At 46.9% G+C, this 142,342-nt stretch overlaps 4 protein-coding genes and 1 pseudogene across 21 annotated transcripts; 4 read left to right on the forward strand and 1 right to left on the reverse strand.

Annotated features, from left to right (window-relative positions):
- Positions 1-482: 482 nt before the first annotated feature.
- Positions 483-51,018, reverse strand: PTDSS1 (phosphatidylserine synthase 1). 16 transcript variants are annotated; one of them, XM_059672159.1, is made up of 15 exons: positions 50,683-51,018; positions 41,408-41,499; positions 34,279-34,335; positions 32,905-32,982; positions 30,338-30,382; positions 27,039-27,163; positions 24,307-24,465; positions 21,760-21,911; positions 18,848-18,989; positions 17,936-18,048; positions 16,279-16,344; positions 9,890-9,989; positions 4,373-4,441; positions 3,620-3,689; positions 483-1,541 (listed from the first exon to the last, which is right to left on the reverse strand). In XM_059672159.1, the coding sequence occupies exons 1-15, from the start codon at positions 50,859-50,861 to the stop codon at positions 1,441-1,443; spliced, it is 1,548 nt and encodes a 515-aa protein (XP_059528142.1). In that variant the 5' UTR covers positions 50,862-51,018; the 3' UTR covers positions 483-1,440. The 16 variants fall into 16 exon arrangements, with proteins under 16 accessions (XP_059528142.1, XP_059528141.1, XP_059528143.1 ...); XM_059672158.1 differs by having other exon boundaries at positions 34,267-34,335; XM_059672160.1 differs by having other exon boundaries at positions 30,338-30,381; positions 32,934-32,982; positions 34,267-34,335; positions 50,683-51,017.
- Positions 51,019-51,235: 217 nt separating this feature from the next.
- On the forward strand, positions 51,236-68,751 carry MTERF3 (mitochondrial transcription termination factor 3). 3 transcript variants are annotated; one of them, XM_059672176.1, is made up of 9 exons: positions 51,266-51,394; positions 52,025-52,052; positions 53,127-53,469; positions 54,746-54,898; positions 58,905-59,094; positions 64,485-64,632; positions 65,178-65,249; positions 66,833-66,994; positions 68,499-68,751. In XM_059672176.1, exons 3-9 carry the CDS (start codon positions 53,142-53,144, stop codon positions 68,691-68,693), a joined length of 1,248 nt encoding a protein of 415 aa, XP_059528159.1. In that variant the 5' UTR covers positions 51,266-51,394; positions 52,025-52,052; positions 53,127-53,141; the 3' UTR covers positions 68,694-68,751. The 3 variants fall into 3 exon arrangements, with proteins under 3 accessions (XP_059528158.1, XP_059528159.1, XP_059528160.1); XM_059672177.1 differs by lacking the exon at positions 52,025-52,052 and adding an exon at positions 51,738-51,900 and having other exon boundaries at positions 51,269-51,394; XM_059672175.1 differs by lacking the exon at positions 52,025-52,052 and having other exon boundaries at positions 51,236-51,394.
- Positions 68,752-68,983: 232 nt separating this feature from the next.
- LOC132219701 (large ribosomal subunit protein eL30-like) lies at positions 68,984-71,864 on the forward strand (annotated as a pseudogene).
- A 703-nt stretch (positions 71,865-72,567) lies between these two features.
- Positions 72,568-77,174, forward strand: LOC132219702 (cytochrome b-c1 complex subunit 7). Its single transcript, XM_059672180.1, has 4 exons — positions 72,568-72,689; positions 75,453-75,524; positions 76,150-76,316; positions 76,975-77,174. Exons 1-4 carry the CDS (start codon positions 72,671-72,673, stop codon positions 77,050-77,052), a joined length of 336 nt encoding a protein of 111 aa, XP_059528163.1. The 5' UTR covers positions 72,568-72,670; the 3' UTR covers positions 77,053-77,174.
- A 38,583-nt stretch (positions 77,175-115,757) lies between these two features.
- On the forward strand, positions 115,758-133,489 carry GDF6 (growth differentiation factor 6). The gene is made up of 2 exons (XM_059672181.1): positions 115,758-116,267; positions 130,438-133,489. Exons 1-2 carry the CDS (start codon positions 115,853-115,855, stop codon positions 131,418-131,420), a joined length of 1,398 nt encoding a protein of 465 aa, XP_059528164.1. The 5' UTR covers positions 115,758-115,852; the 3' UTR covers positions 131,421-133,489.
- Positions 133,490-142,342: the final 8,853 nt, after the last annotated feature.

Raw genomic sequence — 142,342 nt, forward strand, 5'->3', positions numbered from 1 at the left:
GCATGTGCCCTGAGGAACCCAACCAGAAACCCTCTTGGTTTATGGGCCAATGCTCAACCACTGAGCCACACCAGCCGGGCCGGTGGGCGAATTTCTGAGACAAGCAGCTCGTTGCCTCTCCTCAGTGCTCCCTCCCATGGCCGCTGTCCCGAGCGGCGGCCCTTCCTCACTGACCCTCAACCAAGTGGCCGCCAGAGGCCTGGTCACAGGCTGTGACCCAGCGTGCATGACTCACTGAACCCCTTCACCCTGGAATTCTTCTGCAGAAAAAGAAAAACATGACACTTCCATGGTTAGAGATTTCCTTAAAGGGAGAAAAGACATCGAAACCTCGGTGCTCTATGAAATGAGGGAACCAAAGGCCTGCTTTCAGCGGCTTTCTGTACATCTATGTAAAACACTGACAGTCACATCCTCCCAGAGTCCCTTGAAAACACACTGATTGCTGGGAAGCGGTGGAAAAGACCAGCGTGAGGCAGAGAAATGAGCACCTGGCAGACAGGTCTTGGACAGGCTTTAATGTGGACTGTTTGACTGGAAACAGGAGCCGCCAGAGGCGAGGAGCTGTGGGGTGAACACTCTGGAGCATGGCGTGGAGAAGGGCACACTCACCAGCACCTCACAGGGAGCAAAAGACAACGTCACAACACGCCACGGGAGGAAGGAAACAAAATGTAAAGGCACCTGGCTGTGGGGGGGCGAGCGCGGCCCCTCCAGCAGGTCCACGGAGTGCACTGTGGTGAGTGTGGACAGTGAGGGTCCGACTGGGACAAACCGGTTCTGATCTGAAGCCCGGGCTGCTGTGCAGGCGGCTACCCTTTCCTCAGATTGGGTCACACCTGCTGGGGGGTTCAGGCCACAAAGGGGACGAGGCTGGCTGCACAGTAACGCAAAGCCCTCCTTTCCCTTTGTCTAGAAGAGAGGGGCCTCCCCCGTTCAGCTCCAGCAGTGGCTTCTGAAGGCGGTTAAGCATCGTGACTTACAAACAAATAACAACAAAATAAAATACAGACACGCGGCCTGAGTGTAAACCAATCGGATGGAAAGGCAGATTCCTAACACCTGGGGCCCTGCACCGCTCTACGGCCAACGCCCTGCGAGCGAAGAGTTTCCCGGTGCCCACAGGACTCGCCCGCGCACGCGGCTCTTGGCAGCTGTGAGGACAGCGACCTTTTCCTTCAGACACGTCCTGCTTGCTACTGGTGACCGCATGCCAAGTGCTGACCTTAAAGAGACCCCCCCGCCTTGGCAAAGGGCCCCAGGCAGTGCCTGCCTGCTGTGGCCGGTCTGTGGGAAAGACTGCACCCTCAGATGATGACACCCCGAGTCCCCTCTCCTCCTCCCGTCCGCACTGTCCGTGTCGCCTCCTCGCGGGAGGTGCAATGGCTCCGCTTCCCTCGGTCCTGGGCACGCTCCGGAAGACGCGGATTGACCAGGTCTTCACTTCTTCCCAACGCCGTTGGTGACTTTGGACTTGGAATGTCGGTTCCTTCTTCTGGAAGAATGGCTCTCGTTGTTGCCTGGATGCCTGTCTTCAGAACCTGGTCAAAGGAACCGGTACAGGTCACTGTCCCCGTGGGCGCTGGGGTCACCGTGGGCGCTGGGGTTCCCGGGCTCACTCAGACTGGCAGCTGCCCAGCTGCCCTAGGCCTGTGGGTGAAGTGCAGGCTCTTCCACTGATCCTTGCGCGCCACCTAGTGGCCTCATTAATAAACGAAGGCACAGCAGGGACACCCCAGAGCTGAGCCCACAGTGACCCTCGCTGCTGGGTGAATTCAGGCCATAAAGGGAGGATGAGGTTGGCTGCACAGTAACGCAAAAGCCCTCCTTTCCCTTTGTCTAGAAGAGAGGGCGCCCTCCCCAGTTCAGCTTCAGCTGGTGCCTGGGAAGGCAGGGCACACAGCCTGGGGGGAATGGGCTGGCATCCCCTAGAAGGATGTGCAGGGTGAATGGTGATGGGAACCAGAAGTGAGTGTACAAATGAAATCAAAGCACAAGGGAGGGGCAATGAGAACGGAAACCGCATGGGTGTCGTCTACCCTCGCAGCCAGAGTGCACGATCCAGGTTCCCATACCTGACACGCTACACCCCCATCTCTAAACCCCTAAACTGGACAGGCTTCTTGACTTTACAAATTTAAACAGACCACATGCCCTCGGTCATTGGACCTGGAGGCCACTTTACAGATCTGCTCATGACAAACAGCGCTGGGCGCCGCAGCGAAGATGCCACATGCCCTCAAGAGGCGCCGTCTCCAAGGACAACACATCGCTTGCCAGGCTGTGTGGTCTGGGAGTGCAGAGAAGGACCTTCCATCAGCTGAGCAGTCAATCAGCGGCACCAGCAGGGCGGGGGGAGGGCCTGGGAGTTGGGGGGAGGGGGGAGAACGGGACAGGACTCCAGGGAGAGATGTGTAAGGCCTGGGAGGTCAGCAAACTTGCTGGCACTGGGTAGGCTCTGCTCTTGGGTTATGTACACGGCCAACTCCTGGCCTCACAGCCAGGCCAGAGGTTGTCTGTCCCAGGGCTCAGCCCCCGCCCCAGGGGGATCTCCACCTGAGACAGCCACTAAGAAAGTTCGGAGGGTGTGGCCTCCATTGGAAGGGGCATCTGGCTTAGTCCAGGAGACTTTTACCACTGAAGATCTTTCCCTTTTTTTTTACTATTCTTTTTATTTTTATTGACATATATCTCCAGCACTGCTTACTTCTCTTAGCCTTTTCAATGGAGAAGTGCCGCAAGTGCCAAGACTGATCTGTGAGGGGTGGGCTGTGAATTGGGGAGCCCTGGGGAACCCCTCTGCCTGCTTCTATCAATATTCCAAAACAGCTTGCTGATCAACTCCTGGATTTGGCAAAAACCATCTCAACTGGAAAGGGGTGGGGGGGCTGGCAACGCAGCAGTGGAGTGTATGCCAGTGTCTCCCCCAGGGAGAGCTCGGAGAGGCTTGACCCCAAAAGAACTTGGGGGGCCACCAGGACACTGTGCCTTCCTCTCCCCGGCCCACTGCATTCTGGGCCGTTCTCGGAGCTAAAACTCAGCCTCTGGCTTATTTCTCTCCTTCAGTCAGGCCCCCCAGTGGGCTCATAGTGGAGCGTCCTCAGTGTCATTATTTCATGTCCCTCATTCTTTAAAATAACCAGGTGGCCCCAAGTCTTCCCCGAACGCTCCTTGGAGAGAGGCCAGCGGGAGATCCCTGACTTCACCACTGAAATCCCTCTCCCGCTGGCCTGCCTCTGGGGTAAAGGGGTCCATCCATCTACCCCTTCGGAAAGGCTTTCCTCCCGGCACACAGTCCTTCCTAACCCTCTCACTCAGGACAAAGCCGGGGGAGAACACTCTTGGCGGGAAGCTGGAGCTATGCGGGCCTGGTGACGTCTGCCTGCCTAGAAGAGGCAGAACTAGGGGCTCCTCTTCTTAAGCAAGTTTCCTGGGCAGATCCTGCGAGCACGTGGCATGTTTTCTTAGAAGGAACGGAGGCACACGATGAGTAAGCCTGAGACCCTTCAGGGCACACGCTTATCAACAGGCAGAAGCAAAATACTGACTCAGTCTCCTTACTGGGCCTTGGGAAGGGCAGGAGCCAGTAAAGTTTAAACAGTGAGCAAAGAAGAGATACCTTTTGTCCCTTTCCCGTGAGGCCAGGAAATGTCTGGGCTGTAGCTGCCGTCTTCACACTCGGAGAAGGTCTGGGGAGAGAGGCGGGCGGGCTTAGTGAGGAATCTGCAGTCCCCCCTGGGAAGACATGGCGGGCAAGCAAGCGACAGGCTCTGCCCTCCCCCAGCGGCTTGGGTCACCCCACCCCATGCCAGGACCTCCTCACGCTTCTATTTCTCAGCTATGAAGCCAAGGTCCTCTCCCAGGTGATGCAGAATACGCTTCTAGAAAGTACCTTTAGTTCCTTAGACTCAAGGTATGAATAAAGGGCGAAGATGTTACTTTTTAAAAGATTACAGTTGACAAGACTGCTTTAAGCCCGCACACATCTACTCTCTCGTTAATCCTCGTGTCTACTCGAGGTGGGCAGGTAGGCGTTGTGCAAGGAGAATCCCAGGCTGGGGCACGGAGAAGGCCGGGACAAAGTGGAAGGGCTGGGAATGAGGCAGCCTTCCCGAAGCGATCAGGCCCTCCCCACACGCTTTAGCAAACAATTAAGTTTTAACCCTCAGAAAAGGAGCATAAACACTCTGTGTATGGACAAGGAGTGACAAGCATAGACAGCCACCGACAGGGAGCGAATGCTGGGTTGGTTCCGTTTCTACAGGTGAGGCCGCAGCGTGTTCCCCAGGAACCGGCGCTGGGCTCTGCTCAGCTGCCCGGACCACGGGGACCACGGGGACCACGGGGACCACGGGCCTCTGCCCCGCCGTACCTTCCCCCGGTGACCACAGTGCTCCGCGTACCACACCATGCCGTACAGGCACAGGAAGGTGGTGAAAGCCTGCAAGGGAAACAGCACATTTCATCGACGTTGTTGCACAAACCCCACGCCCCAGAACTCTGGGTGTCCACGGGAATTCACACCAGGCGCTGGACGCGCTCCGGCCACCTCCCTGGGATGGGGCGAGATGAGCCCGCAGAGGAGCTGGGAGCATCGCGGAGGCTTCTGCCAAGAAGTTTCGCGAGCAGCTCCGACGGGTGGCTGCACTAGCAGCACACAGGCCGTGTTTGGACGCGGGATAAGCGGGAGGCGCTTCTGAGCGACCGGGTTCTGCTCAAGAGGATGCAGGGTTCGCCACAGGCCACCCTGTCCCCTCCACCCCGGGGGGAGATGCAAGGATCCGACTCGCCGTCCAAGGGGAAGAGGACTTCTGCACAAAGGGCAGTTTCGTTGTCTGGGCCCCAGTCTGGAGGGCATCCGGGACAAACAGCCCCCATGTTGGGGACGGAACACGCAGGACGCTGCTGCCCGGCTCTGCACAGCCTTCTGGTGCTGCTTAGCCTCAGTGGCCCACGCTGACCCCGGTTCTGGTGGCTGTTGATTTTGCTGTTTGGGTAGACAGGCAAGTCAAGAGGACTAAAAATGCCCTGTACACTCCTCAGTGAGGCGAGAAGGGAGTGGTCCATGGGGACGAGGCAGGGAAAACTGACACCCTACTTCCCCAGCATCCCCACGCACCCTGCACCACACCCTGCATTATACCCTAACTGAAGGGAAGAGCAGCTTCTACAGGAACCCAGAGTCTAAAAATGGCCACAAAACAAAGCCAGGGAAGCCCCTGGCCGCCTAGCCTGAGTGAGGCGGAGAGAGGGGAGAGAGAAGAGGGGGCGTGTGCCTGGAGAGTGAGGACAGGTGAGCCCGGCCAGACCCTTCAGCACCTGCAGGCGCTCCCTGATGGCAGGTGGATCAGCCTGCACCTCACAGCTGCACACTCCCACTACTTCTTCAGGCACCGCTCTCAACGCCGCCTCCTGCCTAACCCCACCTTCCTGCCGGGGACCCAGCACCTCGGCCCAACGTGGGAACAGGTGTGGCTTCATGGGGGAGCCTTCGCTTCTTGAGGAATGCTTTCCGTTCTTTCTAAGAATCACAACTTTAGATCTATAAGGGTCACCCCACAGATCATTAATTTCAAGTCCCCTCCTTTCACAGAAGAGGAATGAACGTGGCCCTGAGGAGGTCGCACAGCTAGTGTGTGGTGGAACTGGGGCCAGAGCACAGGCCTACGGATACCCCCATCCCGGTGTAGGGATGGCTGTCGGGATAAAGAGGGTTTCATGCCCACACATCTTCACATCTCTCCCCCTCATCCCTCCACTCATCCAGCCCCAGAACGGAAAGCACCATAGGAACGCCAATATCCACAGCATCCGCCCTGCCTAGTCAGGAGGGAGGAGCCAGTGCGGGAGGCAGGGCTTAGCTCCGCCAGGCTCCTGTAAGTTACCAACATTTACTAAGTGTCTGTGAGAGAAGAAGAGCCCGACTGGCCTCTCCCCAGATCAGGGAAGTGGGAAGAGCAGCCTGGTGGAGAGGACATGACACACACAGGACGTCAGTCCATTTACACTAAATCCACATGCAAGCTGGCATCCACCTATAGATTTGAGACATTAAAAAAAGGGCTCAGATTCCCCCATCAAAAAATTAGGCAATGAATGAATGTATTAAAATTATAAAAGAAAAACTTCTTCTCATCTTTACCATATGCTAGCACACACTCAGATTTCTGATATACACCACCCACTGAATGGACCACCTTCAAGATTAGAAAAGAGTGGGAGAGACCAGAGGATTTGCAGTGTATTGGCCTATGTATGTGCGAGGTCCTTTCCAAGGAGCAAAACAGGCCGTCCTACGCTTCACGGGGTGGAGGGGGGCCTTTCGGGAGGATGGGTCCCACCTCCCCAGACCAGTCGGTGGCTGTGCAGTGGGGGCGGGGAGGCGGCCCAGAGAAAGGTCACTCCACTAGGCCAATGGGAAGTGAGGGCTGCGCTGTCACTTCGAATTTTGTCCACCAGAGGGCAGGTGCGAGAGGCTCTTCTGCTTCGGTCCCCAGCCCCACCCCCACCTCTGGGAGGGCAGCTCAGCAGACAGCTCTGCAGGGGGCAGGCTCAGTGGGCGGGAGGTGAGCTTATCAGCACAGTCACCACACAAAGAGCTCACTGTGGCTGCCCAACTTACCACTTCACCTGGTACAAAAGGCCCGTTTCACGCCTTCCCAGGAGACAAAAGCTTGTAATTTGGGGTTTGCAATCACACCTGTGGAAATCTAGGCAAGTACCCACTTAAAATGTCAAGGCCTAAATTTAAAACAGCAATTGTACAGATTTTGTTTAAAGAAAGGAAATAAGAGAAGAAAAATATGCAGCATGAGAGCCAAGGCAGTGGCGGCAATGAGGGTGTCAAACCCGGCTCACCATGTCCCAGCTCCCCGACACTGATGAGAAGACACCCGCTGCGGGGCACTCTGAGCCAGCAGGCGATCTCGATCTCTTGCCCAGCAAGGGGAAGAGGAGGGGCTCCGCTCCTGGGAGTCATGTGGGAGGCCTGGTGTGATAACTTCACATTCCTTTACTGAGTCATGTTCACCTCACTCCTGAGTTTGAGATCAATCTCCATCTTTAAAAAAGGCCCTGAGCCCAGCTGGTGGGTTCAGTGGTTTAGCGTTGACCTATGAACCAGGAGGTTACAGTTCAATCCCCGTCAGGGCACAGGCCCGGGTTTGCGGGCTTGATCCCCTGTTGGGGACGGGCAGGAGGCAGCTGATCAATGATGCTCCTCTGATCTGCAGATCCTCCTCCCACTCTCTCCTCATCATTCTGGGGGGAGGATATATTGTATGATTGGGCCTCTCAACCCCCCAGCAACAGGGAACGACTCCGAGCAGGGAAGGGATTGAGACCTGGATTCTGGAAGATCGCTCGGTGGGGCGGTGTAGAGGATGGATCTGAAGGGCAGGATGGAGAGAGCATGGGTGTGTAGACGGCTACACAGGCAGTGGGAAGAGGAGGGTGGAGCTGGGCCACATGGTTGAGTGACTAGAACCTGGTGACCTGCTGACTAGAGAGTGACAGAGGAGAGGAGGGGGGGCACCCAAGGGATGGGAAAGCTGTTCACGGGGACCCCTCACTCATTATCTCCTGGGAGCCTGGCCAACTCCCCACCTCGTACGTGCTCCCCCCAGTGCTCCTTCAGCTCTGGGACTTAGCACACGTTAACATCACTCCTTTGTACATATAATTCCCGTCCAGATGTGGAGACCCTTGGAGGGCACCCTCTGCCACTTACCCTCTGTGAGACTGGGCAAGTGACGAACCTCCCTGTGCCTTTATTCATTCATCAACAACAGAGGGCCAATAGAGTGCCTCCCCTCAACGTGTAGAGCTGTGCACCTCACGAGAAGGGCTGAGAACGGTGTCTGCACAGGGTAAGCACTAATGTCTCACCCCATCATCTATCTGTGGGCGTCCCGCACCAGGTGCAGCGTTGAAGAGCACTCGAGGTGTGAAGGAATCACGAACACGCAGGGACCCTGCTAAGTGAGGGAGAGATCGACGGGAGGACCATAAGTGCTCTATGTCCTTAATAAGGTCACAATCACAGACACCAATGCAAATCCCAAATCACCAACATAAGGAGGCCTATGGGAAGTGTCAAATAAGTAAAACAGAGAGCAAGTCTCTACAACTTAAAGAGAGGCTGATGGGGTCCCTGCAGGAGGGGTGACCAGAGCGGGCTTCCTGGGCACGGTCGTGAGGCCACTGATGCCGTGGAGGCCAGGAGGTGGGCGAGCTGTGCCCGGTTGGCTGGACACCTGCCCCTGCCTCCACTTCTCTGTGTCCCCTCTGGCACCAGGTGAGGTCAGTCAGTCACACCGCAGTCCACACACCGGAGGTCACAGCACTTGTTACAATCTCCACGCACATCTGCACGCTCTCCTAACCACCCCCTGCACCGAGGCTCAATGGGACAGAGTGCGAACTCTGGAGTTTCAGTACAAAGGAAACCATTGTTGTTCAAGTTAAAACGGGACAGAACCAGCTCCAGGTACCCTGGCACAGTTAGAATTTCTCACAAGTAACCCTAAAATAGAAACCGTGAAAGGCAACAAAAAACACATAAAAATACAAAGTTTAGTCTTGCAAAAAAAAAAAAAAAACCTGAATCTGATTAAGCCTCTAGATTCAGCTACCAATTTACAGAAAATATAGAGGACAAAGAAATCTGTTCAATTACATACAGGATGAAATCAGGAAAATCCAGACCGTGGGAAAACCTACAGGACAAAAGAACTGGTTTCTTCAACAAGTAAACTGCAAAGGTGAGAGAGCTAGAGAAAGAAGGGAATTATAAATTAAAAGAGACTTAAGAGGCATGCCAACAATTGTAAAGGGTGAGTAGTGATTCAAATACATTTTCCTAATACAAAATTTAAGAACATGTTAGTAATCCGAACTTTGATTAGATATTTGATAATGTTAAGGAATTACTGTTAATGCTTTTTCAAATGTGATAATGATATGGTGGTTGCATTAAACAAACAAAAACAAAACAAAACAAAACAAGCAATTTTTTCTTCTTTTAGAGATACACCCCAAAATATTATAGGTGGATCTGCTTCAAAATAATTTGGGGTGGACATGAGTAGGAAATAGAAGGACACAAACTGGCTGTGAGTTGATAATTGTTGTAACTGAATAAATAATGGGTACATGAGGGGTCATCTACTCTACTTCCAAATATATTAGAAATTTTCAGTGATTATAAAGAAAGTGCAAATTAATCTTCTAGACCAAGTAAATAAAGAATCCTACGCTTAAATGTAAAATGAGACTTTTCTCCAAAATAGTAAAACACCTAAGTTAAGAAGGACAGTCACAATGTGTCAGCGAGGTAAGCTCTCACTTCCCATTAGAGGCGAGGGAAGAGTCAGAGGACAATGGAGCTGCAGGCCCAGCACGCTGCCCGTCAAGAGAGGGCGCTCACCCCACCCGGGCGTGGCCTAGAGAGCCGGCCGGTGGGGCAGAAACTGCAGTCAGATTACCGTCAAACCATCTCCCATGGCCTATGAACTACATCTGGTACATAAATGGTTGCATGGATGTGTTTGCTATGGGCACTGTAACTGCCCTTGTCGCTTGTGGCAGCCTGGGATGCTCAGCGTGTGTAGACGATGCCCGTTATAAGTAAAATGAATGCATGTATGAGGCACCTGCAGAGAAGTGGGCATCCGACCAGGACCCCGGAAGGGGACCCTTCTGCATGCCATGTGGTTCTGTGTGCTTATTCTCGAACTTCGGACCGGTGACCATTCCTAGGTTATTACAAATAGAATATCCTGTCTATGAATTTCTAAGAAACCTTGGTACACAAGAGAGGTGTTTTTCCCCCCAAAGAGACACCATGGGGAGTTTAACTAACCCTTTGGGTAAAAAAGTAATGACTTACCACGCAAAGGAGCCAAAGCACAACATAGAGTATCTGTGTCTTAGAGAAGAGATCTTGTCCAAATTTTATGCAAACAATAGCTTCCAGGAAAGCAATGACCCTAGTTAAATAAAGAACAGGAGGTTAAATACTAATTCACATTATCAGCGCATATACCTTCCCAGAAATATGCATTATTCCATTAAAAAGTGCACAGAATTTGGTCATAAGATTTCCACCCCAAACAGTGGTAGCAGGTCCCCCACAAAATGACATCTTTCTACCCCACTGCACTTCCTTCAAACATAAAATTCATTTGACCCCTCAACAATACGGGTTTAAACTGTGTGTGTCCACTTACATGTGGACTTTTTTCTATAAATACTGTAAATGTGTTTTCCTTATGATTTTCTTAATAACACTTCCTTTTCTCTAGCTTACTTTAGTGTAAGAATGCATATACAATACATAGAACATACAGGTATGTGTTAACTGTTTATGTCATCGGAAAGCCTTCTGTTCAACAGCAGGCGACTAGTAGTTAAGTTTGGGGGGAGTTAAGAGTTATATGCAAACTGTCAACTTCAGGGGTTGATGCCCCTGATCTCCATGTTGCTCAAGGGTCAATTGTGTGTGTGTGTGTGTGTGTGTGTGTGTATTATATATAAACATACACATAAAGTTTATTTTACTATTATTCCACTTTTCTTTTTGTAGGCTTTTTTTAGAGTGGTTTTGGGTTCACAGGAAAACTGAGAAGGTAGAGATTTCTCTTACACCACCTGCCCCCCCACACGCACAGCCCGCACCCCACTGTCAACAGCCTGCCCCCCCACACGCACAGCCCGCACCCCACTGTCAACAGCCTGCCCCGAAGTGGTACACGGTTACAACTGCTGCACCTACACTGACACGTCAGTGTTACCTCACGCCCACAGCTGGCATTGGGGCTCATCCTGATGCTGTACCTTCTAGGGGTCTGGACAAATGCGCAACGACATACCCACCCCTACAGAATCATGCAGCGTAGTTTCCCGACCCTAAAAATCCTTTGCACTCTGCCTATTCATCCCTCCGCCCCTCCCCGGACACAATAAAATACGTTTTACTTCTTCCTTCGCTCTAAGACTAAAATCTCAGCTCATCCATTTCCAGAGCTGGAGGCACCTGGTCTCATCCAGCTCGGGGCCTGGTACCCCAGGGTGGACAGCCACCACCTGCTGGAACATCAAAGGACAGGGAACCCCCTACCTTTGCGGGAGGCCCACACTGCCGCCCAGTCTCTGGGTGCTGGGAAGCCTTACCTTGTCTCAGGCTGGTATCTGCCTACTTCTACCCGTGGGTCCTAACTCTGCCCTCCATGGCACAAGGCTGAGTCTGAGCCAGCAAGTGAGTCTTCCAATAACTTGATGCAATCACAGTCCCTCCAGCCTTCTAAGAATTCCCAGATTCACTATCCCCTATGTTTGCTGACAATATAAACTTTTTATCCTCTCTTGATCTGTAAGCAATTTTGCTAAATACAAAAATGTTTAAAAAAACACTTCATGTTTTATTCTTTTAATGAAAACATCAAAGAAAAAAAGCCACTCTTATGTTCTAATCTTCACTTACAAATATAAAGATCAAACATGTATTAAGGTTCAGAGCTCAAGGTAAGAACGGATGAGGTGAGGGTGACACAGCTGCCCGTGATCCCAAAGACTGCTCAACACATACTGGTTTCAGACACACCCGGGTGAGTGCTCCCCTCGAGGGGGGATCTGCAGTCGGGGCCTGGGCAGCTGCACAGACACCCTCAAAGGGAAAGGGCCCAGAGGCCCTGGGTCCCCCTACCACCAGCTGACCGGGGGGTCAATGCAATCATTCAATGTGCGGGCGCTCCAAACAGCCGGGAGCCTGGAGCCAGAGACACCTCAGCAAAACAGGAAATCTCCGGAATGTATCTGTAGAGTCTGGGGCTGTGTTTTCCCCTCATCCTCACCAAACAAGGTTTGGGAGTGGTTGGCCTGAGTCTGTGGAGACCACCCCAACCCCAACCCCAACGAAGCATCGTTTTAGCTGAGGTACCGGGAGGCGTTAGGGGTAGGTCTGAGGTTTAGAGCGTGAGCTGACACTAGAGGGCAGCGAAGCTTTGCTTACTTCCAGGCTGCAGTGAGGGGCAGGGTGCCCGTGAGTGAACATACAAAGAACAGTTAACCTGTAGCGGGGACCTGAACTACAGGGAAATGTTCAGCCCAGGAAAGAGGTGCCCGTCTGCCCTTAGGTCCGGCAGAGGCCCTGAGCTCACTGTGAGGGATTCTGGGTATTTACTCACGAGTCACCTTTCAAAAGCACCGTGACCAGCAGACCAGATCTGTGTTTCTCAAACTTCTGTGATCTGAGACCCACGGCAGAAACACACTCTTTATTGTGACCCAGTCCACACACACACACACACACACACACACACACACACACACACTGAAACAAGTTTCACGAAGTACTCGGTCCCCTTATGCTAACATTTTTCTTCCTATTTCGCTTTAAGATGCAGGTCAGGACCTCACAGCTGACTTCATAAGGATCTCGTTTGTTCTGAAGACGTGAACTTCTCAGTCACCAACTTTAGGACGTGCTTTGCTCCCACGCTAAGGACTCTTGGCTAAGCCACTGTCCATGCCTGTGGCCTTCTCAGTGGGGTGACCGCTGAGCAAAGACTGGCTGGGACGGGGGCGGTGGGGCGGCCTAGAGTGAGGGGAAGGGGCAGTGTTGAGTCTTAGAGTAACATGGTCTGCAGGGCCTCCCTAGGACTTACCATGATTCAATTTACATTTTCATATGACCCACCTGGTGGCTGAACTGAGCGCGCTGAGGGGGCAGGAGTGGGAGAGGGCGGATGGGGCTGTGGCGATGTGAGAGGCGCTACCCCAACAATCACATGGCCTCTCCAGTCACAGCACTGCCCCAGGGGACTCCAATAAAGAACATCCTTTCGGAAGGTTAACATTACTTTTGTACAAGGCTCAAATGGCTGCTGCTTTGGGGCCTGGGCCGGGGGGAGCCTGTACTGGGCCTGTCAGCGGGGACAGCGCACCCTCTGGCCCACCTGTGTGTGTGTGTGTGTGTGTGTGTGTGTGTGTGTGTGTGTGTGTGGCGGGGGTGGAGGCCTCCCTGAACTCAGTGCAAATGGAAATCTCTCTGATCTTTACCCAACTGACCTACTGTGGTTTGATGAAATTCCATCAGGGCTCCCTCCCTTAGGTGCCATTTTTATCTCGAATTACAAGGGGGAAGCACATAAACTCTGGGCAGAGGCTGGTCAGCGCTCTCACTCTCCCACCCGTCTTTGGAGCCTGCTCTTCACAGACAGGCTGGGGAGGAAGCCGGGGGTGCGGAGCCGGTAAAGAGCTCCTCGGTGCAGGGAACAAGGAAGCAAGCAGGTGACTGCACACTGGAAGCTCGGGGCTCAGAGTGAGTAAGCTGGGGGCGGGGGTGGGGGTACCCTGAGGCTGCCACCGCCTCCTGCACCGCACAGCACTGCCCCCTGCTGCCCCGGAAGCTCTAGCGGGGCTCCAGGCCGGGGACCCTCCCCTCCCCTCCCCTCCCCTCCCCCAGTGGAAGTGAGGCATGGATAAGGTGACCCAGCTATCACACCATCGCACAAAGCCAGGAAGCGTTCCACAGTGAGTCCGTTCTGATTAGGGGGAGCACAGTGCCTTTTTGGAGGAAGTGGTAGCCGGGTGGGTGGGGGCCTTACCAGAAAGCACACTTCACTGTGCTCCTGGAACTCTGACCTCCCAGGAACCCTGGCAGGAAGGCGGGGGGTGAGAAGAGGGCCAAGTGGGGATACCCAGCACAGGTCCGCTCACTTGTTCTGATGTGTATTAGGGGTTGGGGCAGGCTGTCATTTGAGGAAAGGGATTCGGCTGCTAAAAAACATCACTAAAAAATAGCCCATGCCTGCCAGGAGCGTGGGGCTGTCGTGGAGGTGCCTCCGAGTGAGGGGGCAGGGAGGCAGGATGAAGGGGCACCATCCCAGGAGGATGGGATGAGGGAGGGTGCTGGGAGAGGGAAGCTGCCCTAGTAGCGTGAGCACCATGAGCACCGAGAGCCTGAAAGAGAGAGTGGACTGGAGGAAGGCAAGATGAGGGTGGGAGGAGGCTGTGAAACTCAGTCACCAGGATCTGTGGAAAGTTGTAATTTTTCCCTACTATAGGTTTTCATCAAATATATACTTTCACACTCAATTTAGAAGTTAGCATTTTGAATCTAAGTGACCTAAGGGACTGAAAATCACATACAGATTTGCTGGATGTCTCTAGAACTTCAAATGCTAAACGGCACGTGAATCGTTCATGGTGTTTAAGAACCACTGGCCTGGCATATTGAAGATGGTCCCACATTTCACATGGGGGGGGGTACTGTAAATTAGATAACCTGTGGTTTCTTTCATCACTTAAATAATAGTAAATTCAGATACAGCATTTGTATCCATAACAAGACAATAAATTGTGACCATGTGGCTAAGTGTTAATTCTCTTGGGGATAATGAACTTACACCTTGGAATATATCAAGTAGCTGTTTTGCAGGGTCTTTTTTTTTTTAAAAAAAAATATATTTTATTGATTTTTTACAGAGAGGAAGGGAGAGGGATAGAGAGTTAGAAACATCGATGAGCGAGAAACATCGACCAGCCGCCTCCTGCACACACACCCCCGGGGATGTGCCCGCAGCCAAGGTACATGCCCTTGACCGGAATCGAACCTGGGACCCTTCAGTCCACAGGCTGACGCTCTATCCACTGAGCCAAACCGGTTAGGGCTGCAGGGTCTTTTTTAAAAATATATATTTTTATTGATTTCAGAGAGGAAGGGAAAGGGAGCGAGAGAGAGAAACATCAATGAGAGAGAGAATGATGAGAGAGAATCATTGATTGGCTGCCTCCTACATGCCCCCCACTGGGGATTAAGCCCGCAACCCAGGTATGTGCCCTTGACTGGAATCGAACTGGAACCTCCAGTCTGCAGGCCGACACTCTATCCACTGAGCCAAACCAGCTAGGGCTTTACAGGGTCTTTTTGATGTGAAATAACATAAAAAGTATAGGTAATGCCATCACAAAATGAGGTCCCAAACTTATCACCAAATTCAGATGATATTGGAAAAATCCATTTTGTATCTAATTTATTTAATAAAATAAGGCATCTGAGTTCTAGGTGGGAGATACCTTTGATTTCCTAATATTTCTTTAAAAGCAGTTTCTATACCCTCTTTCTATAATTTGCCAATTAACTATTCTAATCTTAAATCAGAAAAGGTAAATGTTAGTAAAGGAAACCATATGCTAACACCAATAAATCAACAAACAAGTGCTGGCAAGGATGTGGAGAAAAGGGAACCCTCATGCACTGTTGGCAGATTGCAAATGGGTGCATCCACTATGGAAAGGAGTATGGAGGTTCCTTAAAAAGATTAAAAACAGAACTGCCACATGACCCAGTAATTCTATTTCTGAGTATATATCCGAAGAAACCCAAAACACTAATTGGAAAAAATATGTGCACCCCTATGTTCATTGCAGCATTATTTACAATAGCCAAGATACCGGAGCAACCCAAGTATCTATCAACAGACAAGTAGATGACGATGATGTGATACATATACACAATGAAATATCACTTGGCCATAAAGAATGAAATCTTAACATTTGTGACAATATGGATAGACCTAGAAGGTATTAATTTTGCTGAGTGAAATAAGTCAGAGAAAGACAAATAGCAAACGATTTCACTTATACGTGGAATCTACATAAACAAACAAACAGACTCACAGGTGCAGAGAACAAACTGATGGTTCCCAGAGGGCGAGGTTGGGGACTGGGTGAAAAGGTGAAGGGATTGAGAAGTACAGATTGACAGTCACAAAACAGTCAGGAGGATATCAAGTACAGCATAGGGAATACAGTTAATAATATTGGGAAAACTACGGATGGTGCCAGGTGAGTACTAGACTTACCAAGGGGGATCACTTCGTAAATTACATAAATGTCTAACCACTATGCTATACAGCTGAAACTAATATAAAATAATATTGAATGTCAACTCTAATTGAAAAATAAATATAAAAAAATAAAAACACACAAGCAAAAATACCTATTAACATTTGGAAAAGTCAAATTTGAAGTGTTTAATCTACCGTAACTGAAAGGGATTATAAGGGAATTATCTAATTCACTGTATTTATACTTTATCTTCCGAGAATAAAAAGAACTAAGGTAAAAAAAACCTCCTAAATGAAAGCCATCTAAAACATCAGCAAGCCTTCCTAGGAAACCTGCATTGAAAGGCATTCAACACAGCTCAGGAAACAGCAAAAGCGATTTCGAGGCGCACGTGTTTCTTAAGCCTCCACAGCGGCAGGGACTTACCCAAACACCCAGCACTGAGTCCCCACGCGCTTGCACTGCGTGTCGGTGAGGTAAGCGTAGTACTGTCTGAAAGGACAAAGAGGGAATTCACTGAGCTTCTGTAAGACCAGCCAGTCAACACGGAGTTGAATTACTGTGACAGATGAGTAGACAGATGTCCTGCCCTGTTCCACGCACTCCAGCCGCCTGGTCTAGTTCTTTAAGGAACTAGGAAGCCGGTGACTGCTGAGATGTTCCTGCGAGAGGTTAGGAGTTCGGGCTGGGCTGCAAGGAGGGGAGCCTGGTTATTGACAAAGATGGTCTTGGTTCAGGGACAGGCTCCCAGAGCCCTGAGCCAAGGCAGCCCCAGTGGGCGCCTCAGTCTCCCTCCGTGGAGGCGATTCTGAGTCACCGGTGCTGTCATTAACTGTCTCCGCTGGCTCCCTCCACGCCAAGGCGGCTGATGGTAACCAGGCAAAAAACATAGATGTTTCCTGGCTCTCAGAGACAAGAATGGACCTCCCGGTCACTGAATGCCAACGATTTTGAATGTTACTGACAAAATAAAATAAAAAATTTTTAAAAAGTGGGTGGGCAATGATATAGAGTTGAAAGACTTAGGGCAGCACCTACCCAACAGAAATACAATATAAGCTGCAAATGCAATTTAAAATTTTCCAATAGCCACATAAGAAATGCAAAAATGAACAGATGAAATTTTCATAATCTTTGTTATTTAACCCAATCTATTGGAAACATTATAAAGAAGTGCTCTATATTGTTTTTGTACTAAGTCTCCACAGTCCGAGGTGTTTTACATTATAGCACATTTCGATGTGGACTAGCCACACGCTAGTGCTCAACCCGTCCCTTCAGAAGCTGCATCTGAGCCAAGAGCTCATCATCGTTTGGGGATAACAAACTTTGAGGATTTTATGAAAGCCATCTATAAAGGCATATAAAACACACAGAATTTTGCATTAAACTTCAGGGGATTCACTTATACCTAAAGCTCATCCAGAACTATCATCTCTTCACCCCAAAGACCCCGCTGAAGAATTCTAGTAATAAAGAATTCCAGTCTTTGCCCAGCTGATGTGTCTCAGTGGTTGAGCGTCGACCTATGAACCAGGAGGTCATGGTTCAAGTCCCAGTCAGGGCACATGCCCAGGTTGTGAGCTCAATCCGCAGTGTAGGGCATGCAGGAGGCAGCTGATCAATGATTCTCTCTCATCACTGATGTTTCTGTCTCTCTCTCCCTCTCCCTTCCTCTCTGAAATCAATAAAAATACATCACAAAAATATATTAAAAATATTGAATGTCAACTGTTATTAAAAAAATAAATATTATTTATGACTTCAGATCTACCATAAAAACATTTGTATTTTTCAATAATCTCACTAAAAAGGGAACCTCAACATCACTGCTACTCATGTTTTTTTAATAAGCACTGGAGATTATAAGGGGTTTGAAAATAATGTTGTGTGGTTTTGATTATTCACTTCTGTTACTGCGGTCTGAGCAAAACATTTTCTTCATATTATGAACATATAATTCTTTACAATGATAGTTTCATCAAAATCTGCTAGTTTATGTGAATTCCCTCATGCTAACTAACCAGGAGAATACAAAGCAGGTTAACATGCTCAAGTGACAGTCAGACTTATACAGCATTACCTCACTGTGGGCGCCGTAATGCCACCAATAAAGAGAATCCTACACCAACTCAGTGGATGACCGGCTTGGAACACAAAGATATGTTTCAAGAAGAAGGTGTTCAACTCAGTCAGCTGAAAAAGAAGGAGGCAACAGTCAACCTGGTACTTCATTCTAAGTCATAATCATATATTCCCTTATGAGAATTCTACAACTAAAATTAACTGGTCTGTTCAAAGCATTTTCAGAGGACACCTGGGGTCTTCCAAGGGTTGCTACTGAGACTGGTAATAGCCGGTACAACATGGGCATCAGCCAACAGGGGTCAAGAGGGAGGTACTGGGGTGCTGGGAGAAGCACATGGGGGCACCAGCTACTTGTCATGCTTCCTGTTTCACAGTTGTCACTTGGGTCAGGTGTGTGATCTGCTGGGACAGTCACAGTTCAGTTCCTGGTCAGGTCACATGCCTCAGTTGGGGGTTTGATCCCCAGTAGGGGGCATACAAGGAAGCAGCCGATCAATGACTCTCTCATCATTAATGTTTCTCTCTCTCACTCTCTCTTTCCCTAAAATCAATGAAAACATATTTTAAAAAATAAAATAAATTACCCAAAGTGGCAACAGCCTAGACACAATTTTAAAAATCACACATTGAATTTGAAACATAAAAAAAAAAAGCCTTGCATTTGTTCCTTTGGTCCTGAAAATGATCTTTCTAAAAAGCAATCCAATGCCTAACTCTTTGGGTGATGGATGCTTACTATGAGCTCCTTTAGGAGAATTTTAATTTGTTCCTTGTCATTCAAAGATTCCTATTTTAAAATGCCTTCATGATGAAACAGCTAGCTCATAAGCCATGTCAACTAGCATCACCTCTAAATTCTTGGATAGCTTTATTTTTTCCCCTAGTTCTGGGCATCTGAAAAGAATACCTGCCAGATGATCATGAAAAGGTATATTCCAGCCACTCTCTGAAATGAAGACTTGGGGTCGAACCATCGAACGTAGGTCCAGCTGGCAGGAGTGAACTGCAGCACGGCTCTTTTGATTTTCCCAGTGGTGGTGTGGATGTCCCTGTAAGAGGAGAACAGCTCCAGTGAGAATCCGAAGAGATAAGAAAGGGGAAGAACGAAATCCCCCAAACAAGAAAAAACAAACAAAAAACCCCTCTGCGTTGACTGTTTACAACCAATGCTCCGCACAAGAAGGTGCCTTTCCGTGTGAACTGTCTCTGCAACGAGGGCCTCTCTCTGCACAGGGGACACTCCGGGGAAGTCGGGCTGACAGGCACAGCGCAGAGCCCACGTCCCGCAGAGCCAGGAGAGGCCCTGCTCTGTGAATGGCTGACGAAAGAAGCTGAGAGGCACTGGAGACCACCTTCTGGAGCCAGGCAGGAAGGAGGAGGGTGCCAGCAAGAATCCGACTCCCTCCACTGTTTGCCTCCCAGATCGGGGCGATTTAGTAAGAGAACATGCTCCATATTCTCGCGGTCTCCCACATCTGCACTCACCCTGTTTCTCCCTCAGATAAGTGAGCCGTGATTTTTAACCTTATTTTTGATCCCAGGATTGACTCAATTAAAAATGTCATATGCCCATGACAGAAAGTCACATATTACAGATGAGAACATTTGGGCTCAGAGAGAGCAACTGGAGGACGCAGGCCCACTCTGCAAGCCTGGGCGCGGGGGCGCATGCCAGCCCTGCCCGGCTAGTGCAGGACCCGAAGGCCAGGGCACACAGCAGTGAGCAGTGCTGACTTACGTCAGGATCTGTAAGTCTCAGACTGCTAAGTGCTGAAGGCACAAGTGCAAACAAGTCAGGCCTTCATTCCTTTGGAGGGAGGCGGGGGAAGTAGAAGGAAACCAGGTTTGTTCCTCATTCACTCACCTACCCATCGACAAGCATGTAGGGAGAAAACCTTGCAGCAAGCACATTCGCAGCAAAAAAGCAATAGCAAAATAGAACTACCCAAAGTAAACAAGAACTATGAAGGACCTGTATTTTTAAAAAATGGCCAAACTTTGTCAAAAGATGTAGGGATAGTTGGGAATAGAGAAATTCGGCATAATTGGGATCTGGAATACTTCATACAGTAAAGAAGTTAATTCAACTTAAGTGAATCTATAGTCATTTGTACATTTCATAAAATTTTTAAAAAAGCACCAATGGGATTTTCTGTTGATTAGTTTGTTGACCTGACAAAACAATTCTCAAGTCCAATTTGAAGCATAAATATATGAAAGTAGGGAAGCATTATGTCAGGGTTTAAGAAGCCAGACAGTCTGACACAAATTCAGACTCAACAGTTCGCTGGTTATATGTCCTTCAGCGAATTACTAAACCTACGTCTCTGTATGGTCATCCCTAAAATGAGAAGAATGTAGTGTCTACCCCTCGGATTGATAGATAGCTCGAATGCCATACAGCTTATAGAGCTTGCCTGGAGCAGTAGCCAGCACAACTACGGGATGTTACATTATGTATGTGCTGCCTGAAATATATTAACAAGCAACCTTTCCAGTCATTGGCTAAAGAATTCTAAAATTTCTTATAATAAAAAGCCTAACCATTAAAGAATTAGAAGAAAATACGGGTCAACATTAACCTAAACAAAAAGATTTAAAGCTTTTGAAGTTTAAATGACAAAACTACCACAAAAAAAATTAAAAGAGATGACAAAATAGAAACATTTATGACAAATGTTAAAATCCTTAATCCAGAAAAAGCACTAATGAAAGAGAAAAATCTAATAGAAATCTAATATCACACAATTTTATGTGTAATAAAATTGACAAAGCTTAAAAATAAAATTCAAAGCAATAATGAAATGAACACATATTCATTGGTGTATACAGGTGAGAACATAAATTGGTATATTCTAGTTGTAAGAATTTATGTTAAAAAAATCAGATATGCACACAAAGACATATATTCAAGATGTCCACTTTTTTATAAAAGTGAAAAGTTTGAAATAACTAAATGCTCATAAAAGGGAATTGTTTAAATACATTATGGTTTACCCATATGTTGGAATATGAAGGAACCCTTTAAAATTATATTGTTAAAAAAATTAAATGCTGGAAAAATGCTCATATTTTGTTATATAAATAAAGTTTTAAACACAATAAAAACGACTATTTTCATTATCTCTACCGGGTTCTTTTCCTCCTTATCAATGGCATGGTTCCTGCCAGTCAAACTGAGGAGCAAGTTCAGAGAAGCAGGATGAAGAATGACGGGGTGTGCACTGTTCCGCACGGAGGAGAGGAGGAACATGCAACTAGACAGTCAGAGACAACTACCTGACGACGTAACAAGTGAGCCAGGTCCGGAAAGTGAAGGACCTTGGCCCCCGGGAACACAGGTCAGGCCCAGGCAGGCAGGAGTATATACATGGGCTCAGGGCGCTCGGTTCCCTGGAGGGTGTGGAGAAAGGTACCCTGCTGAGTCCACGGAAGCACACTTTGTCCTAAAGACCACGAGAAGCTATCCTCGGGGAACTGACATGGTGAGTGGGACATTCTTTAAAAAATCAGTCCAGCAATGTGTGAGGAGGCTTTGAGGGGTTACCTTGGAGAGAGGGAGCTAATTAATCCAGCGATGGCAGTCTGAATGCAGGCTGAGGCACACAGGTGGAAAGGAGACAGTTTTGAGAAAATCATAAATGACTTAGTACTTTCTAGGTGAATGCCTGAAATTAGGCTTCTAATCATTTATGAGTTTCAATTACTAATGTGTAATTTACTATTCGTCATCAAAGACTGTGCCGTAGGCTGCACCTCCGACAGCAGCTCGGTGCTCGCGGGGAAAGCTGTGGCGCTGTCCAGAGGGGCGCGGCTCACCTGAAGCTGGCCCAGTGGTAGGTCCGCATCTCTAGGAACCGGCAGACGACCATACCCAGCCAGATGCCGCCGCCGTTACACAGCAGGATGTCCAGGACCACCTGGTCCCACCAGCACTCGGCGAAGTTGGGCAGGAGATGCATGAAGAAAAGCTGAGGACAACAGACGATGGTGGTAACATAAAAATAAAACATGGAGCACCGCACGTAAAGATAAATTTCCTTTTTAAAAAAAAATATATTTTTAATTGATTTCAGAGAGGAAGAGAGAGGGAGAGATAGAAATATCGATGACAGAGAATCATGAATTAGCTGCCTCCTGCATGCCCCCTACTGGGGATCGAACCCGAAACCCAGGCATGTGCCCTGACCAGGAATCCAACTGTGACCTCCTAGTTCCGTGGTCAGCAAACTGCGGCTCGCGAGTCACATGCGGCTCTTTGGCCCCTTGAGTGTGGCTCTTCCTAAGCCTTAGGAGTACCCTAATTAAGTTAATAACAATGTACCTACCTATATAGTTTAAGTTTAAAAAATTTGGCTCTCAAAAGAAATTTCAATCGTTGTACTGTTGATATTTGGCTCTGTTGACTAATGAGTTTGCAGACCACTGTACTAGTTCATAAGTCAATGCTCAACCACTGAGCCACACCAGCCAAGCCAATTTCCTTTTAATAATACATGTTTTAGGAAAAATTGTTGATATGTCAGTTTTTCCTGATGTATTAAAGCGCTGGCATAATCCTCAAAATTAGCAGCTTGGTAATTGAAGCTGTGCATTTTAGAAATATTCCACTCCCTGTTTATTTGGGTAAAACAGGGAGAAAGCTGTAAACATAAAGTAAAAAAGCTAGACCTTGATGACATGATATACAGAACTGATAGCTTAATGGGAAATCTCACATGAACTGATTCCCAAAAATGATCATCTTTTATGAAGCACCGATGATGAGCAGGTGGTAAGACAAAATGAAATCAAGGTGCTTGATCTCCAGGGCAGGAGTCAGATGCTCATCTGGAACCACACAATAGGGCAGGCTGTGGAAGTGTTACCATGGTGACATAAAAGGAGCACAGAGGGGACAGGAGTCATCCTGAGAGATGGCAATTGCACAGGCTTCTGCACGGAAGGTATCCTGAAGTGGGGTCATTAAGGCCAGAAGTGACTGGCTTTGGGCGACAGAGATGGAGACGAGGCATTTCAGAAAGGGGAACAGTAATGTCCAGGGTGGAACAGAAGTCTACTGCACAATGTTGTTCAAAACAAGGGCAGAACAGCTGTGTCCGGGACAGAACGCCCTGCCGTGTGAAGGCCCAAGTCTGAAATTACAGAGAAACTGCCTGGGGTTCTCTAAGGAGGCAACCCCATAATTACAAAGTAATGTAATTAAAAAGTAATATAAGAGAAGAGAATTACTCTGGAGTAATATAATAAATACTACAAAATAAAACTACTCATGAGAGCATTCCATGGACTGTGAAACATTACAAGTATACGTGTATGAAGCGCCTGCCTCCTTAGCGTGCCTGCTGCGAGAGGTACAAAGCAGCTCCTGCAGGTGACGGTGGGGCCTGCGCCCTGACCAGGTGGGTCACTACCCTGAGCCACATTCCCAGGCTTCCAGCCATGAGGCGGAGCATCAGCTCTAACTCAGCAGCCGGTGATGACACAGTTGCTGAAACGAAGCGGCCGGGGGTGGCGTGGAGGACACCGCAGCCTGGGGGGAACCCTGCGCCTCTAGGTTAGGGTCAGGATGATGACCGGCTTGGAGAGGCTGTGCACACGGCCGAAATGTGTTTCTTGTGAATGAGTAAGAGTCATATAATAACTAAACAATAAATGAGTTCGTTCCCCAAGTTTCATTTTGCTAATGGTTTTTCAAGAATATATCTCTTTTCATTCATTAAATGAGACAATACGTTTGGTTACTGAGATGTAACTCTGTACCGGTAATTCATTCTGCAGCTACAAAACATCATCTATGCCCTAGTAATTCCTAAACACAAAATCCTATTTATTTCAAGCTGGAAACTCGTTACTGAGTAAACTACCTATGTACTTCTAAGCAGATCTCATTATCCTTTATTTGTCTCACTTGGGATTTCATTTCATTCTTTAGCTTTATTTCATTTGTGTGTTTTTTAAATTTTTTATTTATTGATTTTAGAGAGAAAGGGAGGGAGAGAAACACTGACTTGTTCCACTTACTTATCCACTTATTATGAAGCATTCATTGGTTGCTTCTTGTATGTGCCCTGACCAGTGATCGAACCTGCAACCTTGGAGAATGGGGATGATGTTCTAAGCAACTGAGCTACCCGGCCAGGGCTCATTTGTTTCTCTTTAAGATTTGTGACATAGAGGCACAGTTTAAGTTAGCAAGAAGCTAGTTTCTTTCTCACAAAGCTGTAAAATATTCCTAAGGGGGTGTTTTCAATGCAGTTTTGTTCCTGATGCTGGAGAACGGATACTTGACTGTGAACTGACGGACCAGCTTCTTCCTCCATATAAACTATCCAGGGTCCAGATGACGGCCTGCCCCCTTCTTACCTCAGTTAGCTCCCAGGTGATGCTGATGGTCCAGCAGAGGCCATAACTGCGGATCAGTAAGGCCTTCATGGCCCAGCCCCAGAAATGTCCAAATGCAAATATATCGAAATGGCTGATAATCCTCTCCCAGGTGATAACATGGCAGTTCACAGCATACTCCTGTTTGAAGTAAAAATGGGAATAATTAATGATACTCTAGAAATCAACTGGCTTCCAGGATTCTGAAAATAAACAGGAACTGATGTGACCTTAACAACTAATATATGTCCTGCCCAACAAAAATGTTTTCATAACTCAAGATTCTTGAGGAAATAAGGATAAGCATTAATTAGAGTTTATAAATTAAATTGCTTTGCTCTGAACTGCAAAAGCTGGGTTAAAATGAGAAGTAAAATAATTTTACAAAGGCTTACACATCTCAAAGGGGTATCACATATGCTCTGTCACCTGACCACAGGGCAACTGTGTTAGGTCAGTAACAAAACATAAATAAAGCCCTAGCCGGTTTGGCTCAGTGGATAGAGCGTCAGCCTGCAGACTGAAGGTTCCTGGGTTCAATTCCAGTCAAGGGCACATGCCTGGGTTGCAGGCTCGATCCCCAGTAGGAGACGTGCAGGAGGCAGCCAATTAATGATTCTCTCTGATCATTGATGTTTGTATCTCTCTCTCCCTCTCCATTCCTATCTAAAATCAATAAAAATATATATATTTAAAAGTCCAAGAAAATTGTGGGGGAAATATATCTGAGACATCTTTCTCCTAATCTCTAAGATTTCATAGACTTCAGTGAGCATGAAAGCTATTATTATTATTACTAGGGGCCCGGTGCACGAAATTCGTGCACTGGGTGGCGGGGGGGGGGGGGGTGTCCCTCAGCCCAGCCTGCCCCCTCTCACATACTGGGAGCCCTCAGGCGTTGACCCCCATCACCCTCCAATCGCAGGATCAGCCCCTTGCCCAGGCCTGACGCCTCTGGCCTATGCGTCCGGCCCGGGCAGCGGGGACCTGCAGTGGCAGTGGGGGGTGCCGCGATCGGCGGGCTTCGCCCGTCCCTGCAGGACGCCTCTGGCTGAGGCATCCGGCCCGGGCAGTGGGGACCCGCAGCTGCAGCGGCCCCACGATCGTGGGCTTCGCTTTAGGCCCAGGCAAGGGACCCCTAGCTCCTGGGACTGCCAGCTTCGACCGTGCCCAGCTCCCATCGCTGGCTCCACCCCTACTTCCTGCTATCACTGGCCAGGGCGGAAAAGGCACCTGATTCTCCGATCATGGCTGGGGGACAGGGCAAAGGCGGCCCCAGGGCTGCCTTTGCCCTGCCCCCCAGCTCTTAGCTCCCCCCTGGGTTTCCGATCACTGTCTCTTCCTGCTTTCCCTTTCGCCTCCCTGCATTGTGCCTACATATGCAAATTAACCGCCATCTTGTTGGCAGTTAACTGCCAATCTTAGTTGGCAGTTAATTTGCATATAGCCCTGATTAGCCAATGAAAAGGGTAGCTCGTACGCCAATTACCATTTTTCTCTTTTATTAGTGTTGATTATTATTATTATTATTATTATTATTATTATAACTGTATAACTGAAGACTAGCCCAAAAGGCAAGTACAGATTTTAGAGCCAAAAGGATCTTAACCAACTTGTGCTCTTAGCAAAATACTTCTCTATTTTAAGTTTCTATTTTCTCCTTGGTAAGATGGGGATAAGATGTCTGCCATGCATGCGTGAGGCTTGTATAGATTCAATATAAAGCGCCCAGCCCAGTGCCTGGCAGAGTAGACAACCCCAATCAGCCCCTGCTATCACCCTCACCCCAACTGTCACAATCATTATCATTAGAAGCTGGAAGTCACCCTGCACCATCCTCTTCCCTAGAGTCCGAACCCCCAAGAGACTGTTCTCTCCAAGACTTCGAAGTCATTTCTGGCATTCTTATTTCTGCCTTTAGCATGTCCTTTATAAATGTTAAGGATAAAGTCTGGAAACACCATTCCGAAGAGTCTGACCAATCTCAACTGCAGTAGAAGGATGACTTCTCGGACCTTTTATTAAGTCCTTTCCTACTGTATCTTGCTTGTTAAACAGGGTCTGTCTCTGGCCCACATGCCTGACCTCCCATTGTGAGCATCACCAGCTCTTTCTCCAAACTGTACCAAGTGTTAGGCACTGATGGGAGGGGTGTGGAGCAAATACATTACCGTATAAAATAGCCTCTGACACCAAAGCACAGAGCAGCTTCAGCGAATAAAGTTATGTTTTGTGATTTAGTAAAGCTAATGAATGCAATGGCCTAAATCATGACAAGTGGCTCCTCATGGCAGCAGGTGGGAAGGATCGTGGTGTAGGCTGGAGGTGACGGAGCGGATGCAGCTCCACCACTGAGGACCTGTGTGTGCAAGGCGCTGGGCTAGGCCTCGTGGATGATGTTACTTCCTTAGTTCGCAGTCAACTCCCCAAATAGAGTGTGTTACCCGAAGTCCTACAGCTACCAAGTGACGGAGGCAGACACACACCCAAGGCCGTCTCCCGATCACGCTCACAGGCTCCCTGCCTCCCCTTGGCTCCGAGAGGACTTCACTGCCCTGACTATCCCTCAGGGAAGCCACGCCCTCAACAACCTGCCCAGAGACCTTGTTTAGCTCTCTACTCAGGAGACACGGAGCAGGAGCCATTGGAATGTGCACGGACTCCCTCCAACACCCAGGAGCCCAGCAATGCCTGGACCACTGACCAGTACATACCATGATGTCCGCTTCCCTCGTGGCGTAGCGGAGATTTGGGTCTAGCCAGTACATTATGGATTTCACCTGCTCGAAGTTCAGGAAGAGGAGGAAGACCAGGAAGAGGAAGTAGAGCACACTGAGTCCTGAGGGAACAGAAACAGTGTCACTGTGACACAGCGTGTTGGGCCCCCCAGTACAATCTGGGCTTCCTGTGAGAGTCTCATGCACAGTCCTAGTTCAGACTGAGAGGGTCAGCAACATTGTTGAGAAAAGGATGCTGAGGCCGAGACCTGAAGGACTGGCAGACAGAGGGGTGGGCTGGGGTGGGGGTGGAGGGGTGAGTGCAGCTTTCAAGCCGAGAAAGGTTGCAGGTCGGTCCCCGGGAGAGAGAAGTGCCTGGAAGCCGGCATGTGGCTGGGGTGCCATCAGCACGGGGAAGGGGTGCGGGGGCCCTGAAGTGACAGTCAGCTGGGGGCCACGGCAAAGGTTTCACATTTTATCGTATGTGAAACAAGGAGCACTTGACAGGGTTTCAGTGGGGAATAAGATGATCTAGGAACATTTTACGAGGCCGACGCTGGTCACTGTGTGGAGAGGGGGTGCAGGTGGGCGAGGCCAGTGTAGATAGTTGGGGGGCCAGCTCAGCAGTGACAGGTCTGGAGTGTGGGAGGTGGCCCACATCAGCCCTTGCAGGCGTTACCTTACTGTCACATCCTATAATAACTGGTTTCCTCATAATCTTCCCACATCATTGAAAAATAATGTTAATCTACTCTAAGAAGGCAAAAGCCTGCTAATACACTTTAGAAAGGACTGAAAACCTACCACAGGGGCTTTGTCTCTTCTGTTTCTGTCGAACCTGCTAGAATTTATGCGTTAATATAGGACATCTAGACACTGATACAAAAGACCTTGGACCACAGCACCCCGTCCAAACCTGGCTCAGCACCCATCTGCAGGGAGCCACTCCAGAGGAGAGGGCGTCGTGCTGGAATGCAATGGACCGGCTCCAGCGCCGGGCTTTCCAACAGGGAGCTGCCAGTCCCGGGCCTGGGGCAGGCGTACAGGGGGGTTGGGAGGTGGGGGGCTGCAGAGGAGCATTCCCACCAGGTCGTGCATCCCTGGGCCTAGGCACATAGGTGTGAGGACCTCCTCGGGTTTGCACTTATGCACCAGCTATTTTCACACAAATTTTCAACTCAAATGCTCCCCCCCTCCCCCGACCTTTTTATTATAATCCTTTCAAAATAATTACTTCATGGCTGGGCTTCAAGGTCCACGAAGAACATGAGAACTGTGTGTGTGAAGCAAACATGCATGAACACATGTGTGTCTGTGTGTCTGTTAGGGGAGGAAAGGATCCATAGTTCTCATCGGATTAGCAAAGGGCTCCAAGATCCTAAAAAGATCTCAGGTAAGAAACAAAACTGTTCATTCCCTATAGTGGACCATTTGAAATAGGAAAAGCTCAGGTGTACCCAACTAGCTAAAAATAACTTTTAACTTCAAGCAGATACATTAAGTCCATGAGGTAAAAGTATGATGCAACCAGGACTGTCTTTTTAAAAATATAAATGAACCACCGAACCGGTTTGGCTCAGTGGATAGAGCGTCGGCCTGCGGACTGAGGGGTCCCAGGTTTGATTCCGGTCAAGGGCATGTACCTTGGTTGCGGGCGCATCCCAGTGGGGGGGGCGTGCAAAAGGCAGCTGATGGATCTTTCTCTCTCATCAATGTTTCTAACTCTCTATCCCTCTCCCTTCCTCTCTGTAAAAAACCAATAAAATATATTTTTTAAAAAAAGTAAATGAACCATCTCACTTCTCTGCAAAAAATCCTCCCATGACCTCCGACTGCCCTTCACACCCACAATCCTGAGTGGCCTACAAGCCCTACAGGCTTCCATCTGTGCCTAACTCTGACCACTCACCACCTCCCCAGGCCTGCTAAGCTCCAGCCCCCCTGACCTGGAACACGCTGAACGTTTCCTAGCTGCAGACCACTGAGCTCATTCTCTGTCTGGCTCCCACCCCACGGTGGAACGCTCAGATCCTCCTCTGCATGCAGGTTTTGGATGAAGCACCCTGCCTTTAGCCTCCCCTCACGCACAAGCAAAAGCAGCCACCCAGTCACTATCACCTCACAGGGTCCTAACCCTTAAGCCACGTCGGACGTTTCTGATGATTGGTTTAACAGTGCATTTGCTGCAGATGTCCTCCCTCTGCAGGGCCCTCCTGACTGGCAGAGCGGCTCCTGGGCTGTCTGCCCATCGCAGACAGCCTCGGGCAGAGCAGCGCCCTGAATGAAGGTCCGGAATGACCACTAAGTTCAAAGGGATTTACCTTTGATCCCTGAACATTGAAAGAAAAACAGGCAACCTTGAGCAAAAGGTCCATCATTAGGGTCCTTATGCAGAAGATTACATTTTCTGAAGTTAAAGTAATTTATTTGATGTCTTATTTAGGCAAGATAAAGCCAATGTCTATAGTTCTGAAGATCTGTGTTAAATCCATTCAGGTGATATTTGGACTAGAAATCAAATAAAAATATGACAGCCAATATTTATATAAAATACTGATCACTAAACTGTAGTTCAAATCAGGGCTCTTTGTCTAAAGACTCCCTTGCCCAAGTTCTTTCCCACTCATAACACTGAGATCGCTGGACTTTTCAGTCCTCCTCGATGCCGAGGAGACCAACGTGCCCCTAGGATACACCTGAGCTGCACTGGCGAAGAGAAACAGGAAGATGCTTAACCCATTGTCCACCATAAGCGTCTGTAGACGCAAGCGGTGGACCTTCCCCACACACCACACGTGTCTATAAAAAAAAAAAGTTTTCGCTAAGTGGCAGCCCTGACCAACTTTAAAATCATTTTTTGGTGAGGATTTTCAGCTGAAAATATTCAAGGACACCCGAATTGTAATATATTTATTTTTGTAATATTCATTGCAAATTGATTTTTTAAATTCAAAATATCGTGGCGGGTGGAGATGGTTTCCGTTTTGTACGTGTGGTAGTTAACTGGTTAGAGAAAAGCAAGCCACAATCCCTATGTCAAGTCCTGTGTACAGTAGAGACACAGCACAAGAAGAGGCAAGTGGAGCTAAAACAGTTCACATGTACCAGGATGTTGATTGTCACCAGTACTTGATTTTGTGGCAAAGATTTTAATAAAAAATTTATATTAGGAACACCAAGAAGTAAAAAGCTATAGCTTTTTTCCTATAGAGTGGTAAGCAAAACTGCTATGATAATATGCAGGGGAAAAAAACTTTTAAAGTAGCATATATTTTAAAACCCAATGGGTAACTCACCAAAAACCATTCTCCATAAGGCTGGATGAGGTCGAGTAAATGGACCTGCAGAGGTAACATTACCGGGTTAGAACGAACTCATTTCAGAGACAAGACTAAAGACAGTAAAAGGCCCTTTACTTAAATTGTTTTCTGACAGATACTTTGAGGTCCACGTCTAGGTTGACATGATTCATCCACATTGTTCCAACTATTGCCATACACGTAACAGGCACCAAGTCTCCTCACGTTGTGTGTGTTTTGTTTCTTTCTTTGGAACTCAGGTCATCATTTCCCAGGGAAACAATGTTGTAACAGTAAGTAGGTTACCTGTAAGTGTAAGTCATACAGATTGTACCTTAACAAGTGAAAGCTCCCTGCTCGCAGAGTGTGTGTGTGTGTGTGTGTGTGTGTGTGTGTGTGTGTGTGTGTCAGTCAGGGTGGGGGCACACTGACTTATTCTGAAAATGAAAGAGAAAAGACAAATACTATGCTCTGAAAATAAGTGAGGTGAGTAGTGAAACTGAAAATAAACTCTGAGCACTGGACTGTGCAGGCTTTTAAGATCATGAACTGGGGTAACAATGGCTTGTACCTGGCAACTCAGTTTCCATACACCAATGCAGATCATGTTCAATGAAAAGTTTCACAGATGAAACTTACTGTAAGTGATACACCAATACTTTCTCTTCTATTTTATTTCATTTAAAAAAAAAAAAAAAGGTAGAAGGCAAGGAAGCTGGTTTCACCAGAGTGATTTACGACCAACTGAAGGGTTACACTCGCAAATGCTGAACACTGTTCTAATGGGCACCCGACCTGCCCGGAGCTGCCCGCGCCTTTGGACAGCCTTCCTACACTTGGAGAATTTCCAGTGTTATGCGTCCCGCGTCTCCCGGGGAGATGCCAGAACTTGCTGCCCAGGATTCTTTATAACTAGGGCCTGGTTCTTCAGTCGCACCCATGCCAGACTTGGCCTCAGAGCTGGCGGTAGAAGAGGTGCCTATGCACAGCCCTCCTCTCCTCCCTCTGGTGCTGGCTAGAGTGGTGGGAGGTGGCACGCCTCACACTGCTGACTGTGGCATGAGGTTCCATTACAGTTCACTGCAGAAGTGACAGTGGGACAGACTACAGCCTAAGCTCACTGGGGTTTCCTCATTAGACCAGCTCTGCGTGACATGCCAGTTCTAGAAGCTTCCCTGGGAACTTGTTTCCCAGCCTCTACAATTCCTCCTCAAGCCAGCCAATATCCGTTAACAGGCTTTTAAATCAGCACAGTCAGCTTTTGTTGCTTGCAACCGGGATCCTGTCTGAGGCAAATATTTATTCTATAGTTTTTATTCTGGAACTCATTCTAAAATCCCTCTCTTCTTACACAGGCTAAATTAAAACATATATGAACTGCTTTCTTCTGATGTATCAAGTTCACATGAGGAAAATCTGTTACAAGTATCCCCACTACCCAATTCTCAGTTCCTGAGTATAGATGGTGAGAATTCAGAAAGTACATTAGCTTTGTGAGAGACTTTGCTTTCTCCAAATTAATCTGGTGCCCGAGTTTTGGATGGCAAGTAGTGAGAGCTCAGAGAGGGAGAGATACCTATAGTCTTTTTAATCACCTGCTCCTCTCTCAGAAAAGCACAATGAAGCAGAGAAGCCTGAATCCCCTTTTAGGTAACATAACGTGGTTAACTTTCTTCACATGCTATTGGAAAACCGACAGCTAATATTGCCACCTTTTAAGTAATTTTCTCTTCACTCTTCACTGATTTTGAGTTGATGTCTCTTGACTTGTCACCATGAGTGAATGATCTCCGTATTATGATGGCTATCTGGCTTGAAATATTACCAGTACTTCATCCATGCCACTGAATTAACCTCTCATAACAGGGGACCCCAGCTTTCTCTATGGTTTCTTCTTACAAGGTCCAACTCTATACTTTACTTGGTTTGCAATAGAATTCCATGCCCAATCAATACTCCAAATCATATGTTGTTGTTTTTCCTCAAGAGCAATCACAATGTTAATTTAGAATAGTCAGCAGTACTTTCTGAGCACTCACTGAGTACCAGGCTGAAGCCTGAGACACCCCCACATTTTCTCTTAGTTCTCCTAACAGCTGGGGACCATCATCCCCATTTTACAGATAAGACAGTGAGCTCCAAAGAACTTGTCCAGGGTCACACAGCTCACAGGACTCCTCTTGGTCTGAGAGCACAGAGTACTTCTCTATCAACTCTATCAGGAGGAGTGGAGAGCCTGAGCCAGGACTGTCTCAGGGTCAGGAGAGCAAGGCGGGAGAAGCAAGCTGCTGGGAGCTGTTGAGGCCCTGCAGTGTGGAACTGATGCGCAAGGTCAAGAAGAGCTGCAAGGATGGGGCAATGCCAGCAACTGATGGGAGTTCCCTCACATCAACTAGTAGAAAGGCCCCGAAGTCCTCTTCCACCTGCCACTACTGTAAGAGAAGCCTCTGGAAAGCAGACACAGCCCCGGCTTATCTGACCCTAAGCAGCTGTTCCGAAGTGAGAGGACAGACAGGTGCTTGAGAACCTGGGAGCCGAGGGGCCTTCCAGCTCGCTTAACCTACACACAACTGCTTCAGCCCCAGGGTACTTCCCTCTGTTACTCTGTGATTCCCTGTGACAGGCCCACGCTGTTCCAGGACCTGGAAAGAGAATTTTCATTTTATTGCAGTGCTGTTTGTTTGTTTTTAAGCCTTGACTTACCCCTAATTGATCTGTTTCCTCTTTTTCCTAGGTTTCCCACTTACACATCATAATATCACATCACAATGTTTCTCAAAAAAGACAACTTTTAAAAATGACCTATCAGCTTTGCAAACTGAAATGCACTGGATCTGAAAAGGCTTAGGAAGGTGGGTTTCAGAAGAGACAGTACAAGGTGCTCTGTCCCGAACCAGGCATTTACCGCACACCGGTGGGATGAAGCCCTAGAGCAGGTGAGTCTCAGCAGCCAACTTCAGAGCAGCCCCCTTCTGACAAGTGCAGTTCAGTAACATTATTCACTGAGAACCGCCTTCACCATCAGACAGTAATTACTAAAATACCATTATTCTTTTTAAAAACCAAAAATGAGGCTGGCATTTTTCTATACCACAAGCCTTGGTATTTAGGCTCACTGGGTCACCCGCGCTTGGCTACTCCATGCAAGCCGCCTTCCTAAAGCCGTGCTTTCCGCAGCATGGTCTGCCTAGGAGGACTAGTACCACCGCAGCCTCCTCTGAACATGTGCTTTCCTCAAGGCTTCTGCACAGACCTCATCTCCCAACAAGCTATGCACAAGTGTGCCTGGAGGAGCCTGGAGCCCCAGCAGGTCTCTCCTCCGTGCCCAGGCGGCGGAAACCGGGAAGGCACTGAGTGTGGGAAGAAAGAGGCCCGTTTTGCTCTGGATTCTGGTTTCTTACCAGGCTCATTTCAAACCACATGTTTTCTCTTCTTCAGCAGGCCCTGCATCCCGAGGACATACTTGTAATCAGATGTTCAGAGCAAGTTGAATTTCAAAAGACATAGAAACACAATGTCTTCATCACGAGAAGAGGAGCCTTTCAAAAACGACCTTAGAAATTAGAAAGAAGGCCACTGCTTGTCTTGCCAGCAACCCTTATACCTACTACTAAGTTTAAGGGACCAAACCCTCAGGAGCTATAATTCTTTAAACAAAAACTAGAAGTTGCACTTTTGTCCTCAGGCCCTTTTAGTCTGCTTCTTCCCTTGTTATTTTTTTCAGCTTTATTGAGGTATAATTGATAAAACTGGAAGATATTTGCTTAAGATTAAAGTTTAAATGTCTCTAAGAAACAAGAAAAGTAAATAAAAGTGTCCCTATGCATATTTTAAACCTAAGGGAAAAAACTTATGAGAAAAAGTGGTGAGCAGTGGGCAGAGAATGAGGAGATAAGAATTTGGGGGGAAAATTAGAAGCTGGGAACCTTCTGGATCACCTTCAAATCTCAGGGATGTAATTGGCACCACGCTGAGCTCAGAGAAGCCAAATGAGCCTGAAGGACAAACAGAACAATAAAATCAGGAAAATCAGGAAATACTACTTCACTCTAATCAGAATACCTTACCGAAGTGCTGAGGGCTGTTTGTCTTGCAGATAAGTCAAGGGGAAAGGAGGGCTAATGATGTGAATCTTTTTGCTGACAGATTTGTTACTTAATTCAACATGGATCCTCTGAGAGGCCGCTGAGGGCCAGGCACTGGGGTGCAGAGCAGGCTTGGGTGCTTTGGGAGGGGGTGGAAGAGGAACAGTTCAAGGAAGTCTTCAGAAGCCAGAAAAGTCCACCAGACAGTTATCTGCTGAAAGACATCTCAAAGCCAACTGGAGACTGAAATAGGTTTCTAAATTCCACTCCCCTGATAGTGATATGATTACACTCAATTATAAAATTACACTTATATTTGAGTGTCAGTTGCTGTAATGAGATGATGGAAGTAGCATTTAAAAAAACAAACGAACCAGATTTAAGGGAACCAAAGGAGAACGGGAGGAGACCAGACCATCCTTCCCGTCAACCCGGGTCTGTTCCTCCGGCCTGTGGACAGGGCTGAAGGAAAGAACCGGAGAGCCTCGCCTCTTACTCATCCTATTGGCTGACAAAGGATTTGTTGAGGATCCATTCCTCTCCCATGTGCCTCTGCTGAACTCCAAGCCGAAGGAGGTAATCCTTTCTTTTATTCTTTCAGTCAATGAGAGCTACTGAAGATCTACTGTGAGCTACTCCTCTGGGCACCTAAGTTCCTGTCCTCAGGTCTCCTTGGAAAGAGGCTCGTCGCCCAACCCTAGGCAAGGAGGACTGAGGGCGAGTGTGCTGGAGGCTTGCTAAGAAGGAAAGGTTTCTTCACTCTAAAAACACAGGAAGCGAGGACGTCTTCTTCTGCTGGACCCTGTCAGGACCTGCGCTGAGCAGCTCCCTCAAGATCATCAGGGCGAAAGCACAGGCTGGGCCCAGGGTGCTGGAGATGGTGGGAGACAGGGAGAGGTCCCCGAGCCACTGAAACAGCCAACCCTGGAACCACTCTACCGGGGAACTGCTCGCGATGTACGGAAGGCAACATTTTTCTTATTCTTTAAGCCATTTTGAAATGGGTTTCCTATTACCTGCGGCCCAAAACACTCTGTTATAAAACCCTATGGAGAAAGTCAGGGGCTTCTTTGTTATTCAGAGTCTGCACAAAAATCACCGGGCTCTCTGCCCGTAGGAGTTGACGATTCTACTGCACAGATAGTAGCATGGATAACGCACACACATGAGCAACATGGACGCAATCATATGTAGGCCTCTACTCAAGCATGCAGGGCAGCCTTTACTGGGTCAAGGAAAAATGCATCTGAAGTTGGCAAAACAGAACCGTTCTGTGAATGCCTCCACTGCAGGCACTGCCCCAAAGTGTCTTTCACGGAGAAGACAAATGTTGGACTTTGTCTCTCCATTCATTTCATTACTTAATTTGAGAACACGTGCCCAGGGTGGGGAGAATGGAGAATAGATGACAAGACTGGAGCGAGAAGGGGCATAAACATTCCACTCAGAGAAGCAGCTGTCTGGCATGTGGCTCCGGGGCAGCCTGAAGTCGGCTGGCTCTGGGAGGGGACAGCCACACAGCTCAGGAGCACCCTTCCGAGTGGCCTGGCTTCCCCGTCAACTCCAAGCCACCTCCCAAAGCCACCCCTAACTTAAACAGAGTCGATTACATTTCTTAGTTGAGTATCCGTTCTTCTCTCATGTGCCTAACACCCCATCCTGCATATGAAGATTACCGAACTGCCTTTGTCCTTTCCCCAGTCTATCTGAGACCTTGTTTGGGGATGTTCTACCTCCAGGTGAGTGTTGTGTGTGAGCATGCGCCCAGAGGTGGCGGGGGAAGGAAAGGCAGGAAGAGAGTAGGAGAGGGAGAAAGTATGCAGGTTTGGATCGATCTGCTGGCCTCTGCTGGTCTTGGAGGATGTTGCCAACACAGGAGTAATGGCCACATCCGCCTTCAGCAGGACCCAGGGCACACTGCCTAAGACCACACTCCTGGGAAAAGAAAGCCAGAGACTGATAGAGAGGAAGAGAAGCAGAGGGAGACAGGAACATAGGGGAAGACAGAGAGAAAACACCTCACAGAGAACCTGATAGGAGAAATGACCAGAGCAGTGCTGAATACAGGGAAACACGTGAGCCGGGCTGGATCACCAGGCTGACATCAAGTAGCCCCGGGCCAGATCACCAGGCTGACATCAAGTAGCCGTGACATCTTGGGGAAATGACGACTATGGGTGCAGCCTTCTCAGCTGTGAACCGAGCAGGCTGAACTAGGCGAGCCATAGGGGATCTCCCCTCGTTGTATGTGTATATACCACAATGTCCCCACATCCAGGATAAGAAAAGCATAAAACAAACTTAACTTTTATCTTCCCATAAAGAAAACAGAAGCACAGCTCCACATGGGAGACTGGGCAGGTTGAGTGGGCTCTGAATATCAGAAGACTTCATTAGCAAATAGAGGAAAAACCAGCAGAAATCACAAAATGTTACCTCCTATAGATTTTAGCCCCCAACCTTCAGGGCCTTTGGTACCTTAAGAAAAACATCTGCTAGTGAAGCCCCAAACCCAGCTCCCACTGAAGCTTCGTGGATGGGTGGCTGTAACGTCACGGCTATTGAGTTGGCAGACTTCCAAAATGGCTCTGAGATCTTAGATCAAAAAGCCGTAAGAAATAGCAATTCAAAAAAAAAAAAAAAAGAAAGAAAGAAAGAAACCTTCAAAGTGTGAAGAAGTAACCCTTAAGAACTAAGCAACAAGTTAACACAGAGCCAAAGAAAGCAGGAGACTTGAAGAACAGACCTGACACTTTCGGACAGATCGGTTTCCTGAGCATGTGCTCTGCTGATTGACTTAGAAGGAGTGGGACTGGGGACAGGTGAGATAAGAAACAGAAACAGAGGACACGGGCCAGTAAGGGTCCTGGCATCCACTGATGACAAGCAAGCAGCAGGCCTTCACAGGACACAGAAGATAAGAGTGGCTTCGGGGAGGAGTGGCAGTCACCACCACCACCTGAACTGTCACCTACTCGCCTTCCCTTGGGGCTTTGGTGGCAGCTGGCCGTGTTGGTTTCCCACCTGAGACGAGTCTTATAATCTTCTTGCACTGGGCTGTATTCTTAAGCTGCCTTTGTATGAAAAGGCCAGGTTCCTGAGCTCAGGGGGACTACCTGGTGGTTCCAGTGTGTGTGAAATGCTGCATATGGCAGGTGGCCACTTAGCTGGCACTACAACATGGCACCCTTGAAAGAGGCCAGGCTACACAATGTCCAAACGATCTAACCCTAAAATTCTGAGACTTTGTGCGTTGGAGGTGAGAAGGAAAAGAAGCTGGCAAATAGCCAAGCCGCTGACTGACATCAGGGTCTTTTCCGAGAAAGTGAATCCCACAGCAAGGTCAATTCATTCCATATCATGGACGTCTTGTCATCCTGCCCCAATAACTATGCACATCAGAACCCCCAGTGGTCACAGAAAGGCCCAACTATGTTTCCAATGTGCACAAGACATGCAGGTGTTAATGTGTGTGTCCCTCCAGATTCTGATGTTGAAATCCTAACTCCGAAGACTGCTGGACTTCCTAGAGACTGAACCAGAGTTACCTGACGGGACCGCTGGCTCCTCTTTAAGACAAGAAGGACCCCAAAGGCGACTCAGAGATTATTCAGGCTGGGCTGTCACTTCCATCACAGGCTCAGAGTGCAAAGGTCATGGAGAGGAAGGGAAAGGGGGGCAGCCTGCACCTTGGTTTCCAAGGGCAAGTACTGAGGCAGAGAATTATTCTTAAACCTTAAGACTTCTTGATCTAAGATCTCACAGGATTGGCCTTCCTAGGTGCTGGACTAGCTTTGCACCCATCACTCCTCCCGTCTCTCTCATTCTCCTTTGGAACAGGAATGTCTATCCTCTGCCTGTCCCACTATAGTGTTACAGAACAGCAAGAAGCTAGGGAAATCCCAGGACAAAGAAATAGGGCAACTGAAACAGATAGTTCACCAGCAGTTTGCAGACATCTAGTAAATCCTATCTTCCCTAAACCAGAGACACTTAAGAGTAAATGGTTTGCACTTCTCCTCCCCAACCAGCGGGTAAGTAGCTTAAATCACCCTACTCAGGGAGACAGTTACAGAAATCCAACTCGTGCCATTTGCCAACCACGCCAAGGACAGACAAATTAAGAGAATCAATCTCATTTTGGTCCATCAGCATAAAGCTGATGAATATTCTATTGAGCTGCCCCTAAGATCTCCCCTAAATGCCCAGCCTTTAAAATCCCTGAAAATGAAGGCCCCAGTGCACTCTTCTTTCAAGGAACATGTCCATGCCATCCCCTCCCCCCTCTACTTCCCCCACAGGCACGTATCCCCTAACCTCTAAGGGATCCCATGAGACTTGCAACCAGGGGAGCAATGGGCAGCTCGTCCAGGGCTCCACCCCCTGAACCTGTCTCCAAGGCCCCCTTTTCTCTGACTTCCCCATGAGCCAAGGCAGCCCAGCCTAGGCTCTCCTGTGGTTTCCTCTATGCCCTTCCTTGTGTCACTGCCCTAAGTATGTTTTTGCTGCTGTCAATAAATTCTTGCTTGCTTTTCTATACTTTGTCTCTTGATTGAAATCTTTCCTTCAAGAAGACAAAAACCTATGTCTCCTCGTCTCGGAAGCACATAACGTATCCGGTTTCAGGTTCACAGCCAGAGAGAAATTGTGCTTCAGGATAAATCCTCTGTGAAGCCCCCTTGTCCAGTGATGGCGAACCTTTTGAGCTCGGCGTGTCAGCATTCTGAAAAACCCTAACTTAACTCTGGTGCCGTGTCACATATAGAAATTTTTTTTGATATTTGCAACCATAGTAAAACAAAGACTTATATTTTTGATATTTATTTTATATATTTAAATGCCATTTAACAAAGAAAAATCAACCAAAAAAAATGAGTTCGCGTGTCACCTCTGACAGGCGTGTCATAGGTTCGCCAGCACTGCCCCAGTCTATAGTATTCTGTTAGCATAGTCTGCACTGAGTAGGCCAGCAGAATCTCACTGAAAAAAATATTTAATCTAAAAGCTTGAGCCGTTGGAGTTCAACTCCACAATGACTTTGCTATCTACAACAGTGCATTCCCTAAAGGATTCAGTCATGGCTTAATGACTGGATTATCATGCTGCCGGCAAAAAACCTCGAGTGCTGCACAAAACAAGCAAAAATACAGAACAAAATTCCACTGCCACCCTCCTGAAAAGCCTGAAGGCTTTGCCATGGGTGATATTGTTTTTTATAATAAATATATATTTGGAACAGGATCTGTGTCCCTGTTTTTGACACAGAGCTCCTAAAACCCTTGGAATTTCCAAAGTGATGAGGGCAATAAAGTGTCTCTTGTCCCGTTAATGAGGTGAAAGCACCAGAGGGTGGGGGCTGGTTGCCAGTGGAGCCAACCAGGTGATTAGAGGGTTGGAACTTTCAGTCCCACTCCCAGACCTAGTCCAGGGGAGAGGAGCTGGAGATGAACTCCGATCACCAATGTCAATGATTTGATCAATCCGATCAGCAATGTCAATGTTTTGATCAATCATGCCTACGTGATAGAACCTCCAGAAAACCCCGTGAGGATGGGGCTGGAGAGCTTCTGGGCCGTGACCTTGTGTAGAGGCCAGGAAAGCGGTGCTCCTGGAGAAAGCACAGAAGCTCCTGGCCCTCCCCACGTACTCTGACCACATGCTCCACACATCTTCATCTGGCTGCTCATGAACAGCCTTTGCAATAAACTGACAGGTTCACTGAGTGAGTAAACTGGCTTCCTGCGTCCTGTGAGCCTCTCGAGCAAATCAGTGGAACCTAAGGAGGAGGTTATGGGAACCTCTGATTTACAGCCATTCTAGGAAGAAGTGCAGGTACCAACCTAGACTTGCAACTGGCCTCTGAAGTGGGGTCTGAGCCCTTAACCTGTGGAACCTGACACTCTCGCTGGGTAGACAGTATCAGAATGGAGGTGAATGGAGGACATCCATCTGGTGTCGGAGCACCGCTTGTTGGCGGAGGCACACCACCACCCAGCACATACACACTGGGATGGGTACTAGATTCCTATTACTATGGTGCATTTCCATGCAGCAATCAGTAACATTCATAACAAGCTTCTCATATCACGCATTACATTCTACTGGATAAATAGAATAGAGATGAAACACAATTTAAATATTTAAGACATGAATGAGGCTTATGGAGCATAACTCATAAGAAAGACTGAATTTCAAAATACCATAACTGTAAAAAAAGTAGGAAATAGAAAGTGAGCATTTAAAAATGGTTACAGAGAAAAATATCCTAGAAAGAAGGTGCTGAAGGGAAATAAGAAAAATGAAAGTGATTTGTAAGGGACAGTTTAGAGGAAAGAATGAATCTTAAGGATGGCAGAATACCAAACTAGTTTTTTCAAGAAAGTTTTTGCCTCACTCTATAAACATGATAGGAAGTAAAATTCATGGTAATAATGTCTTTTTTACCTGCTGATGAAAATTCATATCCAAACATATAATCAGCAAAGTTTAGTGTGATAAAAGATCACTATGACAACAAATTAAGTAATACTCATTACAGCACTGACCCTGTCCTGAGCAAAAAGGAGTAACTGAATAACTGAGCATTTACGACTGGGCTGCTAATAAAAATAACAGAAACAAGAACAGCAGCTGACATTCACTGAGAGGTTGCAATCTGTCATTCACTCTTCAGAGAGCTTAACAGGCATTGACTGAATTAATTCTTACAACAGCACCTACCTGTTACCTCCATTTTGTAGAGTAATAAACTGACAGGTTCATTTAGTGAGTAATCTGGTTTCCTGAGTCCTTAATGTGGCTACAGAGCCAGGAAGTAGCAGAACGGGCAGTCTGCCTCCAGAGCCTGTGCCTCAATCATTACACAAAACTCTGATTATTTTTTATTCCACCTTTAAGTTTCATCTTCTAGATGGCTTACAGCTAAAAAATACCAAAAGGGCCCACGGCATAGGAGAAATGTGATAAGTAGTGCATCACTTACCGTTGGGGAAAGCTAATACACTGATGATAAGAAAGAAGAAAATAACAGAGAGGATACCCCGCCAGATGTTGTCTTCTGGGACAGAGTCATCCCTGAAAACAGAAAAAGAACACTGAGTATTCATTTTCAGATCTAAACCTAGAGGAAGTCAGAGTTCCATGCTATAACAACTGGGGGATTGCTAAAATTTATTTTACTGAGCAAAGTCATTATGCACACTACATACTACTCATTATCATTTCCTAAAATAATTCAATCTCATAATAAAGTCCAGTTCTTGTAAGAAAGGCACCTGGCAACGTTACACACCAACACACATTCTGTTCAGGCAAATAGTTGAGAATCACTCTTCTTTAAAAAACAAAACAAAACAAAAAAAAACAACACACAAAATACCCAGGATGTCGAAAGGTAAGGTTTATTTTGAAGAAATGCCTTTTGGTTTCAAAAATAACTAAAGATGACCTTCATGATATAGACTGTGGCAAAGAAACTTTCCAGGAACCAGAAAGAAAGCAAAAGATTATAAGGAGGAAGGCATAATGCAGTGAATTATATACTCAATCCTTGTAAGTGAGCAATTACCTGTCTAAGGGATGAATGAAAAGTGGGGGGAATGTGGAATAAAAAGAAGGCACCAGTAAAAAAACGTTAAAAGAGAAAACAAAACACAAGATTTAAAATCACACCAGACAACAAAAAATTATAATGAAAAGAGATGAGCTTCCTCCGTGTCATGCCTGGTCATTTCTAGTTTATTATTGTAGTCATCGCCTCTATAACTCCAGTAGCTGAAATGACTCCATTTGTTGGTTTATATGTTGTCTGCCTTCCCTGTATAAAGTAACCTCCTAAAGGCAGGGAATTATTCATTTGTTGTATCCTTGGAGTCTGGCACATAGTAGGCCCTCAAGCAGATATTAATGGACTAATTATTGACAGAGAGAAAACTTATTGTGTAAAACAAAGTAAAAATTCTCAAATGAAAATTTTCTTAATATCGACAGAGAAGAAGAATTAGGTTTTGACAGTTTACATTTAAAAAAGGAAGAAGAAGAAGAAGAAGAGCCCAACCAGCCGGTGTGGCTCAGTGACTGAGCGTCAACCTATGAAGCAGGAGGGCACGGTTTGGTGCTGGTCAGGGCACATGCCCGGGTTGCCGGGTTGCAGGCTCGAGCCCCAGTAGAGGGTGTGCAGCCAGTCAATGATTCTCTCTCATCATTGATGTTTCTATCTCTCTCTCCCTCTTGCCTCCTCTCTGAAATCAATAATATATATATATATATATATATATATATATATATATATCTCAACACTAATAAAAGAGAAAAATGGTAATTGGCGTACGAGCTACCCTTTTCATTGGCTAATCAGGGCTATATGCAAATTAACTGCCAACTAAGATTGGCAGTTAACTGCCAACAAGATGGCGGTTAATTTGCATATGTAGGCACAATGCAGGGAGGCGAAAGGGAAAGCAGGAAGAAGCCCCCTGCCACTGACAGTGATCGGAAACCCAGGGGGGAGCTAAGAGCTGGGGGGCAGGGCAAAGGCGGCCCTGGGGCCGCCTTTGCCCTGCCCCCCAGCCATGATCGGAGAATCAGGTGCCTTTGCCGCCCTGGCCAGTGATAGCAGGAAGTAGGGGTGGAGCCAGCGATGGGAGCTGGGCACGGTCGAAGCTGGCAGTCCCAGGAGCTAGGGGTCCCTTGCCTGGGCCTAAAGTGGAGCCCACGATTGCGGGGCCGCTGCAGCTGCGGGTCCCCGCTGCCCAGGCCGGACGCCTCAGCCAGAGGCGTCCGGCCTGGGCAAGGGGCCGATCCTGCGATTGGAGGGTGATGGGGGTCAACGCCTGAGGGCTCCCAGTATGTGAGAGGGGGCAGGCTGGGCTGAGGGACACTCCCCCCCACACACACACCCAGTGCACGAATTTCGTGCACCAGGCCCCTAGTATATATATATATATATATATATATATATATATATATATATATATATATATATATATAATACACACACACACACACACACACACAGAAGAGTCTAGTAACATATTTGGGGCTCAAGAGAAGCAAACAAAAGAGGAGAGGGAAAAGAGAACTATAAGATAGTAAGGTTTTCTGAATTATTGGTTATTACTGAGAAGCTTGGGAAAGGGAAGTTCAGCGATTCAGTTTAAAAATATACAGGATGAGTAGACAGAGAATGAGAGAAAAAGAGTGAAAAGAGATATTTTAGAGATAATGAGATATAGCAATAAATTTAAAAATGATTATAAAAAGTTGAGTTTACTAGTATATGGGGAAGGACTGCAGGGAAAAAACTTTCAAAAGACAAATATTAAATTAAGATTAAACATCACTAAAGGGAAAAAATGTCAAAAATATCTTAGAAGAAAACAAAATTAGCATAAAAAATTTAGAACATCAGAATACATGAAGAGGTATGGAATGAAACAATATTACCTAATTACCTAACTAAAGACAGGTCCTGGGATGTTGTTTTATAAACAGAAGTTAATGCAGATATCAACTTCTGTTTATAGTAAGTTTCTGCACTCTATTTAATAATTTCCAGACTTACAACAGGACTGAACATAAGGTACTAAAATAAAGAGATCATACAGGTAATAATGTCTCTTAGATCTTCATATGGCCAAACAGCACTAACACTGATGCTGGACAAACAAGGCTTGACTATTAAGTTCATATAGACCTGATCACAAAACCAAACTGGCGAATCAGACAGGCTCCTCCTGCAGAGAAACGCAGTCCTACATTAACGGGCACTCTAAGGACTTAACATCTGTTCAGAAGTTATGAGCGTGGGCCTCAGAATGCCAGCCTGATGAGAATGCCAGCCAGAAGATGACTAGGTTGCTTGTGAGGCCCTCTGGCTTAAGGAGGGAAGCCAAATCCAGTTCCCAGGTACATCAGCTTGTACTGAAGAATGGCTACACACAGGAGCGGGGAGACACAGCGTCCTCCTTCAGACCAGCATCACACTACTGATACTGGTAATGATGAAGACAGTAATAATAGCTCTTCTTTATCAAGCATCTCCTGTGTGCCAGGCACTGAACAGCAATTTATGAACATTATCTCCAACTGTCAAACTCATTTGCAAAATGGGGTATGAACCAAAATTTTCTATAGTTAATTATGAAAAGCAACTTAGCTGCAAAGGCCCCAAGACCACATCAGTAACTCCAGAAAACCCATAGGGGATAGGAACTAGTTAGCTCTGAACATCCGCCATATCGCCACCGCACTCAGAATGCTAGCTGTGCATGACAGCTCTCTTAATCTTCCTATCAGCCGAAAAGGGGAAATAATCACAATCTGCATTTTACGGATGGGACCTGGCTCCAAAGTTCAAGTTTTCTCCCCTGTAGGAGGCTTGCGGCCAGAATGCCTAGGCCAGAATTCTGGCTTCAACACTCACCAGCCTGTGTGACCTTGGGCAGATTACCCAACCTCTCTGTGCCCCCGGTGTCCTCCCTTGTATATCAAGGATAATAATAGTCCCACCTACAGGGTTGTTGTAAGGATAAAACAACTGACCACATGCACAGTATTTAGAGCCCCGCAAAGAGGAAGTGCCAGCTGTTAGTTCACAATGTCTGAATGCTCTTCATTTATGTCTGCTTCCTCCCTCACGTGGCTAATGCCTAGCTGTGGGGTAGGTATTATTCTGGGGGCTAAGAAGACAAAAATGAACAGACACTGTCCTTATTCTTGAGAGAATCACAAACAAAAGGGACAAGGAGACATAAAGCTACATGCTTATCTTAGCCAGCTTTAACCCTGTCCATCTCCTTAGCCCCATGTCAAGGAGAAACCTAGCTTGGACAAGTTGAAATCCCTTGGACACAGCAAGCTGCAGGGAGAAAACCTCTCCCGGGTGAGCGGCAGCGCCTGCTGGACCAGGGCTGACTCCACCGTTCTACTGCCAGGTGCCTCTTCAGGAGAGGTGGGCTGCTGTGAATGGGAGTTAGTCGAGTCTGTGTTTTCAAATCTAAAGTCGGAGTTTTTGAAACCAAGGCTATTCAACATTTTCAAGGTTACCAGCCTCTGTAAGCAGAGTAATTACTATACTCTGAGCTTGAGACAAAGGTTCTCCTTGCCCCACTTTGGCAGAACAAACTTTTTGACACATGCTCAAGCATTTAATTTATAGAAATACTCTAAAAGGTAGCAGAATGAGCTTTTGTAAACCTTGGGGAGAATGATTCAGTAGCATCTGGCTTTATTTTTAATGACAGCGATAGGGACAGGACATTTAAATGCTATGATTTAACAGTGAGTTGGCCTAGTTGCTATTTAACAAAAGCACTTGACAAATCCAAACTTGTCTCAGACTTCTGCATGACGTGTCTAATCCGTCCCAATCCCAAATTCTTGCTGTGCCTCTGGAGTATGTGACATGCCCCAGGTACTGTGGTTCATACTGGTAATATGACACACCAAAAACGTTCTCTGATAATATGACAGCCCGAACGTATTCTCTCTCCTATTCTCTTACACTACTAGTGTTTGAAAAATAAACCTGAAGACATTTTTAAAGTTTTACAGAATTGCAGTGAACAGTCATCCAACTAAAATCTGGTACAAAAAGAACCTGGTATCAGATAATCATCACAAAAGAGAACAGAATAAATAATTTTCATATAAGAAGTCACAACTTTCCATCTTTTTTAAAAATATATTTGTATTGATTTCAGAGAGGAAAGGAGAGGGAGAGAGACAGAAACATCAATGATGAGAGAGAATTATTGATAGGCTGCCTCCTGCACACCCCCGACTGGGGATGAAGCCAGCAAACTGGGCATGTGCCCTTGACCAGAACTGAACCCGGGACCCTTCATTCCACAGGCCCATGCTCTATTCGCTGAGCCAAACTGGCTAAGACTCAGTCTTTTTTTGACCAATATAAAAGTTTATTTAACAAAAGCGTAATGTGAAAATGTACGCGACTCGATTTTTATACTGCAAGAAAACAGGTGCTGTGCACAGGGGACTGGAAGCAGCTGATTTCTCTGGTGAACAAGCCATTCTTCCTCCCCGTTCCAAGCTGCCTAACATGCTGATACTACTTCCTCGTATTACCACCATTCCAATCCTCTGTTGCCCACTAGTTGGCATCTCTACACACCGATCTAGCACAAGTTTCATAAAGGGATGAAATCTCCGCAATATTCCTTGATATTTCTGCCACCATTTAATTTCAGGGATAACTGCTTGTCCATAAATTTATTAACTAGGGAGAGTGAGCTTTGCTCGTGGTGTCCACTCAGCGAGCTCAAAGACACCTCCAAACGAGTGCTTTCCCTTTTTATGGAGGAAGATAGAGCTATCACTGTAATGTCCCACCTTAAAGGCTGACGAATCATTACGAAACATGAATAAGATATAGTAATTACTAATTGTATTAGCGGTGCTTATTATTTCACATAAGGAAAGATCTGTTATTAGTTAGTTCTTCAGTGTGTGATTTCTGTCTCTTTATGAAATTAGTGAAAGAGATAAAATTATCATTTTTAGAAAAGGCCATAGTTTGAGATTTAAATTATGCCTTTACTTTTGACAAGCTGTTAAAATTCGTATTTATTTCTTCTATGTTCACTGCTGCAATTTATCAACTGCTTTTGGCAGAATATGCTGTAAAAGGAAAATTCCAAAAGAATGTGACTTCCTGTATCAGAAAAGAGGAAGGAAGACCTATTCTGAAGGGTCTAGAATAATCCTATCTAATAAAGAGGGAATTTGCTAATTGACTGCCTCGCCCTCAAAGACGGCAACACCCACAGCCACAAGATGGCGGAGCCCAGTCCCCTCAGCCCCGCCTGGGGGCTGGCCGGAGTCCCCCAAGTCCCCTCAGCTCCCCCCCCAGCTGCCCAGGGCCGGCCCGAGATGCAGGGAGGCCTTGGATGGCAGCTGCCCAGCCGCCCAGGGCCTCCTGAGGCTCAGGTAACCAGGCCTGGCTGAGGCTGGTGCTGCCGGCAGTGGCAGCAGCAGAGGTGTGATGGGGCGGTCGCCCCGATCCACCGGGTCGCCTACCACCCCTGAGGGCTCCCAGACTGTGAGATGGGGCAGGTGGGGCTGAGGGACCGCCCCCCGCCCCTCCAGTGCATGAATTTTCATGCACCAGGCCTCTAGTATTAAAGATAAAAGGTTGAAGCAAACTAGTCATTCTTGTTTCTATTTAAAAAAAATATATAATTGCCAACCCACATATGAGATGAAGTTAAAATGAAACAGGCAGGTGTATTATCTAAGCAAAGCAATGTCCATTTTTCCAATGCCTTTATCCTTTTTCTCAACTGGAGAGCATACTACATCCTCAGTCACCAAAAAAAAGAAAAATTAGAAGGTATTAGCATACAATAAAATGATTTAATGATAACAGCAGCTAATATTGGGCACTTACTATTTGCACTGTGCTAAACACAGATTACCTAAAAATAAAATAAAATAAAATAAAATAAAATAAAATAAAATAAAAAATAATTGAACCCTCATGACAGACAATCCTGAAGTATTACTAGGTTTTTGTTTTTTTGTTTTTTACACACAGATAAGGAAACTGAAGCTTGGCAAAATTAAGTGGCCACGAAGCTATTCAGTTGTAAAATCAGTTAACAAGATGAAATATTTGAGGGTAACCATAATTAGGACAAGACTGATTTCTCTCCAAAGCTAGAAATGTGCTCCTGGACACATTGATTTTAGAGAGGCAGGGAGAGGGAGAGATTGGACACGGTGGGAAGGTCTGGTCTTACCCCACCGCACAGCATTAGAAGATGTTACAATAACAGTAGCTGCATCTTCAATCATTAAGAGTGACTGTCACATATGCTTTAAAGCTTTAGGTAGATTCATGCAAAGAAACACTTCACAAAATAAAAACCAAGAGTCAAAAGAATGATGGCAGTAAAGCACAAGTATAATGTGGAAAGAGAGTATTAGTTTTATGAAAATCTGCAATGATTCCCAAGGGAGGTACCATTGGTGCTTGTGTTGCATATACACACACGTACACACATGGGTGTGTGTAGAGGACAATTAATTCTTTGTTGTTCAATGCTGTCCCATGTCGTAATACATTCAGCATTCTCCTTTTTTTAAATTGATTTTAGAGAGAGAAAGGGAGGAGTGGGGAGAAAGAGAGAGAGAAAGAGAGAGACAGAGAGAGGAAGACAGAGAGAAATGTGGCTATGAGAGAGAAACACCCATCAGTTGCCTCCTGTACATGCCCCAACCGGATATGGAACCCGAAACCTGGGTGTGTGCCCTGACCAGAAATCAAACCCGCCACCTCTCAGTGCCCAGGAGAATGCTCCAATCACCTGAGCCACACCAGCCAGGCAGTGAGCATTCTTACAAAATACCCCATGCCCACAAAATACCAGTTCTCCCGAAGCTAGTGACCACTGCACATTTTCTGCTGACCTAGACTGAGAACCATCCATTGTTGGATTCAAATGTTGGAAGAGAAGTAACTGACATGAACTGTGCATCCTGCACCAGATACTCGGCTAAGCACATTCACACATATTCATTCAGCCTTGATAACCCCATAGGAGGTGTGACTTTTATCCCCATTTTACAGGTGTGAATCCTGGGGCTTAGAGAAAGGTTAAGTAATTTAAGAACACATAGTTTTTGCCCAGCCAGTGTGGCTCAGTGGTTGAGTAACGCCCTAAGAACCAGGAGGTCATGGTTCCATTCCCACCCAGTGTAGGGTGTGCAGGAGCCAGCTGATCAAAGATTCTCTCTCATCACTGATGTTTCTATCTCTCTCTCCTGCTCCCTTCCTCTCTAAAATCAATTTATATATACATATATATATATATATATATATATATATATATATATATATATATATATATATATATATATATAAACCATCTCTCTCCAAAACCACATTTCTTTGGGTTGGTCTTGTAAGCCACAATGGTGTGTGGTATATGCCTTGCCTTTCCTTAAAGAGGTTTGTTTAGAAGATACAAATTTTGGTAAGTTGGACCCATGGGTTGTGTGTCCTTATGAACTACCGATGCATCAGTTCCCTGGTTTGGGGCTGAGGGGCCATATGTTCCTGACAAAATGTCAAGAATTGGGCTGAGCAGCCACTATGCATAGGTGTGGCTATTGGAAGTGCCGAGTGAGTATGTGTGTGTGTGTGTGTTCAGGGAGATAAGAGTTGTGCTATACTGTGTGAGGCTTATGTGTTTTAACATTTCTTTAGCATTTACTGTGCCCCGGGGTCGTTACAACTGCTTGACAATATCTAATTCAGCAAGCATGTTAGGTGATTAACGGTGCATTGTGCCTGTGCAGCCTCGGACACCAGCGGTGATGGGTACTGGCTGTGCTAGAAGGAGAAGGTCCACAGTGATCGGTGCGACAGGCTGTGTTGTAGAGATAGATGGTCGTGCTTGGGGCTGGAGACGGGCTGTGCTAGCTGATGTGTGTACCGTGCACACAGGAGGTGCGGCGCACCTCGCCTGTGCATTTTTTTTTTTTTTTTTTTTTTTTTTTTTGCAGGGCGGGGAGTGCCCAACCCCGAGGAGCTCCGAGGGAAGGGGGCCGGTTGGGGCCGGGGCCTGGGCCTGGGCCTGGTACGTGGAGACGCGGTGGGCCGCGGTGTTTTCGGGGTGCAGTGCCATGTCCTGAAAGTGGTGCATCGAGATGATTCATGCGATTGCGCTGGTGGAGGCGCGGGCTGGAGAGGAGGGGGCCGGTGTCGTGATGGGAGTGGGGAGCGATGCCGAGCGCGGCAGGAGACGGGCAGCGGGCGAACCCCGCGAGGGTTCCGGGGTCGCCCGAGGCGCCGTCCGAGGAGGTGGGAGGGACAGGGCTGGGGTGGGGGCCGGGGTCGCGGAGCGCGCCGGTGCCGGGGCTGCAAGGGGAGGGTGTGCGGCCCGACACCCGGCCGGTGCCGGGGCTGCAAGGGGAGGGTGTGCGGCCCGACACCCGGCCGGTGCAGGGGCTGCAAGGGGAGGGTGTGCGGCCCGACACCCGGCCGGTGCAGGGGCTGCAAGGGGAGGGTGTGCGGCCCGACACCCGGCCGGTACCGGGGCTGCAAGAGGAGGGTGTGCGGCCCGACACCCGGCCGGTGGAGGAGCTGCGTGGGCGGCGAGCGCGCGAGGAGCAGCCGGCCCGCTTCCCTCCGCTTCCCCTCGCGGCGCCCCCCCGGGCCGCGCTCCCGCCGCCGCCTCCCGCCCCTTCCCTCCGCCCCAGGGCGCGCCCCCCGCGCGGCCGGGCCCGCCGCACCTGGTGAAGGCGAAGTACATGAGGCTGACGATGGTGAAGCTGAGCAGGGTGATGGTGTGCGGCCGGTAGAAGAAGTCGATGGTGATGTCCTCCACTTGCTGCTCGTTGATCATCCGGAAATGCATCTTGTAGTTCACATCGTCCTTGCTCAGGGTCCTGCTCCCCACGCAGGACGCCATGGCCCGCCTCCCCGTCCTGCCGCGGCGGCGGCGGCCCCGGCCCTGGGAGGCTGGGACCCCGGAGGTGACGAGCCGCAGCGCGAGGGAGGCCGGACGGCGCGGCCGGGTCTGGCGCCGAGGGCCCGCCGAGAGCGGAGGAAGGACGGGCGCCGGAGGGCGGGGTCGGCGCCGCCAACGCGGCCGCGGGCGGGGGGCGCCGCCGATCGTGTCCCGGCTGGCGCCGCGGGACCGGCACCTCCGTGCACGGTCGGTGTCCTCGCCTTCCGGGGACCGAGGCTGAGGGGAGTGGCGAGCGGGAGACAGGGCGCTGTGGGCTCCGGCCCGCTCTCTGCGCCGCGAGCCGCGCCCTCCCCCCCCGCGCTCCCGCCCGGATGGTCTCGTCCACTCCCGCGCAGCCCACGTGGGCGCGGCGGCGCCGGTGCGGGTCCTGCGCCGGCCGAGCTGGGCACGGGGTGGTGGGACGCGAACGCTTGCCCGGCCGCCGGGACCGCCGCTGCGAACCGAACCGCCGGGCTGGCCAGGCCTCGCCGCAGGTAAAGCGAAGCCGGTGGGGCGCGAGGGCGCTGCCCTTCCCGGCCGGGGTTGGAGTCCGCACTCGTCCTGGTCCTGACCTCGGGGCCTTTTGGGGCCTTCGCGGCCCAGTCGAGGGGGGTTTGTTTCGTTTCTGCCCGTGGCTGTGGGGACCCAAACCACGCTCATTAGTCCGCTTTGCGGAGGGCGGGGAAGTGTAGTGGCTGTCTGTCTGTCTGTCTGCGGAAGCTCAACCACTGAGCCACACTAGGTGGGAGTTTTGACTTTTTTTTTTAAGGCTTTTCTTTTTTCCTACAAACAGAATTTGACAAAACTGATTTTGTTCAATTCCCTTGTGAGTAACAGCTGTGTCTGAAATAAGCAACCGTGTTTAGTCCTGAGGATGAAGCAAGAAGCAACCTTCTAGAATAGTAATGATTCATTTAAGACAAAGTATTCATCGTGTAGATAGAACCTCATTTGTGAGACTTGTAGGGAAGCGAATAGCCTAGCCTTACATAGCCATAAGGTGGATGATATTTAATTTAAAATTAATAATGTGTTAGTTTTCTTACTGTTTTATAACATTGCTTTCAAAGAGTTACATTGCCATAAAGTCTCTCTTTCTGTCTCCCCCTCCTCTTCCCCTCCAGTACTTGTAGAAACTGCATACTATCATAGGTAAGTGGTTATTTTCAACAATGTTTTCAACACTATATTATGAATATGAATCATATTGTATGCCCTGAAAATTTTATAACCATTTCTTATTAGTGTATAGGTTATATCAAAACAATCATAGCAATTACACGAGGCATCTCGATAACCATGAAGCAATTATAATGGTGCTTCTTTATTGTTAATGCATGAATCGTTATACCTGTTAATAAATGCAAATTTCTTTTTCACGTTATCTTTTTATCTTTCATGTCTAGTGTTAATAATACGTATAACATCTACAGTGTTTCGTATCATATCAGACAGTGTTGATATGTAGGTACTGTCAGTTTATCAAGTACACTTACAATATTGGTAAATACAGTCCTGTAGATATTTTTTCTTCCTTACGATTTTCTTAATATTTTCATTTGTCTAGTTTACTTTATTGTAAGAATACAGTACATAGTACATATAGCATACTAAATGTTTGTTTATCAACTCATTATGTTATTGATAAGGCTTCTTCTGTTCAATAGTCGGCTATTAGTAGTTAAGTTTTGAAGAAGTGAAAGCAATACCTGGATTTTTGACTACAGGTGGTGGGGCATGGTACCCTTAACTCCCATGGTGTTCAAGGGTCAGCTGTATATACGTAAAATACATTTGAATAATTCAGTGTTGTTTTGATGAGCACTCTGTTTCTTAAATGTCCTACAAACCAAATTTCAAGAACACTTAAATTGCATCACTTTACTTTCTTTAAATTATTAAATTAACAGGGATTGTTGGGTTCAGCTGTAATTTGAATGTTCACAGATTTTTGTTTTAAATATTTTTCTTACACCAGTCATTTTGTTTTTAAATTGCAAAGCATAACTTTATTAGATCCTGTCTTTTGGTTTGGAAATGAGACTGCCTTGTTTTTTGCTTGTCTTTAAGAAACGTCTGACTACTTTATTCATCTAAAGTTATTAAAGACCCTTTAATTTGAAAAAATAGTTTTCAGTTTATCTTTTGGTTGTTTGAATATTGTTTTAAACATTTAAATAAAGTACGTTTCTATTTTTTTAATGGTTATTCATATATCCTTTGCAGGCCACTTTAAGAAAAATGGCCCTGACGGCCCAACAGATACCCAGATGGTTCAACTCAATTAAACGGAGCAGCTTAATTACTGCTGCACAACTCAGAAACCATTTTCAGAGACCAGGACAAACATGGTTGCATGGACTTTCTGCTCAGCCTCAGATGTCCTCTGACAATTGCTTTCTCCAGTGGGGATTTAAGACCTACAGGACTTCCTCCAAATGGAATAATAGTTCCCAGTTTACCAAATCAAGTGGGCAAGAGATTAATTCTGCCCAAAGCACTATGCTTCCTTCCATGAATGAGCAGTCACAAGAGATACCCACCTTTGATTCTGAGCTGTCTCTAGAAGGTAATTCTGAACTTTCAGAAAAGTCCCTTTTGCCCCACTAGTAGATTGAATAAGCTACCTGTTTATAGTCTTCGCCTATTGCAAGTCATATTTCGTACCAGGCAAGAAAAATAACATTGCCAGTTCTATTTACTTCTACTTTGCCTCTATTTTACTAAGATAAAATGTTTGTAGGGTGATATGTATAAAATTACTTTATAGCTTTATATACAGCATTTGCTTTCTACATACTTTATTTAGAACCGAAAATTTTTTTCAGGTAATTAGGTTTATTAGGGTATGATTTATATCAATAAAAATGTATCCTTTTTTGGGTATATAGTTCTATGATTTTTTTATATACTTTTTAAAATATATTTTATTGATTTTTTTTTACAGAGAAGAAGGGAGAGGGATAGAGAGTTAGAAACATCGATGGGAGAGAAACATCAATCAGCTGCCTCCTGCACGCCCCCTACTGGGGATGTGCCCACAACCAAGGTACATACCCTTGACCGGAATTGAACCTGGGACCCTTCAGTCCACAGGCCAACGCTCTATCCACTGAGCCAAACCAGTTAGGGCTAGTTCTATGAATTTTAACATACGCATTTAGTTATGTAATGACTACCACACTCAACCAATACAAGTTATATCATCCCCAAAAGCTCCCTTGTGTCACTCTTTAGTCTTCTCCCTTCTGCTATTCCTAGTCTAGGAATGTTTCTATGCAAGAATATTTCACTGCAAATGAGATATTAGGTTAAGTAGAATTTGAAAGACAAGAAGGGGAGGAGATTTGGGAGGCCAGGAGGAGAGACTGGCTATAAGAAATTAGAAAGTGGTGGTTAGAGGCAAAAAGAAAAAAAAAATCAGTCCTTATTTCTTAGGTAGGTTATAGTTTCCAGTATCTTCCATAATCGTTTAAGACTAAAACCTCAGAATCAACAGTGTACTAGAGAGAGTCACTTAACTGTAGATTAAAAGTAAAGGAAAGGGGAAGGACCCATTTTTATGGAATAGAAATTTACCAAGAAATTTCTCATCTTGGAGGAAGAGTAATTGATTTCTAAATGATCTTAACCTTTCCTGTCAGAAGGTAGAAAATATTTGTACTTCTTAGATGTTTAATCTTGCAATGATCCCAAGATTTATAAATAAGCCAACTAGGGAAGCCAGGCATTTAAATACACACATAAGAATAGCTAGAATGCAGGTGGTGGTTGTAGAAACAGTTTGAAGTGTACAGATTGGAGAGCTGACTTGCTTCTCTCTTTCCACATGGCTGGCTTCACAGGCCTGGACGATGTGCCTCCATTGTCTCCTTTGCAGCCAATTTCTGAGCAGGAGGCTGTTCGGATTATTGCAGACCCTCCGTTGCCCCCCGATTCATTCACACTTCGAGACTATGTGGATCATTCGGAGACTCTGCAGAAGTTAGTGCTTCTAGGTAAGTCTCGAGTGTACTCTTCATTTCTTTTTACTTGGTTTAAATCCAGCATTTATAACCTATCACAGTAGTATATACACATGAGCAGAAGTCAAACTGTGTGGATGGCTTCTAGTGAAAACTACTCCTGCTTCATCCTTCCTGACATGGCATCCCCTTCCCCAGAGGGTCCACTTCTGTAGCTCTTTCTGTGGGTATTAACCCTAAATGTTTTTGTAGTTACTTACTGGTACAGTGCTGCTGTTTGGCTCATTCGTTTCAGACATCAGTTGATCTCATATTCCCTCTGTTCCCATCAGTTCTCCCAATATAGATATAGCAACAAGTTTTAGATGAGTCTTTAGTCAGTGCTTACATAATGACCATAAATATTCCTCACTGCTCTCCAGGAAGTGTATTATGATTATTTTCCTTCCTGTAAAACTTTTCATTTTTCCATGAGTAATGTCTTGTTTTTTTATTAGTTTTCTTTGTTCCTCGGGCCACATTTTCCCACACCTTCCAGTGGCCTCTCAGGTCAGTTTTTCCTACAGTTAACCCTACAGATGATGTACTTGTTCCATTTCCCCACTACCCCGACCTTCCCCCTGCAGCCAACTGTCCCCCTGGATGTGATGGGTTCTCTCTAGGACTGCTCCATAAGTATCTGAGCTCTTGACATAGGACGCGCTTGGATTTGGGTAGGTGAAGGCACCCCAGGCATCTGCGAGCTCTTACTTAGTCCTCTTGTTTTCAGTCTAGCACCTTACTGCAGCCTTCTGCTTTTTCCATCGTCTATGGGTCTGGCACTTCTCTTACTTGATTTTCCCAGATGATGAACCTTCTTTCTCCTGGAAGATTGAGAGGAAGGTAAGGAATTCTCTCAGATCCATCTAGTTTAGGTCCTCACTTTTCACTGAAAAGTTAGGAGCTTCCTAACTTGATAGTCTTCTCATCAGCAATATTGCCCTGATAATCTCTCTAAGGTTAGTGCTCTGTCTAAAATGCAAATCCGACTGTCAGTAACCTACTTGAAATCCTTTAAAGCTTTCCCATGGCTTCAAAATTTTTAGCTTCACTGCTTGCCACCCTTCCTTTGGTTGGTCATCTTGGGCAACTGGAGAACTTAATTCAAGTTCATGTAACTTCTGAAATATCTTCTCTGACCTTCCAAACAGAGTGGCCTATCTCTGGGCTCACCCCCTCCTTGCTTCAATCCTAGACTAATAACATTGCGATTGTTTACTCATGTTCTTGGGCAAGTGCCTAAATGTGTAGGGAATGGCCATGTTCTCAAGAAGCTTCAAGAATTCACAAGCACCTAAATACACACATATGAATAGCTAGAATGCAAGGGTGAAAGTGGTCAGTCCCATACGAGGGACACAAATAAAGCGATGTGTGGGTTCAAAGGGGAGAAAAAGATGATTTCTGCTGCAAGCAGGGGAGCCAGTGTCCTTCCTCTTAGAACAGCTTTCCCAGCCTTGTGATCGGTGCTCTGGGTAACACAAGATAAAATAACAGGGTCCCTACCTTCAGATAACTTACAGTACACCTAGAGCTGTGGAATACGTCAGGCATTCCTTCATCTGTATGCTGATACTTCAGGTGCACACCTAAGAGGTAACTTAAATGACAGTACTGCAGAGGAACCATGACTGCCTTGTCAGGCAGTATTTCTGAGGACCTAGTGATCTACTTCTCTGTTTGCTCCCCAGATCTGTTTTCTGCCTTCTCTGCCTGTTCTCCATCCCAGGAGGCTAACGTCTGTGCACTAGGGCTCCTTTGCCAGCTGGCTTCTGGGCTGCTTGAGCCCAGTGGGAGGCACCTGCAGGCGGAGAGGGAGGCAGGTAGGAGTATTTTTTTCCTGTTCCCTCCCTGCTCTGCGTCATGTAACTGTCTCCTCCATGACAACAGCTCCTACTGAGAAACCCTTTCTTAATTGCTTCCAGCTCCCTTTGCATTTGGGTAATACTTTTTCTCCCTGTGTCTTTAGCTCTAGGGGTGCCCTCATTTGTTCTCTTAATTCTGCTCACACCACTGTCTAGCACAGCCATGGGCAAACTACGGCCCGCTGGATCCGGCCTATTTGAAATGAATAAAACTAAAAAAAAAGAAAAAAAAAAGACCGTACCCTTTTATGTAATCATGTTTACTTTGAATTTATATTAGTTCACACAAACACTCCATCCATGCTTTTGTTCCGGCCCTCCGGTCCAGTTTAAGAACCCATTGTGGCCCTCGAGTCAAAAAGTTTGCCCACCCCTGGTCTAGAGTCTCTCCATTAAAGTTGTTTTCATTTGAACTTTCTAGAGCAATTTCTTTTGCCTGCCAGACCCTGATGGATATAGTAAATAAATATGTGTAACACTAACCAAACACAGCAGTAATGTTTGTAGTTACTGAAATGATGGGATAAAGCCAACTTAGACTGTGGTCACCTAGAAGTTAGAATCATTCTTTATTATTCATTTTATATATCCCCAGAACCTACCGGAAGGGCCTGGTCCATAGTAGGAAATCATAACTTGATTTTTCAAGTTAATGAAATTGTAAGCCCATGATTTGTGCTGACAGCAGTGTGCCCTCCTGATGAGATTCAGCTCTCCGTTTGCTGGAAAAAAGCAGCTTTTCAGGATTTTTGTTTCAGCATAGTCAGGATGTGACAGCTCATGCTGAGCAAGGCACTTTAGCACATGTAAGCTGTAATATTTAGTTACATTTGAAGTCTGAACCCTTTATGTTATTTTTAAAGCATCCCTTCCCGCATTTTGCACAGATTTTTGAAACTGGTTTCTAATTTAATTGTCCATTCAAAAATTTCATTTTTTAACTTAATATTTTAAATTGCAAAAAATTGTATCGAGTTGTTAAAAGTGCAAATATTACAAAAGAGCTCTTAACCCCTCTACATTGTCAGTTCCACTTTTCCAAAGGTAACCCTCATTATCAACCTTTTTCTATGCAAATATTACCATACAGAAAGCTACACATAGGTTTTGTACGTTTATGTAGTCAAACTTAATACTATTTTTTAAATTCTGTGTTTTCTTCTAGTAGTTTTAAAGTTGGTATACTTTAGGTTTATATCTACATGAAATTATTTTCGAATCAGATATAGAAGGAATTCTTAATTTTTTCCAAGTGGTCCCATTGTATTCTACTGAATAGTTTTCCCCTTTTGATTTGAATGCCACTGTTACTGTAGGCCAGATTTTTAATTCATCCTGGCTCTTTTTCTGTTCTTCATTCTGTGTGTGTGTCTATAGTCTTTTTCTGCTTTCAACCATCTTATGTCAATACCTGATTAATACCCAGAAATTTGAGTTTAGAATATGGATCTAAAAATATCAAATAATAATTTTTCTATTTGTAGATACCATTAAAGAAAGAATGTTTTTATTTCATTGCTTCTATATTTTAGACTGCAAAGTTGCATCTATAAATCCGTTTGAGTTATTTTTAACCTGATGAAATATGTTAATGAATATGACATTTGAATCTAAAATTAGGGTTTTACATTATCCTTAAATGTTTATTCTAAAGTAAGGAATAGGCCTTTCCTACTCATGTTTATTTTTTAAAATCACGTAAAAGGAAAAAAATGAGAGAATCAAGTGCTCGTTTTTAATGAGAATTTTGAATTACAGGTTACTTTGATTCTCTGCCTAATTAATGCTGACACCTAATTATATCCATAACCAAAGAATGATTTGAAATAACACCTTGATATTGCTCCTTTTTACTCTTTCTCTCCTGTCCTTGTGTGCTTTACTTAGATCACCTCGGAGTGGTAATTTAGCTCCAAATACAGTTTTCCTCTACATATGACTTTGAAATAAATACTGTGTTTTTATATTTATTTCTGCAACCAATTTAGTTGAAGATACTTTGAAGTTTCTATTGGCCTTTGTCAGTTCTCCTCTGGATAGGTTGTTGATTTCCCATCACTGATTTCTTAAACGTCTGTGTCTGAAGTTTAATGGCTGAGTTAAGCAGTTCTCTTCAGTGTGTGTATGTATTACAGGAGTGGACTTATCCAAGATAGAGAAACACCCAGCAGCTGCCAATCTCCTTCTGAGACTGGATTTCGAAAAAGACATTAACCAAGTACTCCTGTTCCTTAAAGATCTGGGGATAGAGGATAGCCAACTGGGAGCATTCCTGACGAAAAATTATGCTATTTTCTCGGAAGACCTTGAAAATCTTAAGACCAGGTAGGGTTTTTAGAATGATTCCCACATAACCCACAAAGTGATTCTAAAGGAAATATATGTGTTGTTTTTTTAAGTCTCAGCTGCACAAGAATCAACCGAGATAATGAACATGAATGTTATTGTTTTGTTTGGACTTTGATCAAAATTAAGAATCTAAAACAGTTGGGGTTTTTTTTTTAATTCAACAGCCCATTCTTATTTTTATCTGAAAACAAAAACGTCAAACATAAAAACTTCTTGCTGAGTCAGTACTTAACTGTTTCTCTTTGGAAACTGGAATAAGTTTTCTTTTAAATCCATTAACAAATGTCAGGATTATCTGAGCGTACATTTAAAGTTAAGAAAGCCTGAGTTTGTGTGTTCTTTACTAGCTAGTTTTTGAAGGTAAACATTTGACATTCTCTCGGCAGATTGTTGTATCATTTGCCTAATCGTTCTCATAAGTTAGCTATTTTAGTTCCTTTTTTTGTCTTTCATTACCACTTCCATAAACACCTTTGTGCTTCCTTCAACATCCAAAGAATTTACTGAATCTGTGATATGAAGACAGTGAGGTAGTGTTGATCTATGGCAGTGATGGCGAATCTTCTGAGCCCGGCGTGTCAGCATTTTGAAAAACCCTAACTTAACTCTAGTGCCGTGTCACATATAAAAATTTTTTGATATTTGCAACCATAGTAAAACAAAGATTTCTATTTTTGATATTTATTTTATATATTTAAATGCCATTTAACAAAGAAAAATCAACCAAAAAAAATGAGTTCGGTGTCACCTCTGACACACGTGTCATAGGTTCGCCATCAGTGATCTATGGGATAAAGATTCTGCTAGGCACTAGGAACACCATAGAGAACAAAACAGCCCCTGTTGTAATTCACACGTTGAATTCATCAGCACCCCCACCTCTCACCTCAGTGACTCCTGTACTCCCAGGTTCGCTGAGTGGAGCGCTGTTACCTGTTGCCCCAGTCAGAAATGCTGGTATTAACTTGGGCCCCTCTTTTAGCATCCACATCCAATAAGTCACCTCGCTCTGTCGATTTTACCTTTTTATATCTCTCCAGTCAGTCACTGCGTTTCTCTTAACCTTCACTTGGAATGCTTTATCGCAGGTCTTCATCATTTAGCACCACGATTACTGCAGCAGTCTCCTCGCTGGTCTGCCTCCAGTCTTCTCCCCCAGACTCTTCTCACTCTGGTGTTGGTCTCAACACATTTCAGAGAGCTTTGCAGTTCCTTAACCTTCATAGTTTGACGGTCTTTTTTTGCACTAGGAAAAAACAGAACAGCACATTCCTTATATCGCACAACTTGAGCCCTTATTATAAAGCAAAGCACTGGGCTAGACTTCAGTCATGTAAGACAGTCACGCTCTCTCCCTTCATGGGATTTCATTACAGTCCAGAGGAGGGAAAGAATGACTCTAGGAAACTCAGTCTGACATACCCACATCTCCTCCTGGCTGTCTGGAACACTGTTTTCTTCCCATTCAAAAACCTCCTTGCCCTTACAGTACTTCCTACTGTAGTACTGTTATAAAGGCCTCATTTTTTAGGGGAGGCACAGAGAAGTTAAATAATATGCTCAAGGTTATGTAGCTAGTGGCAGGCCTTGGATTCAAACTCAGTTAGTCTAACTCCAGAGTCCTGGCTACTAGACCTGGCTGTACTGTCTCTTCTAATTCTATGAAAGAAACTGAAGTATAAAAGGAGTTTGTTACACATGCTCCTAACAACTAAGGAGTATTCTCATACAGATGGTAGTTGAATGGTTCCTAAAACCTGGCTGATAAATTAAACTGTGGAGCATTTTTTAAATTAATTTGAGTATTTTAATCAGTAATTTATCCACATGTACTCAAAGGGTGTACAATGAAAAAGAAACTGTATTTAATTGAACTTAGCTTCTGGCTTTGGTTTATGTACAGGATTCTTATTTTCTAGAATTTCTAAAAGCACTGATTTCATATACTTGTTTTCTTTTTAATGAAGAAAATTTTAAATGTGTAAAATGTTATTTGATTCTTTATAAGAATTTTCAAGTGAATCTGCATTTAATTATTTTTTTCTATTTGTGCCTTATATGTATAATATTTTATTGATAAAATTATCACAATGTAGACAACAGTTTTGATGTTTTAATCAGATATTGATTCTTTTACTGCCACACAAACAAAGAGTAATCCTCCTTGGTGACCAAACTGAAAGGCTACATATGCTGGGCCCTTGGACTATTTGTGGCAGATCTGGCTGCAAGCATAGTGAAGAATCTTAGGCAGGTGCGTCCAACTTCCACCATGATTAAGGATCTGTGTGGAATAAAAGCAAACGTCTTCTATGGTGCTCCTTGCATCTTGGGACAGAGTGGCACCTCAGATGTTGTGAAGGTGACCCTGACGCCTGAGGAAGGGGCCCGTTTGAAGAAGAGTGCAGACACACTGGGGGATGCAGGGGAGCTGCAGTCTTAAAGTCTCCTAATGTCTTACCACCTCACTGTCTAGGCTGCAGCAGGATTTTAGTTGGAGATTGTACCTATTGTCCTTTTTATCTGATCTCTGACTAAAAACATTGGTTTCCTAAATACAGAAATAGGAGTGGTTCATAAAACCCAACATCTGTATCCTGATGCGGATGGTGCTTGTCTTTTGTCGTCCTACACTGGTTAGTGCGAAACAGTCCCACTTCCTCAAAGCGCCAGTGTTGCACACACTACAGTTGCCTTGCAAAGTAGATGTGTGTTCACTGTGTTATAGAACTGTAGTTCCTTTACCCAGCATGCCTCAGCCAACACTTTTTTCTCTGATCCACCACATCCTGGGATCCAATGTAAAAACAATATTAAATGTCCTGTGCATAACTATCCTAAAGGATCTTATTTTGTGTACTAGATGTATCAGATCAGTATACATTGCCATATAATGTATAAAGAAAAGTCTACATATGAATAATGCAGCCAAGTGTCATACCAACTAAAGCACCAAATGAACGGTGAAAAAAAAAGTAACCCTCCTTTCTGCCTACTTACTCCTGCCCCTCATCGTCCTTCTAAAAGCCATCCATGGAGGCAGCTACTATTATCAAGTTTGTTGTTCAACCTGCTAAGAATGTTCTACTGTACATAAGCATATATGCATTTCTTTGTACATGCATACACATGAGCACACATACATACAACTGGTAACATTTATACATACTACTAGAGGCCCGATGCACGAAATTCGTGCAAGAGTAGGCCTTTGCAGCCCCAGTTGCCTCGGCCCTCCCAGCCCTGGCTTCATCTGGAAGGTCGTCTGGGTCTGGACAGTTGTTCCGCTGTTCAGCTGTTTGGTTGATTTGCATATTACGCTTTTATTAGTATAGATTCTGCACCCCACTTTCTTACATTAGCTATACTAGTATGTTGTAGATAGTTTGATATTGGTGCTTCCTATTCTTTTCTTATCCCTCGTGTAGTTCATACTTTGAGTCTATGTAGTCCCTTATTTGTAAACATGGTGGTTGGTTGTGGTCTTTACTATTTCAATGAGGCTGCAGTGACTCTCCTTGTATAGACATCGTTCCACACGTATTGGTGCACATTGGTAGGAAGGATCTCTAGAAATGGGTGGGGGGATTATAGGTCAAAGAATGTGTGGGTTTGTCATTTTAATAGGCGTTGACAAATTGTCCCTTGTGTAGGTGGTTGTTGTCCAATTAATACTCCCACCAACATTGTACAGAGTGCCAATTGCCCTATTATCCTCACTAAAATGGTGTTACCAAACTTTATGATTTCAGTTCATTTTATAGATAAAAATAATGCCTTATTGTTTTTGAAATGATGTTTTGAACATCAAATATTTGGAGCATTTTTCATATGTCTTTATTTCATCTTTTTTTGGTAAGCATTCTTTTATATAAGAAAATGTGTTTTTCCTTGTGACATGTAAATATTTTCCGAAGTAACAGTCATTTGAATATCTATATTAAAAGCGTAATATGCAAATCGACCGAACGGCCGACCACGCTATGACACGCACTGGTGCCAGGCCAGCCAAGGCCAGTGCAGTGCAGTTGTTCCAGGGGCCTCGCCATCACCCCACAATCACCCTGCAGATGGAGGCCCAGGCCACTGGCTGGCGGGGCAATCAATTAGGGCGGGGGGGCGGTCCGCGGTCACCCAAAAGAGGGAGGCCCAGGCCACCTTCTGCGGGGCGATTGATTGGGGCGCTCTGCAGAACTGGGGACCTGGGAGTGTGTGGATGTGGACATGGGCAGCACCAGGCCAAGGCAGGTGCGGACGGGGGCGGGGCCATGAAGCTGGGCCACAAAACTGGAGCTGCGAAGCCGGCAGCCGGGGGAAGGAAGGCCTACCCTTGAATGAATTTCGTGCATTGGGCCTCTAGTAAAATATAATGTCTGATACATGGTATAGGAATATTGTAAGTGTTAAAGGGAGGCATAGAACTTAGTTGAAATCTCAATTTGCCATTAAGTAACCTGTAGTTTTGTAAGTTATTTAATTTCTCTGGATCTATGTGTTTTCAAATGTAATACGGACATTTTATCTGGTTTACAAGGTTTGTGTGGGGTTTTTTTTTGTTGTTTTTTTTCCTGGTAAGAATTAAACAAGATAATGTCCTGATATATTTTAGACATTTACTATAGTAATAACACTGACTTTTACTGTGTTTATAGATTTTTAAAAATCAATACTGTTATTTTATAGTCAGACTTTCTATATTTCACTACCTTATTTTGGTTTCCAGAAATTAAGCAGGAAATGTCTTCATTGTTAACAAAATACATATTGAAAAACTACAGTAAAAATTAATTATCAAAATACATAGTAAATGCACTAAAATTCCTTTCAGTTTCTCTGAGATACTAAAATAAATTTCATCTCATACTTAAGAGTCTTTCTTTGTAAAAAGAATTCTGAATCTATTTTCTTAATTTGTGTATTTTCTATTCTTAGACCCCAAAAAAATTCTTAAACAGAACCCATTTCTTTTTTTTTTCTACCAACTAACAAAATAAGTTAGATTCACTAAAATGGTAATTATTTCCTGCTTTTAAATGGGGACCATTCTAGAGTTTGATGGATGCTTAATTTAACCATATTTGGGCCATTATTGTAGACTTAGAGGCCCAATGCACGAAATTCGTGCAAGGAACTCAGCCCTCACAGCCCTGACTTTATCCGGAAGGACATCCAGAAGGTCATCTGGAAGGACGTCCAGAAGGTCGTTCAGCTGTCCGGTCTAATTAGCATATTACACTTTCATTATAGATGGGATTTTTTTATTATTTTATTTTGGGGGGTATGGAAGTCTTTAAAAACAGTAATTATTTTGGAAAGTAGCATCGCTAGTAGATGTTTATCATGTATGTGTATTTGTGTTTCTTTAGAGTGGCTTATCTACAGTCAAAAAGTTTCAGTAAGGCAGACATCGCACAGATGGTCAGGAAGGCGCCATTTTTGCTGAATTTTTCAGTGGAAAGACTGGATAACAGACTGGGATTTTTTCAGAAAGAACTTGAACTTAGTGTGAAAAAGGTAAAGCAAAGGGGAGAGCCCTAGCTGGTTTGGCTCAGTGGATAGAGCATTGGCCTGCGGACTGAAGGGTCCCGGTTTCAATTCCGGTCAAGGGTTGCGGGCTCGATCCCCAGTAGGGGGCATGCAGGAGGCAGCCGATCAATGATTCTCTCTCATCATTGATGTTTCTATCTCACTCTCCCTCTCCCTGCCTATCTGAAATCAATAAAAATATATTTTTAAAAAGGGGGAGGAGAATTTTTATATTTCCATGTCAGCTGTATTTAGTAATTGTTAAATCTCATATTTCTAACAGCTATGAATGAAGAAACCTGCTAGCTTAAACATGTAGCTGTATTATTTTATAATATTCCATCAAATTGTTACCTTAAGTTTTGTTTTTAGTATGTTTTTTTCCTCAAACAGTTTTACATTTATGTATTTATGCGGCTCTTAGCCGTTTTCTGAGGGTCATTTTAGAATTTTTAGTTTTGTATTTTCTTGATTGCTTTGGTTTCCCAAACTAGTTGCACGTATAGTAATGATAGACTGTTTTATAACTGCAGGCTAGAGATCTGGTAGTTCGTCTCCCAAGGCTACTAACTGGAAGTCTGGAGCCCGTGAAAGAAAATATGAAGGTAGGATGATCTTAAGCTTTTGAAAAATCAGCTTCTTTCTTGAAGTGTTTAAGTCCTCTGAAGAGGATAGATTTTCCTATTGTCATCTTAAAGAAAACTATGTTATAAATGAGGTTCTTTCTAAAAAGATGAAAATAGGAAATGATAAATATCTAGCAAGCTATTTGTTTTAGGTGATGATATTTTCACATGTTCACCAGGTGTTACATGAGTAAGTCACCTTGCGGACACAGATGCCTGTAATCCTAGGTATGTGGGTGGTCCCTGGAAACTGCTTCCGTTGCCAGTACGAGAGTCTTTGTCTATGTGGCGCAGGTTGGAGATGAGTTTTGGAGACTGGACCCAGAAGGCTTCTGTGGGGAGAGCAGTGGCCAGCACATGACTCTCCTTACACCTGTGCCAATGAGATTTTTTTCAGAACTTGAACTTACATGGAACATACCAGACATTCTTCACTGTTTTTCTCCCAGCGCATAGCATAGAGCCAAGGGAAGCTGACTAGTTAGTATACAAAGCTGTAGTAATATTTGAAACTGGTAGCCCATCGCGTGATATTGCACCCAGTAGGCCGCCCACCGCTTCTGTGGGAGCCAGGGGGAGCCGCGCTGCTTCCAGGGGAGGCAGAAGCGAGCTGCTCATGCCCACGGGAGCCAGGAGGGAGCTGCATCGCTTCCGCGGGGGGCGGGAGGGACCTGCACTGCGGAGGCTGCGGGCCAGCCCCCTTGTCCCTGTCCCTGTTGCTCTGGCTCTGGGGGTCCGGCCCGAACTGGGCGCAGCGACAAAGTAAGCATTCCGCCAGGTCGCTCACGCTGCCCACTCTCAGCAGCCACCGCCCCCTCCCCTCTCCCCTTTGCTCCCCCCCCCCCGCCCCCCCGGGACTGGGGGACTCTGGTGGGGCTGAGAGGACTGGGTGTCGTCATCTTTGTGATGGAGTGATGGTTAATTTGCGTATTACCCTTTTATTATATAGGATTATTACCTAAGGCCTCACAGTGTTTTTTGAGGTGCTCACAGTGTTTTATATTCAGTTGTAAAAGTTGTTGAGCACCTGCCCCCACACTGTGCTGGGGGAGGCCCTACTCTCATGGAGCTTCCAGTCTAGTGGGGAGAGTGTGCGGAGTGATACAAGCCAGGGACTGGTGGGGGCGCTCAGGCTGCACATAGAAGACCGAACCCACGTTTGGGTGTGTAGTTTTTTCATCTCTGTCTGGAATTTTGACATGTAATGTTTCAGATAACACTTGGGAGCAGAGGCTCAAAAAGCACTTTGAAAATCTTACTGCTGTATGGTATGGCCCAAAACGACAACCTGACCGGGTCTCCCAAGCCGCCACCATTCTGTCGCATAATTATGAGAGCTCCTTTGGGACCCGCCCATACTGTGAGCAGCTCATTCTCAGGAGAGGGATTTGAAATTCAGGTTACCCCAGAAGTAGGAGGCTACGATCTCATGAGGGCATTGGCATAGCTGTCTCCAGAATTTACTGTCCTTATTCTAAATATTAAAAGAATCAATGTGTCCTCTAGCATAGTACCAAGATAACTTTCTATTCATGATTTATAGCAACTCTACTTTCTTTTAGGTTTATCGTCTTGAACTAGGTTTTAAACATAACGAAATTCAACATATGATCACCAAAACCCCAAAGATGTTAACTGCGAATAAAAGGAAACTTACGGAGACGTTTGATTTTGTGCACAATGTGATGAGCATTCCCCACCACATCATTGTCAGGTTCCCGCAGGTAATGCGCACAGCTCCGGAGCCGTCCTTGCCCTCCGTCTGCCGCCGCTCTCCAGCATTCCAGTATCACGCTGCTCGCTGTGACAATGCCTTGCTGTTTGTGAAGGAACTGGACCAAATGCAGTCTGGTGCTGAGGGTTGTGTGAAAGTCATATTTCTTTTGCCCATCTTTTTATCAAGATAACACTTTGGAGCAAAGGCTCAAAAAGCACTTTGAGCCCTAGCTGATTGGGCTCAGTGGATAGAGCATAAGCCTGGGGACTGAAGGGTCCTGGGTTCAATTCCAGTCAAGGGCACACACCCAGGTTTTGGGCTCCATCCCCAGTGTGGGGCGTGCAGGAGACAGCCAATCAGTGATTCTCTCTCATCACTGATGTTTCTTTTTCTCTCTCCCTCTCACTTTCTCTCTGAAATCAATAAAAATACATTTACAAATAAAAACATATACACATAGATTTGAGTCTCCCCAAACTCTAGATTCTTGAAACCCCAGTCATAGAACTGTTGCTACCGTATTGGGACTCTTAGACTCCTAGTGGTCTGGGTGGTAGTGCTGGGAAAACAAAACAAAACTTAATGGAAAAATACATTAACTGAAAATAGGCTGTGAGGAAACTGATATAGACTCAATTTTTGACAGATACATTTATAATTCTGGTGTGAAACTAATTGTCTCAAGCAAATAACAGTTATTGTTGGCACAGCAGTTTTATGATTAAGTAACATGGGAAACAATTATAACTTAATAGGTATGGTTAATTTGTCATTTCAGAGCAGGATGGTGGATGGTAAAGGATAATGACATGAGGAAATATCTCGCTAAGGAAAGATTGGTACACTTCTGGTTATATTCAGGGGGATTCCAAAAACCTTTCTCTCCCCACTCCCTCTGCGCTTCTATGAGGCAGAGCTGGAGTTCACATCAGGGAACAGGGAATCAGTAATTCTCAGGCCAGGTTTGGTTTTTTTGTGTGTGTGTTTTTTTTTTACTCCCTGATATTTTAATGGATTATTAACAGAATGAAATTTTCCTGTCTCTGGATTGATTAGTCAGTGTTCTTTGACTACAATGTAGCCCTTAATTTTTTTTATAATTGTTCTGTTTATAAGTTTTGAGCAGGGGTCCTCAAACTTTTTAAACAGGGGGCCAGTTCACTGTCCCTCAGACCGTTGGAGGGCCGGACTATAGTTTAAAAAAAAACTATGAACAAATTCCTATGCACACTGCACATATCTTATTTTGAAGTAAAAAAACAAAACGGGAACAAATACAATACTTGTATTTGCATGTGGCCCAAGGGCCATAGTTTAAGGACCCCTGGTTTTGAGTCCCTTTTTAATCATAATTCCTTAGTGGAAGCTATAAACCTTGGGCATTTATCAGGTTTACTGAGCATGTGGTCAATACTTTACATTTGTTAGCCTATTAACATTTTTAGCCATATAAACATTTTAATAGTTCATCTTTCAGTGCATAATTTTTTAAAACTCTTTTTCTTTTGTAGGTATTTAATGCAAGGTTGTTTAAAGTCCAAGAAAGACATTCATTTCTGGCCTATTTAGGAAGAGCACAGTATGATCCAGCAAAAGCTAACTACATCTCTTTGGACAAATTGGTATCAGTGCCTGATGAAATATTTTGTGAAGATCTTGCCAAAGCCTCAGTACAGGACTTTGAAAAATTCTTAAAAACTCTTTAGTTTTTGATGAATGTTAAAATGTAATCATGTAAAATAAAAGTATGTATTAATAAATTAATATACTTCAAAAGAAATGCCTTGAACCTCAATTGATATTGGACACAATTTCTTGATATTATAAATTTGAGTACACTTCTGGTAGATCTTAAAAGTTCCTAGTGACTTAATTCTTTGACTCAACCATTTCCTTCCTTCTGGGGAAGGAGGAAACTCACAATATAGCGAGCTTAGAGAAACAGCCGGTTTTGCTATATATAGGCTGGCGTTGGTTGAAGATGAGAAGTAGAGGATTTTCCTCTTAAAGTCACAGGGCTTTCATTTTATTTTTTTAATTTTTTTTTTTTTTTTTTCAGAGAGGAGAGGGAGCGAGAGAAACATCAAAGATGAGAGAGAATCATTGATCACCTGCCTCCTGCACACTCCCTACTGGGGAATGAGCCCCCAACTCAGGCATGTGCCCTGACCTGGAATCAAACGGTGACCTCCTGGTTCATAGGTCGAAGCTCAGCCACTGAGCCACGCCAGCTGGGCAGTCATAGAGATTTTAAAGTGGCTTTATCACAAAACATCTGTATTTTCTTTGAAATGTTAAATGAATTTCTGGAGCATACTATATTACCTATCTAATATCTACTACTCACCTAATGCTACAAAACATGCAATTTTGGACTATTGACAGTGTTGTCTTCCCAAACACACATACTCAGAGTTGCCCACAGGTGGCTACTGATAATCAGGAAAAGGAAAAAGCATAGGGAGGAAAGCAGTTTGAAGGAAAGTAGATGTCAATGAGACAGTAAAAGGTCAGAACAGACTTTTGAGTTATTGTCTGTATACAAAGATTTATAACAAATTGAGACTTTTTTTTACATTTATCATTGAGATGTGTAATCCTGGGCAAATGATTTAACCTGTGAGTGTGAGTCTTTGGAAAATGAGGCACCATGACTTCAGTTATCCGCCTTACGCTCTCAAGACTGAACAGAATGTTAACACTGGGGACTCCGAGGGAATCACACCTGGTGTTTGCACTCACGTGGTTTCCTCCAGGATGGAACTGAGCCAGTGCGATTTGGTCCATGGGGCATCATGAAGTTTCTGAAGTGGAAGATTGATAAGCCCTTGCAGATTGGGTCTTATCCTCTTGGTGTACAGTGATTCCTGGCCAACTCTCAGCTGTTCCAGCCATGCCACCTGCGTGCCAGACATGTGAGTGCAGAAGCTATCTGAATATTCCAGCCTCAGCTGATACATGGAGCAAAACTACTGGCTCAGTTCAGAACTGGGAGAAACAATAGTGTTTTACACCAGTGTCTGTTGGGCACCAGTATTTTGCGGCGTGTTAGATGTCCTGAGACCGCCGGAGAAATTAAATTTGTAATTGGTCAGGGCCAAGTTTAGCGGCCTTCCTGTTACTGGTGATGTACTGAATAGTCCCAAAACTTCAAGTGATTTAAAACCACCAGCTTCTGCCCTTGGACTACAGAGTCCTGGGTTCGATTCTGGTCAAGGGCACATACCTTGGTTGCAGGCTCAATCTCTGGCCCTGGCAACCAATTGCTGTGACTCTCTCACATTGATGTTACTCTATCTCTACCCCCTCCCTTCCATTCTCTAAAAATCAATGGAACGATGTCCTCTGGTGAGGATTAACAACAACAACAAAAAACCCTAATGAATCCCAGCAAACATCCAGGCACTGGAGATTGCATGCCTGCAGGAGCTGGATTCTGTGACAGTCCTGGGTATCAGATCCCCTCACAAGATCTTCCTTCTCTTGCCACTGAAGCTTACGAGGTAAGGAGGAAGGGACAGGAGTTGCTGAGTACTTGTAAGGCAATGTGCCAATGTACACATGTACTGCATGTCTTCACATCTCTCTGACCATTTAGGTATGTGTTTGTTTAGTTATGCGTAGAAGGTGACGTGAGAAACTGCAGTGGCACAAGGAAAAAGAGAGAAGGCAACAGAATTTTAGAACTGGAATGGACTAAGACGATTAGGTCTAACCTTTTGAACTTACGAGATGGATTCTACTGTCCTGGGTCTCAAGACCAAAGAAAACAAGAGTAGGTGTTCTTGGGTAGTTGCTGTGGACTGAATTGTGTCCCCCTCACAATTCACATGTTGAGACTCTAACCCCCAATGTGATGGCATTTGGAGATGGGACCTCTTGGAAGAAATTAGGTTTAGATGAGGTCATGAGGGCATTAGTGCCCTTACAGAGAAGAAACACCAGAGGTGGCTCTCTCCCTGCCACGTAAGGACTCAGTGAGAAGACAGCCCACTACAAGCCACAGAAAGAGCTCTCACCTGAAACTGACATGCGGACACCTTGATGGGTCTCCATCTTCCAGAACTGTGAGAAAAATGCTTTTTAAATTACCCAGTCTACAATATTTTATGGCAGCCTTAGCTGACTGAGAAGTAGTAATGGCCCTGGCCTGTTTAGCTTAGTGGATAGAGCATGGGCCCGTGGACTGAAGGGTCCTGGGTTCAATTCCAGTCAGGGGCACATGCCCGGGTTGTGGGCTTGATCCCTAGTGGGGGGCGTGCAGGAGACAGCCTATCGATAATTCCCATCATTGATGTTTATCTCTCTCCCTCTCCCTTCCTCTCTGAAATCAATAAAAATATATGTTTAAAAAAAGAAAAAAAGCTTTCTCACTCCCCAGCCATCTTGGCAGCTGCATTTGGTTGAGGGACGTCCCACACTTGAGGCAAGAAGATGGTGGTTGCAAAGAAGACGAAAAAATCGTTGGAGTCGATCAACTCTAGGCTCCACAACTCGTTATGAAAAGTTGAAAGTACTGACTGGGGTACAAACAGACACTGAAGATAATCCGACAAGGCAAAGCGAAGCTGGTCATCCTCGCCAACAACAGCTGGGCCCTTAAGGAAATCTGAAATAGAGTACTAAGCCACGATGGCCAAGACTGGTGTCCATCACCACAGTGGCAATAATATTGAATCGGGCGCAGCATGTGGAAAATGCTATGGTATGCACACTGGCTATCATTGACCCAGGTGGTTCTGATATCATTAGACTCATGCCAGAACAGACTGGTGAAAAGTAAATCATGGGAAATTTTTCTTTAATAAAACTGGCCAGAGCTTGGTCAAAAAGAAAAAAAAAGTAGTAATGGTAGTTCACCATAACTGAATAAGCACCAGTCATACTAACTCCCTTGATTTTTTTCTGTCCCTAGATTTTTATGCCCTAAACTGAATATGTTGGAGCTGAGCCTTAAAAGTATACTTGCTTTTACCTTAGTTGCATGCAAATTCTGCGATACAGCTTAGATTTGACATTAAATCCGCCCCCGCCCCCCCCCCCCCATCCCCTGAACCAACCTTTAACCTTGTACTAAAATGGTTTGATACAGATCTTCAGCTGGAGAAGCTGAAGGCCAGAGAGGGTTAGTGTCTTCTGGATTAGAAGTGTGGCATATGGCCCTGGAATGAAGGCGTCCCTAAGTTGTATCTGGATTCTTCCTAGCTGTGTGTCCTTGGACAATTTATCCAACTCTTCTGAGCCTGCTTTTTCCTCTCTCCAATAGGGATAATCATAGTACTTAAGAATTAGAATTAAATGAGAGAATCGAACGAGAATATGCCCAGACCATGCTTAGCGCGTTGCTTGGCCCAAGGGCGCGATTAATATCGCCCAAAGTCTCACAGCTCGTCACTAACAGGACCCAGGATACAGCCCCGGTGCCCTCATTCCTTCCCTGGGGTTTTCCCATCACGTCACGCGGAATGCTTCCGGGAACCGGGCGCGTCATACACCCGGCTTACTCCGTTGCTAAGGACGCCGACAAAATGGCCCGCATGACAGCTACCATACGTCGCCGCAGGAACTGCGCCTGCGCGGGCGTCCTCGCGACCCTCGCGCCCAGAGCTGAGGCGCCTGCGCACTGGACCCCGCGCGCCCTCTTGGACTTACCCAGTAGGCAACGCTTCAGTCTCGGGTCAAAATGGCGAGCCGGCCTGCCGGTAGGTAATTGGTGTCCTAACTGCTGGGCATCGCTGCGCCCAGCCTTTCATTCTCGTAGCAGCTTGCGTCTCTTCCTCTGCTCTCTCTCCGTGGCCGGTTCCGCGGCAGAAGGGAAGGGGCGGCTCCGGTCCAGCGCGAAGGCCGCCTTCCGTCTGTCCCCCGGCGACCCCAGCCAGGCTTGCCGAGGGGCTTGGGGTGCGGACCGGCTGTTGGTGAAGGTGCCCGCGGCGGCTCGGGCACCCCTGGGTCCCATCTGCCTGCGCTGGGCATTCCCTCCGCTTGGCCTTAGAACTAGAGTTCAAGGGCACAAGGACGTCACTGGGTGACTTTCAGCCGACAGGACCCGAGCGCTGTCTGTGAGCCAGGTGCCCGCAGGTGCCTGAGCGCGGGGCACGCTCCCGCCGGGGATGCGCGACAAGAACGGCAACTGAAAGGCAGAGTTCTATTTGGTGTTCACGCTCTGTTTTACATATTCCGGTCATTTCAGCTTTCTATCCAATAACAGATCTGTTGGTCCCGAGGAGGGTGTTGGTTTGCCCTTGACCCGGGTAACCGAGGCAGAGTGGCCGGAGGAGAGGGGGCTGGAAGCGGCATTGCACCCCTCGCGCTTCCCGAACCGGGAGTTGGAGGAGGGAGGGCAGCCGAGGGGACGGGAAGCTTCGAGTCCACCTGGTCGGCAACGTCGGCGTGGTCTGTGGGTTCGAAGACATCTGGATGCGTGGTAGGTACCGAGGCAGACATATCTGTTATTGAATAGGAAACCGAAGTTGCCGGAATATTTAAAACAGAACGTGAACGCCAAATAGAATTTTATTTGCTTTTTTGTTGTTGTTCTTGTTGCTCATCTCTGCCCTCTGACGGTTTCAGTGGTTCTCAGCCTTCCTAACGCCGCGACCCTTGAATACAGTTCCTCATGTTGTGGCGACCCCCAACCATAAAGTTATTGTCGTTGCTACTTCATCACTGTAATGTTGCTGCTGTTATGAATCGTCATGTAAATATCTGATATGCAGGATGTCTTTTCATGGTTACAAATTGGACATCATTAAAGCATCGTGATTAATCACAAAAACAATATGTAATTATATATGTGTTTTCCGATGGTCTTAGGCGACCCCTGTGAAAGGGTCGTTAGGCCCGCAAAGGGGGCCGCGACCCACAGGTTGAGAACCGCTGGAAATTGAGGTCGCTGTTGAAAAAAATATTGGTCCCTCCTCCTGGCCCTCAGTCATCGTGAAGCTGTTCATCAACCTAAGCGACATGGAGCTTTTTGGGGGGGGTTTGGGGGAGACCCTTGAGAATTCACTATTTAACTGAACTTTGCGAATGTTGAAGGCGCTCTGCCCCGGCGCTGTGTTTGGAGCTCAGTCGACCTGGCTGGCTTCCATCTAGGGCGGGGTGACGTCTGTGAGACCTGTTCCCCCTTTTCAGGGACAGGCGTGCAAATCTGGGTCAAGCAGATGGGACGGTGCTGGGCACACAATAAGTGTTGGATGCATGGTGATCATTCTCACCGTCACCGGTTAGTACGCTCACAAGTCAGTGATTTTCTACAAGTAGGTATGCTTGTAGATTGTCGGCTCTGGTACTTGTTTTGCTAGAAGCCACGTTATCCCTGGTGCTTAGTTTCCACGGAGAGTTACCAAAGCCTTGTGCTCTGATGTCCTGAGGAGTAGGGGCAAGGCGGGGTTGGAGGAAGAGGAGTTTGCTTGGCAAGGGGCTAACCCTAGACAAGATTTTCAAGGCGATCGTAAGCTTTCTCTACCTCCCCTTCTGGACCACATGTCTCCTGTAAACCTCAGGCACTATCATGTTATTCCTCAAGGAGTTTTAGCATGACCTGTTCTCATCCGTTTTCAAATATCCATTCCCTTGGTGGAAAGCTTGGGGAGTGGAAAATGGGCTTCTTTTGCTGATACTTTTTAATATTAAGGGACTAAGTCAGTGATGGCGAACCTATGACACGCGTGTCAGAGGTGACACCGAACTCATTTTTTTGGTTGATTTTTCTTTGCTAAATGGCATTTAAATATATAAAATAAATATCAAAAATAGAAGTCTTTGTTTTACTATGGTTGCAAATATCAAAAAATTTCTATATGTGATACGGCACCAGAGTTAAGTTAGGGTTTTTCAAAATGCTGGCACGCCGAGCTCAAAAGGTTCACCATCACTGGACTAAGTAATGGTATCAAAACCCTCCCAGAAATACATGTGGTTCTAAAGAGGGTAGCCAAGTAATAAAAAGGTAATGTAGAATACAAATTTTGGAGGATGAGGGTCATTTAGACCGCCACCCTATCCTGAAATGTCGCCTTCTTTTCTTACAACACCAACTCCTTTTAAAAGGGAAGTTTAAATTTGTTACCTGTCATCTATTTCTGAAACTACAGATAATTGAGTTCTGAGTTTCTTTCCCATCCCCCACCCCTTTAATTCCGATAGTTGCAGGGGGACATACAGGAATGGCACGCTTGCCTTTGAGTGGCAGTAATTGTACTCGTAAATCTTGTACATTAGGTGTTCGAGTTTACCTTTTTTCCCATGATTTGCCCAACTTGTTTTTACCCACAGCTTCTTTTGCTCATAGATAAAATAAGGAATTTATCTACAGTATATAGAGTATACACTGTTGAAAGGAAATACCTTCCTATGCTTGCACGCTCTAACAGGTTAACGATCAGAAAGCAGTTGCTTACCTATCAGCATTTTCATATAGTACAGTAAGTGAATTGCAGCAGCTAACAGTGTGACAATATCAGTTGCAGCATCAAGCCGGTGGCTGGAGGGCATTCGAAAATGGTATTACAATGCTGCAGGATTCAATAAACTGGGTGAGTGTCTGCACTTCCTTCTTCTGTTTTTTCTTTATTTTTTCTGAGAGTAGTATTTTTGCAAGAGTCATTATGGGTCCAAAAAAGTAGCTAATTATGCTTGTGTACATTAGAAGATGTTAAAGTTAGGTCACATTTTATTGTTATGTTAAATCACACCAATTATTTTGAGAAGTGAGGGATGGAATTGTCTTAAATGTTTAAGGTGGAAATAATTTATGTTCTTGAAATATAGTAGCTGGACATTTTCCTTCGTATGCGCTCCCTCTCCCAGCTCCTTCACTTAGCATTTAAATTTTAAGTTCTATGAACTTTGAAAGTAGAGATTTTTCCAATTTGATATGTGTTTAAAAACAAGGTAGACATTTTAAAATTCGTTTTAGATAAAATGTGAATTCTGTGGCAATAGATTTTAAAAGGCTTGTATATTGTTTCCAAAGTACCATTTTAGAAATAATCCACTAAATAACCCATGATTATGTATGAAATACATTGAGCTTGATCATACGTAACTCTTGATATTTCACCTAAGTCTTAAGTTTATAAGTCATAAAGATATTTTACTCGTTTTTTAAAAATTCCTGATTTTTGAGACATGTTCAATCTCTCTTGTTTCCTATCATAGGGTTAATGCGAGACGATACAATACATGTGAATGAAGACGTAGAAGAAGCCATCAGAAGGCTTCCTGAGAACGTGTACAACGACAGGGTGTTCCGCATTAAGAGAGCCCTGGACCTGTCCATGAGGCAGCAGATCTTGCCTAAAGAGCAGTGGACAAAATACGAGGAGGTAGAGCAGCTTCTGTGTATCTGACCATATTGGCCACTAAGGTTTGAGTATTACAGACAGAGAAACATTCATTTGCATGTTTAGGGTTCTTCATGTTGTCACAAATAAATGTCCTTAAGACAGTACAGTGAGGTTATAGAGCAAATGTTAACTTCATTTTAGAGACAGACATTGAGACGTGAAGGTGAAGTGACTGTTCCAAAGTCACTAAGCAAGTTTCTAATATATAATATCCAGGTTTTTTCTTTCCCAGGCTGTGTTCTCCCTCTACACTCTGCTTCCTGCTCAGATGAAAAAATGCTGTTCATGTGATCAGCCCCTTGAGTGGCGCTCTAGCTCCCAGGAAGGACTCTGGGAAGCCAACCCTTGCCCCTAAGGGCATTGAAACTAGGCAAAAGCTTACAGACTCTCATTTCCTTTGCTTTTCTGTCAGACTTTCCTCTCATAACCTATCAAAGCAATTGATTACAATATCTTCATGGGTTTTACATTTTAGAAAAGCAGACAGTTCTTAGTTTGCTAGAAAATACTTTTTTAAGTTGGAAATAAAATTTTCAATGACTTTCTTTTGTTGTTTAAGACCTGTTGAGTGTTTGAAGTATACCAGTATGCGATGGTGATAGTAGCATATGATATTTTTCTTTTATTTGTTCTTTAGGATAAATTCTACCTTGAGCCGTATCTGAAAGAGGTTATTCGGGAAAGAAAAGAAAGAGAAGAATGGGCAAAGAAATAATCATGGAATCTATCTGTGGATGCATCTGTCCTCAGTATTTTAATTATGTTGGTTAAACTTGAAATGCACAATTTGAAACCATCTTGGTTTCAAATATATAAATAAATATCTATTATAACTTTTGTTGGAGTTTTTGAATTCTAAACTGTATTCTTAATAACTACTGAATTTACTTATCTGTTAAATTCTTTTTAAACTTACAAGGTATTCTTCAATTAGTGTTTAATGGCCTCCTGAAGCTAAGAGAAGCCATTTTTTAAAAATTTCATTTTTATTCCTCAACTGAGGGTATGTTTATTGATATGAGAGAGAGGGGGGAAAAAAATCGATGTGAGAAACATCAATCGGTTGCCCTCCACATGCACCCTGACGGGATTGAACCTGCAACCTATGTACATGCCCTGACCAGGAATCGAACCCGCAGCCTATTTGGTGCATGGGACAACACTCCAACCAACTGAGCCATGTGGCCAGGGCTGCTAAGCCATTTTAATCAGTTTCCTTCACTGGTTGGATAACTTCTTGATTTACTGAGAGAGAGAATATTCTTCCAAATAGAATAGTCACCTTGATATTGCATTTGCAGATTAGCAAGATACCTAATAGCCTTGGGGCCTAACTTGCAGGAATGGAGTGGAGCGAGAAACAAGTGCCATCACTTCATTTTGTCTGAAGCAAACTGCACTGGAGCAGACTGGCTCTCAGACTTCAAAAGTTACTGAATGCAGGAGAGAGGATCCACCCCCTGGTGTGCCCTCTGCAGCCACTGCTCTCAAAATATAATTGCGTTCTCATCCTATCTTTTAAAATTGTGCATACAGCCCCAGGATGGGTCTGTATAAGGTATCTGTGTTCCTGTGTATTAGAAAACAAAAATCAGACAAAAATATAAAGACATTGTATTTTCTCCCCATATCCCAGAAACTTTCTACTTTCGAAATGATTGTTAGAAAGTATACTGTAAGGGTTAGGTACTAATAATAGTTTGAAATTTTAAGGTTATGGTAATTTTAAGAAATACATATAATAAAACCATTCAGTGATGTCATTGCCACCCCTAAACTGTAAAATGGTTTCTGTGATGGAAGCATGCCTAGAAGCCCAGCAAGTAGGAAAGGAACTCTGGAACCTGCAGGCTGCACAGGGCTCTACAAGCCCCTGCGTGGATGGTAGGATCTTCCCTCGAAGAACAAAACCGCAAAGTTTTGTGTCAGGCAAACTTCCTAAAACAAAAGCATGTGTGTACATATTTTATGTTTGTTTTCCACGAGAATTAGGTATGTTGACACATTTATTGTATGTTTGACTTCTGCAACATGAACATAATTGTCTTAAAAATTTGCTAAAATATTAGATCAAATTTCCTAAGAGCCTCCCTTCTCTTTGATATTCAGATTATTTTCTGAAACACCTATTCTGAATCATGTCAATTTTTTTCATTAGGTCTGAGTTGCCTAAATTTTCCTTTGATGTACAGGTTTTGGTTATGGTAAACACAGGTTTTTTTGTTTGTTTTGTTAATCCTCACCTGAGGATATTTTTTCCATTGATTTTTAGAAAGTAGAAGGGAGGGAGACAGACACATCGATTGCCACACGCACCCCGATCGATCGAGTCAGGGATCAAGCCTGCAACTGAGGTATGTGCCCTTGACTGGAATTGAATCTGAGATTCTAGTCTGCGGCCAATGCTCTAACCACTGAGCAATTGGCTTGGGGCATTAGCTCTTTAATATGCTCAATATTTTGTATGATTTGTGATTTGACTGCAGTACATTTGAATTTCATGTTTGGAACAGTATTATAAACCACATAGAAACTGATAAAGATAGTAGTCGATGACAATGTTAAGGGACATCTTAGTGAGGGGCTATTTGCATAAGGGTCAGTTGAAGAATAAATATTTTTGAGTCAGGATGCTTTCCTGTTAGACCTAAGTAGGTAACTGAAATAAGTTCTCAGACAACCAAGCACCGCCCAGTATTTCAGTGCTCCAGTTTCTTCCTTCAGACCTTTTCAAGTAAACCTGAATCTCCTACATGGTTGATTAGTATTATATTCATATAACCTATTTGGCTCATCACCCTGTAGATAGAATAATTGAGTGATTCATAGCCAATTCTAGGTACGACTACCCAGATCTGAATCCATTCACTTACTGGGTAACTTATTAGTATGGTTTGACTTCTGTGCCTCAGTTTCCTCAGGTCTAAAACGGGGCTAATGATAGAACCTGCTTCAGAGGGCTGTTTTGAAATTAACCCATTTCATTATATATCAGGTACTCAGAACAGTTCCTGGCACACGGTAAGCACTGTTCTGACTGCTACAGGATTCAGTAGTAAGAATGAAAACAGGGCCAAAGCTTAAAGTTACTATAGTCATAATAATCCTGTGTTCACAGACAGGATGATGCTCACATAGACCTGTGTATGGCTTTGAAATTAACCAAAGAATTTAGAATTTAAAAGCCAGGTGAAGCTCAGCTAGAGTGGCTCAGTTGGTTGAGCATCGTCCCATGAACCCAAGGGTTACCAGTTTGATTCCTGGTCAGGGCACATGCCTGGGTTTCGGGCTTGATTCCCCTTGGGGTGGGAGGTGGTGCAGGAAGCAGCCAATCGATGTTTCTCCCTCTCCCTTCTTTAAAATAAAAACATTTTTGAAGAAATAATAAAAGCTAGGTGGGAGAACCAAGATGGCGGCATAGGTTAACGCCGGAGTTTGCTGCTTTGAACAACTACTTCAAAAGTGAAACCAAAAAACGAAAGGGACATCACCCAGAACCACAGGAACGCTGGCTGAGTGGAAGTCCTACAACTAGGAGGAAAGAGAAACGCACACGGACACTCAGAGGAGGCGCAGTGGTGAAGTCAAATTCTGAGGTGCGGAGTGCGCGACGGGCTGGTGGCGGTGGGCGCGGTTGTTGTTTTCAATCGGGAGGGAGTCGCAGACTCTGAGCACCAGATCCGGGTGAGTCTTTAGGGACCCAGACTCAAACAGGAGAAGCGGGACTGTCTGGCTTCGGTCAGAGCGAGTGCAGCTTTCTCTCCCAGCTTTGCAGCGGGTGCTGGGACTCAGAGAGGCAGAGCCCCTGGGGACAGGACTGAGAGCCGCCATAACTGCTCTCTCCGGCCCACCCTGTTAATCCTGTGGGACCCGCCCCGCCCAAGCCCTGCACAGAGGCATTTGCCGGATAGCCTCAGGCAAAGGCTAGATTAGCACCTCCCTAGAGGACAGAAGTTCTCTCACTGCTGACACAGCTGATTCTCATAGCCACTTGGCCTGGAGGTCAAACCCTCCCTGGAATTAGCTACAACAATCAAGATTTAACTATAAGACTGCGAACAAAGACCACTAGGGGGTGCACCAAGGAAGCATAACAAAATGCGGAGACAAAGAAACAGGACAAAATTGTCAATGGAAGATATAGAGTTCAGAACCACACTTTTAAGGTCTCTCAAGAACTGTTTAGAAGCTGCCAATAAACTTAATGAGATCTACACGAAAACTAATAAGACCCTCGATCTTATATTGGGGAACCAACTAGAAATTAAGCATACACGGACTGAAATAACGAATATTATACAGACTCCCAACAGCAGACCAGAGGAGCACAAGAATCAAGTCAATGATTTGAAATGCGAGGAAGCAAAAAACATCCAACCGGAAAAGCAAAATGAAAAAAGAATCCAAAATTGCGAGGATAGTGTAAGGAGCCTCTGGGACAGCTTCAAGCGTACCAACATCAGAATTATAGGGGTGCCAGAAGATGAGAAAGAGCAAGATATTGAAAACCTATTTGAAGAAATAATGACAGAAAACTTCCCCCACCTGGTGAAAGAAATGGACTTACAGGTCCAAGAAGCGCGGAGAACCCCAAACAAAAGGAATCCAAAGAGGACCACACCAAGACACATCATAATTAAAATGCCAAGAGCAAAAGATAAAGAGAGAATCTTAAAAACAGCAAGAGAAAGAAACTCAGTTACCTACAAGGGAATACCCATACGACTGTCAGCTGATTTCTCAACAGAAACTTTGCAGGCCAGAAGGGAGTGGCAAGAAATATTCAAAGTGATGAATACCAAGAACCTACAACCAAGATTACTTTATCCAGCAAAGCTATCATTCAGAATTGAAGGTCAGATAAAGAGCTTCACAGATAAGGAAAAGCTAAAGGAGTTCATCACCACCAAACCAGGATTATATGAAATGCTGAAAGGTATCCTTTAAGAAGAGGAAGAGGAAGAAAAAGGTAAAGATACAAATTATGAACAACAAATATGCATCTATCAACAAGTGAATCTAAGAATCAAGTGAATAAATAATCTGATGAACAGAATGAACTGTTGATTATAATAGAATCAGGGACATAGAAAGGGAATGGACTGACTATTCTTGGGGGGGAAGGGGTGTGGGAGATGTGGGAAGAGACTGGACAAAAATCGTGCACCTATGGATGAGGACAGTGGGTGGGGAGTGAGGGCGGAGGGTGGGGCGGGAACTGGGAGGAGGGGAGTTATGGGGGGGAAAAAAAGAGGAACAAATGTAATAATCTGAACAATAAAGATTTAATTTAAAATAAAATAAAATAAAATAAAAGCTAGGTGAACATAAAAACTACACTAAGTACTTGAAAGTCTGGTGGGTGAAGTGCAAATGGGTTTACCCTTTTGGGTGACATAAGTTTTAGGAACTAAAGTATCAGGTATGAATATACTTAAAGGGTGAATGAGAGACATAACTGGAAAATATAGGGGAAAGGTCTCTTTATTAGAATAATGTACTAAATTCTGCCACTAGGTGGCGATGCACTACAACTTTACAACTTAAAAGTACACCACACCACACTGTTGAAGATTTACCATTCTGTACCCTCACCAACTCCCTCCCCTTCATTTTTCAGGATGACAACACCTTAGAGGTTTATGGCCATCAGGAGAATTTACTACTAAGCTATATACTGATGTAATGAAATCTAATATATGCTGTGCAATGAATTATGAGATGTTATTTAGTTTCAGGATTTTATTACTTCAATCAGTTATGACCATATTTCCTCTTATATGATTGCTCACTCTTTAAACATACCAGATGACTGTATAAGGAACACCTAATAAAGTCTATAGATGTTAAAATCTAAATGTTTTAATTTATTTGCCATAATTTGTTTAAATTCTGGTTATACCGGTGTTCATATTAAAGGCCATAACATATTAGAATTTGAGATGTCAGGTCGGATGGTGCCTCTGAATTATATTTTGTTAAGAAATTTTATTGTATGTATTAGCAATTGAGCAGAGAAGACGAACTTAATCATTCATTACAAGATAATTTTCAGCATAGATTTCAGAAAGCCTGTTAGTATTTGAGGGACTTAGGCATTTTGTATTAAGACAAACTATTTAAGTTATTCTGGATTCTGACTATATCTCTCATACAATTGAAAAATGTATTTGTTTAACTTTGTATTTTAATACATTTGCCCATTTCTGCAAAAATGCCAAAAAGTAATTTAAAAATAAATCCCTATGAAACTTCTGGTAACATTATTCAACTGAATCATCGCTCTGTTAGTATTCTATTTTAAAGAACATTTTATAAATATACATGAAAATTGTATTTACTAGCCAAACCCTCCAAAATAATTATTTCTGTTACAAAAGAGTCAGTTTCTAATTCCTTTCTTATGCATGCACTTAAAATGTGGTTTGCCACTAAACTGGAAACTAAAATGTGATACCAATGATCTAGGCAAATCATTAGCCTTTATAGTTTGGTGCTCCTCAGCTATAAAAAGAAAGGTTTTGACTACAAAATCTTTAAGATTCATTTCAATGCCAAAAGATTCTGTGTCTGTAATTTTATTTATGTACTTTATTGTTAATATGAACTAATATTGATGGGAGTATCAGGTTCTGTTCATATCTTCCCTGCAAACTTCTGGCATAGCTTTTACACCTATTCTATAGAAGTAGAAATTGGGCTTAAAAATACCATTTTACCCTTATTCATGGTTTTGGTTTGGGGGGGCATGCTTTTTATGTGCCAAGCTAGGCAGAAGTTAGGTGTGGGACAACGTTTCTCAACATTGGCACTATTGACATTTGGGGCTGGATAATTCTTTATTGGGGGGGCTTACCTGTACATTATAGGATGCTTAGCAGCATCTCTAGTTTCCCCCATGTTGTGGCAACCAAAAATGTCTCCACACATTGCCAAACGTCCCTTGGGGACAGAATTGCCACCAGTTGAAAACCACTAAGAGAGAGAATTCAAGATGGTGGACACATCTGTATGTAAATAGATATGTAAATAAATATGTAAATTAACTGTAAAAAATATGCACCAGGTGTTATAGAAACATGGAGACAGGAAACTAACTCAGCCCTCAGCCTGGAGGGTGATCAGAGAAGACCTTTTCACAACCTGGATGAGTCTATAGAGTAAGCAAAGCCAGTCAAACCAAGAAGGTGGTGAAGTGCTTTACAAGAAGAAAATAAACAGGACATGCTCAGAAGCATGGAAGTACAGGCATATGGAAGAACAGGCATTGCATTGATCGAGTGGCAAATATCTGGGAGATTAAACTTGGAAAAGTATATGCCATATTGAGATGTTTGGATGCTGTGAGCAGCATCCAAAGTGTTTGGATAGATTCTAGGAAGTGAAAGTTCCCAGAATTTTCATAAAGGGGTTAAAGGGGGTGAATTTTAGTTTCTCATTACTGAACTGCCAATTTGCTTTTCAAAGTTTTGTAATAATTTATGCTTTTCTAAAGAATTCCTGAGGGCCTTTTTCTCTACACCCCTGCCTACATTGAATGCTCTCATCCTATATAATAAAAAGCTAATATGCAAATCGACCGAACAGCAAAACGACTGGTCGCTATGACGCACATTGATCACCAGGGGCAGCTGCTCAATGCAGGAGCTGCCCCCTGGTGGTCAGTGTGCGCCCACAGGGGGAGCACCGCTTAGCCAGAAGCTGGGCTCGCCAGCAGGCTCATGGCTGGTGAGCGCAACGGCGGTGGCGGGAGCCTCTTCTGCCTCCGCGGCAGCGCTAAGGACCCCTTGGGGTCCTGGACTGTGAGGGGGTGCAGGCCGGGCTGAGGGGACCCCCATCCAGTGCACAAATGTTATGCACTGGGCCTCTACTCTCTATATATAAAAACCTAAGCAACCATTATGACCCAATGACCGGAGCAGCCAGTCGACCAGTCACTATGAGAGGGAAGGAGGTGGCAGGGGGCGGGGAACCGCGCTGCGTTGGTGTCCAGTGTCCATCGGCGTCCAGTGTTCGTTCCTTTTGCGCCCAGCCTGGCTACTGTTGCCTCCTCTCCTGACCCCACCAGAACCTTCGGGCCTCAGGCTGGGATGGGGAACTAGGAGTGGGTGGTGGTGGACTCAGCCCCTTTCCCTCCTCTCCCAACCCCACCAGGGCCTTCGTGCCCCAGAGGGACAGGGAATTGGAGGGGGGTGGGGCACGCAACGGATGCGGCCCCTTTCCATGAGCGCCAAGGGCCGGCCTCCTCCAGTTAAAATTAATCTCTGTGGGCCCTGGCCAGTGTAACTCAATTGGGCGTCCTCCTATGCATGAGGAGGAGATTGCTAGTTTGATTCTGGTCAAGGGCACATGCTAGGTTGCGGGCTGGATCTCCGACCCCAGTCAGGTGTGGAAAAGGTAGCCTATGATGTTGCCCTCTCACATCAATATTTCCTCTCTCTTTTCCCTCAATCTCTAAAAATCGGTAAACTATTTTTTTAAAGGATAATCTTTGTGAGTTTAGTTGGAGAGTTTTTTGTTTAAATTTGCATTTCTTAGATTGAGTAAACATTTTTCCATATGCTGTTATCAAGTTGTTTTTCCTCATTAATCAATCCTATTCATGTCCTTTGCCTATGCATTTTTACTTTCATAGCTTTTTCCTTATTTGTTTAGTTTTCTTCTAATACCCCCTACCCCCAATATTTGGGCCAATTCTTATCTATTTGTATGAGAACTTTATATATTTAGACAGTACTTTTTTTACTTAAATATGCTAACAATATATTTTCTTATTTTATTGTTTTAAATTTGTTTTGATTATTTTTTGGCAACTTTTCAAATTTATTCATGGTGGTTCTTGTCAAATGGAAGTTTCCATTTTTTATGTAGTGCCAATCAGTCCTCTTTCCTGTGGTTTTGCATTTGAGGTCACACTTTGAGAAGTCCTCCCTTTACTCCAAGGTTATATAATATCCAGTGAGGTTTTCATTTAGTACTTTTAGTTATAAGAAATAAAATCATAATCTTAATCCCAATGGAATTTAGGTATATGGTGTGAGCAGAGTGTGTGTCGTATGTGTATATATATAATTTTAATCCTTGCCGAGGATATGTTTTTATTGATTTGAGAGAGAGGGAGAGGGAGAGAAACATAAATGAGAGAGAGAAACACCAATTGGTTGCCTTCCTATATGCCCCAACCAGGGATCGAATCCCCCCACGTAGGTATGTGCCCTGACTGGAAATCGAATCTGCAACCTTTTGGTGTACTGGACAACACTCCAATCAACTGAGCCACCCTCCTAGGGCTGGGCTATATTTTTTTAGAGATACTAGAAGGTCCAGTTGTCAATTTCTTTAGAGATATTAGAAGGGTCCAACAACATGTGCAAGGGTGGGGTTGGGGGGTAGAGAAGGAGGCATGGAGGAACCCACTAAGGGAGACCTCCTAAGGGGGATGCAGGCTGGTAACCAGCCCCTTCTGTGTAAGATGGTTTGCTGTGCTGCATATTCCAGATGCACGCTACACTTCTTCACTCTGCTCTGCACCCCCAGATGCTGACCTGTATGAATTGCATATAAATAACACCCTTGCCATCCGGCTTCTGGCTTGGACTTGGCAATGGGAAGTCACCTGCAGGAGACGGCAGACACAAAGAGAAAAATGGTGGAATTTATTCCCCAGCCCACCCCCTACTGGATCAAAGGTTGGCCGTTGGCTGTGTTCCTCTGGAGAAGGCCACTCTCTGTCAATCAGCCCCTCTCAGGATTCCTACAGCTCTCTCCCTCCCCACCCTCATCCCTGTTGGTTGCACAGCCAGTCCTTTATCAGTAGTCCCTTCATTGGAAGTTTCTCAGTTGATGAATTGGGTCCTCCCAGGACCCTGAGTCACACAGAGCTGGGCTCACCACAAGGTTCTCCCAGCGGGAGCCCCGAGTACTGCCACCAGGAGCTGGTTTGTGGTCTGTCCCCAGGAAACCTTACAAGCTTTCTTCTTTGAGGTTGGCCAACTCACGGCTCAGAGTCAGCCTCCAAGAGACCACACACGCTCCTGTTGAAGAGAATGGCTTTCCAAAAGCCCATCTCCTAGCCCCCTCCCCCTGACCCCTCACCCCCCAACCTCTTTGCCTGATGAATCTGCTTCCAATCAGAGACTTACTCTTCTACACAATTTAATTCAGGGAAATGCCAGTGCCAAAAAGATGCTGCATGACAGAAAACAGAAGGCTCGCCCATCCTGACATACCGCTGCTGTACTGTCTGACTGGGCAAGCTCTTTTTTCCTGTTTAACTCCCTCTTCCCCAAACACACTCTAACGCCTGTCCTTCCTGTTCCTGTATCCTGGGATGCCGCTCACAGCCCTCATTATTCTCTCTACTGGCCCAAGTTCTAGCTACTCAGAGAAACTCTCTCTGATCCCCAGACCCTTGACATTTCTATTTTCTTTGAATTTACGCAGCATTTACTGCTTTAACCAGCCATTTGTTAATTAACAATCACGAATACTATTTACCTAGTGTTCATTTCGTGCCATCGGTGGTCTCATTATTCCTTAAAAATCTCTCTAAGGCAGGTATGACTATCCACTTTTCATAGAGGCTCAGAGATGTTAGGTAACTGGTACAACATCACAGCAGGTGAGCAAACTGAAATTTAAATTTTGTCCCCCTTGAAATTGCTATGCTGTCTTTTCAATGTATGCTGTCACATACAAACCATATTTACATGTACAATTTCATTCTGTGCTCATCTTTACTTACTGGAGGCCCCGTGCATGAAATTTGTGCACAGGTAGGGTCCCTAGCAGCTGCCGGCTGCCAGCTGGGGCCTCCCTTCCCCGGCTGCTGGCTGCTGGCCAGGGCCTTCCTTCATTCCACGCTGCCCCCTGGTGGTCAGCACACGTCATAGGGAGCAATCGAACGCCAGGTCGGTCGAACTTCCGAGGGGACACTTTGCATATTAGGCTTTTATATATATAGATACTTTTCTTTTTTAACTTGTTCAACTAAACAAAATATTTAGTTTTAAAATCATGTAATCGTACTTTTTTCTGAGGAGGTGACATTTAATTATTCCCTAAATGTTCGAGAGGAGCCACCATAGGAAACCATCCTGATTCTCAAGCTGGCCTGCACAGAAAATCACCTGAGAAGCTTAAAAACAAGCAGGCAAACCAAAACAGCCTGATGCTTAGGAACTGCTGGAGACTTGGAATTGATTGATTTGGGATGCAGCCTGGGATGCAGATGGATTTAATGTATAACTAAGGCTGAAAAAGACTGGTCCAGGAAAGATTATTCATGGCAAAGAGAACAGCAAGTGCAAAGGACGTGTGGTGGCAACAAGCTGGTAGCAGCCAAGGAGAAGCTGATGGAGAAAGCCATCGTGTTGAATCTGAACAGAGGAGGGGTGAGTACAATCCCTGGGGTCAGGACAGCAGGCGTAGCCAGCTGGCGGAGGGCATTTTAGACCAGGGGAAGGGGTTTGAATTTTACATGAATACAACGGGAAACCCTGTAGGGTTTTAAGCAGAGCAGTGAGTGGAATGTGTAAAACTCATTCTTTTTAAGGAAAGCGTAACCTTCCAGGTTATGGATGTCCCATAATTTATTCAACCACTTTCCTGCTGATTGACACTTGGTTTGCTTCCAATGGAATGCTATAACAAATGGAGCTGCAGTGGGACTCCTTGTGCACTTGTGTGTTTGCATTTTTATAGGACAGAGTCCAAAGGCTTAAAGAATTTAGACAGGGAACATGGTTGGTGAGGAGGGGAGAAAATCCTTTAAAACTCTCTGTCATGCAAGGGAGGGAGATCTCTTAAACCCAAGTGTCTCCAATGTGTGTTCCACACAAGCCTGGACAAAGCCAGGTTTAGCAGACCATCAGGATCTTGCAATCAGCCACTGGAATGTCCACAATAACACTTGAGGTGTGAGAAACACAGACACACCCAGCGGTACCAAAACGGACATTTCATTTCCCCTTAGGTTTTAATAATATCACAAATGGATTACATTTGCTCCACTTTCAGTTCTGTTCGAGAGATTTAGCTAACATATTGTATGTTTTGTATTTTATGTTCACATAAAAGTCAGCTTGTTCAAATCTGTCATAGACCTGAATTTCTCTTTTAGATACTATTTAAAATGTCCATTGTCTAAAGGCAAGGAGCCTAATATGTTTCTCTATCTATTCAAAAGTTTTTTATTTCTTAAGGCATTTCTACCGTTTTGCACAAACCAAGACACATCAAAATTAAAATGGTTACCTACCAGGGAGCTCACATTAGGCTGTAAGCTGATTTCTCAACAGAAACACTTTAAACCAGAAGGGATTGCCATGAAATATTTAAAGTGATGAAAAGTAAAGACCTACAATCAAGACTACCCAGCAAGGCTAGTATTTAAAATTAAAGGAGAAATAAAGAGCTTCCCAGAAAAAAATAAACAAAATGCTAAAGGAGTTAATTACCACTAAACCAGTATTGCAAAAAATGTTAAAGAGTCTCCTTTAAGAAGAAGAAAGAAAAAAAGTAGAAAAAGAAAGGAACATAGGTATAAAAAGTGAACTGGCAACAAATAAGTACCCATCAATAATAACTTTAAATGTAAATGGCTTAAATGCTCCAATATAAAGACAGAGGGTAGCTGAATGGATACAAAAACATGACCATATATATGCTCTCTACAAGAGACCCTCCTCTTGACTTTGAATTCTTCCTTAGTCAGAACTCAAGTACTGAGGTTGATGAACCCAGCTCCAATGCCAGCAACAACTGGTGACATTTTCACTGCCAACAGAAAGAGACTTGACTTTGGGTGGTGAGGGCATGCTGCAGTATGCAGATGATGTGTTATAGAAACGTACACTTGAAACCTGTATGGTTTTCTTAACCAATATAACCCCAATTAATTCAATTTTAAAAGTATGGATAGACATATAAACACTAAAATAATAAAAACACTAATGAGATTAGAGGTGATTTTAATACTTTAATGTGTGCTTTTCCATATTTTCAAAGAATTGTTTTTATAGTCAGAACATTTAAAAATTAAAGGCGTTGGAAAAAATTATGGTATTAGGAAAAAGTAAAGGATAAAAAATAAATATACAGTACAAATCTTCTTAACCAGGGGTATGTATACATGAGAACCATCTGGATGCTTTTTCTGCAGTACATATACCCAGAGGTTCTAACTCAGTATGCAAATATATATATAATCAGAATCATCTAGTTTAAGGATCACTGATACAGTATTTATTCCCCTAACATAAAAAAAAAAGCAAACTCCAAACCTTTCTCAGTGCCAGTGCCTTATCTCTCTTCATTTCTTCATGAAGTAAGATATTTAATGTGCCTTCAGTTCTCTTCATTTTTTTTCACCTTCTTTTACTTTTTAATAGCATGCATGTTACCAGAAAGCGCTATTCTCTCTGAAGTGTATTTTGGAAATCCCTCACTCGTTAATATGTGTTGTGTCATTGTTGTCATCTATAAAGTATTTTGGATTGAACTTGCTGGCAGAGCACTCCTGGGTAGCAGCCATTGCTGCTTTCCCGCCATTTGCATAACATTAAGTACCCAACTATCAAAAAGTTGCTTTCATGGCCCCTTCTTGGAATTCTGGGAGCAGTTTGTCCACTGCAGAAGGAATAAGTCCTAAATTGCCCTCCAGAGCAAGGGTCAAATCTTAAAGCCCTTAAACTAGAAAACTGCAAGACTAAGTTACATAACTTCATGAGCTAAACTTGGTAGAAAAGCAACACACTCACATGCCTTTTCTTGGGTGTGGGAAGAGCTTCCTACTGGAAATTGATTGAGAAACCAAAGCACATGCTAACCATTGGCTGGACCTTGTCTCTGGGGTTAGAGAGAGTGCCTTGTGTCTGTACCTTACTCAGATACTTACAGCACAGATGGGTGAGCCAAAAGAAGGAACAGTCCTTTGGGGGCAATGGTTCACTTGTCTTTTTTCTCCCCAAGTTTCTTTCCTTTCCAACACACACTGAAATTTTGGTATTAAGATTTAAGGCCTAAAAACATGGCTTAGTTCACTGACCTATATTTTCATCTTTTAACTGTTGAGACTGTTATCTGAAGATCAGGGAAAAGTAAGAAAAGCAATTTGCCAATGAACAGCTGTTTCAAATTATGACTTGATTAATCTAAAAAGCAAAATATCAACATTAGACCTTAACACTTCAACTTGGCGCCTGGTCTTGGGGCTTGACTGGATTTATAATTTTGATTCCATAGCTTCATCGTTCCTAGGAGAAAAGGGCCTATGGACTTTAGTTCAGAGATTTAAGATAGGGATCTGAGAGTAGAGGGACTGATGAAGACAGCTGTTTTAATATCTAAAGAGATTCTTTCATTGGACAAAAAAAAAAAATCTGTATTTCAATTGTGGAGGTTGTGCCTGAGTTAAACAAAAGTAGAGATATAGTATTTTTGGTTTTCTCTCTGATAGTTTGGAAAATCTTTAAGTTAAGCTTGACCCACCCAATATTATCCTTACACTGGAATGTTGACTTCCTTTCAATTATGAAAATATCGGTAATAACTTATAAATTATAGCATCTCTGCTGTGAGTCAACAAAAGTAGCTTAGTCTAGTTGGAATCTTGAGACTTTGTGTGAGGTTTGAATGCACTGGAAGTTTCAGAAAGATGAGGAATGGGATAGTCTGAGTAATGGAATTCAACACTTCTAGCTAAGTACTTCTATGGCCAGGCAGTGAAACATTGGGCGTACAGTGGTGAACAAAACAGATAAGCTGTCTGCCCTAGAGACACAGTGACATGAAATAAAGCCTTTTGGGAATAGTGAAGGAGTTCGGCGCTTTGTGAGCGGAGTCCTGGCATTCACAGTCTCTCTCTCTCTTTCTCTCCTTCCCGGTCCTCTCTCCCTTCTTTCTCTTGGTCTCTCTCTCTCTCTCTCCTCTCTCCCTGTCTCTCTCTCTCCTGTAATTTTTTTTTTTTTTTTGGTGCTGACGAAGCCTTATAGAATGGCACCTGCTATGAACTGAATGTTTGAGTCCCCCCAGATTAACCTGTTGAGCCCTAATCCCCAGTGTGATGGTTTGGAGATAGGGCTTTTGGAAGGTAATTAGGCCGTAAGGGTGGAGCTGTCACGATGGGAGAAGAGACAGGAGAGAACTTGCTTCCTCTCTCTCTGCTCTCACCAGACACCAACCTGCTGGTACCTTGATCTTGGACTTGCCAGCCTCCTAAACTGTGAGAGATAAATATTTATTATTTAAGACACACAGTATTATAGTATTTGTTATAGCAGCCTGACAACTTCTAATAGATCTTTTGGTTGTGTTAGACCACGCACTGAATCCTACCTACATATCTTTGGTAGGTCACTGGGGAGAGAGAGATGTTTCTCACAGTTCAGGCAGCTGGGAAGTCCAAAGTCAAGGCCCAAGCAGGCCAGTGTCTTGTGATGACCCGCTCCCTGGTTTGTAGATGGCCATCTTCTTATATCTTCACATGGAGGAAACAGAGAAAGGGGAAACACGTTCTCTCACGTCTCTTCTTATAAGGGCACTAATCTCATTATGCATATTGATGTCCAGCATCAACACCTCAATCTTATCCACATTTGAGGGCACTTGCTGTCTTTGCATTCTCTCCCATTAACAATGCAATGTCAAGGCACCTCTCAGGCCTTTCTGATTGGTTGGTTGACATGCTGGCATGTAGGGGCCCCGTGTCTGGCTCATCACAGAGACGTGTACTCTTGGCAGCACCTGGCCCAAGGAAAGAATGCTGCTGCTGCTCTCCCCTCATGTGGTTCTCTCTGCTCTTCTAGGTAGCCCTCATCTACAGCCCTTCACCCATGGGAATAAGGGTGGGGAGAAGTGTTGCCCAATCACTTGGCTGCTGGTCACATACTTTTACTTAGGGGCAGGCCAGATCTGTCTGGAGTTGTTTAAGAGCATGGTCACGGAAGTCAGATTGTCTGGGTTCAAATTCCAGCTCTGCCATTTACTAGCTGTTTAGTTTCTCATCTCTAAAAAAAGAAGATGATGATAACACTATTAGTTTCATAAGACTGTGTGATAGGTTGGTAAGCACATGGAACGGTGCATGACACTTAGTAAGCACCTAATACATGCTGGCCATTATAATTTCACAAGTTGTGACACAGAACTAAACATTAACCTTGGCCTTCAGATTTCTAACACTAAAACAGATTCGTTTTTACTTTAGACTCCTTTGTCTTTAATGCCAGGAGGGGGGATAGAGTATATTTTACTGACCTGGAGAAAACCTGCAGGGGCATGCCATCTGGAAGGCAATACCAAGGAAAGGGGATCTGGGTACCAAGAAGTCAGTATCAGCTCTTTCAGACTGACCAACTGGCCTGCAGAATACCTACGACCCTGCTCCCTCCAATGTTCCCTTACTGGCTCGCCCTTTTAGGGGTGCGATTGCCTGTGAGTAGCAAAGGATAAGGAAAACTGAGGGAAGAGGCAAGGCTCAATTTTGGTGCTTATTATAGCAACTAAAGAACAGACTTTGGCCTATGAATGGATCTTACTTTTTCATCCACCCTGCTTTCTCCTCCCCCACCTGGTGCTGAACTATCAACAAAGGATTGTTTGTCTGTTGGGCTTTAAGGGGGAAAAGTCCTAGATTTGTACATTTGTAAAGAAAAAATTATCTGGCTCACATCTTTGCCTCCTGTTGTCAATGGCAGATCAGCAGCTTCCAAAGTTCCCTGACCACAGAAAGCTGAACTTCCCAGCTCTAGCTTTCCGAGTAAGGTGAGACTGACCTCAGAGATTTGTATTTATCACTGGATTTTGCCAAACAAACCAGTTTAATGAAAAACATGGAATTGAGACTGTTTTCACAGGGCCAAAACCTGAACAGTAACAAGAACAGAAACTTGGCATTTGGGTCTCCATTTGTTTCTGAAATGCTTCTCTTGTCTACCCCCTCCCTTCCCCCAGGAGTGTTTAAACAGTTGAATAAAGATTTCATTCAAAGGGAACTGATTGGCTCTCCCACAACCCGGGTGGAAGATGCGTCATCGGGCGTCATTGGGAGGAAGGTGGTATTGCTGGCACCTTTTATGTCTGGAGATCAGCTTTCTCTTTTGGCTGAAAGTGTTTTGTTATTAGAGTTTGTTTAAAACTGGAATCCTTAGATTCCCCTTCTGAACCATCAGCATCTTTTTAAGCAGCAACGATGTTTCTTTTCTACATCAGATCTGGCCTTAAAAAACCAGACCATGTCGGTTGGCCTGTTTTCGTTTTCTAGACAATAAAGTTTTCAGACCTTTTGAAGTCTTAGAAAGTTAACCTTAACAATAATGAGAACCTTGATTTGGAGATATGTTTCAAAGATATAAGCCAAATGTTAACACACAAAGTACAAGTCCTTGTAGACAATAATCTCTGTTAAAGGGGACCTTAAGAATGATAACTTGATAAAATATTAGGGTGATAAGTTTGGAGATGGAAGTTAAGGGGCTCTAATAAAATTTGGCTCAAGCCAGCAAACTTTTTTGGTATTATATTGTTAAATATCTTGCTTAGCAACTGGTAACTTAACCAGATCAAGGATGGAAAGGTAATGGAATTGAGGGGATGGTGGAGAGAGAGAGGAAATAAGTATGACTTTGGAGTTGTAAATTTTAGCAGGTGGTGGGATGGTGATGGAATTGATTTGGGGATAGAAGATGGTAATGTACTGGATGTGTTGAGATTGTGCGCCTGCATGACCATAAACTCCATGAAGACAGTAAGACTTCTCATGTATTTTTGTACCTAGAACACTTACTACCCAATAAATGTGTGATAAATAGTTGAACTAATGCACTAATGGCACCATGTGGAAATGTCCACCATACAGGTGGGAAAGTGCTTCAGAGAAGGCCAGGCTCTGTGATTACGGGAAAACCCACACAGAGATGATAATTGATGCCCTGTGAGCAAATACATTGGTGAGTGAAAATGAGTCAGAAGAGAAGGGCCTTGAAAAAACCAATTTGGGAGATTACTCATGTTCCCTAGTGTCAGATCCCACAGGATCCCCGACTTCCAGACCCCTGGGGCAGGGACCCTGTTGGCCTTTCACAGTTGGCAGACTGATTTGATTAGAAGTCTGAGAGTTATAGACACGTGCTGTGGGAAGACACAATGAGAGGATGGTCATCTGTAAGCAAAGAGAGAGGCCTCAGAGGAAACCAGCCCTGCCAACACCTGGACTTCAGACTTCTGGCCTCCAGCACTGCGAGAGAATACATTTCCTTTGTTTTAAGCCACGAAGGGTGCAGTAATTTGTTACAGAGGCCCCAGGCAAGTAATAAGGCCCCAGAGGTTATATTAAGGAATTTGACTTATCTTATGAATGATATGGAGAAACATTGGAGGGCTTGAGTAGTGGAACCACATGATCTGACTTTTGTTTACAAATCACTAATGGGAACTACATTGGGGTGTGGGGTAGAGAGGCAGAAGCAAGGGGACCAATTAGGAGACAACTGTTAGAGTTCAAGTGAGCAATGACGGTGGCCAGGATCAGGGGAGCAGAGTGAAGGTGGTGAGTAGGGGCCGGATTCTGAATATATTTCATGGTAAACCTGGCGAGAGCTCTATAGACCAGGCACGTGCTGTGAGAGAAGGAACACTCCAAGATTTTTTACTTCGGCCACTGGAAAAAGAGAGTTGCCACTCCTGAGATGGGGCAGAGGGCAGTTGGAGCTGGTTTGGGTAGTTGAGGTGAAGGGCCAGTTAAGCGCTCAGTTTGGCTGTGTTGTCGCCGAGATGCCCTATTACACATCCAAATGGGGATACAGAGTAGCAGCTGGTGTGTGGACAACTAGAGTCCGTGTAAGGGGTTCGGACTGACAAGTAATTTGAGGAGTCAGCAGCACAGGGGTTGTATTTAAAGCCGAGTACCAAGGAGCTACCTTTCTTTTATTTATTGTTGTTAATCCTCACCTGAGGACATTTTTCCATCGATTTTTAGAGAGAGTGGAAGGGAAAGACAGAGAGAAACATCGATGTGAGAGAAACACATCAATCGGTTGCCTCCTGCACGAGGCCCTGACCAGGGCCCAGCCAGAAAGGAGCCTACAACCAAGGTACGTGCCCTTGACTGGAATTGAACCCGGGACCCTTTGGTCTGCAGGCTGACGCTCTATCCACTGAGCCAAACCAGCTAGGGCACGAGTGGTTAGCTCTTAAATAGCAGGGCCAAGTGGCTGTTTTATTTTGCGTTGTTTTCTTTTATTTGACAGGAGCACCACACGGCAAAGCCTTTATTGAGTCAAAGCAGCACAGACAACTGCCTCTAGATATTTCGGCTCCTGATGTGTCCTTAGCTGACTCTGAGTGCATGGACCACAACCACCAGGCAATAGCATCATCTGGCAATGGCATTGACTTCAGACTTAGGAAAATGTAAAATATTTAAAGGTCAGTCACTTTATCAAATCAGTCTAAGGTTCACTCCTCTTGCAACGCCGCCCCCCCCCCCCCCCCCCCGCCCAAGTCTCCAAACAGCCCTCACTGCACACAGTTTGAGGAAGAGCTGTTATCTGCTGCATCATCCTCACACTTGCAACAGTGCACCTCTAAGCAAAGAAAGTCTTTCATTGAGACCTGAGGGTTGGAGTGAATTTTCAAAGCTCTTGTTTTTTTTAAAAAAATAATAAAGTTGTGAATGCTTTAGGTTAAGTCGAAAGAGCTGCAAGAACAAGTTAACTTCTGAGAGAAGCATGTGGCTAATTTAAAAATAACAACAATGACTTTATCCTCACAATCGCTGCTTTATATAGCACTTTACATTCACAATTGGTTTCAATAGCTGTCATGTTTATCATCAAAATGACTTCCACCTTATTCCTCTTGACAGGGAACCTGAAAATATCCGTGACCAGGAGTAAAACAAAGTAAAAAAAAAAATCAGGGAACATAAAATAGCTTACTTAGAACACAGTTTTCTAATTTTTCTTCATTAATTACAGGACTTTATATGGGTCAAGTATCCATTTGTTTCAACGTAGCTGGGGTCTTAGGGGAGGCAACGAAGTGGAAGAAAGAATATAGACATTGATGTGAGAACTGGGTTCAAATCCCAAGTCTGCCCTTCACCAGCCGTGTGACCCTGGGCAAGCCACATCAGTAATCTGACACTGAGTCTCCGCCCCTCAAGTGGGGCCATTGCAACAACCTCATAAAGTTGTGAGGATGGAACGAAGCCTAAGTCACACAGCAGAGACCGGTCACAGGGCAGACACTCAGTAAAGGTCAGTTGCTTTGCTGCACACACTGCCACTTTGCATCATCAAGTTTTGCCCTAGACCTACTGTTACCTGGAGGTTGAAAAATAAGTAAGACACATTCTGGCTCTAGAGCAGTGGTCCTCAACCTTCTGGCCCTTTAAATACAGTTCCTCATGTTGTGACCCAACCATAAAATCATTTTCATTGCTACTTCATAAACTGTCATGTTGCTACTGTTATGAATCGTCATGTAAATATCTGATATGCAGGATGGTCTTAGGCGACCCCTGTGAAAGGGTCGTTCGACCGCCAAAGGGGTCGCGAACCACAGGTTGAGAACCACTGCGCTAGAGGCTCTCACAATCTCTTAGAGAATTCATTCATTCAACAAATATTTATTAAGTGCTTATTATGTGTCAGGCGCTGCTCTAAGAATAGACAAAATCCTTGTACTCCAGGAGCTCACCTTTTACTGTAGATGACACATCACGAAGAAGTGGATAGTTCCAGGCAGGTAGGGATCAGTGCTCTAAAGAGAACAGGAGCTAGAAAGCGATGCAGGGTTGCTATTCTGATAGGAGGTTTGAGGTAGCCTTTCTGAGGAGGTGACCCTTAGAAGAAACCTGGAGAAAGAGGGAGTGAGCCACTTGGATCTGGGGAAGAGAGTTCCCAGAAAGCGAAAAGCTCTGTGGTGGGAATGGCGGAGAAGGCGAACTGAAGAGGAGACAAAGTAGGGTGAAAATACTGGCAGGCAACGTGGGTTTCTGTTTCAAGACATTCGGTTGCAAACTGGGTGGTTATTTGAGAGGAGTTTTTAGGATAGGTTTTAGGCAAGGTTGCAAACATAGGCTGGTACAGCTTATGTGATATGCCTCCCCATAGATACCAATTACTTCCAAGAAGTTGGGTTCGGTTCTTTAATCTGTTCAAGGGTTAGTAGAAAAAAAGGGTAAAATCATGGCCATCCCGAGAGAGTAGACTAGGGACAGAGCCTCTGCTTAGACTACCTTTGGGCACCTATAAAGCACCTTTGTTAGCACCTATCGCCATGGAACTACTTCACCCATGGAGTAGAAATCATGACTTATATTCTTTGGTTAGCTCATTGCCACCACTGAGGAAAGAAAAACAAACAACCAACACTCTCACCACCCTTCATCACCCTAGGCACATAATACATACCCGATAATTATTTTTTGGCTGCACAAATCAATCTATTTTTTCCTCTAATCAGAAATGAAATCAGCCCTGTCCAGCGTGGCTCAGTTGGTAGAGCATCTTCCTGTGGTCACAGCTTTGATTCCTGGTCGGGGCACATGCCCGAGTTGTGGGCTCATCCCCAGTGGGGGCCGTGCAGGAGGCAGCAGATCAAGGTTTCTCTCTCATTGCTGTTTATTTCTCTCCCTCCCGCTCTCTAAAATCAATGAAAACATATTTTAAAAAGTTAAATCATAATCTATAATTGGATGAAGCTCAAACTAATTCTGGTGGCTAAAGTCTGATGATGAGATTACTTGGCCAATGCATAGTCAATTCAAGTTCAAGGTCATAAACTAGAAATGCCTTGCAAAAACCTACTAAAAATTTTCTAGGTCATATGCATTTACTAGCCCACGTTTGCAACAGAAGTGACACAGGTGGGACCATAACTTAAGTCAGCCTTTTAAATTTGGCTGTGGAAAGTCATTACTCACTCTGGGCAAAGAAATGGTAGGAAGGCAATGGAGCAGAACCCTTGGCAGTTGAGAAACTAGAGGTACTAAGACTTATCAGCTGAATTTAACAGCTGAAAAATTGATAGTATAGTGGCTTGGTCAGTGTGCCAGATTTAAGGACATGCATTAGGGATTAATAGTGATAACTTTCTTATGAATTTGTCCAAATACTGCAAAGCAAAAATTATTCAATTTTTTTTCAACAAAGAACTCAGTAGAAGGCAGAGGTAGCAAAGGAAGATGACTAAGCAGTAGAACTCTTTTTAGAGAAAAGTGAAAATGTGTCCAAAGTACATAGACAAGGAGCAATATTAGAGTCAGCCCGAAGAGACCCAAGGAGTTACAACTGTTTAAATAAAATTGCCATTTTATATTCACAATGGGCCAGCTTTTATCCCAGTATAGCTCTGCAGGAATTCTTTGGAAAGGTTCCTAACTCTAGAGTTACTTGGTGAGAGTGAATTGGGGCCCTATGAAAATGATACTTGGTGATGATTTTATGCAACTGCTTTTTAACCACCTAATAGACATAGAATTACTTTCCTACTAGTCCCAACATTGGCACGACCCTGGGACAAACATTCAGCAAATCCCATTATATGTGGATTCAGCTTTTCTTTCCGTTTGAGAGCTTTTGTGGAAAGAAATTCCAACGAGTTGTGTATTTGTCCAACTATCCCAGCATAAATATTCATTTCTACAGAATATGTGCACTATGCAAAGTTGGCCCAGCCATGTAAGCTGATAAAAGTCCAGCTCATGCTCTAAGACTCACTTGAGTAATGAGAATAAAAACAAGCCAGCAATGTCTATACAGCTAGAGAATCAGCCCGCTTCTACCATCGCCTGTTTTCTTGCTATGGGCAGCAAATACCAAGGAAGCTTATCTGTTCCCTCCTGCTTCTTCCATCTGTTGGTCCTATTGTAATTACATCCTTTCCTTTAATATTTTTAAACGTTCCAATTTAGTCTTTTGGTTTTATTTTTTTAAAATATATTTTTATTGATTTCAGAGAGGAAGGAAGAGGGAGAGAGAGAGAGAGAAACATCAATGATGAGAGAGGATCATTGATTGGCTGCCTCCTGCACACCCACTACTGGGGATTGAGCCCACAACCAAGGTACATGCCCTTGGCCAGAATCGAACCCGGGACCCTTCAGTCTGCAGGCTGACGCTCCATCCACTGGTCCAAACCAGCTAGGGCTAGTCTTTTGTTTTTTAAAAAAATATATTTTTATTGATTTCAGAGAGAAAGGGAGAGGGAGAGAGAGAGAGAGAGACAGAAACACCAATGATGAGAGAGAATCATCCATCGGCCACTTCCTGATGCCCCCCCCCCACTGGGAAGATAAACCTACAGAGGGACCCCCTCTGAAACCCCCCTCTCCCTCTGCCCTGCTTAGAACAAATCTGTAATAAAATTTCCCGGGCAGACAGCCTTTGGAGGGGCTTTCCTCACCCGGTTGCCAAGGGAGAGACACGCATCACTTGGTCTCATATCTGGGATGACCGTGGCCTCTCGCCTGTCCCTGCCTACCAGGTCCTGTTGTCAGGTGTGAGTTACTGTGTGCTCGCAGGCTCCTCTGAGCGTGACGACAGTCTCCTCCAGGGGGGTCACACGAAACATTCCTCCTGGAACATATGACTCTCATCAACTTCAGACGTTGCCTTAGATATCCTTGAAGCTCACCAGGAACCATCTGCACCTTCACTCCCATGAAATTGTGACCCAGGACACCAGGGCACTTGGAAACGAAACAGCCTATGAGTTTAGACATCGCTATTACATATTTCTGGGGCTATCGAAATGCAATGCACTTTCTGTTGTAGGATGAGCTTGTATTTGTCTATCGCGTGAAATGGCAGGAAAGAAAACACATATTGAGTTTTGCACATGAATACTTTTTTATGGTCTCTAAAGAAACGAAAGAAATCAGAGCCTCCCCTTGCTATTGCCATATGGAATATAGTGCGAGAAAAATTTACCAGTCTGCAGTTTCTGGTCTTAAATCTTATCTATGAATTGTGTTTTTCCTCATACAAATGGAACCCCCTGACCATTTAAATGGGGGACTCGCTTTTCCCTTGAATTGTAGTTCCATGCAGTGACATCTTTCGCTGGATTAGATTGTTTCCATGTCTCTAGCCAGGAATACGTTTTCCCTGCCATTCAGGTTTCTTGCAGGAAACCGAGTAGGCCAGGACGAGAGATATCAACCTGAGTTTGTGTGGATGACGGAAAGTACGGCATATTAGTTCAAGTTTGCCAGTTTGGAAGTTGGGCGGCCGTGGAAGGGAATCTTGTATTCTCTGCTTTACCAGCTCTATAATTAGGGCAAGTCATGGAGGGAGGTGGTGTTAAAGATGGGGAGGAAGGTGAGGCTCTGGGTCTGACAGCAGGAGTTGAAATCCTGGTTCTGCTACTTATTCTATAACCTTGGACAAGGGACTAGGCCTTTGTGAACCTCAGTTACTTCTTCTGTAAACTAACGCTTGCTTCACGGGTGGTTGTGAGGATTCAGGGAAATAAAATATGTAAAGCTCTGAGCACCGATTCTGGCACATAGTAAGAATGCAATAAATGTGAGCTTCATCAGCATCTGTAGCGTTAGTCATCGGGGTATGAAGATCACACAGCTAGCTACCGATAGAATGTAAAAAACTCTTAGTTGCCTTATTCCCGGCCAAGTGATTTTCCTGTAGCTCTGGGAGAAGATGGGGCAAGATGTTAAATAAGGGTAGAGATGATGATGACGACGATGATGATGATGATGGTAGTGATGACAGTGATCATTTGAACCACAGCTTTCTTTAAAGCAGTGGTTCTCATCTTTGGCTACATATTAAAATCATCTGCATAATTTCAAAAGTACTGAAGGCTGGATTTTACCCCAACACTTCTGATTTCAATGGTTTGGGATGCAGCCCAGGGGATGAGATTTTAAACTACATTGCCCTGGTAATTCTATAACATGCAGTCAGGGTTGAGAACCACTGGTTTAGAGGCCCTTCTTGTGGCTTGCTTAACATCACTTATCATCAGAGAAATGTAAATTAAAACTACAATGAGATAGCACCTCACACCTGCCAGAATGGCTGCCATCAATAAATCAATATCCAAATACTGCTGGCGAGGATGTGGAGAAAAGGGAACGCTAGTGCACTGCTGGTGGGGATGCACACTGGAGAAGTCATTATGGAAAAGAGTATGGAATTTCCTCAAAAATTAAAAATGAAACTGCCATTTGACCCAGCGATCCCACTTCTAGGAATAGATACTAAGAAATCAGAAACACTAATCAGAAAGAATGTATGCACCCCTATGTTCATAGCAGCACAAATAACAATAGCTAAGATCTGGAAACAGCCCAAGTGCCCATCAGTAGATGAGTGTATGAAAAACTGTGGTACATCTACACCATGGAATACTAAGTAGGCTGTAAAAGAGAAGGCTCTCTTACCCCTTGAGACAGCATGGAGGGACCTGGAGATTATTATGCTAAGCGAAATGAGCCAGTCAGAGAAAGACAAATATCACATGATCTCACTTATATGTGGAATCTAATGAACAAAAACACTGATGAACAAAATAGGTCCAGAGACATGGAAGCATGGAACAGACTGGCAGATCTCAGAGGGAAGGGGGAGAGAGGGGCCGGAAATGAGTAACCAAAGAACTTACATGCATATGTGCATAACCCATGGACACAGACAATAGTGCAGTGAAGGCCTGGGGCAGGGTGGAAGGATGGAAATGAGGTGGGGGGGGGGGATGGTGGAAATAGAGGACATCTGTAATAATGTCAACAATAAAAATAAATTTAAAAAATTAATATATTAAAAGCACCTATATATTCAACACCTAAAATTCAATTCTCCTATTGTTATCATTATTTTCCCAGGAAAGAATGTTAGTTTTACCACTCTCTTGTTTTATTTCTAACAATTCAGAATTCCCAGGCTTTTATCATAGACAATAACGTCAAACTCTGACCTATTAAATTCATAAAAACATAACTTACGTGAAAAATGCCATGCCTTTATTTTTCTAAATATTTCTGATGCTACCCCATCAAAATAAATAAAAAAATAAAGTTGCCCCTTTCAAAAAGTGGCTTAATTTACCTGAGTTACATTTTGTGCTCTGACCTGTGCTCTCACTGTAGAATTCTATCTTAAGAAGCGTTTGCTGTTTGAATAATACTAGAGAGGTGGTATTTACAGTCCCAGGAGCCACTGTGAGAAACCCCATGATACGAAATTCCTTTTAAAGTCCAACTCTTAGAAAAACTTCTACTTCCTTTGAGGAAGATAGTATGTGTTATTGTCTTCAAGAGTTTGAGTAACAGACCACGTTCCCCCTTTCACCTAAGCTGCCAGGAAGCCAGGACCAAATATTTAACTCAGAGAGAGCAGCTACAATGGTCTGCATACTCGCATTGGTCTTTTCCCTTAGTCTACGCTTCATTCTCTTTATTCATCCTCACTATGATTAATCTCTAGGAAAATAAAAAGTTTCATTTAGGGCCCGATTGGCGTAGCTCAGTGACTGAGCAGTGACCTGTGAACCAGGAGGTCACGGTTCGATTCCCAGTCAGGGCACAGGCCTAGGCTTTGGGCTGGATCCCCAGTAGGGGGAGTGTAGGCGGCAGCCGATCAGTGATTCTCTGTCATCATTGATGTTTCTCTCTCTCTTTTCCTTTCCCTTCTTCTCTCAAATCAACAACAAAAAAAATCTATATTTTAAGAAGTTTTATTGTTTTACTTAGGAAAGGGCAGACCCAATGGAGGCTGGAGGAGACGGGGTGCCTGGAGGCATCTGGAGGAGATGGCCCTGCCCCCCACCCGGACTCCAACGTGAAGGAATTCCTCCAACGTGGGAAAAGGTTCAGGTATCAGACAAGCCCCGCCCCCAATGAACTGTTCATTCATTTGTTTTTTTATCTGGGTTCTTTTTTAAATATAGATACCTCAAAGCCTTTATGAAATGAAGTGGGAAACTGATAAATATATATAACAGATGTGAATGGCTCCAGCCCACAAGGTGAAAAAACACACCTTCCATTTCCTTATTTTTCTAAGTAAAAATCTGCTCTGGGCTCTGCTCTCTCAGGCGGTGAGACATGCATTGCAGTAAGTTAGTTACTGTGGCTCCTTCCTCCATCCTTGGACCATTGGCTGTCAGGACATTGGAGGGGGCAGGATTCATCCTCTGCTGAGCGCTCCCCCGCGGTTGCCATGGAGATGCCCGTTTCCCAGGTGCCAGGGCCCACCCTGCCATGAGCAAGTCCTCTGGGAGCACCCGCTCCCTCTGGGCCAGGACCTTGTGCTGCACTGGCTGCTCCCGGGCCACCCTGAGGAGCGGGCAGACGTATGTTCACAGTGACGTTTGATGGGGAGGAGGTCGGGCGGGAGGAGGTCGGGCTGTGCGGTGGGTTGTCCAGGGCGCAGACCCTGGAGGCCGAGCTCAGGGGGGCACCTCTCCTGTGTGTTCTTCTCTCCGCAGCCCGTCCCCGCCCCAGACCCCTGCTGGCGTGTTTAACCATCTTACATCCAACAGATGACACACACACAGCCACACAGTCCCCCAGCTTCGTCTCAGCTGGGATGTGGGGGAGACGCTGAGTGGGGGTCCCTGGGGCACTGCTCTCCCCAGTGGGTGGAGGACAGTGACGTTCTATATGTTTATCATCAAAGGAGGCTGGTTTGACCAGAAAGTCCCCCGGATGATTTTGGTCTACGAGGCTGAGTTTCCAGGGTAGGACCTGCCCCGCCGCAGAAAAAACCACACAGGACCATCCAGGCGCGTGGAGACTGGCCCTCACCTGGCGGCATTAGGGAGGCGCACGCTGCCGTCTGGACACCAGGGGGCGCCCTCAGCCTGGTTTCTGGATTCCTGCCGCCGCTCTCATCATAAAGAACCTGACAGATGTGACACGGTGGAATAAAACCCAGCATTTTAGATCCATTTTAGGGCCAGTAAAACGGGGCACACACTCCTTGATTTCTTTCTGCCCGATTTCACGAGGAGTAAATACGCATACGTCCGTTTTAAATGGTTTCCGAGGAATAGTAATTCCAGGCACAGGGGGGGAATAGTGATTCTAGGGAGAAGCACAGAACCTTCTGTGGAGGATGAGGAAATCTTTTACCTCATTTCAGTGAGAAGCGGACCCGGGCGCTGCCACTGCACTCATCTCAAAACCAAAAGGCAGATCCTCTTCCTTGCTCTGTGGACCCACAATTCCCACCAGCACCCCCCCCCCGCCCCCCCAGTAGTGTTTCCAAAGCTCCCTTTGCAAGTAGCCCACCATTGAGACAAACAGCAGCCAGCAGGGCCCTTCCATTGAACCCTGCCTCGTCCAGAACAGGCTCATGGAGAAAACACTGGTTTGAGCAAATGAAAACCTCAAAGAAGGTCTCAGAGGCCGCAGCTTTTTAGTTGTGTGTAAACAGGTTGCACTTCTAAATGAGTCTCCCAGGGCCACCAAGGCTGGTGCCAGCAGGGCATTCGCTTGGACAGACTGGCAGCAGTCAAGGTTTTGACAATGATAAAAACACATTTTTCAAAAAACGTGTCATTCAGACTCTGTGCATTCATTCACCATCCAATGAATAGCCTATGAAACACTGGCTTTGCCACCGTGTCTCCTAGGTGCCCCGTAGGAAGATGAGCTTGTGGTTCGTTGTCCTGTGAGAGAAAACTACGCTGAGAGGGGAGCAGAGGGTAAGGGCTGGAATGCAAGCAGTGCTCCTGGGACGTAGGAAGAGAACAACTCAGAGTGGAGGGATAAGTGCCTTTCTCCTTCAGTAATGCTGTGGCCCTGGCCAGTTTGGCTCAGTGGATAGAGCATCATCTTGCGGACTGAAGGGTCCCGGGTTCCATTCTGGTCCAGGGCACATGCCCGGGTTGCAGGCTCAAGGCAGCCGATCCGTGATTCTCATCATTGATGTTTCTATCTCTCTCTCCCTCTCCCTTCCTCTCTGAAATCAATAAAAATATATTAAAAATAAGAAGAATGCCGTGCCTAGTCATGCACTCATTCATTCCACGCTACAGGGCCTCTGGTGCCAGGCACTGGGAGGCGGGGAGCGCACCCCAAAAGTAGGCAAGTGCAAAGGATCTGTTATAAGGTCAGAATAGCTGGGAGCAATTGGGCCGCCACAAGCTCTCAGCACTAACCAGCCAAGTCTCACCCAGAGGAGAAGCTTCTGGGAGACTCTTCCATCTTTTCTCTTTCTCTCCTGGACAGTCTGCATGGGACCCAATGTGCTGTGTGTCTCCAGAGGAGGAGCAGAAACACATTTTCTCCCTGAAGGTCACTGAGCTGTGGAGAAGCTGAGGGAAGAGGAGCTGAACCCAGAAAAGCCCAATGCGATTTTCCGAAATCCAGCTTGAACAGTCTTAAACTGAAGTTGGGATTTACTGGAATGACATTGGCATGGCTCACAGAATCAAAAGAGCACCTGACCATGCTGGCTTTAGGATTAGATGTGGGGATGTCAGTGACCGGAAGCAACTTTTCTGTATTAGTCAAGATTCTTGGTTGCAAGGGACAGAAACCCAACTGAAACCAGCTTAGGCCAAGCAGGGCAGGGAGGGACCATAGATGGAGGGAACTAGAGACTCCACGCCATCTTTCTCTCTCTTCCTCCCACCTTAGCCTCTCTGGGATATGCTCTCCATTCTTTTCTATGAACTTCCCGTTTTCTCCAAGGGGGCTTGAACCAAGGTTGCTGGCAGGCAGTTCTCTTAGCCAGTAGAGTGGAAAAAGGTCATCTTCCCCAACCCATTTAGAAAAATCTTGGTGAAGGATCCCGATTGGCTGAGCATCTGTCTTTCTCCAATGCTAAACCAATCACAGGGGTCGGGGGTGTGCAGCTGGAGTACTACCACTGGCGTGTCCCAACCCGGGCCTACGCCCCTCCTTATGGCTGGTGTAAGAGGTTGTTGGAGTGGGGAAACACAGATTTCCCAAAAGGATGTTCTGAAGAAAGGGTAAAGGGCACCTGGTCAATAAAAACAAACAAACAAACAAAACAGAGCTCTGGTGCTAGAGAAATAGATTGGGGAAGAAATTTACAAAATATACAAAGTTTTATTAAGTGCTAGGCACATGTGTTATATCTCACACATGTTGATATTTGTATTTGAATCCAAGTTTACTTTATTGAGAATTTATCCTCCAAAGCTCTAATGAGGGCCTTAGTTGGTCCCCCAGAAAGAACAACAATAAAGACTTTAATGGGGAAATCGATTTATAAGTACATGTGTGTTTTTTAAACACAGTATCCTAAGTGGGAATTTAACTTTTATTATGACCATGTCTTGGACAGCAAGGGAACTTGCTTATTTCTTCTCGAAGACTGTCACTCAGGCGTGTCTCTTCTTTGGCAGGGAAAAGTCGCCTGGTTGTCCTTCTCAGATACATAAATGTGAGGAGGCCCTCACTGGGCTCAGGCAAAAGGGTAGGTATAATAGGATTTTTTTTGTGGCAAAGCAAAGATATTCTTCCCAATACTCCTTAATATATCCATCTGGCCAAGTTGTGGTTCTTCGGGAAAGTTCTGTGATATATGGCCCCAGCGAATGATGGCTTCTATAAGGCAATCCTCAAGCAGTGGAAGAGGTGTGTGTAGGTGCAGGTGGTCAGAGAACAGGGAAGATGGGAAAGCTGATAAAATAACCCATGAGGTTTTAAAAATGACCCTTCATGTCCACAAATACCGCCTCCCCCATCCTTGCAAGACATCAAGAGCTACAGTAGAGGCCAGCACTAAAATGCACCACTACCGTTAAGAACAGGTGTAGAGAGGATAAGAACAGGTGTAGAGAGGACACAGGTGGGCCAGCCAGCCTTCTAGCTGAGGCACATACAGGCATGTGCAGGAAGTACCTGGTGAGAAAACACGGGCAGGTTCAGAAGGATCCGGGCACCAAGTACAACACAACTGCCAGGTGTGTACTCAGGAGTGATGGGAGGTAACATTCGGGCTAGACTGTACCAGGCCTTGAATGCCATGAGTAGCCAAAATGCCTATTGAAGAGACCTTTAGCATTTTAATTTCAGGTATTGTTGTGTTGGGAGATTGGGCATTGCCAGTCATTGCTAAAATATAAGCTAACTTCTAAGAGAGGGTCAAAGAATCCATGGCAGCCATGTGAACCTTCAAAAAAAAATACAGCAAGGGTATCGTAGGGGTGGCTCCAATCATAAAAATGCACTGTACAGGGGAGGAATCCACATTTATTTGCTGCTGCATTTAAACAAGTATCAATTCATAAAAGCCCTATGGGAAGACAGCCCCGCCCCCTTCCAGGGCCACTGTGAGAAAATACATGTATCAAGGGACACATTTAAATAAAAGCAAAAGTAGATTAGTTTCAAGTGGTAGGGTTTGGTTTGTTTTAAAAGAAAAAAACATAAGATTCAATTCATCTGTGCTTAAATGAGGATCCATATGGAAGGAACATTTTAAAATGTGCTTCAGTCCCAAATGTTAGCTAGTTAGAGGAGAGAAGTAGAAAAAGTGATGGAATGAGGAAGAGAAAAAGGAAAGGCAGGGAGAGAGAGGAGGTGGGGGATGGAAAGAGAGGATAACAGACCAAGAGTGTGGACAATGAGATCCAAAAACCCAACTGAAACCACTTAGGCCAAACAGGGCAGGGATGACTCATATAGAAAGAGCTCACAGTGGAATACGCTATGATCCAAAAGTGTCAAGGAGTCAGGAAAGTGGGAATAACGGAAAGAAAACTAAAAAGATCTTATCTCAGGAAAAAGAAATAAGAAGAGGACTTGAGGACGGCTCACATGGTATAGTTGAAGAAGCCGGGGGGGGGGGGCGGGGGGGGGGGCCGCGCTGGGGGGTTGTTTTTTAATCCCAAAAGGGCTAACATGGATTTTCCACTTGACATTTGTGTAGATCGGTATAAATTTACCCTCAGTCATTATTCTTATTAACAGAGTCTGTGCAAAGAGGTTAAAAAGCCAAAATTTTCAACAAAGCTGTCTAGAAAGTTCTGTCTTGAAGCATATTAATTTGCAAATGGGCATTTCTTAAATTGCTCTGTGAAATCTTTGTACTTTTCATTGTGATAAAATATGCAGGGCATAAAATTGACCATTTTAGCCATTTTTAAGTGCACAGTTCAGTGGCATTCAGTACCTTTGCATTGCTGTGCAACCAGCACCACCATCCAACTCCAGAGCATTTTCATCATCCCAAACTGAAACTGTGTTCGTTAAATGCTCATGCCTCATTCCCTCCTCCCCACAGCATCTGGCAACCACTATTCTACTTGCTGTCTCTACTTTTGTTTTTAAGACAAAGTCATTCTAACTTGTAACTGGGGAATTTCATAATCTTAGCATCTGAGAAGCAAAGTCCTGGATGGAAGGCTGTTTGAGAAAAAAGTAGGGCTTACACTGACTTTCAAACTCTTAAATCCTGTATTTATCAATTTCAAAATGAAATTTCAGCCATTTCTCAGATTTAAGTGTTCATTAAATTAATTCTAAGTGAAAAAACAATAATTTGTCTTTATTTTTAGTGATTCCTAGGAAGAAGCACAGTAAAGTATTATTTTTTTTAACGACATGAAATAAAATCGTTACAGTAATCATGTCTATTTGACTAGAATATATTGAAGCTAGTCAGTGTAGTGTCATGCCTTGAATATTACTATAAAATATATGAAATGGTTTCTAAAATGACTGAGAAAGCATTCACCACTTTCGATGGAGTAGTTTGTTGTTGTTTGTCATTTCTTTTACACGAAAACCTGGCATATTAACACATAGACAAGAGAACAATAAACAACAGATACTGCAATCACTTAGCTAATACTATTTGGAGCTCTGAAGCAAAAATAGATTATGATATATCGATAATAAATGTGATATTCTCTGTACATGTAAATAAGCCCTAAATTCCAGAACCTCTGTTTTCCCAGAGCCCTAGTAAATACACTTTTAACAGAGATCTCATGTAAAGTAGCCATATGCTCATAATTATCCAAATATTGTAGATCCCCCGTGTGAAATTTCACATCTTTATTGCTTCTATTTTAATGTTTACAAAGTTGGTAGTAATTTTAAAAACAGGAAAGACAATTTCCTACGTGATTGTAATTTTCTACGCAAGATTTGGCATGGATCAAATCATTCTTAGAACTTAATCATCTTCACTCTCATAAGCGACCTATATGCTCATTTGAGAAGGCACTTTGTCTGCTCAATTAAAGTATCCCAAGACCCATTAGCAAGCTGCAATGTGTTTCTAATCTAGAATGTTTGGACAAGCATAAAACATGTCGAATCATTACAGAAGAAAAGTGTTGCCACAAATTCACAGTGAAATACAGTGAAAGCTCACGATGACAAACAAATTTAGCCCTTGGAGAGAAGTTACTTAACAAAAAGAAATTCTTCAGAGGATATGAAAGTTAGTTAAAATGAGTGTTTTAAAATGTAATTCCAGGGCAAAAGTATAAAGATTGAAAACTGCTAAAATGAAAAGAGAATGATTTGATATTTTAAAAATCCCAAATGGTTGAGTAACCAATGATAATCATTATGCTTACTAATATAATACGAATTTACATATAGTGTTGTATATATCCTGCATAAAAAATCTAGAGGGACATAGGTTCGCCTTCATCTGAGCTGACCAACCTAGAGTTAGAAGATTTTGAGTTTGTGTAGCTAGAGTGTGGCAGAGCTGGGATGCGAACCTTCAGCTCCAAGGCCCTATTTTATTTAACATCTAGAGTTTGTAAGAAGATGTTGACAGTCAACTTCATTCTGATGCAGTTTCTGCCTCCCTTTCAGGTTCTAAACAGGCCCAGCCCTACGGACTGTTAGAGATCCGACCAGATTAGCAGCATTTGGCCTGGCATGACGGTAAGCAAATTAAACACCCCTGGTTTGCATGAGGAATGAAAATTATTTGCTCGTTAGGAATGAGAATCATTAATTTGGTAATAAAGTTGCATACTGTGCATTTCTTTTATAGCTCTCTTTTAAAAATCAAAACATTTCTTGAAGTACTTGGCAGATAACTTGCCCCTATTTCATGGTGTGGACCAATGTTCAAAACCTCAGCGTGTATCTGAATCCCGCACCTTCCCAGCTTGTTAAAGTATAGATCACCGGGCCCCGCACAAGGTCTTGGGTGTGGCCTAAGAATTTGCATTTTGAACACATTTCCAGGTGATGTTGTCGCTGCTGGCCTGGGGGCCACCCTTTGAGAATCGCTGGTGATGGCAAACTACAACATGGCTGGACTGCTATGTGCCCCCTGTGTAACCAAACAAAGGAGAGCAGAGATTGCATGGATTTGATCCCCCCTTCCCCCGGGGTCTTCCTGCTTCTTTCAATATACACAACTGGATCTAATCACATTCCCATCTCAGTGCTCTCATACTGGTGCAGACATGGGCCTCCAGGTCACACCAGGCTCAGCTGATAGAGTGGGGAAGCTGAGGCCCAGAGCGGTTATGTCATTGGGCACAGCCCTCCATTCCATTTCATTGAATCTGTCTGTAACCCTTTCTGTGAAGGAATAGCAGTGCCCAAACAAACAAAGGAAACGGAAAGATCAGTCTCAACATAAACTGGGGGAAGCAGGAGGAATCACAGGGCTGACAGCCCCGAGTCTACGCTGTAAAGGAGAAGTTTATCTTATTGTCTTTCCAAAGCAATCAGCCTTCACCTTTCTTTCTGATACTCAGAACCCGCTTTGAGAACCACTGCTCAGGATTCTAAGCCAATGGCTTTCATTTTTTTTCTTTGTTGAGGGACCTTTTCTGCAGGCACAATTTTAGGGAAATACCCAAAACATAAGAGCAGAGCTGCTCAGGTGGGAACGGTCATGGGCAACTTGAATCCATCCTCACTCCTCTTGCCGGAAGCTCTTGAAATGCTAAGGAACAACATTTTAAACACACTGCTTTAGTCCGTTTTGTCATTACCCTTCTTTTAATCAAGATCCATAAGACTTAGGTCTCATTTCTCTTGGACAACATAGGTGACAGCTATCGAACCCTATCAAATGATCCATTTACCAATCTATTCAGAATAGCATAATAGTGGTGGAAAATCTGAATGGGGATCCTGCTGACAGCATTTTCATTTCAACTGGGATTTTATGAAGATGGTACCTCAAACTAAAGATCTTATTTGCGCAAATTTCAGGTGCTAGAATGTCTTCCTGGGATATATTTCCAGAGCCTTTAAAGTTACTTCGACTGTGAGTAGGGACCATGCTAAAAGCCAAACCTCCTCAGTCACTATTATAAAAGTTGCCTTTCAAGTGACACTTCAATGAAAACTACATAATAAAAGAAATAAATTCCTTTATTTATTTAAGAGAATCTTCTCTTCTTGAGTTAATATAAAATAAGAAATTAAGGACAGCCGAAACCAGTTTGGCTCAGTGGATAGAGCGTTGGCCTGTGGACTGAGAGGTCCCGGGTTCGATTCCGGTCAAGGGCATGTACCTGGGTTGCGTGCACATCCCCGGTGGGAGATGTGCAGGAGGCAGCTGATCGAGGGTTCCCTCTCATCGATGTTTCTAACTCTCTGTCTCTCTCCCTTCCTCTCTGTGAAAAATCAATAAAATATATTTTAAAAAAAGAGAAATTAAGGACAAAACAGATTTCAGGTAGGAACAGGGAAGTTCTATTTGCTTTTGGTCCTATGTATCTGGGCAGGCAGATCTTGCATTGATAGATGTTTGGTTGCCAAATTCTGCACACACCTAAAATGTGACTCTCTAATTTCTAAAAATCACGTTGATGTCGCTTTCCTTGCCCATCTTGCAACCTCCTATAAATATTCCCATGTTCACATGATTTTGGTTCTCCAGGGGTAATCCCATGAGCCTCCACAAGGGGGCAGGCTATACCAGACTGCACAGTTTTCTCTGTTTCCTTCTAATTTTAGGGGGGGGTGGGGGGGTGGGGGGGATCTAACCAGGAAAAGAATGCCCTGGTTAAGCTGCTAAAACTGCCTCTCACTTCAGCTCAAGAAACTCTCACCTTTTTTTCATGTTCTTCGTAGATAAATGTGCTGAAGAAATTATGAGAGAATCTTAGGACTGAAAACTCAAATTCTCTAGCATTATTTCAAATTCTCCAAATGTGAGATCTAAAGGCAGACTCTGACTTGTAGTGTGCTTGCTCTTTGTATCTTCATTTTTACAACACACACACACACACACACACACACAGCAAAGGCCTTGGCATGGCCTGTTAACATTCCTATTGGAAAGGGAGGAAGAGAAAGGCTTTCTACATTACCGTGGATCATTGTCACTATATTTGAAAATGAAATGTTTTTTTTTTTAATAGATGAGAAGAGTTGAATTAGGAGTTAGAAAGACTTGTCTCCTAGTCCTGGCTAGATTTCTGACAGCTTGTGACTTTGAGCCCTTCCACTGAGTTTGTCTTTTCCTCTCTTTGCTCACCTGTGAAATCAGTGCTGCCACGCTCCCAGCAAAGGGCAGCCAGCACTTTCCTTGCATAGACCAGAGGCTGGTGGCAATGAAGGAGGGGAATCCTTAAGCCGGGAAGCCAGGCCTGGGTGGTCCCTGTCCTGGTGTCATTTACTCTTACACGGAACCCCATCTAGTGCGCAGAGGGGCCCTCAGCCCAAGCAGATAGGCTCATCCCTTTGCTTCCTGTTTACCGATAACTTGAACCAGATAATAGTTGCTATGGGCAAAATGGAAAGGGAATACAGAAACCCGCAGTTGCCGGCAGGAAACATTTTATTGGACGGAGAGACTGAAACCATGAATCATCGTTCACCAGACTCCATTCTGATAGAAATTAAAACACTGATAATACAAACCACAGGTATTCACTGCCCTGGAGGAAGAGGTGGAGAGAGAGCACCAGGAAAAGGCCTCTATGGGTTGACACTCAGGCAGATGGACAGAGGGAGCTGAGCCGCAGAGCAGGCCCAACAACACGCATGAATCATCCCAGGGCTGACAGGCAGGGAGAAGGGGAAAGGCTGTGCCTGCAAGTGAGAAATGAGGGGGTTTGAGTGTGTGCATTTGCAGAGGTGACACTGAGTGGGCCATGTCAGGGTGGCAAAGACCTGCAGGGAGCCGCAGGAGGCACCCAAGAGAGACATGGAAGGAAATGGGCTTGCCCCCCACCCCCAAGACCAACATACATGCTTTGCCATAATGTTAACTTACAAAGGAAGAAGACGACATAGCATATGAAGACGATGTGTGCACACAACAATTAAGAGGAAATGGAAGGGAACCCATAAAAGCAAAACTCTTTGATTCGTTGTGGTAGCAAAAAACCTGAGAAGTCATTTTTTCATCCAGTTCCGTTTCCTTTTATATACTGTTAATTTAGTAAATAATTTAAAGCACAAAGAGTGGAAGGAAGAAAAGGCCATGGTAAAGCACCAAGGAGACAGAAGTTAAAACTCATGAAACCAACACCAGGATCTGGCCAGAAGGGGCATCCCTTCTGAGATCAAGAGGAGAGTGCAACAGCCCAGTGGTTAAGGGCCCAGACTCTGGGGCAGTGTGACTTGGGCCTCAGTTTCTCTATGTGTAAGATGGAGGTAATATGTACTTACCTCAGAAAGATTTTTTTAAGATTAAATGAAATAATATATGTAAAGGGCTTGGGACCCGCCCAATTCACAAGTTCTCTTTTCCCCCATTACCTGGGGGAGGCCAGGGCTCTGGGTGGTGGAGTGCACAGCCCAGACCAGAAGGAATTAAGGCCTGAAGGGGCAGGGAAGCAAAACTCCACCCTCAACACCCCCACCCCCTGCCCCCCAGCAGTCAGGTGAGTGGTCCCTGTAGGGACAGGAAAAGAAATGAAACAGCAAAGGAGAGAACAGGGAAGAAAGTGAGAGGGAGTGGGAACACAAGCACACACACAGTAAGGTGGGAAGACACTGTCTGCGATCAAATAAAACCATAAAGGAAGGGGAAGAGCAAGAATGAGATCAAGCTATTGGGCCAGTGATGGATGCTGCTGTCCAGGAAGGGGAAGAACTCTGGGTCTGGGGCCTGAGCCCTGGGTTCTGTCCTGGCCAAGTGTCCCTGGAAAAGTCATCAATCCTCTCTTAGTATCATTTTTTAAAAAATCTGTGAAAGTGAACATAGTGAGGCCAACCTCAGAGAGCTGTTGGGACCTTAAGGGAGAGCATGTTATGGTGGGGACCCAGCACCCGAATCATGTAAAGGGAAACGCCTGTCCTCGGGGGTGGGGGGGGGGCACCGCGCTTACTGCGGGAGAGAAGCAGCCCACCTCGCCTTGCAGCGTCCGGCCGGGAGCAGAGCGGAGCAGTGGGCGGGAAGGCAGGCCCGAAGAATCTGGGGACAGATAAAGGAAACTCGTGATGGGGCGAGGCTGGGCTGAAGAGAAACAGATTGGGGAAGAGCTGCGAAGGGAGGGTCCGCAGCCCGGGAGGTGGAGGCCGGGCGGGAGAGAGTGGGAAGGCAGAGAGGATGGGAGGGCAGAGCGAGCAGAGAAGCGGGCTGGGGAGAGAGGGCTTGGAATGCAGAGAGCGCTCGGGGAAGGAGAAAGGACTGAAGGCAGAGGGAAAGAACAGAGGGGAGATGGGGGCGCAGGGGAGGCGGGGGACACACCGCCCGCGGGAAGAGGACCCGGGGCGCAGACGGAGAGAAGAAGCGGCTGTGCCCGCGCCAGAGGAGGTCGGGGACTCCCCGAAGAGGGGCTGCGGCCTGGAGGAGCGCGCAGTGGCTTTCAGCATCCATCCAGGCTCTCTAGACTCTAGAGGGTGACCTCTGCCTGACCTTGCGGGTCGGAAACAGACGCCCTGTCTTGGTGGAGAGCTGTGCCCAGCCGAGGGAATGGGGCTGCTGAGGGCTGGGCCCTGGGCCTGGCGCTCGGCGAGGCTTCTCCGGCCCAGGGCTGGATCCTAAGGGGAGCGGACGGCGGGCCTGGAAGCGGGGGCAGAGGAAGGAAGGAAGGGACCACCGCCCGGAGCCGGCGCGCAGTGGCCTGCAGGGGTGCCTGCCCCGCGCTGTCTCCGGGGGGCGCCGCCGCCCGGGCCGCAGGCTCCCAGAAAAGGGGAGGCGGATGGCGAGGATCAAGAGCCTGCCTGGCGCTGCGGAGGGACCGAGCTTCAGACAGGGCTAGGGGGACCCCGGCCCTGCGGATGCCCCTGGATTCCTCGCTGCGGGGCGGCCGCGCCCTCCTTCCCCTGCCCGGCGACCCTGGCCCGCTCGGCGCGCTCCGCCCGGCAACCCCGAGCGCGTCCCGCAGGGGCGCTGCGTCTCCCTCGCACACCGCACGCCGCGGACCCTCTCCCCCACGCCTCCCCTCCGGCCGTACCACCCGGCCTCTCCTCCCACCCTCCGCCCCCCTCCCCTCCCCTCCCTCACCCTCTCCCCCCTCCAGCCTGGGGGCGGGAGGGGGCGTGGCAGGGCCGGGGTTGGTGTGGCTGGGACCCGGCTCCGCGCACTCGGAGTCCGCCCCGGGAGCCAGCCCGGCCGCTGTCCAGCCAGCCCGCGCCTCTCGCGCCCTGCGCCGCCGCCGCCTGCCACCCGCTCGCCATGGATACTCCCAGGGTTCTGCTCTCGGCCGTGTTCCTCATCAGTTTCCTGTGGGATTTGCCGGGTTTCCAGCAGGCTTCCATCTCCTCTTCCTCGTCCTCCGCCGACCTGGGCTCCGCCAAGGGAATGCGAAGCCGCCGCCAGGAAGGGAAGATGCCCCGGACGCCGCCCGAGAGTGCCACAGCCCGGGCGCCCCCGGAGCTGCAGGAGCCGCCACCGCGGGCGCAAGAGGAGCCCCAGGAGCCGCCGCGGGCGCAGGAACCTCCCGGCGGGAGCCCGCGCGTGGTGCCCCACGAGTACATGCTATCCATCTACAGGACCTACTCCATCGCGGAGAAGCTGGGCATCAACGCCAGTTTCTTCCAGTCTTCCAAGTCGGCTAACACGATCACTAGCTTTGTAGACAGGGGACTCGGTAAGTGGCCAAGAAGACGCCAGACGCCTCTCCCCGGGAGCCCCGAGGCCGGGGCGCGGCACGGGTGACCTCCCCTCCCGCTCTAGACACCTCTCCTTTCTTACACTGTTTCCCCAAAAGTCCGAGTAAGTTTCTGGATGCAGTTTTAATGACAGTTCGCAGCCTCCCTTCCTCCTTCCCCTTGTCTTTTGTAGAAAGCAGCGTGGTGGCCGCCCCTCTGGTGGCTGCTGGAGGAAGCGTGGAGGGCGGGAGGTGGCGGGCAAGCGACCTGAGCGGCAGAGGATCGCGGTGGGTCGGGACGGAACCGTGCCACGGGGTCGCGGGTTTCGGGAGGGGCGCCGTCCAAGGCCTGACCTGCGGCGGGGACCGCGCGGGCCCTGGGGCCCGAGTGCGCGTTGGGGCGCCCCGAGCTCCCGTCCGCTCCGGGACAAGCCGGCGGCAGCGAGTCCCGCGGGCGGAGGAGCGAGTCAGCGAGCCGTGTCAGCAGGGCCCTCTCCCCGCGGCTGCAGGGGTTCGGGGCTCGTCAGCCGGGTTGGAGCCGTGTGCCCTCGGGTTTTGTTTTGTTTTTTGTTGCTGCCGCAGGGCGCTTTTCCGATGCTCCGAGGCGTTTCTGCAGAGGCAGCAACTGGCAGGGGAGCCCGGGCAGGGGCAGGGGCAGGGGCAGGGGCAGGGGCAGGGCAGCTCGGATTGGGGTTTGTTGGCACTTAGTCCACATGGTGCTGGGTGTGCACATCCACCTCCCTCGGCCAGCCCACGCGACTCTGACGCTCCTACCAGGGCCGCAGTCCCTGGCCCTTTGCGGCGGGGGCGCCTGGCCGGGGGGGGGGGGGGTGCAGAAGCGCGCGCCCCCTCCTTGCCGCCGGTGCTGGTGCTGGACTGCAGAGTGGGGATGCCTGCGAGAGAACCTCGAGCTCCCCCTGGTCCCAGAACTTGGAGGGGGATCTACAGGCGCCAGAACTCAGCTCCTAAAGAGGAGAGAGAATAACGTGGATGGAGACTGGGAAGGAAGGGAGGAAAGGAAAGGAAAGGAAGGGGAAACGGGGAGGGAGGCGAGGGGAAGAAGGAAGGAGCTAAAGGAGATGCAGGCTGTTATCTGCTCCGTTATCCTGCCCGGCTTTAGCTCCGCGCATGGACCCTCCCCGACTCCCACTGCTGGCCAGTGAAAGTGGGGGGCCCCGGGGACCTGCGATCGCCGGGGTTCGGGCGGAGGGGGCTGCGCTGCCCGGGCTGCCTGGGGTGCCCGCATGTCCTCGGGGCTTTTTCAGAGCCGGCCAACGGCTCTGGGCTTCCCGGGCTCCCGACCTCAGGCTCCTCGCCGGCCGTCGTGTTCCTTTGGAGCCGGGTCCTGGCCGTGCGAGAGCCGCCGCTGCAGCCCAGCCGGAGGCCAGCGAACGCCGGGCGTTCTATGGTGATCGCAGGGCTACCAGCGGCACAATTGCGCACACCCCTGGCCGGAACCGGGTCCCCGGCCACCGTACCACCAGCCAACTGCCCCCTCCACTCGCACCTCTGCTTCCGTCCCCCTCCCTCCCGATCTCCCGTTGATCCTCCGCCTTTTCTGCCGCCCTCGTCGGAGGAGCGGGGAGAACATCGCTCCAGAGGCCTTTCCCCCGGGAAGAAATCCCCGAGGCCCCGCGGGCGGGCGCGCCTTCTCCCCCACTAAGGAAGGCTCCCAGCAGCGCCGCCCCTCCCCCAAGCGGCACCCCTCGCCAGGGAGTTTGGCGGGTGACCAGGGGACTCCGCAGGGGGGTCGGAGGTGTCTGTCAGGGGTCTCTGGGGCTCTAGGTCCGGGTCAGACGCGGGCTGGCTTCACCCTTGCCTCCGCCGCAGCCCCTCCCGGGGCGCCGCGTTGGGAGCCCCGGGCTCCGGAGCCGGGGGAGGGCCTGGCCGCGCGCCCAGGCCGAGGCTGGGGAGGGGGGTGGGGGGGTCTCAGTTTCCCAGCCGAGGTCTCCGGGCTCGCTGGCCCGGGACGCAGCCGTCCGGCTCCAGCTCGGGAATGCCGCGGAGAGCCGAGGCGGCGCGGTCCCCGGCAGGAGGAGGCGCGGCTGGGGCGCCTGGACTGCAGTTTCCAATGCGCGGTCCTCTCCACGCCCGCGGGTCCCCAGGACCCGCGAAGAAAGGCGGGCAGTTGACGGGGAAGGCCCTGGGGGCGGCCGCACGCCGCGCGGGGGCCGAGGCTGGAGGGGGCGCTCGGAGGAGGGGCGCGTCGCGGGCTGCGGCCCCAGCTCGATCAAGGGCAAGCCTCACTTTCCCTCTCACTGATTTTGATTTGATGTGTCACCGGCGGTGACCTCGGGCCGGACCTTCCGGGGCTTGCTTAGCATCGGGCCCCTGATTGGCGTGTTTCCACTCAGCGATCTAATTGAGGGTTCATGTCATAACACATCAAACGGTGTCTAGTCTCCCGTGATGGAAGGGACCCGCCGGCCGCGCATCCCGGGCCCCTGGCCGGGACTTCCGCCCCTCCCACGTGGGGACTCTGCGCCGCGCCAAACCCGCCAACGTCCCCGCCCCCACCCCGTGGGCCGCGGGGCCTGGCCGCCGTCCTGGAGGATGTTTAAATCGCCCTCGGCTGCGGCGGGCCGGGCTGCGAGGAGCAGGGGTCGGTCAGGGGGAGGAGCAAAGCCAATGGCAGGAATCCCGAAGCCGGCGCGCCGGGCGCAAGGCGAGCGCTGCTGATTCACGTGCAGCGCTGGCAAAAAAGCTCCCCTCACCCGGAACCCGGAGCCCCAGACGGTCCACCTGAAGCTTGCGAGTAAGAGCGGAAGAGCAGGGATGAACGCCTTCCAGAGTGAATGAAGAGCGTTTGGGGTCTATTCAGAGAGCAAGACTTGTTCTACCTCCCCCATGCCGCCCTCCCTTCCCCTGAGCCCCCAGGAGAACTTAATGCACTTGAAAAAACTTAATATGTCCTCCCCTTTCGATTTGCTATGCACACATCTAGGGGTAATAATAGCAACCAAGATGTTCTGAGCATTTGCTGTGTACCAAGTATTAGGCGAAACCCTGTCACATGAGTTACATTTTATTCCATTCTAACCACCATCTCCAGGAACGTGGCACAATCACTGTTTTACGGGTGAATTAAGGAAGACAGGGAACCGCTAGTGAGAGGTGAAGCTCATCTCTGGTTCTAGACCCTTATGCTTGCCTAGGGCACTGCACAGGGGTGGGGAGGTTTCTAAAAGACTGTGGCCAGAAGCACAACAATGGACAGATCTACCGTGGGCTCTTAAGATCCAGCCAGCAGTTGGAGCGGAACTTTGGATTGAAGGGTCTGCCTTGTTTCCTCTGTATATCCCTTGTGCAGGGCACAAACTGTGTGATCCCTGACGTTTTAAAATGCCTTCACATTGTTCTTTTTAAATTATTTTGAATCTATAAAGATGATAAAGTGTGTGTGCATGTGTGTGTGTGGGTAGAGTCATAGGATCAGAATGGACCAGGCTGGATAGAGAGAAGTTACAGTTAGAGCACGATATAACTTAGTACAAGCCTGGATCCCCGAACTCGAGGGCCTGGGAAAGTCTGACAACTAGAACTTCTATGAATTCAACGTGACTGGAGAGAGAGAAGGGAGAGAAACAAAACTGGACATTCCGTTTATGTAGTGAGAAGTGCCACACAATTCCAACAAGGGGGCCAAACACACTTCCCAAGGATGAGGACACCAACACGAGGCTAAGACTATGACTGCGACTTAGGTTTCCAGGTGATTTTGAAAGAACACGCTTTAGAAGTCTTGTTGGTTGTTGTCACGACAGTGCGCTCAAAAAGGAGGCAGTAGGGAACAGATCAAACCCAAAACGAGATCGGAGGAGCATCCTTGGAGAACTCGACAGCCTAGGCGTGAATCTCAGGAGAGTGTGAAGCTGATTGTTTGCTGGCTTCTTGGTTTACCTTCTGGGCCGTGATTCTCTGGGGGCAGGGCCGGCCGCTGCAGGGTCGCCGTGCTGCGGGGAGGAGTTCCCTCACGGTTGAGGTTCGCCTGGGACAGCAAGTTTATGCAAAACAGCGCATTAACAGCGAATTTCTGGGTGGACCTGGGCCGCAGAGCGCTTTTGTAATCCGCGCAGCAGCGCTTGTGCCCGGACCCTGTTGTCGTTGGCAAACGGAAAATGAAATATAAGCGGGGAAGTATTTTAATGGGGACGGAGGGAATTCACAACTGTTAATTATTTGGTGACCTTGTATTCGATTTGTTTGAGTCCCTTATAAAAACACTAATGCAGACCAGACGGCCAAGCGAGGAAGCCGGCAGAAGGTTCCAATCTAGGCTTTTATTTCCCCGGAAAGAGGGAACGGCTTTGGTAAAGGGTTGCTGAGCGTCCGAGTGTGTGCGTGTCTGTGCGCGCGCCCGCGGGGTGTGCGTTTCCCAGCAGGTTCAGGACTCTCCTCCAGCCGGGGGAACCGCAAAGTCCTGGAAAAAGTCCGGGGGTCAGGGAAGGAAGTCTTAAACCACAAGTTTGTTCTGAACTTCTGGTTGGAATAATTAAAACACGAAGGCCCCAACCAAACCCGTAGCTATTGATTGGCTTGTGGCTCAACATCAGTTATTGTCACGCGCATCCCTAAGGCCTTGAGGACTCCTTAGGCGACCCCAACGAGGCCCGCCTTTAGCCAGAAGCCAGGGACACCTATGACCTCTGCAGCCAGAACGCAAGCTGGCGCGGGAGTTCTGGGCGACCTTCCTGAACCGGAGAGGCTAATCCCACGACAAGGAGCGTGTCCCCCGCGCGGGCTGCTCCCTGGCCGGGGGAGTTTGCTCCCTAGAGTTGTGTCATTTCTGCACACTTTAAAACAAAATGACCTAAGCCTCAGCCCATGACAGGCCGTGGGAATGCCTTTCCAGAACACCGAACCCAGAAATGAAAGCCCCTCTAGGGGACAGGAGAGGGTGCGTGCGGTCAGGACCCCGGGGGACGTGGGGCGTTGCATTGGCAGAGGCCCTAGCGCACCCCTTTTTTCTCCAGCCGGAGTTCTCGGGGTTCTGGTGGTGGCACGCCTCTTTGATGTTGGCGATGTCTTGCTGGAGCGGCGGGGGGAGGGAGAGGGACCAGGACGGGCAGAGGAGGACAAGAGGGTTCGGTAGAAATAGGGCAGAGCGAGGACTTTTGTTTCCCCCCAGGACTGCCGCGTGCATCCGACGGCCTGGAGCGAATCAGCCATCACGCTGGGGCTCTGAGTGGAGTGAAGGGCGTTCGTTCGATAATCCCTCGCGCGCGTCCAGTAACGCTGCTCAAGCGATGCGCTCTGGACCCGAAGGAGGGATCCGAGCCGAGGCCGTGAGGTGCGGAGAGCGGGAATTTGGATCCGCCGGGCCATTTCGTTGCTGGCTTCTACCGCCTCCTTCCCCACCGTCTAAAGCCCCAGCTGTTTATTTTTTAAGTTCGATGCTGGTTACATGGTACCTCCTGTTTACAGGAATTGAATAGGTCCTCTTCCCCTAATGGGTCCCAGAGTTGCTGTGTTCTGCCTTCCCGACAGTCCATTAGCGACGCTGGGGGCCGGGGGTTGGGAGCGCGTGGGGTGCCGGGCGGCGGCGCTGGGAGGGGGCGCAGCGCTGCGGTGGGTTGAGTTGCAGGAGCTGCGCGCCGCGCACGGAGTGGCCCCGCCGCCGGGGGGCGGGGCGCGGTTTAGGGGCAGGACTGGGTGCGAGCGCGAGAAGGGGGCGGGGGAGGGGAGTCGGGCAGACCTCTGGCCCGGGCTGGCTGGGTTTAGCTTCAGGAGCCCAGCAGAAAGGGGGCGGGGGGCAGGGGCAGCGCAGAGGGCTGGCTTTGGGGGTGATGGTGGCGGTGATGGTGTGCGCATCCCTTCCTACGTCCAGTAGGAACCAAAGCGAATCGGCGAGGCCCGCTTTGCAAATCTGGCTTCCAAGCACGTTGGTCCAGCCCCCGCCCCACTTCCCAGTCCACTGCCGCTTCCACACCCCGCGGGGTCCGTATTGAAGGGTGCTAGGCCCTGGCCCAAGCCGCCACCACGAATCTCGTTTTGCTACAACGTCATCTAGGGAGTCCCCCCACGTGGAGCGGCGTGGGGGGAGCTCTTCTGCGGAAGCTGCGCCCAGCCTCCCACTGGGAGGAACGCGTCGTGGGAGAGTTTTCTCCTGCGGAGAACCCCTGGGCGCCGGGGTGTGTGTGTGTGGGGGGCGGGGTCCCGTGTCTTCCTACAACAGCCCATGTGAACCCCTCCCCGCACCTGCAACCTCTGAACTGGTGGGAGAGGGGAAAACACTCACCCTTTTCTTCTACTTTTGACCTTGAAGCTCGAAAGTCAAAAGGCCCAAACGCGTTCCTGCCCAAGCCTTGCTTTTACTATGGTCGCGGGCGACTTTCTCCTCCTGAGTTCTCGCCCCTTACCCCCATCCAACCTCCCCCCTCGCCCTTTCCTGGGCCTGAGGCGCTCTCCTGGGCCCCGGGGAGGGGGCGCCCCGTTACTTGATGGTGCTTGGAGGGCGGCCCCTGGCAAATCAACCCGGTCTTGGCACCGCACCCGCGAAGGGCAGCGACCTTCAGGGGACACCAGGAACGTGTGGGGACCATACTGTTTGGGACACCTCTAAAGTGATGTCAAGTTAAGATCTGAGCTGCTGTGGTGGGTTGCGGGGTTAGCGTGGACCCCGGTACACCTTGTGAAGTGTCCCGGATCTCAGGGTTGCCTCTCGGTTCTTGGGTCCCTCTCAGAGCGCACAGCCACGAAGGTTTGCACCCAGTGCATGGACACGGCCTTATCAACGAATCCGTGTCCTTCTAGAGGCGAAAGAAGCCGCCTGCAGTGCGTGTGGACTCCTGCTGGGCGGGCCCAGGTCTCCCGCACACTCAGCTTCACTGCGTCGGAGGCCGAGGCTCCCAGGGCCTGGGAGTTCCGCTTCGCGTCCGGTGGAAGTCGGGGTTCGCCTCCCCTCCCGCTCCCAGCCTCACTCACGGGCCTCGCGCTGGGGCTGCTCACCTGGCTCACACCGGTTTCCCTGCAGGACCCAGGCAGCCCACCAGGCCCGCGTTATCCCGTGGGGCTTGCAAGGCCCAGGCCCCTCCTGGAAGGAGAGTGGGGAGAGGCGCGGAGAGGGGGTGGGCAAGCCCCTCCGAGACTGTGGAGGACTCACGTCGGGCTTTGAAAGGAGGAAGAAGCTGAAAAATGCAGGGCAATCTATTGCGGGGAAGACTCGGGGAGCTGAGAGACCCGGAGAAGAGCTGGGCTGATGAGTGTGTGCAGCTAGGAGGCACTCACCCTTTTAGACCCACCAACTGGAACTTTGGGGTGACTCACAGGGCTGGCCTGGAGGTGCTGCAGTACAAGGGGTCATTCGTTGCTGCAACCCCACTCTCCCCTCCAACAGGTGCCTGGCTTTTGCAGAGTGAAGAAGACGGGAACATTGCCCCCAGTCCCACCCAGACACGGACAGGCCATACCTCACACAAGGGCACTAAAAGGGGGAGTAGGAGGAGGGTCAAGGAGACTAACCCCCAGGTCTCTTAGGTCTGCCAGGCTCAGCCAGGACGCTACAAGGGTTAGCATCTGGGCTAGCACTGGCCCTGATCCCACAGAGGAGGGCACCTGTCAGCAGGTCCCTGCCCTTGCCGAGGTTCAGGCTGGAGGTCAGGTGTTCACCTGGCATTGTGGGTGGGACCTGGGTGGTGGATACGGCATGGGCGGACTGGAAAGGATCAAGGTGATGGGGGTGAGGCCTTGCCCTTCTCTGGAACTTAGATGAGCCAGAAATGGAAGCTTCTGCTTCTCTCTTTGTCCCTCTCATCCAGCCCCTTTCTTCCACTCACTCCTGGAAATCCTCTGGCTATAACTGACCTCAATATGGCCAAGAGGAGACGAGGTGCATGCGTCTTCTCCTGCTTGGATGAGGGTAGCTGTAGTCATACTGGCTGCCTTCATTGGGAGCTCCCTGTGTCATGCACTGCCCTGGGTGCTTTGGCCCTGACCTTGGCAATGACTGCGTAGAGTAGGGGTGGTTCTCTCACCTTACAGTTAAGGCATGTGAGAGTCGGAGCGATTATGTGACTCACCCAAGGCCACCCAGCCAGTTACTCCTAGACTCCAGGTTCCTGTGCTCATTCCCCTGTTGTTAGAAGTAGCTAATACTTGCATATGTCATCAGATATCTTTCCTGCTCCTTATCTCATTTTCCAACTATTCTTTAGTGACTGTGAGCTCATGTTATCATCCTCGTTTTGTAGACAAGAAAATTAAGTTTCCTTGTAAATTCTCTGTCCAAAGTCCAATTGTTCGCATCCCGTCCGTTCTGCTGATTAGAAAGTGAGTGACTTGTGGAGACCACGGACCGGCAGCAAGAAAGAGCTGGAACCTTCTCAGGGGTGCTACCAGGCACAGAGATCAAGGCTGGGATGTCCAGGGCAGAGGCGTAGACTATCTTACTATCTGGAAAAAGTTACTTATAAGCTCTGTTTTAGTTTTCTGAACCATCATACGGGCATCATGGTGATACTTTTTTCCATAGGCCGTTTTGAGGCTTACATGAGTCTGTAAGTTAAGAATTGAGATTGTGCCAGCACATAGTAAATACCACATGAGTGTTCGCTGTTATGATTACTGTGCTGGGTGGTCAAGCCAGAGCACCCGGGAGAGGCCGACTTGTGTGGACTCCCCATTGAGGCTGAGCCTCTGTGAGGATGCTTAGCAGCTCAGCAGTTTGCAAGGCTCAGATCTCAGCTGAGGCCCTACTCAGGGCAAGCGTACAGAGGAGAGGGGAATTGCTGGAGCATCCAGAGAGGCCGCTTTTATACAGGACTTACTGGGCAAGCGGGCTTGTGGAAGGCAGAGGGCTGGTGGCTCATCTTGTTCTCACTCAGTACACCTGACTCTGTTTCCAACTTGTGTGGACTGTGGCATCTCAGGGCAGTGCTAACGCTGAGGGGCCTGAGGAAGAAGTGACTCCAAACCCAGCCATGAATTCCCTGTTTAAAACAAAAAAATTTCCTGGGGGACTCCAGCCCACCTAGTGTTGATGACATTGATGATGAACGGGACACATTACCTCCCTCCCTTTTTGCTTCCAGCCCTATCGGAACTCGGGGAGAGGGGCACAGCTGAGGGCTGAAGGTGGGGGTTGGAACTAGGACCTTCAGATCCTGCCCCTCACTAGATGCAGGAGAGTGGACAAGTTAAGACACCTCCTGGAGCCCCAGTTTCCTCACCAATACGTGAGTCTAGCTGTAGGATGGACCTTGGACACTCGAGGGGAGGATTCAGGGACAGAGGCCATCAAAGCCCTGAGCACGTGCCTGGGACAAAGGCCCCATAAGCTTCATTGCTGCCTGCTGGCTCAAGAGAGGGGTGAGGGAGGGGCTTAGCTTCAAAGACTTCTGGAGTTTCCTGATGATGGTGATTATCCTCCTGCCCCCTTCACCTAGGGGAGCTGGGGTGGGAAAGCAGGGTCTGTGCTTTGGGAGGACGTGGGCAGGCGGGATGGCTGGAGGAGGCGGGTGGGAGCAGACCAGTCTAGGTCACCAAGAGCCAGACGTGCGCAGGAACGTTGGGGAAGCAGAGTCTGTGCCAGAAGGGCCCTGGGTTTTGGGAGAGATGGAGCCGCCGGCGCACCCTGGGGCCAGTGAGTGACAAAATCCAACTAGGCTCTTACAAGGGATCTCAAGCTTTTCTCAGAGATGTCTTGGAAAAAATTCAGTGGGCCCTTTCTGCCTGAGCCCAAACGAAATGGCAGATTTTCGGAAACCCTCCAGGGTGGTCCAGGGCAGCCTCTGGCAGCGGGAGGAACCCGGGTGGACGAGGCGCGTTTCCCACCCTGCTGCTTATCCCTAGGCCCCGAGGCCACCCTCCAGGGGCTCAGGTTCCCAGGGGGTCTGGTTTTGGGCGTCTTGGGCCTCCTTTTCTATCTAGTCTCTCTTTGCTTCTCTCGGTTCCTTCAGCCCCATACTGTGACCCTGCACAGATGCCGTTGCCTTTCTAAGCCAGTTTCCCCATCTGAAGTGGGAGCAATAGTCCCTACCTTGCAAGTGACCAGCTCTTTGCTTCCTGTTTAGTTATTTGCTTTCCTTTTTTATTTTCTATCAATTCCACACCAGATGTGCATGTTTGAGGTGTCCTGTGCCTTTTACCAACTTGCTCTCAACTCACAAAAGGCTGACCTCTTTATGAAGGATTTTCCCCAAATATGCAGGTGGATTGCTCCCTTCCCTCCCCTCCCAACCCCTCCCCTCCCTCTTTTTCCTCTACCACCCACCAGGGAAAGTTGATAAGCCCAAATCCAGCCATTATAACTTAAAAGGTCTACATGTCTAATACTCATCAACACCGAGTTAACTGGGGTCTGAGCCAAGCTGTAACAAACCAGGCGGATGCAAATGAAAAGCAAAAATAAAAACAAAAGAATTCCATGATGCATTCCTGATCAATTTTATTTAAAGGCCTAAAGTAAATGAGTCACTTCCAGGATGTAAGAAGGTGTCACAAACAGATTGTGAAAGGAAAAGCCCAATGTTTCCCAATGTCAAGGGCCTGGGAGAGAGGGTCCTTTGATAACATCAGCCCTGAGTTACACAGAACCTAATGGGAAAGGAGGCTTTGTGAAAAGGAGTGTGAAGGGCCAGCTTCCCACCCACAGGTGGCCATGGCAGCAGAACCAGGCCTTGTGATGCCCGGTCAGTAGGCAAAGTGTCTGCAGGGTCACAGCGGACAGGCCGACGGCGGTGTGTGCACTCTCCAGGTCAGATGCCTCCTCTGGGCTATTTCTGTGATGCACGGGTCAGAGCAGGTCCAGACAGGCGGGGAATGCGGTCTGCAGGGGAGCTGCACGGAGCAGCCACCTTCTTGGACCCTCTGTGTAGGGGTTAGAGCTTCTGGAGACCCAGTGAGAGAATGGGGGGGGGATGAAAGAGTAAAAAAAATGTGAGGGTGGCTGGGGGCAGAGGGTCGGGGGCACAGGCAGGGGCTGGGGCAAGACGGTGACTTGGTTCTGGAGTACCCCCTTTGATCCTGCTCTGGGCCTGGGCTTTAGAGAGCCCTATTTTGTCTATTTCCAATGGTGCCCCCCCCAAAAGGCGGGGAATCCGAAGAGCCAAGGAACATACTCATCTGGATTCGTTTTTATTTTTTTTAAAGATTAGTTGTTCTTAAAGTGGATTCCCCAACCAGCAGAATAGCATCATCTGAAATGCAAATTCTGAGCCTACCACAAACCTCTTGTGCTCAAGAGAATTTACATTTTTAGCAACTTCCTGTGTGATACTAAGGGTGCAGCTGGAGGGTTCCCAGCAGAGTTAGGATTTGTTTGCTTGTTATCTATAAATTTAGTGGGTTGAGAGCTACTACTCTATAGTGATACTCCAGCCACAGAGTTCTTGCCCAAATAGCATGAGCCCACCTCCATGGCCTGGAGAGCTTCTCCATCAGACCTGTCCTCATAAGAGTGTATCACAGCTCCAATGTGTGCACCTGTAGCCTGGGAGCTTGGACCTGTGGGTGCGGGTGCCCACATGCAGGGGAAGTCCGTCAGACCATGGAAAGGAGCTGGCATGGGAGGAGCAGGAGCAGGATGCAGGCGGGAGCCCTCATCTGTACTCTTTCCCATGCCCCGGAAAGACTGCCCCTGGTTGCAGAATCTCTCTCTGTAGATACTTTCTCCTCTCTGTAGATACTTTCTCCTGTTTTGACCACTCCCGCGGACCAGAGAAATGCAGGCTAGCCATTGATCAGTCCACACTTAAAAAAAAAAATGCAAACAGAAGCAGGCTGATCTCTCCATATTGCACTAGAGAGAAATAAATCATCCTTCTTACCTGCCTAACGTTCTCCGGTCATTGACAAACTCTCCTAAGAATTATGTCAGCGGACGTGGCTTTTATCCTAGCAAGCCCTGCAAATACAGTTTGGATTATATCACATCCCTTATGCCCTGGCAACTACTGGTTGCTTTGAGATCCTTGTACCTGGACTATAATGGGGAGGCAATGGGGCAATGAGGTTTAGGGGCTAAATCAAGCATGTCAGACTCAAAGGCTAAGAATGGCCAAATAAACGAGGCATTCGACCCCCCGGAGCTGCGAGTTTGACATGTTTGGACTAAATGTTTACACTGTGGAATGAAATAGACCTAGGGTTGGATTTCAACCTCACCACTGACTACTAGTTCTCAGACTTTGGTAATGAACTTAATGTCTCCAAGCCTTGAGTTTCCCATCTGTAGAATGGGAACTGTTCTGTGCTTGCGGATAAAGTAAGGGTGAAAAACGTGTCAGCCAGCCCCCAGAACATTTAGCTGGTGCAGGAAGTGTCTTAGGTCTGTCCCTCTCACCACATCCTTGGTTTGGGGAGAAATATGAGAGGCAGTAAAGTGAAGCCTGCGGCCATAGGTCCAGAGATCTGGGTGGTGGCTGAGCATCGTCAGACACGGGTTTCTTTAAAGGAGGAGAAGAAAGTGTGCTGAATTCCCACTGATTTTCATGTGACCCTGGTATTTTTGAAGGTCTTGGCTTCTATAAATCAGCTGCCTCCAGGAGCGTTTCCCTTTTCACCTCTTAACCCTTCCCGCCACTCCCCTCAGGTCCGGACTTGTGTATGAGAGTGAGGACTGGGTGTGGCTGAGGCTCCAGACCTGGTGCCCCGGAGCCACATCTGGACTGGCAGTGAGGGTCCAACCGGGGACCCAGTGACACTTACTATTGAAATTGACCCACATTTTACTGGCTTCTGGGGAAAGCTGGGGGCTTTGGGGATTTTTGTATTTGCTGGGTTGTAAATATTTTATGAGAAGGCAGCCCAGAAAAATCTGGTTAGCTTTCTGCCTTGCACATTGAAGTGGGGCTGGCTTTATAGACAAATGTGTCAAAAAAAAAAAAAAGTCCAGTTTTGTCTTCATCCTAAAGAATTCACTTGGGATTTTAAAAGCCTGTTATTCCCTCACACACCCCCACCCCCACGCCACATACCCTAAATTTTTATTTCTCACCTGTAACCAAAAGATTTATCTTCAGGGTTACTTGAAAAGTAAGAAGATTTCAGGTTGTGTGGGTGGAGGAGGGGAGAAGGTCAGTGTGTGTGTGTGTGTGTGTGTGTGTGTGTGTGTATTTTTGGCTGTGGTTTTCTCCTTCCAGAAATGTCCATTAGGATCTTCTGAATGGATAGATGCCTGGTGTTTGTGTTTCTTCATTTGCTACCCCCCTCCCACCCCCTCACCCGGCAGCAAATGAAAAACGACTTCAGAAAACCTCATTGCTCTTGTGTGTGTGTGTGTGTGTGTGTGTGTGTGTGTGTTTAATGGTGAATTTAAGAGAGAAAGACAGAAATCACTTAACTCTTTATTCTGTGTGCTTGGTAGTGGATCAAATGCTTCAGCAAAACTGCCTGATGAGCAGCAACTCCCCCACCCCCAGACCACAGTGGGTCTAAGCTAGGACTGCACCTTTAAATAATACTGGAGCTGTTAAAAAAGCGAACAACAACAAATCCCCCAACAAGACCCAATACCCAGGCCCAGTCCTCAGACATTGATTCAGTTGTCTGAAGCAAACCAGGCAGCTGGTAATTTTTAGGTTCTAGACTATAGATGATCATATCGGGCAGCCAGCTTGAGAATGACTATTCTAGAAGTTTCTCACTCCTTGGCCTGCATATACACTAGGTCAGGCACGGCTCTACGTGCTGTAATGAGCAAGATGGACTGGGCAGGGTCCCAGCTCCCACGGGAGGCGCGGTGCTGGGGGAAAAGACCATTAAGGAGAAATATTAACCAGGTCATCCGAGATAGTACTTAGTGTAGGAAGATAACGGCGTCCTGCCCTGATGGAGACGGAGGGAAGGCGCTTTAGATCCAGGTGGTCCGGAATGGCCTCTCGGAGGAGGTGACGTTTACACGGAGACATGAGCGATGACCCGGCGCCCGCGGAGAGGAGATCTGGGGGGAAGTGCGCCCCAGGTTCACAACCACAAAGGGCGCATTCGTGGTTGCTTGCCAGCTCCTGGAGGGGGGGAAACGCGAGAGGCCGCGGCCGCTCTCCAGCAGCCACCGACGTCCTCCCGGGGTGCCTGGGAGGAGGGGGCCCGCCCCGTGCGCCCGGCCCCAGCCCGGGTGGTCAGGCCCGCGCCTGGCCCCGCTGCCCGCCCTTCCCTCCCGGGGGCAGCCGCCGAGCACCGGGCTGATCTCCCCCTTAAGTGAAACTGACGGTAATTATTTTTTATCTCGCAGACGATCTCCCGCACACCGCTCTCCGGAGACAGAAGTATTTGTTTGATGTGTCCACGCTCTCAGACAAAGAAGAGCTGGTGGGCGCGGAGCTGCGGCTCTTTCGCCAGGCGCCCGCGGAGCCCTGGGGGCCGCCCGCCGGGCCGCTGCGAGTGCAGCTCTTCCCCTGCCTGTCGCCCCGGCTGCTGGACGCGCGGACCCTGGACCCGCAGGGGGCGCCGCGGGCCGGCTGGGAAGTCTTCGACGTGTGGCAGGGCCTGCGCCACCAGCCCGGGAAGCAGCTGTGCCTGGAGCTGCGGGCCGCGGGGGACGAGCCGGACGCCGCCGGGGAGGCCGAGGCGCACGCACCGCCGGGGCCCCAGCGGCCGCCGCCCCCGGACCTGCGGAGTCTGGGCTTCGGCCGGAGGAGGCGGCCCCCCCAGGAGCGCGCCCTGCTCGTTGTGTTCACCCGATCGCAGCGCAAGAACCTGTTCGCCGAGATGCGCGAGCAGCAGCTGGACTCGGCCGAGGCGGCGGGGCCCCCGGGCGCGGGATCGTGGCCGCCGCCGCCGCCGCCGTCGGGCGCCCCGGACGCGGACGCCGTCGGGCCTTGGCTGGCCTCGCCCGGCCGGCGGCGGCGGCGCACGGCCTTCGCCAGCCGCCACGGCAAGCGGCACGGCAAGAAGTCGAGGCTGCGCTGCAGCAAGAAGCCGCTGCACGTGAACTTCAAAGAGCTGGGCTGGGACGACTGGATTATCGCGCCCCTGGAGTACGAGGCCTACCACTGCGAGGGCGTGTGCGACTTCCCGCTGCGCTCGCACCTGGAGCCCACCAACCACGCCATCATCCAGACGCTGATGAACTCCATGGACCCCGGCTCCACGCCGCCCAGCTGCTGCGTGCCCACCAAATTGACTCCCATCAGCATCCTGTACATCGACGCGGGCAATAACGTGGTCTACAAGCAGTACGAAGACATGGTGGTGGAGTCGTGCGGCTGCAGGTAGCGGCGCCGGTCCCGCCGCCGTGCCCGTGACCGCTGGGGAGGCCTGACCGCAGCGTCGGGAGAGGAGCTGGCCTGGGAGGCAGAGGGGAGGGAGCAGCAGCCTGGACATGCAGCCGCCGGAGGGGCGAGGGGGGAGCCCGGCCTTCCCGGAACCTTTCACCTGCCAGCCCAGAGGGAGAGGCGCGTTTTCACACCCCGCCTGGCCGCCCCGGGAAAAACAAGCCAAGGACGATGGATGTCTGTCTGTCGGTTTTTGTTTTTTTGTTTTCATCTTTGTGATTGTGGCTTTGGATTTCCTGGGGTGTCTCACAGGGTTTGGTAGGAGGTGGGGGAGGGGAGACATGTACCTGTTTCTCAACTGCTTCGTGGATTGGAGAGAGAGAGAGAGAGAGAGAGAGAGAGAGAGAGAGAGAGAGAGAGAGAGAGAGAGAGAGAGAATAAGAAGAGAAACAGAGTGTGGGAGGGAGAATCACCTCTGACCACATCTTGGCTTGATTGTTTTCTTCCTGGGTAAGGAAGGGGTGTCTTCCCGCCACGTCCTGGCCCAGGCCCCCGTGGCCTCCCACACAGAACGTGTTAAAGTAGAGGAATTGGCACCAGGAATAGGGAAGCCCGAGAAAGGCCTTAGAGGAGCACAGAGAGCGGAGGGCCTTTTTCATGGGGCACTCGGCTCTGCCCTGGCCTCCCCCGGCAAAGGGAACTGGCAACCTGCATCTCACTCCAGGGGCGCAGGTCACACTGCCTTTACAGTTGCCTTTCCTGGTGGGGAAAGGGGAGCTGGTATGGATGGAATGACAGGAATGAGTCCGAGTGGAACCCCCTGAGGATAGTGAGAAACCACAAGGCCTGCCTGGGACGCCTGACACTCAGGTGCATGAGCCCTGGCTGGAGGTAACCTAGGACAAGCCCCTCCTGGGGTCAGTTTCTAATTGATTTCTTTGAACAGAATTTGCCAAAATTCAGACATCTGCTTTTAAGGGGAAGGCAATTTCCCAGTTAAACAAACAAACAAACAAACAAACAAACAAACAAACAAAAAATGGGTAGGGGTGGGGAACTATATAGCTAAGGGAAGAGGTGCAGAGGGAAAAGGACCCCAGAAACAAAAGGGTGAGGTGGTGGGTCCCCAAGGAGGAGGATGGGGAGAAGGGGCAGGCCGGGAGCAGAGAAGGGAAGGATGAAAGGGGATGCGAGTCCCTGTCTCCCAAGTTTCTTTAAAATCTGTGTTTCTTCCTCTCCGTCTGTGACATTCCTGAAAGATTACCAGCCAGCAATAGCCCAGGGCTCCCCTCCAAAGAATTGTTTCAGATTGTAATTACCAGTTAGGCAATGTTTTTAAAGCTTTGTAATGAGAAACTGTGAAAAGAGCAAAGTGTTACATTGAGCTTGGGGTGGGAGATGGGAGACCTGGCAGTGAGGAAGGAGGCAGGGGGTGGAATTCATCTCCAGGAAGGAAGCAGGAGGGAGCACAGAGCAATTGAAACGCCGGCTCCCAGATCGTCAAAAACATGAACTTTCCCCAGCCTGCACCAGTATTATTTTCAAACATCGCCCATAAGTAGGCCCTTTGAAAAGTTTGCTTCCTCCTCGTTGTTGACCATGAAATGGTTTAAGCAAGGGAACTCACACCAATCATTACAAACGTTTTGTTTTTCCAAAGTGGTTTTGCTCTCTCTGGATCTAAACCTGTTGCTTGTTTGGTTCAGAGAACTACATGTCAAAGAAAGGGTGAGAATGATAGTAAATGCTAATATAAAATGCTGAGAGGAGAAAAAAGAAAAGAGTTGGCCAGGAGAAATAATTTAAAATGCACATTTGCTTTGGATGCACTGTTGTTCTGTTAAAGACTGTATATATTTGTTTATTTAAGGTGACTGGAAATGCAAAGAGGAAATGGACAGCATGCAATTCATCTTAATGTACAAAACGTTATATGCACTCAAATGTTATAATTTCTAATATTTTTAAAGTTTATATTCGAGTTGTACAAAGTTAAACATTAATCAGATATTTCATTCTTTCTTAATGTTATCATTTTCTTAAATATTATTACAAAAAATTTTAAGTCTGTCTAATGGAGAGTTTTTTTTTTTTTAACTGTCTACCTCACTATAATACAAGTATTTACAATACTAAATTTACCAGAGGTCAATTTAATATTCAAAACATTTTTTACAGTATACTTTTCCTGGGTGATACTCAATCTAATACTGTATAATTAAACTCATTTTCCCCCTTAAAAACTCAGCCTGGTTTATATGAATCTACTTAGAAAAATGACTTTGTCAAGGAATAGTTGTCAGTGGTATTTTGTTCCAGTATGAGACTGAACGTCTGTTACTTTAAAAGCCATAATTTAGGGAATGACACTTTTGCTTCATAACTCTTCCATAACTCTCTTTTCACGAAATTTTCATTCACCAAATCCCTCTCAGCTATTAGAACAGTGTTTATAGGCCTTTGCCCCATTTCAGCATCTCAAGAGCCCACATAGGAATTAGATTATTTCTTGGTTTCTTTAATGTTGAAAAAAGAAAGCTGTAAATTACCTAGGCCAACCAAGATGTCGGTAATTACTATTTACACTTATGGCCCATTGGAAGCAGAAGATATGAAATGTTTTTCTTTTTGTTCACTTGCTGTAAATCAGGGAACCCATGTACAAGTGTAAGTCCAAGTGCTTGCCACATGATGGAAATACTGTTGCCCATGCATTATCTCATTTAAACCCTCCAGAAACCCAATGAGGTAGGCGTTATGATAATTCCCACTTTACAGATGAGGAAATAGGTGCAGGGTTTAATTAACCGGCCATGGTCATCCAGCCAGGAAGTAGTAGCTAAGATTTTAACCTAGTTCTTTCACACCCTAGAGCCCAAGGAGTTAACCTCTAAATAATTGTGCCCACAGATGATCTATCTGCTCTGTAATTGGTCCCTAAATGTTAGAGTGAGAAATTTGCAAGGAGCCACGATGACAGGGCAGCCAGCTGGTGGAGGAGAAGCTACCACAGTGGCCTCCAGCATGGTCTGTGGTTTTGGAATATATGAGTTGTGGCTGCTGGGATAGTTGGGTATGGATTGCAAAACTCAGTGAGTTCTTAGCTTCAGGCTTGCCTTGAGAAACCTATAGTTTAGGTCATTGATGAGTTTCTGTGGATTCTCTAGAGCAGTGATTCTCAACCTTCTGGCCCTTTAAATACAGTTCCTCTTGTTGTGACCCAACCATAAAATTATTTCCGTTGCTACTTCATAACTGTATGGGAGAACATATTTGCCAATGATACATTTAATAAAGAGTTAATCTCCAAAATATATAGAGAACTTATAAAACTCATCACCAGGAAGACAAATGAGCCAATTAAAAAATGGGCAAAGGACTTGAATAGACACTTCTCCAAAGAGGACATACAGATGGTCACTAGACATATGAAAAAATGTTCGATGTCACTAATTATCAGAGAGATGCAAATTAAAACTATGCAACAATGAGATATCATCTTATCCCTGCCAGACTGGCTACCATTAATAAATCAACAAACAACAAGTGCTGGTGAGGATGTGGAGATAAGGGAACCCTAGTACACTGCTGGTGGGAATGCAGATTGGTGCAGCCTCTGTGGAAAACAGTATGGAGTTTCCTCAAAAATTAAAAATGGGCCTGGCCAGCATGGCTCAGTGGTTGAGCATAGACCTGTGAACCAGGAGGTCAAGGTTCAATTCCCGGTCAGGGCATATGCCTGGTTGTGGGCTCGATCCCCAGTGTGGGGCTGTGCAGGAAGCAGCTGATCAATGATTCTCTCCCATCATTGGTGTTTCTAGCTCTCTCTCCCTCTCCCTTCCTCTCTGAAATCAATAAAATATATATTGTTTTAAAAAGAGAGAGTGTAGGCATAAATTCTCCCTAGTACTATGGAAATGCATCATTGGGAATAGAAAAGGGAAGAGGAACCAGTGTGAGTTTTAAAAAACAACAACACAGAAAACTATGCCTACTTTTCTCAATTATAATACAATGTGCTTTAGAGCTTGCTTTCTTGAGTTTTCTGGAAATCTGTGGCCCTGAGAGGGGAGAAAGCTCATGTCCTGGGAGGTGCTGGTAGAATGTTCATTATGGGCCCCAAGGAGCAGAGGCAGTTGGTTTCCTACCCACTGAACAGCGTGGAAGGAATAATGAGCTAGTGCTCATCCGGGGCTGGAAGACGAAAACCAGCCTACGCTGGGTTATTATTATTATTATTATTATTACTAGGGGCCCGGTGCACGAAATTCGTGCACTGGGGGTGTGTGTGTGTGTGTGTGGGGGGGAGTGTCCCTCAGCCCAGCCTGCCCCCTCTCACATACTGGGAGCCCTCAGGCATTGACCCCCATCACCCTCCAATCGCAGGATCGGCCCCTTGACCAGACCTGAGGCCTCCGGCAGAGGTGTCAGGCCTGGGCAGGGGACTCCCAGCTCCCCGCGGTTGCAGGCTCCGTCCCTGCCCAGGCCTGATGCCTCTGGCCTAGGCGTCCGGCCCTGGCAGCGGGACCCGCAGCTGCAGCGGCCCCGCGATCGTGGGCTCCGCTTTAGGCCCAGGCAAGGGACCCCTAGCTCCCGGGACTGCCAGCTTCGACCGTGCCCAGCTCCCATTGCTGGCTCCACCCCTACTTCCTGCTATCACTGGCCAGGGCGGCAAAGGCGCCTGATTCTCCGATCATGGCTGGGGGGCAGGGCAAAGGCAGCCCCAGGGCCACCTTTGCCCTGCCCCCCAGCTCTTAGCTCCCCCCTGGGTTCCCAATCAGTGTCAGTGGCAGGGGGCTTCTTCCTGCTTTCCCTTCAGCCTCCCTGCATTGTGCCTACATATGCAAATTAACCGCCATCTTGTTGGCAGTTAACTGCCAATCTTAGTTGGCAGTTAATTTGCATATAGCCCTGATTAGCCAATGAAAAGGGTAGCTCGTACGCCAATTACCATTTTTCTCTTTTATTAGTGTAGATTATTATTATTATTATTTATTTACTTACTTTTGCTATAAGAAGCTTTATTGTTTCATTTGGCCCAGTGCACGGGAGAGGCCTTCAGGGCGGTTAGAAGAATGGCCAGTGGCTTCGGGAAGAGGCGCAGGTAAAAGTCAGGCCCCGGGGGAGGCAGAGGGCCCCCCACAGGCCTCTGGGCTCCCCGGGCTCCTGGTCGGGCTGGAGGGCGAGCCTTTCGGAGAGATGCTCCCCAGCCCAGCGGGGCCGCAGCCTGCGGAGGGGGGCCAGGTGTCGCCCCTCTTCTTGATGAGCCTCCCTCCTGCCCCGGAAGTGGTTCTGCCGGAAGTCACGGAGCCGAGGGCCTCGGGGGCAGAACCAGGGCCGCGGCTCCCCAAGTGCCCGGCCAGGCTCCCCTCCCAGGCCGCCAGGCCCTGAGCTCCCCCTCCCCCGGGGAGGCCCCGCACGTCCTGGAGGAGAAGGGCCCGCGCTGGAGGCGCCTCTGGAAGATGCTCAGCGCCCTCAGCTGCCCCGCGGCCTCGGGAAGGGCCGCGCCCTCGGAGCCACCCCGTCGCGGGGGACAGGAGCCCCGGGAGCGGTAGGTGTGGGGCCCGCGCCCTCGGAGCCACCCCGTCGCGGGGGACAGGAGCCCTGAGCGGTAGGTGTGGGGCCCGTGCCCTCGGAGCCACCCCGTCGCGGGGGACAGGAGCCCCGGGAGCGGTAGGTGTGGGGCCCGCGCCCTCGGAGCCGCCCCGTCGCGGGGGGACAGGAGCCCCGGGAGCGGTGGGTGTGGGGCCGCAGAGGCTGGGCGGGCGGGGGGCGCAGCCTCCACCTCGGGGGGTGACTCTGGCGAAGGTGGGGCTCAGGGTTGTCGGCATCAGGGGTGAAGGTGGGAAACCCGTGTGCGGGCTGGGCCGCAGGTGGGTCTGAAGGTGGAGCCCGGATGGGACCGGGAGGGAGGCGGGGGCTGGAAGCGGGGGCGGCCCTGGGCGGTGCCGTCCAAACACATTGAACAGGAGACAGAGCCGGGAGCGCCGAGGGCACTGCCTGGGTTATTATTTTTATGGTGTGACACAGATGCATTTTCATAAAGATTTACTAAAAAAACTTAATTTTTCAGAATACCCTGCCTCTTGCTTTTCAAATTCCATTTTGCTTATTTATGTGCCATTTATGCTACAGCCTCATGGCAGGCGCAGGGGGGAGGGGGGGAGGCAGGGGAGGAAGGGAGAACAACAGCGGAAATGATTTCTCTTTTCTTTGAGGCTTTCCATTCACGTGGAATGTTTTTACTGAATCAATAAATTGTTACTTACCCGTGAGGTTTCCCCAAAGGAACTGATCTTCAGAAAACTTTCTGAAATTCTGGGCGACGCACTAATCATTCAGGAAGAGGGAGCACACAGATTGAACCACTGCTTTTCAGGTGTAGCAGGAGGTTTTGCATGGTAATGTCACCGCGCCAACAGTAATAATGAAAAAAACAGCACCGCTCACTGACTTGTGACAATATGACAGGAGTAATGCTAAGTGCTTTTCATGCACCCTGCCCCTCCCCGACTTGCAATTAAGAGATTTATCGACGAGAAAACCCCCAATGTACAGATCAGAACACCGAGGCTCAGAGAGGGTAAATGAAATGCCGGTGGATACAGCCAGAGAAAAGGCCAAGCTGGCATCTACCCAAGCCAAGCCCACCGCGGTCTGAACCACCGTGTCATATTGTCTCCTAAACATCCCAGGGGATTCTGCTCCATCTCTTATGGCTGACAGAGCCTTGGGTTTGCTGGTAGAGAAAAAATGCTTGAACTCTAACTGGGCTCCTCTTAGTATCTGTTTTGACAGCCAAAATTAATTGTTCATTTTCGGAGCACTTTTTGGCGTCTTTTTAAGGACTTGGCAGGGCTTCGGGTGTAGAGCTGACAGGGAGCGGGTGGGCCGGACCAGGACACCGAGCTGCAGGCCTGCAGGCTGGGGAGGAAGAGCTGTTCTCACCCTCTGCAGTGGCTGAGGAGACGGTGGGCACTCTGACCCCGATGAGCCTGAAAGCCTTGCAAAGCTGATGAAACCCAATGTGACAGCTGAGCCCAGCCTATCACATCTTTGTGTGTCTTGCTAAAGGCAGATGAACCGTCTTTCTGAGAGGAAGGGAGAGGGAGAGAGAGATTCTTTTTGAGAGAGAATCATTGATGGGCTGCCTCCTGCACACCCCACACTGGGGATTGAGCCTGCAACCCGGGTGGGGAGTCGAACCGTGACCTCTTGGTTCCTAGGTCCATGCTCAATCACTGAGCCACACTGGCTATGAACTGTCCTTCTCACACTCCACCTCAGTGTGCTCAAAGGGAGGGGAGAGGTGGGCCTTTTCCTGTGCTGTCCCTTAGCCTTGACCAGAAGAGGGAGCAGCCGCCTGGGAAGGTGAGAAGCCGACAGGCACGCAGCGCCATGGGCACCCATTTCCCCCAAATGCTCAGACTTTTAGGACTAAACTACAGACATTTGTTAATTGAAGAATGCCACTGAGAACAGAAGGTTGGCAATATTCTCTGGTGACTCTGAGCCCCTAGGTACAATCGTGGGCAACTTTATTTTGAAACCTACAGAAGCTGCCCCCAAATGCGCATTAATTACTTGAGAAATCCCTCAACATCCTTGATATTGTGATTGTCCAGATACACACGTGCTAGTGTTTGAATCATGCAGAGGGCATGCATCCTCTCTGCGAGGTACTTCTAGGTTAAAATGTGAAAGAGGTGATGTGGATAAACATCATATTGCCACTCCTCCCCCTTTTAGTTTCTCAGTGCCTCTTTCTTGTAAATAATGCAAATAAGTGGGGGAGTTAATGTTTGGCTTTGGATAGGAGTATTTTCTTCCCCGATTCTTCACAATCATGGCAGGCTTCCTGGTGGTGGTGAACGTCAGGTTGGTTTTAATTACGAGGAGAAAAGTAAATTGGAACTATGAAGGGGATGTGATTCCTAGAGGTGAGGACTGGATGGAAGAAGAGACGGGGGGAAAAAAAGGAACAGAAGTCTCCAGCATCTGCTTGACGGAACGAAGACCTTGGGTCAGGCAGACTTGTGGCAAAGTGGAGGAGGAGGAAGAGGAGGAGGAGGAGGAGGAGGAAGAGGAGGAGGAGGAGGACTATGACTTTGATGCTGAAAGCAGTGGGGACTCACTGAAAAGTATTGAGGCTGGAGTGAAGAGTAAGGAGATGATGGGGGAAACCTCCGATCATGGTGGAGGCATTTAAAGTGGTGGATCCTGGCAGGGAATACCCAAGTTCTTGGGCTATGGTTAGGTAGACCAGATGTACTGTTCAGCTGGGAACGGTCCCATGGTACACCTGCTGCTCAGTGAAACTGTTAATAGCTGCCTTGTTCACTGTCCAAGAATCTGGTTTGGTTGGCAAATGACATAGTCACCCTCACCTTAGTTTACATATGGAGGGGGAGAGATAGGTTTTAGATTGTGGTCAAACAAACAAAAAAATTAGAGTAATTGAAAAAGTGACCTAACTGGTGATCTTTTTGTCACAAGGAGACCACAAGTGAATGATGCATTGCTCCATGTGATGGCAAGATCCCTAAGGAGAACAGATATTTATCAAGTAAAAATGTTGGTGAACAATACATACTTGTTAGATGGATGACATTTTGCACAGGTGGAGGCAGCAGAACCTGACGTGAGGAAGCGGGGAGATCAAGGGCTGAGAGTGAGCTATTGGAAGCAGATTTGATTTTGCACGAAAAAGATGTCATGGAAATAGTGTGGAGGGTTCTGTGGATTCTTGTTGTGGGTCAGATAAAGGGGACAGAAGAGCAACTCTATAGGCTATGGTTTTGGAAATGGAAGAAATGTGAAGCAGATGAAGCTTTGGGAACAGAGGGGGTGGTAAAGACCTCACCTTCGGTGTGTACCAGGCACTGTGTGAGGCATCAGGGACGGACACGAGGCAACTCTCAGTGTTCGTGGTCTGGTACTTTCAGACAATCACACACAAACAGTTATAAATCAGGGCGATAACTCTTAGAGGAGCACAGCCAGGAAGAGCTTACTCTTCTTCAAGGTGGGGAGAGGGCTCTAAAGCTAGTGACAAAGAGTTGGAGATGGTGGATGGGGGTCTTGAAGAAAGATAGGAGTGCTTCCGCTGCAGAAGTAGCAGACGGGAGGGTGAGAATGTTCTTCAGGGTGGAAGGATCAGTGTGGGCACATGCAGGGAGAGGCAGCTGGGATGTGGAGTGGCCTAGGATGGCAGCAGCAGAGGAGGGTACGCGATGAGCAGCCTTGAATTCTAAGCTGGAGCATACGAATTTTTCCCCATGGTTCTTGCAGATGAGGAATGTTTTACAAATCAACTCTGAGCATTGGATGGAAGGACAGATTGAAGGGTAAGCTTTGAGAGAACTCCTGATATGGCAGAAAAAATAGAGAAGAGAGGAAAGAGCTAAGTGACACTTGCAGGGTCTACTTGAAGGGTCTTGAGGGCAATTTGGATGTGGAAGGTGAGGGAGAAAAAAGGACAAATATTTTGACTGTGAGGAAATCTTTGGGAGGGTGGTGAAAGGAGACAGCCCCAGAAACAGAACTTCAGGGATGCAAGAAATGAGTTTGGTGAAAGAAAGCAGAGACAGGCTTAAGCCTGGAGGGGTTGAGATGGGGTGATAGTGTGATGGGGGAGGGGACAGAGAACAGGAAGGAGAAGGGTGGAGGCTGGCGTGCTGCCAAGTCTGAATGAAAGTGGTTTTGTCTTGTTTCCTAAGATGGATGGGGAAGCCTGGGTATATTTGGTTTTGATGGGGTTATAGAAACAGAAGGAAAAAGCTGATAAAAAATGAGGGAGATTCTGTGGTCACTAGAGAAAGCAAACAGTTCCAGCAGATGTTATAGTTCTGGTGCTAGGCTTACAACCAGCAGGTAGGCCAGTTCTTGAAGATAATGGTGGCAAGTTAAAATCCAGGTGAAAATTGTGGGAGAAGGCAGAAAAAGAGACATTGCTTAAGAGTTCAAGAGCACCAGGGACAAAAATGGAACTAATATGTGTTGACGTAGGGACCAAAGTATCAGTAGAGATATAAAAAAAAGAAAAGAAAAAGAAAAGAAGAAGAGGTAATATGTGGAATCCTGTGGGTGCCAATGACACAAGAAATGAGAAGAAAACTAGAAAGCAAGTTTGGACGCTAGGGAGTGTTTGCTGTTTGTGCCACTTGACATTCATACCCACTTTCTGAGGTTAAAATGCCCTGAGCATGATTTGGGGAAAACAGCCTCAATCAACATTTAGCTCAAGTGCTGAGCGTTTAGTTGATTGCACGAAGTCCCAGCACTGGAATGTGACACTTGGTCTAATATTAACAGTGTGTTTACTGCCTGAGCATAGTGATTGGTACATGTGTATGCACATAGCTCATCAGAGCCAAGGAGGCTCAGTTCTAGGATTCAATATTGAACTATCAAGAAAGATGGCCCTTCCTTTTATGCTGAATTTAAACCGAGAAGGATATAAACTGGAGCTGCTGCAGACACTCTCCAACCTTGAGGGGAGGGCCTCTCAGAAAATACAGACAACATACTGGACAGTTCATAGATGAAGAGAGAAACTGGGTCCCCACGATATAATCTGAGCCCCAGGCCTGGAGCTGGCTCTAGCCTTGGGATTTTCAGTTACATGAGCAATAGACCAATTATCTTGCACTCAAGCCATTTGGATTGGGTTTTCTTACTTGCCATAGAAAGGGTTACATCTGATAAAAGGATGTGGGGCAAGGTAAAGAAAGCACAAGAAGGGAGATTAGTTGAGGGTAGGAAAGGAAGAGAAGCGGGAGCAAAGAGATAAATAAGGTTAAAAGGCAGGGATGACCTAACCAGGGCTAGCCAGACATCTAACATCCGAGGAGCAAAGTGGAGCATATTTCACTGGTGGACATCAGCTTAGGAATTAAAGTTGCCCTGGGGATTCAATTGTTT

The sequence above is a fragment of the Myotis daubentonii genome, chromosome 17 (assembly GCF_963259705.1).
Source record: "Myotis daubentonii chromosome 17, mMyoDau2.1, whole genome shotgun sequence".
NCBI lineage: Eukaryota > Metazoa > Chordata > Mammalia > Chiroptera > Vespertilionidae > Myotis > Myotis daubentonii.

What these genes read in the sequence shown, in the direction of transcription:
- GDF6 (XM_059672181.1), top strand. Translation starts at nt 115,853, where the DNA reads ATGGATACTCCCAGGGTTCTGCTCTCGGCCGTGTTCCTCATCAGTTTC. An exon ending in CTTTGTAGACAGGGGACTCG is followed by an intron (nt 116,268 to 130,437) that starts GTAAGTGGCCAA and finishes TTTATCTCGCAG; the next exon opens with ACGATCTCCCGCACACCGCT.
- MTERF3 (XM_059672175.1), top strand. Translation starts at nt 53,142, where the DNA reads ATGGCCCTGACGGCCCAACAGATACCCAGATGGTTCAACTCAATTAAA. An exon ending in CTTGAAAATCTTAAGACCAG is followed by an intron (nt 59,095 to 64,484) that starts GTAGGGTTTTTA and finishes GTGTTTCTTTAG; the next exon opens with AGTGGCTTATCTACAGTCAA. An exon ending in CCGTGAAAGAAAATATGAAG is followed by an intron (nt 65,250 to 66,832) that starts GTAGGATGATCT and finishes ACTTTCTTTTAG; the next exon opens with GTTTATCGTCTTGAACTAGG.
- PTDSS1 (XM_059672158.1), bottom strand. Translation starts at nt 50,861, where the DNA reads ATGGCGTCCTGCGTGGGGAGCAGGACCCTGAGCAAGGACGATGTGAAC. An exon ending in ATGTACTTCGCCTTCACCAG is followed by an intron (nt 41,500 to 50,682) that starts GTGCGGCGGGCC and finishes TTCTGTTTTCAG; the next exon opens with GGATGACTCTGTCCCAGAAG. An exon ending in ATTTGAAGGTGATCCAGAAG is followed by an intron (nt 32,983 to 34,266) that starts GTTCCCAGCTTC and finishes TTCTCTTTCCAG; the next exon opens with GTCCTGGAACAGCGTGGGCC.
- LOC132219702 (XM_059672180.1), top strand. An exon ending in TGCAGGATTCAATAAACTGG is followed by an intron (nt 75,525 to 76,149) that starts GTGAGTGTCTGC and finishes TTCCTATCATAG; the next exon opens with GGTTAATGCGAGACGATACA. An exon ending in AGTGGACAAAATACGAGGAG is followed by an intron (nt 76,317 to 76,974) that starts GTAGAGCAGCTT and finishes TTTGTTCTTTAG; the next exon opens with GATAAATTCTACCTTGAGCC.